The following is a 144,179-nucleotide window of genomic DNA, read 5'->3' as shown; positions in this document are numbered from 1 at the left end:
ACATGATGACTTGCTTAATGACTGCACTGCTTAACAACCAATTTTCCGGTTCCTATTGTGGTTGTTAAGTGAGGACTACCTGTAACTGAGCTGGAGAGCCATGTTTACAAGGAAATGTTCCAAAGATGACTAAAGAGAGACCAAGACCTAAACAATTGAAGATGACACTGGAAGATAAAAGTGGGAGTGCTGACTACACTATGCAGGAGACACGCCTGATTACTCAGCACCTACCACAAGCTATAAGCTAAGTTTTGGAGAAGGGCAGAGCAGATGTATGAACAAACCTGAACTTACGAAGCTGCTTCTGAATCAATCAGATGTTTCATTTTACACTGCTTTGTCTGCACATGCTAACTTTCGAAGCTCTGTATAAATCACAAGTCCTTAGATTCTTTTCAAACTTCCAAAGCATTCTTAATGTGAAAAAAGAGAGAGATAAGTATGAGTTCCATTTTTCAACTATCTCTCTTGCTAGGATCTGCTATAAAGCTCCACTTTTCTGAAAGTGCAAGTTTTATTGCCAAAGATATCTTAGCATCTTGTAGTTTTGTTTGTTTAGAAGAGTAAGTGGTAAATCACACTCCATGACAAAATGTGACAGTGTGAAATGCCTCATTCAATCATTTAACTCCTCCATAACATTTCCTTTCTTTCTTACTCCCATCTAAAGTTATAATGCAGCCCCTCTACAAACACACACACACACACACCAATCAATCATCCCATGGCCACTGAAGATACTCAGTCTTTATCTCCCTAATTATCCTCAGCCTTTTTTTTACAGTTGGCTTGCTGATACCCCTCACCTTTAGAGCTGCTGCTCTTTTGGCTACATAAGCAATGATGTTCTTGCCCATGTGCCATAAACAGAGAGAAACCAAAAACTACTCAAACCCTCAAGTGCCCATTCCTACAACACAGAAAGCCCAGTTCTGATTTACTGATACACGAGCAGCTGTACTAATGGTGGGTAGTTTGCTTAACATGTCTTGCAAATAGGGACAAGCAGCCGAGGGATGAGAGCAGTACCATAGTGCAGTAGTCAGTCAGTAAATCAAAAGTGGTGTTGCTATGCCATATGAAGACTGACTCAGAATCCATCCATATGGAGCTTTTGAAAACGACTGAAAAGGTATTTGATCTCTTTCCAAACCCTGCAGTAAAGGCAGGGGATACAGCTGCTGTTACAGTCCTGTATAAACAACATGAATTACACCATCTTTGCTATTGCTGTGTATCACGAGAGAGAAATTTGCAGGTCATAAAGAAACAGAAAAAGGTGCAGCTGCAGAAGGAAGAATGCCAGGACACACAGAGTAATTTCTATTCCATTTCTGTGAACCTATGTTTCAGCAAAGAAAGGCATGAATTGCTTTCTGCATGCATAACATGTCAAGCCAAGCCCTATTTCAAAGGACTTCCTTCATTGTGCACCATTTCATGGGAACAGTACTTCTCTCAGAGCACAGCTGAACAAATTGCTGAACCCCTGTGTGGAAAATGAAGAATTATCTCTGTATGTGCCTGTTGTGTTGGCTTCCAACTGTTTCACTAATACAGGGCTCTGAGTTAGCTCCTGCCCAGTCTGTCACTGCTATCCTTTAAGGATGCTTAAAAGGAGTCCTTCCCTAAGATGGTGCATCAGCTGCAGAGAGGAGCTTCACAAGCCCTGGAAAAGATGTAGTCATGTTCCTGACAGGTACTATGTGGGTAATTTGAAGACACATTTTGCCCATTGAAGCCAGACTTCTGCACAGCCCTAGTTTTATTTGACATGCATATATGCATACATTTACATTAAAACTTAATCTCTTTTTAATAAAATTTCCCTTTCTATGCAGGTATTAGTGGTGCCACTTTATGGGATTATGGCTTTCTGTTCAGCTCTCAGAAGCAGTTTTCTATACTTTTTATTTAGGATTGGAATGAAAATACAGGGAGTCCTTGACTTACGACCACAATTGGGACTGGAACTCCCATCGCTAAGCAATGTGGTTGTTAAGTGAGTCACACCCAATTTTACGACCTTTTTTTGCCATAGTTGTTAAGTGAATCCCACTTCCCCCATTGACTTTGCTTGTTGGAAGCCCCCTGAGAAGGTTGCAAATGGCGATCACGTGACCCCAGAACGCTACAACTGTCATAAATGCATGCTGGTTTTCAAGCGCCCAAATTCTGATCATGTAGCTGCTGGGATGCTGCAATGCTCATAAGTATGACCAGGCATCACTTTTTTCAGTGCCATCGTAACTTTGAACAGTCGTTAAATGAATGGTCATATATCAAGGACTACCTGTACATAATAAGGCTCCCTCAGTACAATACCATTCCTAATGGTACTCCAAAACCTGGAAGCTAGTTAACTAGCTTTTTTATTTATCAGTTATACATATAATCTACACAATAACAAGGTTCTCGATTACAAAACTGTGAAAAGAATATTATATCTTAAATTAAACTAATCAGCAAGTCCACACCTAGTGTCTGTTTTAATTTGTGATGCCACAATGAGCTGTGTCATGTGAAGGCTGGAATTCCATCTGATTTTTTTTTCTTGGTTCCTGCATTCTCTGTTGGCTTCATTTCCTAACTTCAACTTTCATCAACATTTGCCTATAGAACAGCTGTAGTAGTTACATGAACAATGAGAAGGTACGCATGATCAATATGAGCTTTCTAAAGATATGTGCATAATAAACAAAAGAAGGAAATTAGAGAATTTAAAATCTCCACCTAACACAAGAAAATCCTGCCCATGTAAATAAAAAGATGCAGATGTGTGATGCCTGGTAACCACATCCTACACTTTTTTTGGCAGTGTTATGAAAGTGGTTTGGCCGTGCCTTTTCTTGATTTTTTTTTTTTTTTTTTACTTCATAGACCACTCTACAGCTCTGGAATATTCCCAACTTGTATACCATCTAAATTCCTACCAGGGCTGACCTTGCTTAGCTTCCAAGGTCAGCCAAGATTGGCTACGAACTGCCACTTACAGGGGCACTCCTATAAGTAGAATGGCTCATTTTCACTTCCCAGTAGGACCACTTTCATTTTCATCATGTAAGGAAATGACATTTCAAAGGTGTAACAACACAATCTGATATACTGCTGTTGTACTTGGTTCAATGGAAATTACGTCTTATTAACATTAGGAAATATACCAAAGACAAAAGAATTCAAGGGTGTTTAGCTACATTTGTATGGATGGAGTGCATATCATATTTAAGTTTCTTTTGGACTTGTTCATCAACGCTAGTTCTAATAAAATGCATGCAGCGATTTTTGGGGTCAGAACTGAAGTGCTGAACAGTCCAACGGGGATTAGGGAAGGAATGATGTTCAGCTGTCCTTAGCTTGGTGTCCTTCAAATAAGTTGAATTTCAACTTCTGTGCCCCTAGTGGCCTCATGCTGACTGAGGCAATGATAATTGAAATGTTAAAAATTTCACTAAGTGTGAGAGACCATGTCCAAATCTTAAACTGTGGTTTATGTTAATTGATTTATTAAAATAAGCCAACTTCATAATCCATGTGTATGGCTTGTTTTTCAGTATGGTTCATTATTACCATTGTATCCTAAACTGTGTCTTAGTGTGATATCAGAACTAAGTTAGTTTCGAGTGGAAGAAGGGACTGCATAATGCCAGATGACATGTGCTAAAAGGGTTTAATTTCCTGCAAAATAAGAACTGAGTAATTGAGTAATATTGCTTGCTTTTGTCACATATTCTGTCTTGGACGGGGTCATAATTTGGATAAAAAACCTTCTATAGCAAAGAATAATAAAATGTACACTGTGGTATTATGTGTTGCAGTTGCATGGATCCAGATTGTTTAAAATCCAGGTAAGAGTATTTCACAGCATCTGACAAGGACTGGATGCACAACCCTTAATTAGTATTGAATAGAACTGAAAGGGGCAATTTATATTTCTCCTGTTTCTCCACAAGGTGTAAATTTCCCTTTGCCTTTCATCCTTCAAGAGTTTCAAGAGTCTTTGTTTTAATTTCATTCTAAATGTGGATGTTAAATAGCTCTACCAAGATTAATTTGTTATTATAAACTGCTGTATTATGACAACAACAAATTGCCACAACGTATTATGCGTACATTATCAATCTAAACAGCAGCCCAAAGTCTTAAAGGCAGAATAAGAATGAAAACTTTGTTAATTTGGCATGCTGAATGCAGGGTGAGGGTGGGGGTTAGGATGGTACTCACTGGTCTCACTTACAAGGGTCTGAATGCCCAAGATACAAATCACATATATGCTGTGTTCCTGCTAATATGTGACAATCTGCAGTGTTTTCTCCATTATACTCACTTTCACCTCATATGATCAAGGCGAAGGATTTTCATTGTATGAAAAAGCACAAGTCCTGTGGAGCTAGAGACAGGTCAGATGTTATTTCACGTGAGAATGAGTGATAAATGCTACTTCAGGAGTGTTTCCAAGTAGATGCTACCCATGAAAAAGTCATTCTGCAGCTATTCCATTTTTTTTTTCCTCAAGAGATTTTCAATACTAAGAAAAAAGATGAAAGAATGATAGAAACACAGTAGACTTAGGAATGGAAGATGCTGACATCTAAAAAACATGAACTTCTGTAAATCTCTGTATGTATTTAGCTTATATGCCATTCCAATCATGATAAATTCTGAGTGGCTTAAATAAGGCAGGGTTGTTACAGAATAACAGTTAATCAGGAAGATCCCCCAAATGATACCAGTATAACACATCATTTATGTACTGCCTTTTAGGATTGTAAATATATTTCTGCTTTGGTTAGACTCAAGAGCAAGCATGGAACAAGTCAGTGTCAGCTCAAATAATTTCATCATTTTACTGTTAATTCCATTCACTCCCTTGGAAGCTCTTCATCCACTTTCAAAACATTTTTTCCCATCAAAATTATTCTGCATCTTCTCTTCCTCTTTCCCTCATAAGTAGTTCTTGCTCCGTTTGACTCCATCCTCTAAACTATTTTTTTTTCTCTTGACACATTATGAAATGTCTTTCTCTCATCCTTATTTTTCCCAGCTATCATTCTCTCATTTTGTTCTCCCACACAGCCTCTTTCAATTCATAATTTCACCAAGCATCATTTTTCACAGTTCCTGTTACTGTAACTCCATGCATTTCTGCAGCAAACAGTTTTGTAGCTCTTTGTTGTTATGTTGCTTTTCTGGTAGGGCAATTAGCAACACTTTTTAATATTATTGATCTAGACCAGTGTTTCTCAACCTTGGCACCTTTAAGACGAGTGGACTTCAACTCCCCATGCTGGCTGGGGAATTCTGGGAGTTGAAGTCCACTCGTCTTAAAGGTGCCAAGGTTGAGAAACACTGGTCTAGATTTACTATAGCTTGCCTGCAAATAATAATAATAATAATAATAACAACAACAACAACAACAACAACAACACCCAGAGCAAAAACCCTAGCATCTTGCTCCCATCTAGTGGTCTTCCAAGTTTTGCAGCCCATATTTTGTAGCCTTAACTGATGTAATGAAACTTATCCCTTAATAGTCTGGCATATGCATTAATAAACATAGAAGCAGGATTTGAAACAGGTGCTTATGCTGAAGCCATATACAGTATATGTATTACAGCAAATGGATAGTAAACCAACAGCAAGAATCATTGGAGATTATTGGGTATAATTTTTTCAGAATTCTTCAAAAACTTTTGAGCAAAACTACTTACCGAGCATCGTTACTGTTGCTAAGATGTATCAGTTGTTGTTGTTTTTTTAATCCATTCCATTGTGCCCGATTCTCAGAGACTGCCTGGACAAATCCCTGCAGTTTCTTGGCAAGTTTTTGTCAGAAATGGCTTGCCATTGCCTTCTTCCTAGGGCTGAGAGAGAGTGACTGGCCCAAGGTCACCCAGCTGGCTTTGTGCCTAGGCAGGACTAGAACTCCCGGTCTCCCGGTTTCTAGCCTGGTGTAGCCACTACACCAACCTGGCTCTCATCAGTTGTTTACACTTCTACAAAACAAATTTACAAATGTTGCAATTTATAGAGTATTATTTTAACAGAATATAATAGCATATATGAATTATCCTCAAAGTTAACATTTAATGGCTATCTGAAATATATTTAAAACAAATTCTTTAGTACAGAGAGTTACAACTTATATATAATTTGAATAACTTTTGAAATGACATCAGCTTGAGTTTTTGGCTAGGCTCCTATTGTTATTTTTTAAAGTGTGGCTCCTGCCTCACTGTTGATAGACCAAGATGGCTTTTTGGTCTGTAAAAATTACACAACCCCATTTTAGGGCTTTTTAAAGGGTAGGATTCCTGTTCTATGGAAAGAAAGCTAAAGCATAGTTAGCCTTTGCTTCTATGTTTGTTGGGCTCAGGGCTCTCCTTTATCTCGACAGCCAGGCATAAATCAGAAAATCTACTTACAGATGCATTTGTTTATCAAACCATAAATCAGGCTTCAGCCTGTCATCTGGGTTGCAAGGGCTCAGGCAGTAGTAGGCATGAGACAATACAAGACTTCATACTTGCAAGAAACAATCCAAGTGCCCAAATCCAAGAGGAAGGGAGTCACAGTTGTCAAGTCCAGTCTCATGGGACAGGGGTTGGGTCAGGAAGTCATGCAACTTCAAGGTAAACTGCTACAAAAATTGTTCAGACAATGGCTCTCCTCTCTGAGCAAGAATTAAATAACCAAAGCTACTTTACTACCCACACAGATGAAGCCTAGGTTCAAAGTCTACAAATTTCAATTCCTATCAGGTATCATCCCCTGCAAGCAGTCACTCTTTCTCTTGCTATGCATGGTTATGGTTATGGTTATGAAAATGTAGGTTGTGATTCCAGATTAGAAGTGTAGTAAGCAAGGGAAATCCTGTAACAGTAAGCTCTACTCCCTTTAAGCACTCAGTGAATTCTAAGGGTCAAAAAACACATCCTTGTCCATCAATGGCTGGTAGCAAAAGGAGACTGTCAGGAAGGTTGCACACATGCACTTCATTTCTATAGTTCTCTGAGTTCCTAAGAAACTGTTACAAATATACTTAGCAGTATACTAACCAATATCTTAATTCCCCATACCAACACCGAACTCTGGCTCATCTTGGTTTCAGTGCTATAAAGGAGCATTACATGATAACAGAGAGAGACAAATGGGAACTCTTTTGTTGTAATTGGGGGCTTATCCAGGTTGACCATAATTTTAATTTTTAAAATGGGTCAATTGGTCAACATCATCTCTGGAGAAAAAAAATGGAAAAAATATTTGAAATGGAATGGACCACCAGAGTGTTTTGCATGGTGATTGATGGAGGGCTGGAATTTCAACCAAGAGAACCAGCAATCATGGCCCTTAAAGCATCTGCCTGAACCACAACACAATACAAACCTGTTCCAGATATGTGGTAAGGGGGCACTGTGGAGGTAGCATAATTTAGGGCAGCATGATTTCTTGCCAGCTCTGGAAGAGGAGAGAAGTACAGCATTGTGTGGATTTACCCGCTGGTTCTCCACATCTTGTTGTCAGTATTCCCAAGTACTGAGAGGTCTTGCCTCCAATTCTAGATTAGAATTCTCCGTATCAAGGTCCGAAACAGTAGGGCCTACATTTGCTCTCTCTCCACATGATGTTAACTTCAGAGTCCCTGATCTCCATTGTTATCATCCATAATGTTTAAACCAGGCTTGGACTTGTAGCTGTTCAGAAAATATCTTCAAAAAGAGGAATGTCCTGTGACAGCCTATAAATGGAAGTCTCTCTGTAGATTAAGTAGGACAAGTATTGAGTTATCCACACCATGCAAATGTTTTCAGTAAATTAGATACATTGATAGTTAATGAAGTAGTTTATGTGGGATAAAATGGGTTTAGTGAAAAAAAAAACTTGAAATTTTGAAGTTTTCTCTTTCAATGCCTTATTTATTAAATATTTATTAATATTTATTATTTTGACATATTTAAAGTTACACATCATCTTTAGGCTTTTTTCAGGCAGAAAAGCCAATCATGTACATGAATTTCCAAAGTGAAATTTAATTTAATTTAATTTAATTTAATTTAATTTAGTTTAATTTAATTTAATTTAATTTAATTTAATTTAATTTAATTTAATTTAATTTAATTTGTAAGCATATGCTGAAATCTAGACATTGTGCTGCTCAGAGTAAACTATTGAAATAATAGGACACAAGCTAGTAATAGAAAATCTGGATTTAAATTTAATATTTTTGCACAAGAAAGGCCAGTAATCCTCATAATTATAGCAACACCAATTTTAAGTGATAAGTCATTGCAATACTTGATGGCTTAATAAAATGATAAAAGAAGATATTGGTTGATTTATCAGTTATAAAGAACCAATAAAGCTTTCCATTATCTCCTGAAGAAGTGTCACTCCACAGTAGTTTCTCATTAAATGCATGCAAGATAGTTTGACAATCACAGAAATTATTTTGAATTTTTTAAAAACAGAAATAAATTAAGGAAAGGAAATATGCAGGGGCTTCAGAAATAGGCATTTGGGCCCATTGTCTGTTTTAACTCTATTTTAAAGTTGCCATCAGTTTTAAACAAAGCAATTGAACAGTTTAGTCTTGGTTAATTCAAGAAAATGGGGCATACCATCAATTATCTCATTATTCCAAGGAGATTCTTCTTAATTGTTACCGGCGGGGGGGGGGGGGGGGAGGAATGAAACAAAGTGTTCATTCAGCATTTAATGCTGTTCCATAGGAGAGCAGTCTGCCTTCTATAATGCCTTTTCCTGGGATACCTATATGGTTATTTACACTGAGTCAACTATTGTATACTGCAATAGTTTAAGTCACTTTCTAAGTTGAAGCAGCTGCAATTTAAGGAAGTAAACTATCCTTTCCTACCAACTCACATTTAATAAACAGGTAAAATATGATGACAGGCTCCCTACAACACTAGTAGAGGTGGCCACAGTAACACAGATGAGACAAGTTGCAACTTGAACTGTCTTCCCCAAAGAAATAACCACTAATCTTGGAAAAAAGAAAGGATCCTAGGAAACTGTCATTTTATTATCTAGTTGTCTCAGACTAGTTGTTTAAATTATCCAGGGTTGTCAGTAAGTCTGCAATTTCTCCCTGGATACTCAAAGCACACTCCCAAAATGCCTCCTTTCTGCACTAACACTGGAGTTCCAAGGCTGGAATATCCTGCTTTGCTAGAAGAACCAACACTTGCCGGAGGTACAACTTATGTATTTATTTCACAAAATGTACATGCTGCTCATGTTATAGACTATGAGCAAATAGAAAAAAATAAGGGAAAATGTAAAAACAAAACTTTAGGATCCAAAAAGACAGTTAAGCAATGCACAACAATCTTTGTACTTAGCATGTTGAACTCCCAAATCCTTGCAGAAAGAGGATCATTTCAGCCATATTCCTCTAAGAGCTTTGGGGCAAGCCTTTCCAGATGGGCAAGACAGCTATTGAAAATGTCTGCTTCCAGGCCCCTAATATTCTGGGGGGTAGAAAGCTGCAACCTACATGCCTGATTGGCCCCCACATAACAGGTAAATCCACTCAGGGCCTCATGGATAGCAAGGACCCAAGCCATAAATGCTTGTATACATTACCGCTAGCACTTTGAACTGAACTGGCAACCTTTTGGCAGCCAATGCAGTGCCTGCAACAGAGGTTTCACTCTTCTGAAATGGCTCTAACTCAGGATTTCTCAACCCCAGCAACTTTAAAAATGTGGACTTCAGTTCCCAGGATTCTATATCTTTATAGGCAGCTCAATGCATTCCAATCCTGTTATAAAAAGGTGAGGGCATAAACAATGTCATTGAATTATCCTACTCAAGGAATGACCAGCTCTGACATACCAGCCAAAGCTGGGCAAATCTTAATCATATGATCAAGGATAGTTTGATGGGGGAAATATCCAACTTGAAGCTAACTGAAAAAGTTGTTACTTCAGTAAGTAGTTTCATCTGAGCAGCTTTACAGGCAAGATTTCTGCTCCTTCCTGTCCTTAGTTTCTAATTAAGCTCGTAATCCAGACAATGCATCCTCCTCAGTCACAGAACTCAAGAACAATTTATGTACTGACATATACACAGTGTAACTCTGATGCTAGGTTTATATGCAGGTATGCTGTCATCCTTGTTTTCAAGAGTCTGAAGATTCCCCTCTGTAATGAGGGAAATGGAACAACTCTCAAGCTGATGGTACACGAAGGTCTGGAACTTTTCTGTCATTATGTTCTGAGGTGATCCTACTAGAAAGGCAACAATGCATTACAACAGTGTTTCTCAATTTTGGCAACTTTAAGATGTCTGGATGTCAACTCCCAGAATTCCCCAAGAGCATGCTGGCTGGGGAATTCTAGGAATTGAAGTCCACACATCTTAAAATTGCCAAGGTTGAGAAACCCTGAATTACAACATGGAGATGTGTCATGGAAAAAGCTTTCCAGGTTGAGATGCTTCCTCTAAAAGGGAAACAACAATAACAAAAAGTTGCTGATCCCCTGACATTTCTTCCAAAGGCCCATTGGGTTATGGCAGGAAGCATTTTTAGAGTAAAACAAGCTCCTAGTCCTGCTCCCTGATTAAATAGGGAAGAGACAGGGCAAGTTACTGCCTTGTTATTCTTGCTATTCTTAGCTTCTTTTCCACAGGCCCTTAAAATTGCAGTTCCACTGTCAAACCTCAGCAACCTCCCATAACATAAAATACCAGGAGCTTTGCAGTATGAAGCCTAAAGCAGTATTCTCTTTTATTGCGTTTTAAATTTACTGCCCTTTAACTTAATCAAATGTTCCCATGTCCTTGTGAGGCACAATATGGGACACAGAAGCTTAATAATATTACATCCATTACAATCAGTCCCTTGCCAAGTCACCTTTTTTCCAAAATAAATAATCTATCATTTCTGTAGTTTTTCATTAAATGCTGATCTCATCACACATCTAAATCTTGTACCTTAAAACATGCTCATTCAGCTAATGATAATCAATAAAACTGGCCACAGCACAGACTCTTCTCCACATACACACACATATAGGTGATCAGATTATTAATGTTCTCTCTTTATATGCAAGTTTTTTTTTTAACTTCCTTCACCATTTTAAATTAAAGGTTTATTTATTAAGACACAAAAAGGTTATTTAGATACTTTTTTCAGGCAGGACAGAGTTATCTCCCTGACCTTTCCTTTTAACATAATAAAATAGGTCCAAATATCACTACTGGCACTCTATAACCATAATAGCTACAAATTGCCTAAATTTTTTTTTTTTAAACCTGAGTAGTAACAGGAGTGAATCAAAAATCCGGTTTTGTAATTTATGCAAAGAATAAGTAATGGATACTTTAAGTACACAAGCTATATGAACAATGTTTGCATGAGATTTTTTAAAATCTGATAAGCAAATATTTGGAAACGGTTGATTTGGTTTGTAAACTAATAACACATTTTTTTCACAGAAAATGAAATTATGTGAGAGGATATCTCCTGTTGTGTATAACAACAGTAATGCTGTAAATAAAAAAAAGTATTTGGAGGGGATTTATATGTCTTTCAGAGCACCTGCCAGAAAGAAAACCAAATGGTAAATCGGCATAAAAACAAGGTTTAATGAACATTCTCTTTTCATGCCAAAGTAACATCTCAGAAACTTTCAAGATTAAATTCTGCATAGATGTATTGGACTGAATTCAATTTCAAAGCTAACGCATTTACTGCATAGAGTGACCACACATTCTACTTTAGCTAGAAGATTCCTCCTTCCAAAGAGACCAGTTCTGTATCTGAAAGTGTGGAAAACCTTCTTGTTGCCATTTTTATTTCTAGTCCCCATCCATTTACTGTATAATGGTGATATCATCTCATACCCAACCAGATCTGTTACTAAAGGCAAACAAGCTAATGCAGAGTGGACAATATCTCTTGAATAGGTATCCAAATGAGCTTCATTGCTAAAAATGTTTCATTTTTAATATTATATTTTTTTAAAGAATGTTGCCATGCCTTACAGCAGCTCTGAGAACAGCAATCTAGCCTATAAACAGAAAATGAGATTTTCTCCAAGTCATTCCACTTATTTTTCAGGACATTTACTGGAATGGACTCAACAGGGTTTGTTTATAAACAAAACTACACTATTAATATCTCACTTGTCCCTGTTGCTCCCAACTCCCTTTGACTCTACATATAAGTAAAATTCCATTTATCCCTGGAGATTATTCTTTAGAAAAGATAAAACCATAAAATTAATTCAGTACAGCAAAAGTTCAGTCCAAAAGAATTGGGAGAGCTACAGAGAAGGTTGTACCCCAATTCAAGGCCAAAGCTACTATAAACTAACTTCTTAATTATCTCAGCAAATAGAAGTATGATATACATAGATATCTGTAGAGAAGTACTGAAATGCCCTGCAAGAAGGAATGCAAGAACCATTAAGTAAACATCAACTTAGTCCTGGGAAAGAAGAGAGGATAAAAAAGAGACTCAAGGTAATCCCACCTTAATTCTATTTGATGTATGAGGGAAAAGGGTCTCTCTGTCAGGCTTTCAAGATTCTGTTATTTTACCCTATAACAATAAAATCGAATACCATTAATCCTTGCATTGTCTATTTCTTGGTTTGGCCAGTTCAAAGGGCTGACAATATCTCGGGTAACCTGGACCTATGCCACATAAAGCTTTAAAGATAATGACCGCCCTTTGTATCTCATCCAGAAGCAAATGCCCCAACCTATTCTGCATTTCCTAAGGTAGTAGAGACCTAGATGTTCCCCCAGACACTTGGGCCAGGAGGTTAAACCAGCCCTCTTGGTGGATTGGTTTGTTGGGTCTGCATGGATTAAAACTAGTTGCTTTTAGACCCAGGCATAGATTATATGTTACTGTTATTATTATTTGGGTTCTATCTGGCATATTATGATTTGGTTTTGGTTTTAATCTGTTATGTGCTGCCCAGAGTCATTGCTGTGAGATGGGCAGCTATATAAATTGTCTAAATAAATAAATAGACCAAACCCGAAAAGCAGTTAAGGTGCGCAGGACAGCTGTAGTATGGTCTCTTTGAATTCTTCCAGAAACCTGCCTGATTGCTAAGTTACTAACTGAATATTTGGGAGCAGATACAAAGACTGTAGAGCACATAGCACATTGCAATAGTCAAGCCTAGAAGTCACCAGTGTAAACACCCTAATTTTTCAGTCACTGTCATCCACGAAAGTGTACCATTTAACAGGTTTAACCACAGAGTTCTGTGGAATGGCATATTGCCCGTTCTGGGTATTTGCACTGCATCTTTTGAATTTAAAAAATGGTTTTGGAGGAACAGTCTACCCATTTTGTAAATAGTATGACTCAATGAAGATATTCAACTGCTTCCTACTCTAATGAAAACCCTCAGTGCATGATGGCAGCCTTTTTGATTATCTTATGTTCAAACAGCATCTCTTAATAGAGAATTTTGGTAAAACAAAAAATGGAAATTTCTCCAGTCCTCTTCCTGATTCTCCTGTGCCTCAAAAAAATAATTTAAACTCATCCCTGGAATTTAACTCAAACAGCCACTTTTGAAATGAAATGGCAGATACAATGTCCTTAATTCAATATAGCTCTAATGCATATGGAAGGCTAAGAACAGCAAAGATATTTCCAGAAAACAAGCCACTGTGTTATTTATTTTGGTATAGCACGGTCTATATTTGTTGCTGTGCTTAATAGCATTCAGAAAGCACTCCACTTATATACAGTCTATAAAATGTAATTTTATAGCCCTGTTATAAAACTGTTTGGCTCAGTTAATGATAAATTAATGAGAAGCACACATTTTAGACAAATCCCTAAATGTAGGTTCTACACAATTCCATTAGAAACTTGCAAAGGTTGGATGGTGCTTTGGGGAGCTACTTTGAATAATGAGTTCCTCTTACCCTTAGGGATCAATTTATGAAGATATTTAAACATTGTTATTAATTTATCTTTGCAGAGGAAAGGCTTGCTTCCCATTTGTTTTGGTAACACTAAACACATAGGGTGTCAAATTTAGAAAAGTGAGGTCTGCAGCAATGCTCGTCGCAGTTAGAGAGATGAGTCGGGATTTATATACCAGCATACCCACCCACACATTCATATATGTATGGTTAAGTGAGATTTTTAGCCATTTCGGAAGGTAGGAAAGTCATCTGATTCTGCCATGACCATGAATGCCAATCAATTAAGGCCTCAGCAAAACCCAATACAAGATGGAAAAAGATTACAATGTATGTGTAACAGCCCCTGCAAACACATAAAAGAACCCCTGCTGATGCAGTTATGATGGGAAATTAAAACAGCCAAGCAGAGTCATCAGAATTTATAGCAAACTCCAACTGAGGAAAAAGAAGAAAAAACTGTATGGATTGTAGAAAAAGAATGCTGACTATAGATGCTTGAAATTTTGTCTAGTTTGGAAAGAAATCTCTTCAATACCTAACATTTATTCATTTTTAAATATATTTGAAAACAAACAATATTACAGCACAATTTGGAATATATGCTATATTATTTCCTGTATCTTCTGATAGACTGATTAAATACATTTTAATTCTTCTTTAAACCATAGGATGGCTAAGCATATGATATGGTTCATCACTGAATGCCTTTGACCTAGTACCCAAGGTAGCATTAGAAAAAGCACATAAATATGGGACCTGATATGGTTTTTGGCATGGGTGACCAATAAGCCCTTCAGAACCTTCTGTAACATTGCAGAAGATTCAATGTCATCTTTATTTGACTTGGACCCACTGGCCCAAGTCCTGTGCTACTCCTGCTCTCCTTGAAAACTAATGCTAGCAATTCTCATTTGGTGTTCTCTTTCACAGCAGGATGTTTTGATGCATCTTAGCACACATATGTTTCCAGCTATGGACATTTTCTATTTGCTGTTCTAAAAATAAGATGAAACTTTTTGTACTTACTATAGACATGTATTTCCATAACCTGTGGCATTTCCTCATGCATCATGGCTCACAAATGGAAGCTTCTGTAAAGTCTAGAGTAGCTAGTAGTGTAATTCAAGGTGTGCAACTTCCATCAGGCTTTGAACAACAAGGTGAGGGTCACACTCCAGAAATGGAATGTACTAGAACCCAATTTTAATATATGGAACTTTGAAATTGGCATCTAATCATATTTCATTTTAATAAACTCTGTGTCAAAGCTGTCCAAAATGATGTGTCCCCAGGATCTGTAAATAAGTTTCCCTTCATTGTTGGCTTAAAAAGAGCTCATATTTACAGTAACCATATCTTTCTAATTGGATGGATTGAGCAATTTTATTTGCAAATAACTTTTGGCAAACAAGCAATAAAAAGAGAGATCTAATAATCAGAAGAACAATTTTATACTGCAGCAAAAACTTTTGTAAATGTATTAACATACAAATTAGTTTTCTGAGATCTGTGAGTTTAAGATAGAGAAACAACAAAACATTCAAGAAATAGCTTTTGCTGGGCTAGAAAATAAAGCTATAACTTTGGAGTTATTATTCCATGGGAGGTATATCTTATTTATCTATTCATTGTCATCCATTGAATTGTAAGGTATTCAAACACAATAGTGAACAGGATCCTAGAATCATATAATAAAATCCCTTAGGCCATGGGCCCTGACTTCCTACTCTGAAGGAATCTAAATTAAAGCATCCTGGACTGATGGTTGTCTGTCTTCTGCTTGAACTCCTCTTAGGAAGGGAAGACCTTCATTTCTTTAGATCAACATCAAAGTGCTCTTACATTAAGAAATCCTCACCCCAAACATTCAGTAGTATCTGCCTTGCTGCAACCTAATTTCACTATTTCATGACCTGCACTCTGGAATGAAACAGATCTTGATCTTCTTCTGTATGACATGGTTTCAAGTACCATTTCAAGTATCTATTATATCACTCTTCCGTTTTCTCATGGCTGATCATGCCCAACTCGATAACATTTAATTTCTAGACTCTGATCATCCTCATTGTCCTTACTTGAGTCTGTCCCAGTTTCTCCGAATAAGTCTTAAAGTATAGTGCCCCAAACTAGATATAGCAGTTAACTGAAAGTTAATGGCTGAGTAGAAATTCTAACTCACAGGAGGTACTTTTCTTTTTTTAACTAATATGTAGGAGTTTACCAACCACGGACAAGTTCAAAACCATTGTTAAAAGAGTGAAATTAGATTTGTTGAAGCACAGCTGATATGTATAGCAATCTATCTATTTACCTGAAGTCGTTGTTGTTGTTTAGTCGTTAAGTCGTGTCCAACTCTTCGTGACCCCATGAACCATATTGCGCCAGGCCTTCCTGTCCTTCACTGCCTCCCTGAGTTTGCTCAGTTTCATGCTCATTGCTTCAGTGATGCTATCTAACCATCTCATCCTCTGCCGTCCTCTTCTCCTCTTGCCTTCAATCTTTCCCAGCATCAGGGTCTTCTCCAAAGAGATCTCTCTTCACATTAGGTGACCAAAATATCTGAGCTTGAGCTTCATTATCGATCCTTCCAATGAGCAATCAGGGTTGATTTCCTTTAAGATTGACTGGTTTGACCTCCTAGCAGTCCAAGGGACTCTCAAGAGTCTTCTCCAGCACCACAGTTCAAAGGCATCAATTCTTCGGCGCTCGGCCTTTTTTATGGTCCAGCTCTCACGGCCATACATTACTACTGGAAAAACCATAGCTTTGACTATGCGGATCTTTGTCGGCAAGGTGACGTCTCTGATTTTTAATATGCTATCTAGGCTTGCCATAGCTTTCCTCCCAAGGAGCAAGCGTCTTTTAATTTCATGGCTGCAGTCTCCGTCTGCGGTGATCTTGGAGCCCAAATAAATGAAGTCTGTTACTGCTTCCATTTCTACCCCTTCTATTTGCCAGGAATTGATGGGTCCAGATGCCATGATCTTAGTTTTTTTAATGTTGAGTTTCAAGCCAGCTTTTGCACTCTCCTCTTTCACCCTCATCAAGAGGCTCTTTAGTTCTTCTTCACTTTCTGCCATTAGGGTGGTATCGTCCACATATCTGAGGTTGTTGATGATTCTCCCTGCAATCTTAATTCCGGCTTGTGATTCTTCCAGCCTGGCATTTCTCATGATGTACTCTGCATATAGGTTAAATAAGCAGGGTGACAGTATACAGCCTTGTCGTACACCTTTCCCTATTTTTGTTGTTGTTCCATGACCGGTTCTAACTGTTGCTTCTTGGCCCGCATACAGATTTCTCAGGAGACAGGTAAGGTGGTCTGGTACTCCCATCTCTTTAAGAATTTGCCACAGTTTGTTGTGATCCACACAATCAAAGGCTTTTGCATAGTCAATGAAGCAGAAGTAGATATTTTTCTGGAACTCTCGTGCTTTCTCCATGATCCAGCAAATGTTGGCGATTTGATCTCTAGTTCCTCTGCCTCTTCGAAACCCAGCTTGTACATCTGGTAGTTCTCGGTTCATGTATTGCTGAAGCCTAGCTTGTAGGATTTTGAGCATAACCTTGCTAGCATGTGAAATGAGTGCAATTGTGCAATAGTTTGAGCATTCTTTGGCATTGCCCTTCTTTGGAATTGGAACATAAACTGACCTTTTCTAATCCTGTGGCCACTGTTGCGTTTTCCAAACTTGCTGGCATATTGAGTGCAGCACTTTAACACCATCATCTTTTAGTATTTTCAATAACTCAGCTGGAATACTGTCATCTCCACTAGCTTTGTTGTTAGCAATGCTTCCTAAGGCCCACTTGACTTCACTCTCTAGGATGTCTGGCTCAAGGTCAGTGATCACACCAGCATGGACATCAGGGACATTAAGATCTTTCTTGTATAGTTCTTCTGTGTATTCTTGCCACCTCTTCTTAATCTCTTCTGCTTCTGTTAGGTCCCTGCCTTTTTTGTCCTTTATCATGCCCATCTTTGCACTAAACGTTCCTTTCATATCTCCAGTTTTCTTGTAGAGATCTCTAGTCTTCCCCATTCTATTGTTTTCCTCGATTTCTTTGCATTGTTCATTGAAGAAGGCCTTCTTATCTCTCCTTGCTATTCTCTGGAAATCTGCATTCAGTTGCTTATATCTTTCCCTTTCACCCTTGCTTTTCGCATTCCTTCTTTCCACAGCTATTTGTAAAGCCTCATCAGACAGCCATTTTGCTTTCTTGCATTTCTTTTTCTTTGGGATGGTTTTAGTTGCTGCCTCCTGTACAATGTTACGGACCTCCGTCCATAGTTCTTCAGGCACTCTGTCTACCAAATCTAATCCTCTAAATCTATTTATCACCTTCACTGTGTACTCACAAGGAATATGATCTAAGTCATACCTGAGTGGTCTAGTGGTTTTCCCTATATTCTTCAATTTAAGCCTAAATTTTGCAGTAAGAAGCTCATGATCTGAGCCACAGTCAGCTCCTGGTCTTGTTTTTGCTGTCTGTATAGAGCTTCTCCATCTTTGGCTGCAAAGTATATAATCAATCTGGTTTTGGTATTGACCATCTGGTGATGTCCATGTGTAGAGTTGTCTCTTGTGTTGTTGGAAAAGAGTGTTTGCTATGACTAGCTTGTTCTCTTGACAGAACTCTATTAGCCTTTGCCCTGCTTCATTTTGTACTCCAAGGCCAAACTTGCCTGTTATTCCGATTACTCCTTGACTTCCTACTTTAGCATTCCAATCCCCTATGATGAAAAGGACATCTTTTTTTGGTGCTAGTTCTAGAAGGTGTTGTAGGTCTTCATAGAAGCGGTCAACTTCAGCTTCTTCAGCATCAGTGGTTGGGGCATAGACTTGGATGACTGTGATATTGAATGGTTTGCCTTGGATACGCACTGAGATCATTCTGTCGTTTTTGAGGTTGTACCCCATTACTGCCTTTCCCACTCTCTTATTCACTATGAGTGCAACTCCATTTCTTCTAAGGGTTTCTTACCCACAGTAGTAGATATAATGGTCACCCAAATTAAATTCACCCATTCCCGTCCATTTCAGTTCGCTGATTCCCAAGATGTCGATGTTCAATCTTGTCATCTCATGTTTGACCACATCCAGCTTGCCTTGGTTCATAGATCTTACATTCCAGGTACCTATACAATATTGTTCTTTACAGCATCGGACCTTCTTTTCGCTTCCAGATACATCCACAGCTGAACGTTCTTTCGGCTTTGGCCCAGCCGCTTCACTCTTTCTGGAGGTACTTGGAATTGCCCTCCGCTCTTCCCCAGTAGCATATTGGACACCTTCCGACCTGAGGGGCTTATCTTCCGGCGTCATATCTTTTAGCCTTTTAACATTGTCCATGGGGTTTTCTTGGCAAGGATACTGGAGTGGGTTACCATTTCCTTCTCCAGTGGACCACATTTTGTCAGAACTCTGTCATGACCTGTCCGTCTTGGGTGGCCCTGCACGATATAGCTCATGGCTTCACTGAGTTATGCAAGCCCCTTCGCCACGACAAGGCAGTGATCCATGAAGGGGACCTGAAGTCATGCAACTATTCAAATCAGAATCTAAATATTGATGTGACTGAACTACCAAAGGGCCAATAGATAGCTCCTGAGCCTCCTTAAGAGCCTGTTATGTAGTGTGGAGAGCACTGTGGTGATCTCAAATGTTAAAAGATTAGTTTGAGGAGGAAGTCAAAGACCAGTCATAGGAAATCAACAATAACCACCATTTAAAATAATCAAATAGAACACAACAAATACACAATAATTGAAAGAAAACTTCCTTGTCAATCAATGGGAAAACTAACTAATAGCATTAGAACCTTAGGGGGGAAGAATGTGAAAAACAGTAATAGAAGAGAATGGGGAAGGATGGATGGATGGATGGAAGGAAGGAAGGAAGGAAGGAAGGAAGGAAGGAAGGAAGGAAGAAGGAAGGAAGAAGGAAGGAAGAAGGAAGGAAGGAAGGAAGGAAGGAAGTTCTCAGAACATACAATAAACATCTGAAATCTTGAGTACTATAGAGGGACCAAGCATAACCTATTACAGTACACAGAATAATTACAGAAGAAAGTGATAATAGAAACCAGTGGATTTCCTCCTCAAAACTAAATGAAAAGGAAAAATACATCTGTAATACGCTTAAGGAGTATAAAGCAACAATTAGTGAATGGAGCAATCACAAAAGTAGCACAGAATTTCATATGATTACAGTAGAAAAATCTGGGATTCAAGTCCTTTTTCCAAAACATTTTGTATTCTTTCAAAATGCAAAAAATAATAATTTCCTTTAAAGCTAGCATTTGTAATAAATATGTTTAGGAACTTAAAGAAAAATGCTAAATAGTGGTAGATTATGTCTGTGGTAAATAGTTTTTGCAAATGGAGTACACTTAATTTTGGTCATTGACCAGTCTTATGTAACATAAAATAGAAATAAAATAAAATAGAATAGAATAAAAGATAAATAGAACATAGGTGAAACTTTCTTAGTTCTGGTAAACCACTTCGAACATTGAGATATTAACGCTAAGGCTTCAGTAAAAAGATCATTGTAAATATAGCCAGAAACAGGTAAATGGGAGGGTTAAACAGTTATTGTTATTGCTAAACTTGGAGCAAGTTTAAAAAAATCAAATGATTCCTAGGGAAGTTATTCAGAGTTGTGTTTTAAGATGGGATGTCACACAAATCCCTTTAATAAATAAATAAAGTCCTGTTGAATCTTGTTGGCTATTAAACAAAACGTGGAGACGTTAAAAGAGAATGCATTGCTCTGGTCAGATAAAAGATAATTGCAAGAAAAAGAATCAATGTGGTCTGGATATCGAACTAACAGAGGTGTCACAAATTTGCGCTGCAGATCTCTGTTGGACTGAGAGTAATGAAGCACATGAGTTGTGGTTTCAATGGCTTCTGGCTTACAATGATAAATGTGTTCATTATATGGGATTTCCCAGAATCTCCCTTCCAGGGTTACAGTTTGCAGGGCATTACAGTGTGTGAATATTAGAGCTCTTCAGAATTTTGGGGTGTATTTATTTATTTATTTATATTAAGAATGTTCATATAATAAAGAAGAAAAGAAAGTAAAGAAAGAGAAACCAAAAGGGCAAGGAAAAAAAAGAAAACTAAAGTTAAGAAATATATAAATGACTTTCTAACTTCTTTTAAAGAAATAATTACAGTCTTATTGTCCCTCCTCCCACATAAATATTTTACAAATCTCCTCACCCCTTCATTTAGCCCACATCTTTCTTAACCTTCAAATCCATAAATGATCGATTCATTTTTTTCTTCTTTCAGCAAAAAGTCCATATAAAGTTTCTAGTCTTGGAGAAAAGTTTTTGTTGTTTGTTCTCTGACCAAACAGGTCAGTTTCACTGTTTCTGTAAATTCTGACATTTTCACAATCCATTCCTCCACTGTGGGAATTTCATTATTTTTCTCAGCTCTTCAAAATTTTGTATAGTGATCAGATTAAGATTTCTGGCAAGTTTATGACTAGTAATTTGATTGCCTAACAAGACACCAGTAGGAACTAGGCTATTCTCAATTTGATGCTCTATACAAAATATTCATTATCTGAGATTCTTTTTGGCCAAGTCATATCCTACAACATTAATGGTGCAGCTTTTTCGCCAACCCTTTTTTTCTTCTTCATTTTGAGATAAAGGGGTAAACTAACATATTTGTGGCTAGACCTACGGGCAAAATAACAAACCTTAGTTAAAATTCAAAGATCTAATCCATGTGCTGGCTTCAACTGTAAATAGTCCTGCTTCCATACAACAAACAGCACTAGGCACACACTGAGGCACTTGGAGAATATGTCTAGAAACATGAATTAAGCAGGTTCAATCCTTGAGAACTTGAAAAAAATACCAAGTTGTACTCCATAAACACATGAACCTTTGCTGAAAGGAGTTTTATCACAGCAGGAATGAACTACGCACCCTGAGAATGGTAAAAGACCTGGATAGCTGAGGCAGATTTAAATGCATTTTGTGTCACATACTCTCTATGGACATGCCTTACCCAACATGTGGAAGATTATCCCAAGATATTTAAAGCAGTATACTTGTTGTAACCTGTGCTCACTTAGTGTCCAATTTAGCATCCTTGGCCTTTTAGTGAACATCATTATTTTGCCTTTCTCATAATTAATCTCTAAAGATTGGTTGTCATAGTAGGAAGCTAGAGTTGGTAATGCTGTTCTTAAACCTACTGGGGTTTGAGAGAGAATCATCATGTCATCCATTTCAGGAGTATACCAGGAGGTTTGCTTCCCAGTTTTGGTGCAAGTGGACAATCATACCTAGGCATGTCCATGGTAAAACCCTTTGAAAACTGTTACATATGTATGTAGCAAACAACTATGCAAGGAATATTTTCTGGAGAAATAATATTAATATATATGTATATAATATATATTAACTATTATTTTTAAAGACATACTAGTTGTGGTACAAATGTTTTTTTGGAGAAAATTAAAAAATAATCGAGAGAAAAAATGAGATGTCTTTTTAGTTAGTTTACAAATTAAAACAAATTAAAACTATCTATTTATAAATAAAAACATCCCCAAATGTGCATATTAGTTTTTAGTTTAGTATACTGTAGATAGAACAGGGGAGAACTCATTGGCTTCAATTTATCTATTAGCTGTTAATTTATTTAATTTCTACACTGGTGAATCCATGCCAACTCTCAGCAAATTACAATCAAAGTGTAGGACACAATGCATAATCTGGTCTGGTTTAGTGTGGAATCTACCTTAGCTTGCCATGATTTATGGCTCAAAACTACATATAAACTTAAATATAATGGTTTATCACAAGCTGTGGCTGCTGATTAGACAATTAATTGGTCCTATGAACTGGTAATAGATCAACAACTATGGGTTTCAAAAACTTGGAAAAAGGGCTAGAAATATGTGACATGTAAAATAAATATTGGGTTATATGTACATGTGTGGATATGTGTGTGTGTGTGTGTGTGTGTGTGAGAGAGAGAGAGAGAGAGAGAGAGAGAGAGAGAGAGAGAGAATGAATGAATGAATGAATGAATGAATGAATGAATGATCAGTCCCATTAGGGCAACCAGATCTAGACTGCAACAACTGGAGAGTTCCTAAATGCCAGCAAAGAAATACAGAAAACTCTTGCCTCTTTGCTGCCTTCTTGAGGTTTTCTGGATCTTATAGCCCAACTTGCTGTTTGGGACACCTTCCTGCTTATTCTGCCTGGCCTTCCTGCCTCAAAGCCCTGCTAGTCTCATGACTTTGTTGCTTGAAATCACGGCTAGATCTGATTATGGAAATCTGTTTGACAGATGAGAGATCAACTATTTGATCCTAAAAACAGGTGCATCTTGTCCATTTCCAGGGTTTAAGCAGACTTGCAATGAAGCTGGAAAGGTCATAACTACTGACTACATTCATACTCATAAGAGAGCCAGTTTGATGTAGTAGTTAAGGCACCAGGCTAGAAACTTTGAGACCATGAGTTCTAGTCCTGCCTTAGGCATGAACCTTGAGCCAGTCACTTTCTCTCAGCCCTAGGATGCAGGCAATGGTAAACTACTTCCGAAATCTTGCCAAGAAAACTGCACGGACTTGTCCAGGCAGTCACCAGAAGTCAACACTGACTGAAAGGCAAAATCATCCTCCTCCTCCTCCTCCACCCAGGTACTTGGGAAGGACTTGATAGGTGGATAAAAATGCCAAATCCAGTCTAAACATCTGGCTGACTGTGCAACCAATCATAATAAGAAGCAGTAGCTGCTAAATTGCTCTGGGACTTTAGAATTCAAGCAGACAAGCACCTGCCACATAACATCCCAGATTTAACAATTGTTGATAAAAGAAAAAGTCTAGATAGTGGACAGTGCAATACCTGGAGACAGCAGAATAGAAGGGAAAGAACTGGAGAAAATCACAAAATATTAAGACCTGCAAATAGAAGTAGAACAACTATGTCAAAAGAAAGCAAAGACAGTACCCATAAGTATAGCCACCTTAGGTGCAATCCCAAAACATCAGGAGCACCACTTGAAGACCATTGGCATTGACAAAATCACCATCAGTCAATTGCAGCTTTACTTGAAATAGCTTACATCCTGCGACAACACTTTTAACACCATCAAACAACATCTGCCTATCCCAGGTCCTTGGGAAGGACTCAATAGGTGGATAAAGATGCTAAATCCAATCTAAACATTTGGCTGACTGTGTGACTAACAATAATAATTCGTACTCATGGCTGACCTAGTCTGCCACCACTGCTGAGCAATGTGCACAAAAGGCTGCCCTCATTATCTGGGATCAGCCCTTTCCCAATATCCCAGTCTTCTTGAGAAGGCTGGCAACTGACTCTTTTTTTAAAAAACTGCTTAGAAAAAAGGGAAATAAAACCACAAGTATGAATAAAAAATTGACCCACAGAAATGGCCTAAAGCAGCCTCATTCTACCGAACTGCTCTAGGTTTTTACTGGCCACTGCAGGTAACCTGAAGAGGGAGTTACTCCTACATTAACCAACACCTCTTTTCCATTTTTGTATGGTATGATTGACCAAGAGAAGGCAATTTAATTCTGAATAAACCTAGTCTTATTTGGAATTAAAATGATTTTCTCCTGCCTTGTGGTGTCTGGGTTTATATTCACAATATACTATCTCATTCTTGACTCAGTTAAATATGTTGTGGGAGCACAGCTATCATTAACCAAATAGATGTTGTGAGAATGAATGCAGCAAAAAAGTAGAATGCAAAAAAGCTTTCAGGTAAAATATCCTGTTGGCTTTCTTCCTTTCCCCACTCCATGTCTGTCATCTTCTGTCACATTGGCTTTATCACATAGTTGAGTTGGAGAACCTGTGGCCCCCTGGATATTTATAAATAACAAGCCTCAGCTGCTCACCAGCATGGTCGGTTGTGAGGAAAAGCTGGAAATTAAAGTTCAGCACTATCTACTTTGACACTATGTTATTGTATATATTATGAGGATACTGTGATATGCTAACAGAGTGCCAGCGCTAACATAGCATTGCTTATTGTTCTACAGCACTTGTTGATTTGTTTTCAGGAACAAGGTGCCCTTCTTTTCAACTACCATACAAGCTAAATTCAGGGAATTGAGTTGCATTTGTCCACATACAACCCCTGCTTTCTCTTGTCCTATAATTCTGCATTTTCCCCATCAGCATTTTTGTCCTCCTTTATCTTTGGCCCCCATCTCCCAACCAGTAGCATTAGTGGATATGTCTTTTAACTTAAATTGGTCCTAGCTTGCTGTTCTAGGACAGTCTTGTCTGTTGTGTCAGTGAAGCCTTATTCTGAAGTCAGCAGACTTAAAATGTGAAGATCGCTCTTCTACCTGAAGATCATAGCTTTCTGGAAGGACATTAATATGACATCAAAGGAGGAATTCCACACTCAGATAGATTCTAGTGGTGCATTAAGTGATTTCCCAAAGAACAAAGAATTTGGATTAAATCCCAGAAAGTGCAAAACTTTGGGACTATAAGTAATAACATTAAACTATACACGATTCACAGCTGATCATACACAAATTAATGTTTAATGTTACGGACTTTAAAATGAAGAAAGCAGCAACTTTCTAAGTGATACATAGGACAAAGCCTAGATGTACTCATTTAAACTCATTGCCCAAAGTTATGTATTTAAGTTGGGTGGCTATATAAATTTTCTAGTCTAGGTGGTTTACGATTGTTAGAAACATTTAAAAACAGAAATCAATACCAAAAAAAAAAAAAAAACAGCACAAGACAGAACAACAAAGGCAAAGAAAACAAACCCGGAGGGGAACAGAAAAGAAGAAAGGGGCGTCAGTCATCCTTGCCAAAGGCTTGGGCAAAGAGCCAGATCTTTAAAGCTCTTTGGAATAGCAGTAGGATGGGAGCCACTGGAATTTCAGGGGGAACCTCATTCTAGAGGGTAGATGGTGTTACAAAGAAGGTGCACTTCCAGAGAAGGTGATAGATGGCATTGTTTAATCGATGGAACTTGGCACACACCAACCTTGCTAGATCAAACCGACTGGGAAGATACTATGGGAGACAGGCGGTCCCTCAAGTAACCAGGCCCTGTGCCATGTAGGGCTTTATAGGTGGTGACCTGCACCTTGAATCACACTTGGAAGCAAACTGGCAGCCTGTAATGGTATGTGTGAAAGACCTTGGGAGATGGAGGGGGAGGGAACGGTCAGATAAGAGACAGCATAGCTCGCAGCTGCAAAATGGAAGGGGCAAGAGGCTCAGAAGGGATCCTCCCTATTTTTTCAGGCTGCAAAGGAGACAGCGAGAGAATCATACTTTGAGACTTATAAGATTGATGTCAGCCTTACCAGGTAGACCAGACAGGAAACATGACCAAATAAGCTAATTCTACTTTATCATAAAGCTACATTAACAGAATCTTGCAAGTCTGAAAGTACAGTTGTCTCCTTTAAAGCCCAAAAAGCTAGGGAGGGTCCCTTCTGTGCCTCTTGCCCCTCCCATTTTGCAGCAGCAGGTTATGCTGTCTCTTATCTGATCGTTCCCCAGCCAGCATCTTTTCCCCCCATCTCCCAAAGTCTTTCCCACATACCATTACACAACAAGTGCAGCTCGCAAAGCAGAGATGTTATGTAGGCATACCAAGGCATGCCCATCACTGCCTGCACCACTGCATTCTGGACCAGCTGAAGCTTCCAGGTGGTCTTCAAGGGCAGCCCCATGTAGAGTGCATTGCAGTAGTCAAGCCATGAGGTGACCAGGGCATGAGTGACTATCTGAAGGGCTCTCCAGTCTAAGAAAGGGCACAACTGATATATCAGGTGAAGTTGAGCAAAGGCCTTCCTGGCCACAACTGCCACCTCTTCATTGAGCAGGAGCTCTGGTCCAGAAGGACCCCCAAATTGCACACCAGCCTTGAATGGGGAAGCGCAACCTTCTCCAAGGTCAAAGTTGGAATATTCCGAGATGGTCCAAACACCCACAGCCACTCAGTCTTGGTAGGATTGAGTCAGAGACAGTTCCTCCCCATCCAAACCCACAAAGCCTCCAGGGACGAAACCTTGAGAGCCTCAGTTGGCCAGCCCAGAATTGAAAAATACAATTGAGTATCATCAGCATACTGATGATACTGAACCCCCAAACCAGTGGATGACCTCACCCAGCAGTTTCATGTAGATGTTGAAAAGGAGGGGAGAAAGAGAAGAACCCTGTAGCACCCCACAAATTAGGGGCCTAGGGGATTATCTCCCCCCACCAACCGACACCAACTGGAACCAGCCCCAGAGAAAGGAAGAGAACTACCATAAAATGATGCCCACAATCCTCAACCCACAGAGCTGGCTCAGAAGGATACCATGGTTGACGGTATCAAAAGCTGCCAAGAAATCAAGGAGCACAAGGATGGATGCACCACCGCCATCCCAGCTCCACCACAGGTCATCAACAAGCATGACCAAAGCTGTCTCAGTACTAAATATCAGCTTGAAACCTGACTGAAATGGGTCTACATAATCTGTTTCCTCCAGTGTTCTCATCAGCTGCAGACCAATCACCTTCTCAACAACCTTTCCCAGAAAGGGAAGGTTGGAGACTGGTCAATGGTTATTGAAAACCATTGGGTCCAGGGACGGCCTCTTGAGGAGGGGGCACATCACCACCTCTTTCAAGGCAGTGGGCACCACCCCCTCCATAAAAGAGGCTGACTTTACTGCATGGACCCAACCATGGGCCACCTCCCTGGCCACTTTCGTGACCCAGGAGGGACCCAGATCCAGTAAACAGGTGGCCGAGCTGACAGCACAGAGAGCCTTGTCCACTTCCTCAGGAGTCACCAGCTCAAATTCATCCCAGATCACACCACCAGACTGTACCCAGGCACCTTGGCCTGCCCTGCCCAGTCAGAGTCCAAGGCGGAGCGAATCCAAGCAACTTTATCCACCAGATAGCCTGAATAATCTTCACAACAGTCCAGCAGATGTTTCAGGGGGACACCACAACAGATTCACACAAGACACTAAACCAAAAGCAAGCAAACCATTTTATGGCTTAGTACAATGTGTGAATCTAGCCACTTAGTAGAGCTGGTCCCAATTCTGGGGTTTGGTGGGTAAAACATCTTTGATGGGCCCATTTTCTCTTTGCTATCACTTTCATTAGCTGCTGTTGTTACTCTGCACATTGCAGAATAGACATAGAGGAAACATAGAGGAAATTCATCACGAAACAAGGGGACAAGAGAAGACAATGGCATTTTCATATGTGAATTTACACATCTAGATACAAACTTAGAAATAATCACTGTATTTAAATAGAAATACACCTCCTCACAAAGGAGACCATCCATGTGAGCAAAGACTGTCCAGTCTGCTATCCAGGTGCAGACTGTTGATGAGCATCTTCAGAGCTCCTATTTTCCCTTCTTATGGATGGTTATTTTTAAACCAGATTAGGACTGTGCAGTCCTTTAAACAAAAGTCTGTCCTCTGACTGCCATTCCAAATTCAGAAGGTATTCTGTGTTACAAAGTAGCCAGCCTGGCCACCCTGTTGTTTCTCCTCATCTCTGTTGCTGCTGCTTCTTCAGGGAAAGAGACCAGAAGGGAGCAAGTGAGAAGCGGATGGCATCTCCTTTTGCTTCTCTGCTGTTCATTTGTCTCCTGCAGCTTAAAAAACAGGTCAGGCCAATCTTCAAGATTTGTGCGAAACAGCAACAATAAGATCCTGGTGGTAGAAGGATTGTGAGTCTTGATAAAAGCTCAGCCATGGCAGCCCTTGGTTTCCCCACTAGTATTAGGAAAGCTGTATGAAAGGAAAAAGGTAAAGACTCCCTTTTGTTGTGCTCCACTTCTGGTGACTATAAAGGCATACCCATGTGGGTTTCTTGGCCAATAGTATGGCAGTGATTTCCATCTTCCAGGATTTTTTTTTTAACTTTCCAGTCTTGATGGAAGATAATCTACAACCATAGGATTTCCTGATGATCTCGCATCCAAGTACTAACCAGGTCTATCCCTGTTTAGTTTTTCAGGATCAGCCAAAGTTGGCTAGTTGCTGCCACCTTCTGTGAAGAAAGCTACATACAGCCTTTAAAACCTACATTCTGAAGCTCTTAATAGCTTCAGTAATTTTGGAGTTAGTTGTCCAGGTTCCAACTAATATTGATGATGTGTTATCTAGCACCTTGTTGGCCTCTGGCTTTATAGTATCATGACTTTAAAAAAAAATAGTTGTTCAAGAGAGCACCTGTAGGGTTTGTCAGGTATTTGATTTCATCTTTGAAGTATGTTTTGAGGTCCATATCTTGGATCACTTTCTCCTCAGATTTTCTCAAAAAGTTGACTGGAGGCAAATGAAAACCACCTATTTAATCAAGATTTACTCTAGAGCATATTTTCTTCTGAGGATTATAAACTCAAATCCTCCAAGTGTGTTCTTTGATCTTAGCCATAAATCCTTCTCTTGGCAGTAGGGTGCAGCCTGAATGAAAGCCAGAAGTGCTTATAAATAGAACATTTGCAGGAAAGTCCATGTCATTCATGGCAGTGGAGAACACAATATAAGGTTAATTTCAAAATGAATAAAACTAGATCTTGCCAGTAAATTTCAATAATTTGGTAAGAGGGACAAATAGCTGAATACCTAGCAAAAGAGATTACATTCTGAAGTTAAAATGTAATTTTATCTCATGAGAACCACAAAATAATTTGGACAGGAGCCATATAAACATAAGAATAGAAGCAGTTCCCTGCTGGATTGGAACCCTGCTCCATCCAGTCCAGCAATCTGTTCTCACAGTGGCCAACCAACTGCACAAGGAAGCCCACTAGTCTCCTACCAGTGTCCAACTATTCAACAAAAGGGAAATAATATTAATTGTTGCTCAAATAGATCATATATCTATCTTATCAACCAGAACTTAATGTCTGATATATAAAGAAAAACTCTTACAGAACAAATCCTTTTTTTTTTCCTGGGAATAAGTGTCTATCCACAAATATTAACTATTTAAGATCATTCCAGGGCAATCGAACTGCAAAGAAAAATAGACTAGGGATGGCTATGAAAGAGCATCACCAAGTTCTGTTGACATTGTGTGAAATCTAAGTAAGATGACATAGGCAAACAACATCCTTTCATATCCCCACAGACTCAACACTCTTTACACAAAAAGAACTTACACCTTCCAGTAGAAGAGGATATATGCAGCTGAGGGTTGAACTATGGATTTCTTGGTGCTGTTTGAGCTTTGCTTGCAGATGTTTCATTACCCGACGAGGTAACACTGATGACGGTGTTACCTAGTCAGGTAATGAAACGTCTGCAAGCAAACAACCAAGCTAGACAGCACCAAGGAATCCACAATTTACATCTTGTGTAGATGGTATGCAACTCAGTTGGTGGCAGCACTTGGCCAATATTGTCTTGGCTCACAAGCCAAGCAGGGTCAGACCTGGTTCGTATGCAGGAGACTTCCAGGGAATACCAGGTCTGTAGGCTAAATGCGGGGGGCAGGGGGGTGGGGACAGAAGGCAGCAATGGCAAACCACTTCTGTACTGCTATCAAGAAAATGACATGGGTATGTCAATTTAAGTCATGAGGTGTTGAGTGTTACTTGAAGGAATCAGACACTTGAACTAGAAGGCTTGTATCCAAAGATCAAGGACATCACTGATAAGTAAGTTTTATGGAACATGCTAAGGAATCCATTAATAGCAAAGGAAACCAGTGACTGCAAACTGTAAGTTTCTCACCATATGTATCACAGGCCCAAGGTTCAAATCTCCCGTTTCTTTCTCCCACCTATGCATGTAGTTTCTGTCTCAGATCCTTTGTTTTTGACCTTGCCACTCAAATCAGAAGATCTCCAACATAACTTTTCTAGATAGGGTGTACAGCTGCACACAGTAGCAAATGCGATAAGGTTGCCTTCTTTCTCCTTTTCAGACATTGTATGTTGCCTGCTAATTCCTTAAATTAATATCTGAATAGCACAAGACTATTGCATTACTGGAAGTAAAAGTCTTTGCATTTATACTGAGAAGATGATACAACATGAGTTGTTTTTTAAAAAATAAGCAATCTAATTCTTCTTACTCTGCAATCTTTAGAGTAAAACTCCACCTATTTTAAATGATAAAAAAATTAAAATCATTATAATTCCTCCTACCAATTCACAACAATCTAGATAAATATATGGATTGGGGGTTCAGATTATGCTATGACTTATTTATCTTGGTACAACAATTTCCAGGAACCCTTCTCAACTCCGAAGTTTGAACTTAACCCTTTTTGGTGCAAATAAAAGAAAATCTAGACAGATGATAAAGAATTTTTTAAGTACTTGTGATAAAATAAATTAAACATAATTCAAGGTTGATTTCAATTTTGTAAGATCATCCTATGCTTATTCCATCTCCATCACATTATTTTAAATGAATCTACAGGATATTAAAGGTATTTCTTTGGCAAAGATTTTCTATAAGGTTGTCACCAAATTTACAATTACCTGTGAAGGTGGATTTAACTTTCTACACTTCCAGGTTCAAGCACTGGGAATCTTTTTCTAGCATCAGTTACTGTCTAGAAAGAGGAATTTCCAAATGCACCTCTTCTTGGAGCACAGCTGAGAGTTAGTAACTAAGTACTCTCAAATTCTAGCATGCATTGGGATCCCTGCTGGAAAGGGACCAGTTTTCATAACGCACTTAATGCTGTAAGGCATATGGAAAATACTGGGCATTTCAAATATAACTTTGACCCATTTACTCCTAAGAAGCTTACACTGTGGGATAATTGCAATTTAAAAGTGGTGTCTACATCTGTTTGGGGGATAAACTGGATCTCTCACCACATTATTACTTTATTATACAACACGGGAAGGAGAAATCTATAACTGATTTACAGCAATAGATTGTTGATAAGATGTTGTTTGTCAGCATTTGAAATAATGATGGTGTGTATCTTTTGTTTTGTTAGTTGTTATTGTCTTTGACAAAGAAGCAAAGAAGACGGCTTTCTAGCAAGATGATGAACGTTTCTGGAGTTGTTAATAACATAATTTTCAGTCCCTCCCCCCATTTTTTTCCTTTTTTCTCCCTTTTCTTCTATTCTTTATTGCTATGCTTATCATTTCTAAGATTCTTTCATTCTATTAAATACATTTCTACCTTTCTTTTGTTGATTAGTTTAGCATAACAACCTTTAAAAAAAAAATCCTTCCCCCCTTCCATCTCATCAAACAAAGTTTAACCTTGCCATCAGATGCTCCTGATTTTACAAATGAGAAGTTTACAGTGTGCCCATGGGGGAACAATCTGGAATTTCACTAATCTAGTGGTTTCTTAGGTTAGTTTATAATATGAAAGTGTATGAACTGCAAACTTTTATACTGGTGCAGTACACATTCTATTTACTAAAAAGGCAGTTTGTCAAAAATGTAGATCAATGGGTACTTAATAAATAGCAGAACTTGTTTCTATCTTATTTGTTAATTAATATATTTTTGTGATGGTTTCCTTTAGATCTTTGTCTTTATTTTTGTCAGTTATGTTTTTACTATATTTGGCTGCATCTATTCCTTACCAATCCCAGACAATTTAGCATTTCTACAACTTTGCTCTGAATCTGAAGGAGAAATATGGCTGTGAGTCATCTGGGAATTTGAACCATTTCTCTCCAAATCTCTAAAAGGTCTCACCCCATTACTTCTTATGTCACCTTTTTTAAGGCCAAGGAGCATACTTGGCCTTAGAGCAGCATGCATCATCAACACGCCTCCTGCTACCCTTACACCTTCAGAAATAGGTAACTTTTGCCTTCCCCCAAAAGATTGCCCACCCATATCATTTTCTGAAGCTGAGTTGTGCCAAGTAAAAGCCTTCATACCTCTGTCAGGATGTTGAGCAAGCTGCTAGTGACCTCAAGTGCCTATTTCTAAAATAAATACATCAGTAGGCTGTATCAAGATTTGTTGTGAGAAAGGGTGTGCTAGAAGTGGATTATACTTATTCCAAATTCATGTGTGGTTTTACACGACGGAAGGAAAAACAGAGGAAGGAATGAAAAACAGGTGTCACTAAGTATGTTTCCCTATATAGTTGTTTTTTTCCCCTTTCAAATTATCCAAAGGCAAATTTTTGCATAATCAAAAGTTTCATAATGAGACAATCAAGATTTTCTGGTGTTCCTTTGTGAGCTTCTCTATCCAGCTCACATATATAGTTGGTCTGGTAGGGGATGCGTGGGGAATGTGTGTTGGGTACTAGAGAGTTTGTGTACTGACAGCTTTTGGCAAGGCTGCATTATTTCACAGAAGACCTTCCATCTGTCACTATATTCAGCTACAGAAACTGACCTTAGTGGCACTAAGGAGTCCTGACAGATTAACATTTAATGATGCTTTCAGACTAAGCCCTTATAATTTTTCATTTTCCGGGAAACTGATGCAGCACAAAAGCATATTGCAGCCTGGATTAACCATTAAGGAAAATAAGCATGTGCTTAGGGCACCGAGGAAAGGGGGCACCCACCACAGAGTTCCCCCCCCCAGCTCTTAGGCCCTTAACTCTTTCACTGCCACACCTGACCTTAGTTTTCAATATTTTTTTTGTATTTGTATTTTTTTCCCTTATAACAATTTTATTAAAAAATGCATGGAAACGTGTGGAAAATTTGCATTTTCTCTGTTGCCCTAGTTATAAGTAAATCATTTGCTTATATTGCTTACTGATATTTAGTGTTAAAGAAATTTTAAAAGTTTATATTTAATATAGCTGTGGGGTCCTACCTGGGGGATAGACTGGAGGAAAACTGAATTTTTAATCTCTTATTTTACCTTCAGCACGAGGTGAACAATCTCATCTTAATCTCTTGTCCGTTAAGCAATGGAAGGGCTGAGGGGCACCACTGTTGGTTTATGCTGGCCTTAATCCAGCCCTGGCATATTGTAATAGGACACTAGGAGAAACTTTTGCCATTTCTGCCATAGAATCATGAATCACTGTTGACTAATTTGGTAACCTAAGAAAAATGTTCATATCTATTCTTTAAGAGTGAATTCACACTAAGCAAACAAAGCAAAATAAAACCACACTTCTTTATAGTATGAAGAGTCAGTGATTGCCTCAAAATGGTCTCCCAGGAGGCCAGTGTCTTTCCACACCTATAAAGAGTTCCCTTTCACTGATCTTTTATGATGTTGACAATTTATTTCTTTGTGGAATGATGAACTCTGCCTTTCAACAGTTATTTGCTCTAAGATGACCACTGCATGTTCTAGAATGCAATGGAAATAAACTGCTCACTCATACCTTTCACAGTGACCGCAGCTTCTTATTTCAACTGTGAGTCTTTGTTCATACTGGAACAGGGTATATGTAATAAGTTCAAATTGCTGATTTTACTCCTGAGTAATTTTTTAATAGCTTAAAATCCCCACAAATTCTGGAAGAATACCCAACCAGTTACAGGTCTATTGTAACTCTCACAATGACCTTAACATTTTAAAGCTGGGAGAAAGGAAGCAGTAGGTATGGATTAAATATGATATGAATGCAGAACTCAGAGATACAGATATAAGAAGCCATTCATATATAAAGAGATGGGGCTGCCTAAAGCAGGTGGAGTTCACCCATCATGCTTCATAGTCTTTCCCTTTAAATATGTGATCTTAGCTCTCAGAATTCCCCAGCTAACTTGACCACTGTTGAGAATTCTGGGAGTTGAAGTCCACACCCCTATAGGATGTTCAGGGTGGGGAAAGTCAGAGTTAAACCATGGTGACCTGCCACAAAGCAACTGCTCCTCAACTTTACCAGTTAATATCCGTCAGTTGAGCTACTGGGTTTGCCCATTGCATTAAGTCATAGTTTATTTTAACCCTAATTTGGTGAAAAATCCAAAGTGACCTGATTCTATATAATACCAGCCCTGAACTGATGTTATAATTAGGTTCATGTTTCATGTAAGCCCAAACTAAAACAGTCATACTATGGTTTAAGGCACTGTGGTTTAAAGCAATACACACAGTAACTAGTCAAAACATAGCCTGGTACCAAAGGTTTCTACTCCTCCTCCTCCTCCTCCATTAAACTTGTATGCCGCCCAACTCTCAATGACTCTGGGTGTTACCTAGAATTGCTGAATGATCATACAGTTATATTTTTTGATGGAAACCTCAGTGGGCCATTCTGTTATAGTCTGGGTATAATCTGTGGTCCTTTTTCTAGTAACAGCAGGGAAAAAATGAGTAGAATTAGGTCCCACTACCTTACAACATGTTAATTTTTAGGCTTAAAGGAGGGGTAGATTTGGATCCACTGATAATTTCTGACATCCAATTTTTTAATAATCTATGCCCTAAAAAAAACTTCCAAAAATCATTCAAGTTTCAGCATAAAACTTTTTCTCTTTTACACCAGCCTCTAGATGATTTTAATGTAAAGGAGGGCACAATTACACTTGGTGACAAACAATTTTCTTTAATAGAGTAATTAATTGAGATTTTATTCCAGTTTTTAAAAATTGCCATGGTAATGTCATCTCCCTGCTAGGGAGAGTGCAGCAACTTTAAGATGATCTGGCAGAAACCAAAGAATAAATTAACTTTTATATCCCACTTTTCAGGATAGCAATCCTCCCAAACTGGCTAACCAGCAATTCAACTTGTAATTAACTAAATAATTAATTTCTTTGGCTCCATAAATTAGTGAAGCTGGGTATTTGACCTCCTTTGGAGTTCTAGAAATGGTCAAAGACTTATTGTTCCTCAAAAGGAGAGTGCTTCTGTCCATCATATTAATCCTTTTTCTTTTCAGTAATGACCTAGCCTTTGCATATTGCACAACTCCAGATTTTCTTCTCAAATACTAACATCACTAGGCCAAAAAGACCATTCCTTGAGAACTTCCTAAATGAAATGCTGCATTTAGCCCTAACCAGGAGCATTTAATTCACTGTATTTCAGAATTCACATTACATACAAGGTTAAAACCAAGCAAAACACATCATGGTCTCACATATCATACTAAGCTCCTTTTCAGTTTGGGTTGGGTTGGTTTAGTGGATGTTAGGCAGACTGAAACATTGTGATTTGTAAAACATGGCTTAAAGCTGAGTGTATTGTGAAAACTATTTTAAAAACCATGATTCAACAAACCATGGCTTATTGTACTGTGCAAATTCAGTCCTTTTCTTATAGGATTGTTTAATAAGACAGGTTAAAAAACATACCATAGCCAAAAATCTTGCAGAAACCTCTTTAAACCTCAATGATTAAATTTGTTATAGAGTTTGTTGGTTGACTTATCTCACCCTCAGATCAACTAATGATATCATAACCCACAACTGTGTATTAAAACAGACCAATAGAAAGTAGCATTCTGAATTGGGTAGGTGGGAAGTACAACAGCTCTGTGAACCATTCTTATTAGTAGTACTGAATTTATAGTAATAAAAAAGTAATGTTTTCCCCCAAATAACTGAATTTTAGGGGTCATGTTAGATTTGCAAACAAGCAAATGGGTGGAGGTTCAGTATCTGCAGACATCATTGCTGAAAAGTGTGGATGCCTTTGAGTTAGTCTGAATATTAGCCATGGTTTGGAAGAGGCTACCTGCTTGAGGAATTTCATCCTTTTACCAATAGACAAAAGTTCTCAGTCTTGTAGGAACAACCATCCTCAGACTCTGCAGATTGATAAAGAACAGGGCAGTTTTACTATGCTTTTAAGTATACCATATTTGAGAGATATATAACATAGTGAGATCACAGGGTTCCAAACTGAATTGTCGCAGTGAGTCCCCTAATTACATTACAACCTGTTTGTCCAGTGCTACTGTTCATGCAAAATCAAGCTGGCATTTCTAAATATGAGACAATTGTGAATATGCTTTAATAGTCAGTGGAGAATTCATTCCAGTTTTCAGCAGGGAAATAGAAAGGTACATAGATTGGAGAGGTTCTTCCTCACAAATACATGTCATAGGGTGAAAAATGTTTTGTTACTTGATTAATACAGGTCAGATTTCACCCCTAGAATGATGAACAAAAGTTATGTAAAAGGGCACAACTTTCTATATTGTTTCAAATTCATTCAAGGATTCTCCAGTTGTTTAGGAGATAGTTAAATATGCTGAGATACTATGCAAAGTAAGACAGTTTTTGTCCAATTACTCTGTTCTATAGCACCAGTAAAATAATCAATTGCAGTCCAATCCATCTTGATCAGACATACAGTTGAATTTAATCCAATTGATTCTTACTGCCTAAATCAGCTTATACTAAAGTAGGCTCACATGTTCTGTTTGTTAGTAATCATTTAGTTCTACCAGCACTGGTTACAAAGAGTTCAAACAGAAGAAAATGCTTCAGTTTGATTTGTTTCCATTCATTTCCGGCACAGAGGTATTAACCCAAAATTTAGTGGATACTAAACATTTTATCAAAGGAAAAACGGATGTGAAAATTAAACTCTCAGTACAGGTAGTCCTCATTTAATGACAGCCTCATTTAGTGACTATTCAAGCTACGGCAGTGATAAAAAAAGTAACTTTATGACTCATCCTCGTGTTTACGACCGTCACAGATTAGTAAAGCAAACGAAAGCTGAAGTAAGATCATAAGCAGTCAGTTTCACTTAGCAACTGCTTCACTTAATGACCGAGTTGCCAGTCCCAATTGTGATCACTAAACAAGGACTACCTGTACCAACTGTTTTTCTTTTTCAGAAAAATGCCATCCTTTCAGATACAGTCGTGATAGAAATAGAATAACCATACACACACAATTATATATGCACATAACATAATAAGTAATAATTATGTGTGTGTGTGTTTGTGTGTGTGTATCGCCCAGCATAACAAGGATCTGTTGAACAGATTGCAAATTGCTAATGGAAGAAAACAAAACACAAGACTAAAGCAGAGCCTAATCATCTACATATTCCTATTCTCTTTGAATCTCAATTGCCTTTGGAAATAGGATTTACTGGAATAGCAACACAAAAATGGTATAGACTATTATGCAAGAGAGTAGCCAGAAGAAGCCAAACATCCTGGAATCCCTATATAACCTATGAGAGAGAAATAGCTGGTAAAGCAACATACTCTGCATTTCTGCATGCTGGAAAGTGGTAGACTAGAGTTTCAAAAGATATGACCATTATGGCCAACTGCTTGTGTGACCGCAGCTCATTTATCCCTTAATCTTAATCTTCTCCTTCTAAATGAATATTACCCTAACATTCAGGCAGTATATTCCTTACATTAATTAAGCATCCCTGATAGCAAAAGTTGAACAACAGGACAGTAAATAGCTATTTGCTGTGTTTTTGTAACACATTTCGTAATGTGTTCAATACATTAAACACATATTTAATGCAGCCATTCCATGCTGATTCATGATAGAAACAGGCTTGGTGAACATGAGATGACAGATAACATATCTTTGTTTGATATTTGATATTTTGAAGATTACCTGGTAACTACTCATGAAAAAACAAATTTACAAAACCAGCAATTTGTCAAATCTCACCAGCAGAGGTTGAGAAACAGCTATAAGCGAGGAAGGCCCTCAGTGGGCCACAGGGTTTAAAAGCAGCTCAACACAACTCAGATGTTTATAGTTTGGTCTTGTGGCATTTTACCAGGCAGATTGTGCAAAGCCACGGTTTAACTTCATTGTGGCTTGCTGACTAAAATGAAATTGGTCATAATTAGCTTGATATAATGAGGTTCATACCATACAAGAAGCTAAGCTATAAATTATGATTTACAAACAATGAAGCTGTGTGCCCACGACACATTAATATAATCACAAATCATATTATGGCTTAGTATGTCATATAAACCAAAGTTCTTCCCCCATTTATATCAGTTTCATCTATTCTGACTGTTATGTCTCCAGGGTCACAGGCAAAGAAGGTTCATTCCATCTCCAGCTTGCCAAAGAGCACTTTTTCAGATGAAGATGTGAAGACAGAACATATTGAATGCAATTTGTACATTCTGTTATTTAGTTATAGCCTCTCTCCTAACTGTGATTTGTTTCTTGCTGAGTCTTAGGATTGAAACATAGGTTTTGCTAGTCAGAACAACTAGTGAGACTTTTTCCTCTTTAGAAAATAGATGAAAGCATTTATCAAATCACCTGAGACTCTTGCATCTACAGGGTCCAGACTTTCAGCTTCTTCATCCTAAGTAGAATTGGTCATACATATGTACCATCACAGACTGAATTAAGTTAAACCCTGGCTTTGATATGCTGTTACAATTCATCATAAAATGTTGATCAGCAATAGTATGATTAGCAGAAAGTGGTTTAATTTTGGTCATGACAGATTATGCTCGGCATAGACTGGAACAATTTCAAGTCAACATGTGTTGACTTATTCCTCATGACTATGTAGGCTGAGATGATAACTGTTTAGTTAAAACAAGTATCAACTCTCAGAAAGTGATGTATAAAAATTAAAACCATAAAAGCTGTTCTAAACTTAAAGCCATAAAGATTCAGCACAGAAAACAAAATTACAAGATATATTCAGCAGCAATATATAAGGTCCTATCCCAAGTTAAAAGACAAGATGAATAGGTAAATGTTTAGGATTATTTAAAGCTATGTAATGACAAATGGTTTCAAAATTTGAGTGAGCTCTACTAAAAAGATCGTATTCCTTATGCCCATTCCAATACCCATAAAAATTAGTTTTGCGTACTCACATACCAGAAATACATATCGCTTCCAAAGTTTGAAGCTCCCTAAATTTCCAAAAATATTATATAATCACCTTGTAACATAGCTAAACTGATACTTTTTCTAACTACCTCACCCTAATCCTTTCTGGCCTTCTAGTTTCAAAAAAATTGCCTATTGCCTGCATATTTTTGCTATAAGGGATAGAAACTTGGGCTTAAAAAAATGAATTAAGTGAAAAAATTCCCAAAAAATCCAATTAAATTGTACATGGATGGTATAATTTTAGATTTACAAAAATGCAGTGTATCTTTTTAAAATTTTTCTCAGCTCTGATAATACCTTATAGCATATTATCTATCACAGTAATGAATGAAGGTTATATGTGTTGAATTGCTAGAGAAGAGAGATATAAATATTAGCAGATAAACTTTTACTCCAGCACACTAAGAATGCATAAGGCTATTCAGTTGCCCATGCCTATAACAGTATCTGAAAGACGAGGGCTCACCAAAAGTAGAACTCATCCCATGGAAGCTTGATCTGCCTAGCATGCTACAATGTTCCATTAAATACTCAAGTTTTAAATAGTCTGCTATCTGGTGAAAGCATTTCAAACAGAAAATCCAGATGGATGACAGATCATTTACTTGCCTCAGTTGAGAATGAACAATATTCTCTTCTATTATGCTATGCATGTAAATGATGACTACTGTATTGTCATGACACTGTAACAAGACATAGATTTCATAGATTGATATCCACCACCATATGTAGAGGAAAGTACAGAAAAAATAGTAAAACTCAATTGCTGCTGCTGCTGCTGCTGCTGCTTTTTCAAATGCATGCATTAGAACAGGTGCTATTTAAGGATTGGATCACAAGGCACATCTGCTGATCTGATATGATCAGGTCGACTTCGTGCTTTTTCAAAAAAATTATCCAGTTACACAAGAATAATTATCTTCTGGACCATACTAAAGAGATGTATCTGTTCCTGCATTCTTCTTTCTGCAATAGCTAACCTGCTGTCTCCCAGCAATCCATGAGCAGAGCAAAAAGAAATAACCATTTTCCAGTGGTGCTTTCCAGCAACTGTGACATGGCATTTCCATCTACAGTAACTGTCATGACTAATACTTAATACTGTCCACCACCCAGAGTCATTTGTTGAGATGGGTGGCTATACAAATCGATTAAATAAATAATACTTAAGCATGTTCTTTTCTCCTATGGATTACTCTTTTCTTCTTCTAAAGCCATCTAAGTCATAGCCGCTACCTTTTCTGATGCCTATGTGAATTCCGTATATTTGTGAGTTATTACATAACATACTTCTATTCTGAATCTACTTTCAAATATATTTCTTTGGCTGAACCTAACATTACAATTTATTTCTTTTCAGTGCATGGGAAGCCACCAAACTGAATCATCTCCTTTAGTTCTCCCGTTGTCTTCATATCTTTTCTTCTTGTGGACTCTCTTAAAATTTTTATTCCATTTTAGTAAACCAGTATTTACAATTTGAATCAAAGGAAATTTCTTATTATTATTAGTTGAAATACCAAAAACGTTTTTGAAAAGTTACATTTCCCTCAAATAAAAAAAGTAGTAATGGCGGGGACTGGGAGGCAGGTGATGAAGAATACATTTCTTACCCAAATGCCATAACAGCAATCAAAGCAATTACAGTGAATTGGAAAGTCCTGGGGTTGGACCATGATTGTCTTTTCTTTGGAATACACATCTAAGAAATGGGCTCGCTGCATAAATGCTTAGATGAACTGTGCATCTTGATAAAAAGTACACACAATTTTTAAAGTAAATATACTACCATTTCAATTGTTATTAGCTTGGTTCACATGTAGCACTACATCAAGATTTTTAAAGTTTGTTGAACAAGCTGCAGAGCCCTGCTAAATCATAAAAGGAGGGTCCCCATATCACATTAAGCCAATAATAAGCAAACTATATTATGGCTTAGTGTTATATATGACACTAAGCCTCAGAAAGGCAACACAATGTTTGTTTTTAATTTTATTCACCTTTCTGGGTTTTATGGGAATGATTTTCTTGATGGCAAGCAAGCAGCAGCTTGACTAAATTTCCTAGAATTATATGTCCATTATTAAAATGTGTTACTTTCCTTCTCTGTCATGTGAGTAAATAATGAAACAGGCACTGTTAGAGGAGGAAGATCAACAAAGATGAAGGTTTACAGGAGGTGGATTTTCAGGAAGCAGAAGTCTACTGGTAGTTTCCTGTCAAATGGAGCAATTTAGAATTATGAATCCCATTTTTTCCACAGAAACTGCAGAAGGAAATTGGAACAATTCTGTCTGCTTGAAAATGGTTTGTGACCATAAACAAGCTTGTTTTAATACTGGAATTGTCAGAATTTTTCTAGTGCTGTGATGGGGATACAACTTGCAGTGCTATTATAATAATGTTTTCATCGCCATAATGATGTGCAATTATTTAAGTACAAAGATGTATTTATCATGAACAGAATCTGTTATCCAAATAACATAGTGTAGACTTTTGGGACCATAAAATATCTCCCTAAACTGCTGGATGTATTATTTAAAAAAAAAAAAAAGTTGTATTCCATCTACAGTAAATTGCCAGGGACCACTTGTGCAAATTTAATGCACTACCACACTAAAATACTTGTTTTGAATTAGCGGGATACCTAATCGTTAACTATTTCAGAGCAGACATCTGAGGTTCTTAAATGTTTTCCTCTACAAACTGTCTTCCAAAGATAGATCCAGAATTCCCTATCAGGTTATATGTTCAGGGCATGTCAGATGCTGTTAATAGGCTCAGCTGAACCATTTATCTTGCAGTTCCCACACAATCACCCAAGGGAAAAAAGACAGATGGAAGTCAAGAGTCCCTTGTGCTATTTCTGGAAAGAGACCAAGGACTTATTTATTTATTTGTTTGTTTTTGCTAAGAAGGATAGATAAATAAATGAAAGACTAAAGCAGTCGCTGGTAGTCTTGTAGGATTCCTGTAAGGAGCTAAAGTCACGCTACATTAAATGCATCTTTTGGAAAAACAATGAAGTTATTGTTCGCCTTCTATGAGCTAAGCCAATTCTAACACATCCAAAAAATGATTAAAATGGAGAGTGACTGAAAAAATATATTACAGTGTGAGCTGAATGAACATTATTCAGGTCACTGTATTATGTATTAATATTCAATGAAATGTTATTACATAGAAAAATAGTTATATCAGGGTTAAGCTATGGACCCTTCATCTGTTTTTGGACTACAATTTCCCTGGATTATTGAGAGATGCTCATGAGCATAGTAGTTTAAAAAGGCGAAGGGCATTGGGTTGCCGTCCCCTTGTCTGTATCAAGGCATATTCAGACAAGAGTTTCATAGTGCATAAGGGTGGACTGGGACAGAAAGGCGGAATTAGAGAGGGGTGAACCAGATTTTTTCCCACCCACATCATTTGCATTTCTCATAAGTTGATGCTGACCCTCTCCATACTGATACATAATTTTCAAAGCAGAAAAAGAGATTAAGCAGGCATTTAAATCCACATTTGTATTTTCTCTCAAAATATGCATTTATAACTATATTTTGATGTGACAAAAGTTCAACCAAAAATGTGTGTTGAATTGTTTAGAAAAAGAAAAAGCTGTTGATTTTCCTAACAACATATCAGTCCAGGTTAGCTTATTTCATTTACGACAGAAACAGGTAGACTTTTCATTTTTTTAATAAACCAGATGTACTAACTCTAACAAAGGCTTAGCACACCTACTTCACTTCTTACTGTTTTTAAAAGAAAAACAGAGAGCCAAATTACTGTTATTAGATAAAAAGCGGTCTAATTTTGGGGAGGCGTCTTAATGAACTCCAGGAGTCACCAGTAAGTTGAAAATTGCATTTGGCCCATAAGTTATAGCTTGCCAACCCCTGGAATAGGCATTCGTCAAGACTGCACCCAGAAGTAAAATGGTAAACACATATCCAAGCCCATGTAGGTACTTCTTTACAGATGCTGCTAATGAGGCCACCTTGAAGCAGCTGAACCATGTCATAAAAATGGCATGTGAACTGATCCAAACTCTTGACTGTCTTTATAGGGACTTCACAGACTGTAGGAATGGGATTGTGCTCCTATATGCACAATTAAGTCTTCCTCTTGTCTTCCACTCCTACTCATCATAAAAATTAATGCATTTTCTCTTTTATTCCTCTATGGAGGCATAACTATTCATATGATTTGAGAAAGGTTATGCAAATACTCCCATAACACCATACTAATTATAATGCTCCATTTAATAAAACGCCTTTCCCATGCCAGTGTGTAACACGAAATCTGCCATTTTGATTTTGAATGAAGCAGGAATTATGATGTGCATTTTTAAACTGCTGCAGCATGTTTAAGCCATATAGGAGCACTATTAAAAATGCCACAGAGTTTTTTCATAGTAATAGAAGCAGTATCGTAGTCACATATGCCATGGAATATAAACAAAACCTAAACAGCGTGGCCATCCCACAGAATTAACACATGCAAGACATTCACAATTCATGTATTGACAAATATCTTCAAAACAATTTCTGCTCTTGAAGACCAAGAACTTATGTGGTTCCTTGCCCTCTAATAGTATTATCACGGGAATGAATTCTGATTAGGAAATATGTGGCATCAAATAAATCACAGAAAAGCCCAAAGAGGGTGATTCCTAGACTTCATCTTTAGTAGTAGTTGTAGCATTTTTATTTAGTATGCATGTATATCTAAACACTGTACAAGACCTATTTTTGGATCAACTTTCTTAGTTCAACTGCAAACTACAACTATTCTTTTGTTCTTCAGCACTTATATTCTTTTTCTAATGTATTTACAGTGGGGCAAAAAAGTATTTAGTCAGCCACCAATTGTGCAAGTTCTCCCACTTAAAAAGATGAGAGAGGCCTGTAATTTTCATCATAGGTATACCTCAACTATGAGAGACAAAATGGGGGAAAAAATCCAGAAAATCACATTGTCTGATTTTTAAAGAATTTATTTGCAAATCATGGTGGAAAATAAGTATTTGGTCACCTACAAACAAGCAAGATGTCTGGCTCTCACAGACCTGTAACTACTTCTTTAAGAGGCTCCTCTGTCCTCCACTCGTTACCTGTAGTAATGGCACCTGTTTGACCTTGTTATCAGTATAAAAGACACCTGTCCACAACCTCAAACAGTCACACTCCAAACTCCACTATGGCCAAGACCAAAGAGCTGTTGAAGGACACCAGAAACAAAATTGTAGTAGACCTGCACCAGGCTGGGAAGACTGAATCTGCAATAGGCAAGCAGCTTGGTGTGAAGAAATCAACTGTGGGAGCAATAATTAGAAAATGGAAGACATACAAGACCACTGATAATCTCCCTTGATCTGGGGCTCCACGCAAGATCTCACCCTGTGGGGTCAAAATGATCACAAGAATGGTGAGCAAAAATCCCAGAACCACATGGGGGGACCTAGTGAATGACTGCAGAGAGCTGGGACCAAAGTAACAAAGGCTACCATCAGTAACACACTATGCTGCCAGGGACTCAAATCCTGCAGTGCCAGATGTGTCCCCCTGCTTAAGCCAGTACATGTCCGGGCCCGTCTGAAGTTTGCTAGAGAGCATTTGGATGATCCAGAAGAGGATTGGGAGAAGGTCATATGGTCAGATGAAACCAAAGTAGAATGTTTTGGTCTAATCTAAACTCAACTCCTCGTGTTTGGAGGAGAGAGAATGCTGAGTTGCATCCAAAGAACACCATACCTACTATGAAGCATGGGGGTGGAAACATCATGCTTTGGGGCTGTTTTTCTGCAAAGGGACCAGGACGACTGATCCGTGTAAAGGAAAGAATGAATGGGGCCATATATCGTGAGATTTTGAGTGAACACCTCCTTCCATCAGCAAGGGCATTGAAGATGAAACGTGGCTGGGTCTTTCAGCATGACAATGATCCCAAACACACCGCCCGGGCAACGAAGGAGTGGCTTCGTAAGAAGCATTTCAAGGTCCTGGAGTGGCCTAGCCAGTCTCCAGATCTCAACCCCATGGAAAACCTTTGGAGGGAGTTGAAAGTCCGTGTTGCCCAGCGACAGCCCCAAAACATCACTGCTCTAGAGGAGATCTGCATGGAGGAATGGGCCAAAATACCAGCAACAGTGTGCAAAAACCTTGTGAAGACTTACAGAAAATGTTTGACCTCTGTCATTGCCAACAAAGGATATATAACAAAGTATTGAGATGAACTTTTGATATTGACCAAATACTTATTTTCCACCATGATTTGCAAATAAATTCTTTAAAAATCAGACACTGTGATTTTCTGGATTTTTTTTTCTCATTTTGTCTCTCATAGTTGAGGTATACCTATGATGAAAATTACAGGCCTCTCTCATCTTTTTAAGTGGGAGAACTTGCACAATTGGTGGCTGACTAAATACTCTTTTGCCCCACTGTATCTGTGCCTAATAAAAGCAAATTCATTTTCTGAATGCCAAATCTTTAAGATGGAGATTTGGTATCTTACCTTACCTTACCTTTTTTTTTTTTTGTAAATGCCAGCTTATGGGAGCCCAGTACCTTAGATGAGAGAACAGTTATTTTTTTTAAAAAAATCCTTCTCAGTCATGGCTAAGACTTCACTTTATACATATCCTCCTTTGTAGAGACCACTGTATCTTTCCCCCCAAATCTAGTGATCCTCCAAATGTCATTGAATTATAACAGCCTCATCACTGCCCATTCTAGCTTGGGGTGCGGGAAGTTACAGGTCAATAACTGGAAGGCTTGCCTTTGCACAAATGGCTGCCTTTCTTGACGTGGTCAGTTATCAAATACCTATTTATTAAAAGAAAAATTGAGCAAGTTGCCCCTTCTAGCTTCCTAGGATACTGTCTACCATCCTTTTGCCTTTTTCCTTGGCATTTTTATTTCTAAGAATATCTGGATGCCAATGTGGGGCCCAGATGTATTAGTGTACATAAGATGATGCCAAAACTCACATTTCTTGTACAAATAATTTCTGAACATAATTATACATATTTTAAATAATCTGTCAAATTTATAAACCATATATTCTCCAGGAGTACCAGGTGGCCTATATGGGGATCTCTCTTCAATTTATCCCTGCAATTAACCTGTGAGGTAGATTGGGCTGAAAAAGAATGACTGGCCCAAAGTCAGCCAGTGAGTTGTCCTGGGTTCAAGACCACATTTAGCCTCATCTCCCTCATAGTGTAATCCAACTACAGATATTATACAACTCTGCATCTCCTGTTGCCCCATCTCTCCTTTTTTTGGTGACGCTTTATGTAGCCACTCTAGTGCTGGCCCGGCCATTGTGGGATGCTAGCCCCGGGAAAGTTGCCACACAGTGGTTTTTAACCTTTCCACACTTTAAAAAAAAAAAAAAGATCTTGTTCCATCTTTTATAATGCTTTTATACTCTTGTGGCCATTTGGTTGATTACATTTTGTTTGTATTTACATTTTAATTGTTTCAGCTTCCTAACTGAGTAGCGATTTGAACTGGGGTTTCCCAAAATTAAACCTTCTAGCTAGCACCCCACAAGATCTTGGAAGAAGTCAGACTGAAATAAAAAGAGCAGCTGGCATCTGCAAGCCCACTTTTGCAAATAAAGTAAATACCAGTTGAAGCCAAGCAACAAAGTCCTTTTCTTGCTAGGGGCTCTCAGCTGCAGGAATCTTATTTTCTTTCTCTAAGTGCAACAGAAGGCACAGGTAGCATAGACTGAGTATGATCTGAGCCTAGAATTTTAGATTAGGAAGACATTTAGCTCTAGATTTTTGAGCCTACAGCTAGGGAAGGGAAAGGAAGGAAAGGAAATGGAGGGCAATTTTCACAACAGTACACGGCACAGCTTGACTGCCAGTGACTTTTTGAGCGTGTTTTGCTCTGCGTATTTCTCTTCCCCAATCTTTTTAAATTGTTCTGACCTGGTTAAATAGGTGAGAAGAGGTATTTACAATGAATAGACAAAGCAGATTTGGTCTCAGGCAAAAAAAAAAAAAAAAGCACAATTGAGACACTGGAGAATGCAGTGCAGGAAGCTACCTGTTGGTTAAATCTTAGCTGTTGTTTCAGGACTTGTCTAAGCTCAAATGAGGCTTTAAGAAGCCTGAAGAACTGGGCAATTCCTTAGTTTCACACTCGCTTGCTGCCAATTTCTAGAATTAAAGAGACAGATCCTTTGTGCTTGGCTGAATAACCACATAATCAATAGAAAAGTTTGAATCCAAGCTTTCAGACGATGCATCCTCAGGTAGGAAAGACATAGAAGCGGGGTTTAAGGGTTTCCTCTAAATTAGGGTAACCAGGGATTCTTCAAATTCAGAATCTTGATAAACATTCTGTTGATCTTCTGACCTCAATGCACTGTTGATTTCCAAAGACAGTAATGTTGAGAAATTAAGGCAATGACTGAACTGTTATCAGCCATAGTAATAGTCATGGCAATTGATGGTGCTAGTTCATCATTATGGTAGCTGAAATCCAACACCTCTGCTTTGCAACATGGAGAAAATAAAAGGTGATCCTGTTGATCATCTACTTGCTAATGAGAGGCTGGCATTCATAACCGAGGAAAAAAGAGAGGGGAAAGGAAGGGAGCAAGATATTGTTCCACTCATAAATATTTGTTTCTTTTAGAAGAAGACACACTTTAATGCTAACAGCATTTCTACTACCTTCATCCCCAAGTGGATTTTGATTATCTTTTTTTTTTTTTGGATTCCAATAACTCAAATATGAATAGTGATCTAGAAATTGTTTTTCTTTTGAGGAGGAGGAGGAGGAGGAGGAGGAGGAAGCAGCAGCAGCAGCAGCAGCATTAACTGAAGCAGAAAAAAATACATTCTTTGTAACAATGCCTACAAAAACAGAAACCAAGAAATATGTATGAGTGGAACTTTATTCCAATTTCAAGGCTGCCCAACTTTTCAGTGACTCTAGGTAGCTTACAAATAAAAGAAAAGAATACATATAAAAGAGAACATGGCCAACCAGAAGAACAAAAACGAAGCTAAACTAAAAGGGTCTCCACAACCACCCTATCCCATGGCCTGGGAGAACAACCAGATTGTTAATAATTTCCAGATGTCATAAGCATGGAAACCACACAAACCTCTGGAGGGATATCATACCAGAAGGCAGGCACTGCAGCCAAGAAGGTGCACCTCCTGGTGTCAGCCTTGCGAGGTAGTCCAGCCAAGAAGTATATCCAGATGCACTAATCCTACTTTATTGTAAGTTTACTTACAATAAGTTAACAGAATCTTGCAAGACTAAAGTATTCCTCCCCTTCTCTCTTTTTAGTCTCTGAAAAATAGGGAGGGTCCCTTCTGAAACGCTTCCTATGCCTTTCCCCCACCTATGGACTGAGCTGCCTCTTATCAGACCATTGCCCAGGCTGCGGGTCTTCCTCCTGTCTCCTGGGGTCATTCCTGTTCCCACATACCATTACACCTGGGTCTCATAAGATGACACTGTTTGATAGATGGGACCTGGAGTGCATCCACCCTGCACTCACCCTGCTTAATTTCATGAATGGGCAGAAACAATTGGAGATAAGCAATGCCTCAGATCTAAAAAGTAGCTCAGATTTAGAGTTATTCATACCACACTCACAATATTTTTCCTTTAAAAATATATTCCTAAGAACTGTTAAATAGGTTTTTAACAGAAGATGGGTAAGAAATATCCCTGGCTTTAAATTCATTTCAGACATGCTGGGTCCCATGTTCTCCCTTCAAGAGAGTATTTCCCTTGTTGCTAAGGGGGCTCAATGCAGTTTTAGTAAGTAAATTACCTTTCAGCAAAATCTTCTCTCATATAACGTCAATTTCAAAATAAATGCATTGCTTCATGGTGTATTAATGGTGCTGTTTTTAAGATAACCTTTATGTTTAAAGCCATGACTGAATCAGTTCAATGCTATCTATTTACTATCATCACCACCAGACCTTATATTCATGGAAGAGTTAGGTCTCAAGCAGCTTACAATTTAGATAAAGAAGGAAAAGAGAATCCCATATAAAAGTATGTGCAATTATATAGCATCCACAAAAGCTTATTCATGAAATAAAGTTTAAATATTTATTTAATATTTACCAACAACACTAAAGACAAATATAACAGCTTCATTGACAGTCATTCTATTAATGGCGGTAACAAGATTTAACAGCATCAGGCAAGGAAATCTGTGCTGCTGCAATAAGAAGAAGAAAGCTCAAATACCCAACTGGTACATATTTTCCATTGATATTAAAAATGTTTAGCTTCCTTTGTAAGTCAATTAAACACTGAGACATAGAAGTAGCACAGCTGGATCCTACCCATGGTCCACTCAGTAGGGTGACACACGATCTTCAAGGGACAAGATGGTGGCTACGAGTATGCGATCAGAGGCCCTTTCCTTTTTGATGTGTAACATGTAAACATGGATAGGGTTTCAATCATGGGTGCCCTTGTTGCACTGAACTTTGCGAAAGGCTGGAAGCCTACATTTGCTTTCTCTACAATAGGGAGTTTCAACGACTTAGATCAACTGTTCATATTTTCATTTATTTATTTATTTAGGTAGCTTGGAGTAACTTATGCATCTCAATTTTATTGCAGAGATGGCTCTAGGCATGTTTATTGGACTGACTATTTGGTATTTCTGCCTACAATTCTAAAATACTGGAGGAGAAGAGTGAAGCAAACGAACTATCTATGCATTTTTAAAAAGAAATAAAAATCACACAATAAAAGTAATATACAATGCAATCATGTACATTAAATACACGTGGGACCACAGTTCTTTGAGAAATGCATTCCATACAAATGTGACCCCCTACCCATTTAAAAAGCAATTTGTGGTTTGATGCAAAGATTATTGAAAGGGAAAGCAATCAGCAACTCCTTAAACACATTTCAGGGAGTCTGAAAAGCAGTTTGTGGGGAAGGTCTATAAAAGCAGTTTCTAAAAAAAGTGAGTGTGCTGACTGCAAAGTCCATAGCCTTATATGCTTAACAACCTCATTTAATCCAAATATGAAAAGAATTTGACTGATTTATTTTTTTTCAGGTGAAATTAGCTAATTTCTACCTTTCAAATCAATACATGACCTGAAATCCAGTTATCTATGACACCCACACAAAAATGTATATTAAAAAATACTTTTCATGGTTGAATAAAATATGTAGAAAAATGATATATTACTGAAAATAGCACAAACAACTTGCAAAATATATAAACTGGGCAAAATTTCTCACAGAAATGCATATATTGGGAAGAGGTATAAAATGCACAACACCGCCATTTGTTAGGCGAAATTTAAAACAATTCCCAGATTGATACAGAATTGGATTAAAGAGCTTTTAAGCCTGGAAAAATTGGAAACAGAATTATCTAACCTAATCTGGTGTCTCTATGTTCTGTGTCATTCATTGTTCTATTTTAACCTGGTTTGGACTGAATCAGATGGGTCCAGGACAGTGTTGGGAATTGTACAAATATCAGAGACATCTATCTCTGGGATACCTTTGCCGGTGGCTCACACAGAGTGAAGCTAAATTTTTACATTCTACATCAATATTTTTGGCTTCTTGCAAAGGACCCAGGAAAGTGTGATAATAATTTCTGTTAACAATCCTTTGCTCTCTTTTACAGTTCTGGGGATCCCAGAGAGGGAGACCATTTAATTTTATGGCACCAAGTCTCTTTATTGAAAAAGCCTGTTATACCATCCCCTTGCGTATCATGTTTTATACTATCCAAAGCATCACAATAAAAGATCTAAAGATGCTCAGCACTCACAATTGTTCATAATTATGGTTAAACAGGCTACTTTAAGGAGATATCTGATATGGTTGCCATGTGAGAGACTGACAACATTTTTCAGGAGATGCTCATTTTAATCCATAATCTTCGTAGTCCTTCTAAGCAGATACTAACCAATCACTATTCTCATTCATTCCTGTACCACTGAATGGTTCAATCAGTTTTTCAGTATTCCCTCATCTTGTTTCCACCATCCATTCATGAACAAGTGGGTGGGTGGCAGTATATTCTTCCATTGGAATATCTACTTTAATGGCCTCTTTAGTTCAGAATGTTGTACAATTTTTCCCCAAACTCATTCCTGATTATCACCAATCACTAGAACAATCACTGCTATCAACAATTTATGAATTCCTATTTTCATACATACCCACAACAGCCTAGATAACACTGGTTCATACTTCATGACATACCTTTTAGCCATACCGTTCATAATTAAACCTATACCTTCTATATATTGCATTTATGTTCCATGCAACACCATTCAAAGAGATGAGATCAGCTTCATTCAGTTTTATTAAATCTTTCCACTTTTTCTTATCTTCACCAACACAAAATTTGTTTTTCTCTTTCTCAGGTTAAGCAGAGCACTCACAATCTCCAGCGGTAGGCCTAGCTGCTAACTTCCAAACTCTCACTGCCTACATCCCAACAGCTGCCTTCTGTATAGCTATGGCTTCCATTTCTGGATGCACTGGCTTGGGAACAAGGCTAGGTAAGTACTAGGTAAGATGCAGTGGGCTGGCCAAGCTGGAGGAGAAGGATACATGGTGGGCTGAGATCAGCTGCCTGGAATTTCAGTCAGGAGGCTCAGAGATGAGATGGGAAGGAATGGGATAAGGACTGGGGTGCACAGTCAAAGGAAAGGGAGGAACAAGAAAGAACCAATCTTCAGCTATCAGGGTTTGTTTGACTTACATAGATTTCAGGTTTACATAAATAGAGCACAGTATGGATTCACATGTTCTATGGACTCAACGAAATGTGATTTATTCAGAGTGCCATGATTAAGCATATTGATGTATTACAATTATTAATTACTTTCATATTTCTCATTTTGAAGGGATAACATGATGAATTGTCATCAGAACCTATTGAGGTTTAGTTTAGATAACATCTGCGGGTCCAACCATTGGCATGAACGTGGAGGGACAATCAAACACTATGGTTTGTTGTAATCTGTGAACCTAGCTAGCTCACCTACTTCTAATTTCCTTTCCTTTAATTTACAGCATTATGCTGGGGAGGGGAGGGGACGTAATGGTGATACATATACCACCCTGACCTCTTAGGAGGAAAGGTGAAATATGGATATGTAATACTTACATTACAAAGGAACAGAATGAGGTGACTATAAGATTCCTGAAGGACAACCAAGTATATATTTTGTAGATGATGATGATGATGATGATGATGATGATGATGATACAACTAGGCCAGTAATAATTTCATATGTCATTTAAAAATGCCCATCCCTATCAGTACAAGTGTGTACATCCATGATAAATACAGCTTTTAAGTGTCATTTTAGATTCAAAGAAAATAGATTTTGCTAAAAGATTCCAAGTACAGCATCTGATATTAACTTGGAAAAAAATCTTAAAAAATCATTATAAAAAGGAGTCTCCCCTGTTAAAAATCTGCATCTTTTTCATGAACACATTTTAAATGTTCACAGAATAAGAGTCATTCCATGTGCAAAGAATCACTTTTAATTGCAGCAGGATATAAATGGAAATGAATAAATAAATGGGCAGAATCTGGGATGTGGTCAGAAAGAGAGATGTTTTCACTGGGGTATAACCACATCAGGACTTATTAAAACACAGTAAGGGAGCATTGCCTCTCTAAGTGACAGCCCTGAGGAAAAACAGTGAAAACGGTTGAAAAGACATTGAAAAGACATTGTTCTGATTATGTGGGCCAAAAGCAGGTGCATGTCCCTGAGGCCCCAAGGCTTCTTGTGGCCCTTGGAGCTACTCTGGTGGTAGTTGATATCATTGGTTTCTGCCATTTTGAAAGGAGAATACTCAAAAACTGGAATCCAGCCCACCATTGGCCTAAAGCCACAGATGCACTTTCACTAATCACATCATACAATCACCAGTCCAATGTAAAGATTTGTAAGTTGCCTGTTGGCCAATTTTTCCTATTCTTCCAATAGATGCCTCATTTATGAGTTAGAGAAAAAGATTCCTACAACCCTCTCTTTCTATGAGAAATATTGGAGCTACACAGCAATCACAGGATAACACTTAAAGCTCGAGAGTCTCCATTCCCTCAAGGCATAAAACTCTAATACCGGTCACAGCAATTCATGGTGAGCCCAGCCTGAATATATGGCTTTCAGGAAAGGGGGGCTGAGGGCTGGCTGGTTGCTTACCCCAGCAGATAATAGTACAGTCATTCATGATCAACAAAGCCAAAAGGCTTTTCATGGCCCAAGGGAACCCCACATGATCAACACCCCAACATAGTTGCAGCTCAACTGGTTCACTGCAATAGGCAAATGCAGTAACTACTTCTTACATTTTACACTGCGGTTACTTTTATTACTTTAACATTCACAGATGAATCCACCTCTCCAACAGTGTCCTCTATGTGCGCTAGTTTTATACGAATGTACGATACAGAAATTTCATACGCTATAACTATTATTACACTATACTTATTCTTTGTAATAATGAGGTGGGGAGAGGAGGACAATTGTTTATCTGGGCAGATTACAATATAAAACATTACAATATAAATGTCCATACAATATAACATCCATACAATATAAATGTATATTTCAACAGAAAACATCCAGTTTCTAAAAATTAAAGAGAAAATTGGTAAAAAAAAAAAAGTAGAATGAACAAGTAGCACAGAAAACATAAAATCTAGATTTCCGATGCGGGACAGTCACTTAAAATCAAACTCAGTACAAAACTATGAAAAAGCCTGGGAAAAGAAAAATTAACCTACATTCTGTTGTCTCTAGAAGAGCTGCAAAAATCAATATGATTAATGTTGACATCTACTAATAGTCTGGATTTTTGCAGTAAATATTTGGTAGCCCTTCTGGGTCCAGTACACAGAACAATGCAGCTGTGTGTAATATTTGCCTGATATAGTTCCCAAAAGAAGAGAAAATGCGGAAAAAATAAAAGAAAACATACTTTTTCATCTGCAAAATTATACATACATACATACATACATACATACATACATACATGTTATATATATCCAGCAGTGGCTGGATAGCATAGTGGTTAGAACACCACCTTTGATGCAGGAGACCGGGGTTCAAATCCCGGCTGGTACCTACCTTACCAGTAGGGGTCCTTTCAAATCCCGGCTGGTACCTACCTTACCAGTAGGGGTCCTTGGGCAAAGACCCCCTAATGCTTCACCTGCCTACCTCAAATATGAGAGTGACACGAACTAAGAGAGTCATGCCGACTTGGATGTCGCCCGGATTAACAAGGTCCACGTCAGATGTTGGGGAACCAGGACAATCTGATGTTAAGTGGGCTACTGGAACAAATGATACATGGACAAGAGAACTTGGAATTGGTGGAATGCTACTACAATAGCAGACCTAATGAGAGGGAATATATGAAATGTATGAGGGAACTATAGATAGACAGAAGGCCTGCATCCATACTAACTGAGAAACAACTAGTTACCCAGTGCTTCAACATAGTGAAGAGGAAGCTGCTCTCACAACTTGAGATAGACCAACTCCACATTACAACCCAGACTCAAGCAGACCTGGAAGAACAGCTGGATGTGCAGCCAACACCTGAAGCTGGAATGTCACTGCCACCCCTTCCATTACACAGAGCACAGCAGCTGATATGAAGCATAAGATCATGGATAAATTACCTACAGTCAACCCTCGAGTCTGATTACCAGGGCTCAGTGGAGAAGTACCATCAGATAGTATGCTAGAAGATGCCAACAGAGCCCTCCAGACAATCCCTACTACCACCATAACTGAAACCAATGAATTGGTATATGCTACAGCCGCTGTAATCCTGGAAATGCTTGGCTACACGATCAAGAAGAACAGCAGTACATACCCACCCTGGAAAATGAGATTGGAGGCTAAGATCAAGGCAACTTGGAACTACAGAAGGGTGTGGAGATTAAGGATAAGACTTGGCTGCTGAAAAAATATATGGGCCTGACTACCAGGCTAAGGAGATACACTAGAGAAGCAGAGGCCAAGAAGATAAATGCCCTGTTCTCCAAAGAATCATCCAAAGTGTACTCCCAACTGCAGTGCAACCACACAGTAACAGCTGAGCCACCAGCAGCGGAAACTGAACAGTACTGGAAGAACATATGGGAGAAAGAGAAGACACATAACGCCAGTGCAAAGTGGCTGCAGGACCTGAAAGCAGACCACAGCAATCTCCTAGAACAGGAACAAGTCACCATCACAGTAGCAGACATCCAACAGCCAAGAACATGAAAAGCTGAACAGCACCTGACCCGGACATGATCCACACCTACTGGCTAAAGAAACTAACAGCAGTGCATGAACGCCTACCAGCACAGATGAGCCAACTGCTAGCAGCAGGCTCCCACCCAGGCTGGCTAACACAAGGAAAGACAGTGCTCATGAAAGACCCTCACACGGGAACAGCACCATCCAAATACTGGCCAATAACCTGCCTCCCCACAACATGGAAAGTTCTGTCAGGCATCCTAGCTGCCAAGCTACAAGACTATATGGGCTAGTACATGAGCACAGCTCAGAAAGGCATTGGGACACCACCAGAGGCTCAAAACATCAGTTACTCATAGATAGAGCAGTTGCCCGAGACTCAAGGTCTAGGCAGACCAATCTGAGCACAGCCTGGATTGACTACAGGAAAGCCTATGCCACACACATGGATCTGTGAATGCCTGGCGCTATACAAAGTCAACAGGACACTAAGGACCTTACTCAAGAACTCAATGGGACTGTGGAAGATAGCAACATCCAAGTACCACCAAAGGGATAAGACAGGTCCTGAAGAGCCAGCTCAATGGGAAGAACAAGATCCATGCCATCAATATGTATGCCCTGCCAGTCATCAGATACCCTGCTGGTATAGTGAGCTGGCCAAAGGAAGATCCAGAAGCTCCTCACAATGTACAGAGGTTTCCACCCAAGTCCAACACCCAGAGATTGTACACCAGCCGCAAAGAGGGCGGGCGGTGTCTGATGAGTGTCAAAGCCACTGTCCTGGATGAAACCCGGAGCATCCAGGAGTACATCAGTAAGATGGCACCCAAAGATGAGCTGCTGAGAGAATACCTCAGGCAGCAGCAGACATGGGAGGAAGTTCAAGTGGAGGAAATACCACGGCAAGACAAGCCCCTGCATGGTATGTAGCATCGACAGATAGCTGAGGTGGTTGACATTGGGAAATCCTATCAGTGGCTGGAAAGGGCTAGACTAAAAGACAGCACTGAGGCACTGATCATAGCAGCACAAGAACAGGCACTAAGCACCAGATCCCTAGAAGCAGGGGTCTTCCACACTAGACAGGACCCAAGGTGCAGATTGTGCAAAGAGGCCTCAGAGACAGTCCAACACATAGTGGTGGGGTGTAAGATGCAGGCAGGAACAGCATATTACTGAATGGCACAACCAAGTAGCTGGCACTGTGTACAGGAACATCTGCAGAGTATATGGGCCAGACCCCCCCCCCCAAGTCCAGATGAGAGATTCCACAGAAGGTCATGGAGAATAACAGGGCTAAGATCCTGTGGGACTTCCAGATCCAGACGGAGAGGCAGGTACTGGCCAATCAACCAGACATTGTGGTAGTAGACAAAGACCGGAACACAGCAGTAGTGATAGATGTAGTGACAGCAAAATCAGGAAGAAGGAGCATGAGAAGCTGGAGAAGTAGCAGGGCCTGAAGGAGGAAATAGAGAGGATGTGGAAAGTACAGGCCAAAGTGGTCCCAATGGTAGTAGGAGCACTCGAGGCCATGACTCCTAAGCTGGGAGAGTGGCTCCAACAGATCCCAGGAACAACAACAGAGCTCTCTGTCCAGAAGAGTGCAGTGCTAGGAACAGGTAAGATATCTTCAAACTCCCAAGCCTCTGGTAGAGGACCCGAGATTGAGGAAGATACGTACCACCCATACGAGTGAGAGGGGATTTTTTTTATATATAAAATTACATTCCAGCATAAATAATTACTACAATTGATATACATATATACCAAATTCATTCAAAGTGAAAAATTTGTACCAGGGGTTCTATGTGTCTTCTTAATCTCTAATTTGGAGTTAATTCTTACTGGGTAACTTCAGTTATTGTCTCTTCTTCTGAATTTTACCTAAACAAAAAAGCACTGCCTTAAAGGGCTGTTTTCTGTAAATTAGGGCACCTTGCCTGTTTTCCTAGCCCCAACTTTCCTCTACAGGAGTCAGGAATTTCTGTCCGTGTTCTTCACTGGGGCTGCTGGGAGTTGTAGTTGAGCAACATTTCAGAGTTCCAAGCTCCCCCTTCCTTCAGTAGAGGAAGCAATTTCCAATTGAGAAATAAGGAAGAAGGAATAACCCACATATTCTTTGGTCCCTGGTTTTTCCTACTTGTCACTTGTTAACTCCAGCTGGATTGCAAACCTGAGATTTCCTGATACAGGGAAAAGGTGAGCACATGAGACAATAGGAACTTGTCTTCCCACGAGATGCTACTCTTTTGAAGCAATTTGGTCATGCTTATGTCTTACTGTGGCTGTTATTCTTATTACTATTGATTAAATATTATAATTAGGATTATAATTATCCTAATAATTATTAGGATATTATTGTTGTTTTGTTTTTGTCATTATTACTACTACTATGGAATATAATTAAGAAATAAAACAGCCATAACCTGGGATCCAAAACAAAAACTGTTTCTTAAAAAAAAAGAATGGTTTTGGACCAAAGTTTGATAACTAAGAACAAGCATTTTTAGGAAGGCAACAGTGTTACCCTTTGTTGTAGTGAGTTAGCATTTGATAACTAGCATTTAGTATCCTATTGCAGTCTCTGTAGTTACAACTTTCTTTGAGTCAATAGAATAAAGAAAATGTGCTGTTAACAGTCTGCAGCGAACTACAGCAAACAGCAAAATAATGATGCATGTATGGTGACACTGTCACACAAATGCCACTTTACGTATTTGCATCCCAGTGTCTGATGCATATATTTAAGTTGCAGCGTTGTTTGCCCAATGGATGCCCATGTGTCTATATTAAATGTAACCAAGAAATAAAAAATAGTATATAATATCTCATATATGAAAAGGATTGAAAAGGTCCAATATCTTGCATGTTTGTGTTGGGAATTACTGCTATTAAATGCAAATATATTTACTGCAGAGTAGTCCTACATTTCAATTTAAATGCTGCCATCTTGTGGAGTTATTGATCTTTTACTTTATGTGCATTCATTAACAAAGTATGTCCATAATAATATGAGCAAATACCTAAACTGCACTGAGAATGAAAACTGAGTTGCTTGCAAAGTAATCAGCATGATCTACATCTTCTGCAGTTCATTTCTTCTAACCTCATTGTTTACTATTTTCTCTACTCCTCCAACTAAGGCTGAATTCATGTTCCTATTTCATGCAACTGATGCAGTTGTTTATAGCTGTGGCTGATGTGGATCTTCCGGGCTGTGTGGCCGTGTTCTGGAAGTTTTGGTTCCTAACGTCTCGCCAGGATCTGTGACCGGCATCTTCAGAGGACAGGGGCACAGAGAGAACCGCTCCTGTCCTCTGAAGATGCCGGTCACAGATGCTGGCGAGACGTTAGGAACCAAAACTTCCAGAACACGGCCACACGGCCCGAAAGACCCACATCAGCCATCGTATTCTGGCCGTGAAAGCCCTCGACAATACATTGATTATAACTCACAAAAACTGATGCTATAATGAAATGAAGTGCTTAACATCCTCAGTTGGTTTTGTTGCAGAAAACAAGATACCACCCTGGAAAAACTACTACATTAAGTACTCTTTTTCTCCACCTGAGCGCCTTCCAAACATTTGGTTGTTGATCTATAACAACAAATCTATAACAACTCTCTATTGTCATGTGCTGGAGCTTATGAGAGTATAAAATTTTGTCTTTTTCCTCCAATTTAAATCATGATTTTTCTGTAGTTTATGTTTTTAAACAGTATCAGCTAGAATTTCTTCCTTATAATATAGCAAAATAAATGATAAATTACCTACAGCAGAAAACGCTTTTTTCAATACAGCAATTTAATTCAAGGTCAAGTAACAGTTACTCTGGAGACTGCTCACATTACCTATCATGAGAATACAATCTTGGTGTAAATCACACATTTGTCATTAGCATTTGACTTAGAAGGAATTTCCATAAATTTTTTTTAAAAAAAACCTTTACTGTCATGCCCTAAAGAATTAGAAAGAAGCTGGAAATTATAATTTAGCAAAGCACGTAATACATAATGTGCAGTTGAAATTATTATTATTATGGTTGGCCTCACAGTCAGCCAGATGTTTAGACTGGATTTGGCATTTTTATCCACCTATCGAATCCTTCCCAAGAACCTGGGATAGGCAGATGTTATTTGATTGTGTTAAAGGTATTGTTGCAGGATATAAGCTGTTCTAAGTAAAGCTGCCTTTTGCAATTGACTGATGGTGATTTTGTCTATTATTATTATTATTATTATTATTATATTATTGAAAGAGTAAAGATATAAAGAATAAAATATGGGTATATAACCAACAAATCTAACATATCATAGGACTAATATATTCAAGTACATCATAAAAAGCTTATGATACTATACAACATTTCATATTCATTTTCTAATAAAAGTGTATCTCTATTAAACTTTAAAGGTACTTGATTAACATAACTGAAACCTTTAAAGATACTTGATTAACACAGCTGTAATCATAAAAAAAGAAGAGAAAGAAAAACTGTAGGTGATAAACAATATATTATGACAATACTGTAAATCACATATACATTATATGTCAAGTTAAGATATAAACTCTAAAATCCAAATTTTGTATGTGGCACAATTCCACGTATAAAATTGTAAGCTAAAAATGGTTTCCTAATAGAAATGAATTCCATATCAGATTTCCTTTTTAAATATGAAGTTATTCTAGACATCAAAGCATACTCCCATAATTTAGTTAGCCGGTGTTCCATAAGGGGGAATGAAAGATCTTTTCCACTAAAAAGCATATAAATTCTTGCAGCAACTAACACATACAACGTCAATTCAGCATATTTGAATTACCAATGCCTCTAACACTAATAAAAATAGATGAGAGAAAAACGCCCTTGTCTTACTCCCATCAACATAGTGCATTGCTGCAGTTGAAAAAAGGGAAAATATTGATAGAGTTTTTCATTAATGTATCATTTGCAACCAAAATAATGCTGAGAATGGAGATATGCACGAACATTTAGACTGTAATAGTGAATGTGGCTCCAATTCCTAATCTGCTGGGGAGTTTCATAGCTGGTTCAGCTTGTTAGTTGATTGAGGGAGTAGGGCAAGAATACCCTTTTTCAGCTGCCCAAAATTTAGGTTCTCAAGACATGAAGAAGTGATTTGATAACTCTTTTAGTGTGGTCACAGTTGAATATATTTTTCTTTAAAAATTGATGGTAATATAGCAAGTACTGGGGAGAAATCTTCCAATGTTCAGATATTCAATCAATTTATGAGAAATTAGATTGGTAGATTTGTATTCTTTCCTGGGACTTTTGGTGGCTGTCCTTTTTCATCATGAACTACAGTGGTACCTCGGGATACGAACTTAATCCATTCCGTGACTCTGGTTGCAACTCGAGTTGGTCTCAAGTCGAGGTAAAGTTTCCCATAGGGTTCAATGTAAATCTGGTTAATCCGTTCCGCCCTCCGAATTTGGTCGCAACCCGAGGCGAATTTCCCCATAGGGTTCAATGTAAATCCGGTTAATCCGTTCTGCCCTCCGCCCGAATTTGGTCGCAACCCGAGGCAATTTCCTCTTCAGAGCCTGACTCCCGCCAAGCCTGCTCTGCATTTTCTTTGGAGCCATGCTAACACGCACACCAAAAACCTTCACAAAACACCGCAAAACACACCACGAGCCTCACCGAACATCTCCTTGCTACCGCGACCTCGCCCACAGGAAGCCGTGACTGCGTGACAGCAGGGAAAATGGCTGCGGATCCGGTTCGTAAGTAGAGGCAAGTTCATAACCCGAGGTAAAATTTTCCTGCCGAAGCTGGTCGTAACCTGAAATGTTCGTTAGTAGAGGCGTTTGTATCCCGAGGTACCACTGTATTTGTTGGAGGTATCAAACTGTTACCGCTGTCACCACCAGCACTGGTGTTCAACAGAAGCTAGCGCTGTAATCAACAGAAGCTCCAAATTATTCCTTCTTCATCCCACAAGCACAGCTCTTTGCTTGTCCAGTTTAGCACCTCTTATACCCATGAAGATGTTAGTCTGGAATTTAACTCACTTTAGCAAGTTTTTTAATGAAAAATTCCCATCTTTCTTTCTCCTGCAGCTATCGAACACCATTCCGCAAAACTTTCTAAAGAAGTTTGTCTGTTTTTCTTGGTGGCATTTCTGAGCTTTATATTTGAAGGTGGGGCACAGTACCACTGCTGTTGTTGCTGTTTTCTGTTACGCAACTTCTATCATTTTGAAGCCTCCCAGAAAACCTTAAGGGAGGAATTCCCTCATGATGTCTTTCCTTGAGATTTCACTGAAGCATGGAAAGGCAAGGAGCTGCATCTTGCAGGAGACAAAATGGCACAATGAAAGATACACACTTCTAACTAAACAAGATTAAGATCAGCACATTCCATCCATGAGTATTTTATTGAAATTCTCTTCTCTTTATAGTCTTCTCAGCTTCTCTTTTGATAAGACACTGAAATATACTTTGTGGATTCTTCTAGAAGAATGACTGTGTTTTTTAAATATAAAATTAAATAGCATTCTATGGAGTTTTTTACAAATGCAAATCTTGAATAAGTTAATTGCTTGAAGTTACATCCAAGATTAACTTGCATAGATTAAGGCCTTCTCCCCTCTCCCCCCCCAAGATTCAAGTCCATTTGAAATTTCATGGCTGGCCTTGCATTAGTTTCCCTCAGCTGGACTTACCTGACACTTACAGAATAAATTCCCCAAGAAGTGTTATCATACCTCTAGGTATTTCCTAAGCATGCTTTCACTACTAGTATATTCTAACATCAACAACTTGATCTGAAGATTTTCTGTTGTCTTTCTACTTTGTCTTGTATTTAATTTGTGTGTGTTTGTTTTCGTTTTTTTAATGATGGGTACGCTAACACAAAATCCAATATCGCAAAAGATGATATACCAACTTTTTATCAGTGTCTTGAATTCTTATAGGAAAGACAAGCGATTGAATTTCATAGTAGTATGCAACGCAGAAAAAATTAAACTATTACTTTTGTCAGCTCACCTGCAATCACTGGTTCAATAAGCCATGATCCTAAAGTGTTCAATTTTATCCATCTTTTGATACATAGGAATAAGGGATCACATTAGAAATTAAAGAGTAGCATCTTCAACAGTCCTCCTTTTTTAGGCACTAACATTCAAAGAATTCTTGCAGGACCTCATTTTCACCTACCACATCCAGAAGAGCACAAAAGAAGAGTTTCCATACTCTCAAAAATTAAAAAAAAAAAAAAAAAGCCCTAGTCCAACCAGCCACAAAACGTTAAGTCAAATATGTTAAAAACAAACCGTCCTACTGTCTCTTTCTTGCAGGAAAAGCATACCTGATTACCTCTCAAATAATTCAATATATTGCAAGTGTGCTCTTGGATCAATTTGAGTTTTTGCTCCAAGAGATCCTATCCCAGTTTTAGGAGAAAAGATTTCCTAATTTCCTGTTTACAAGCAGGCAGGCTGTAGCAAGTTATTTCTCTTCTTTTCTCATTTTAAGGACCGTTATCCTCAGATTCACTGTATTTTCCAACTCACGTGCAGTTGAGAATGCAACAAAGGTTACTTATCTTACTAGAGGCCTTCTTCATGTTTACAGTAGATACAGTTCATCAATGTTTCTCAACTGTGGCAACTTTCAAATGGGTGGACTTCAACTCCCAGAATTCCCCAGGACAGCCTCAGAAAAAGTGCTTTATGACCTGTACTTGCACTTATGACTGTTGCAATTCTAGGAGTTGAAGTCCACCCATTTGAAAGCTGCCAACGTTGAGAAACACTGCACTACATACATATATGACAGGATTCAAAACCTTGCAATTTCACATGCTCCCATCAGGTTCTGTTCATGACTCTGATGCAGAGCACAACAGACTTATAAATATATTATTACATTTATTAACTAGCAACCAGGCTCTAAAGGGCCATTTCTGTTCAGAGTTCTGGGGGACAGGTTCTCTTGCAAGTGGAGGTTGTATTTTAAACTTCTGTTTTTTGGAATACTTTCACAGCACAGGTTTTAATGACTTAATACTGAACTGGGTAAGCAGCAAATTACATGTCGTTCTTGTTTGCAGCCTCCTGAACAGTATAGCTGAAACTTGTTAACAACATGCACAGAGAATTGGCTGCAGTTTTCTACTACCATAAAGATGATTTTAATGCTCAAACAAGACTGCCAGGAGCCTAATGACCATGGCCAGGAAATGGTTAAATGTATACAAGTCCCAGTATTTGCCTCAGAGTAGCAAACTGTGTAATCCATACTAAGTGGAAGATAATTGTCAACTAGAAATAGAAAAGGACATGATCATGTTTCAGTGTTGGAAATAGAAGCAATAGTGAAGTTAATAATTTGAAAGTCTCTTAGGCCTAAACATGGTAAAGTAAAAAAAAAAAAAAAGGTGATGGAACAATAAGAATCACAGCGCTTTGGAATCTCATCATTATTGACAGTGCAGTATGTCTGCTCAGTGGCTATTGGTGAGGGAGCTTCAATTTGGTACAAGGGTATATGTCATTCAATTTTTATTCAAGGCCAATGAACCTTTTACATGTTGTTTTCTTCACCAGCAACTTCTTTCTATTCATTAACTGATCACAACTGTCCCATCTTCCTTAGAGACTGGGCTTCTGTTATATTTCTCAACAAAGCAAATAGTGTAGAGGGGAGAGAAAAATACTTCAAATAATCATTGGATTTGCTAAGTAGAATCAGAAGACGAAAGCATTCACAGGCACTCCATACTTCTGAAGGCTAAATCAGCAGTGGTTGATATTTTTTAATTCATCTCCATATTTTATTGCAAACAAGGAAACTCATGCTTCAGTATGAACAGTTGCCCACCCACACTAATTAGTCATCATTTATTTAATTTTCAGTTCTAAAACCATTTCAGACCCTCAGTTCCTGGTTTTCTGTAAGAAAAATCACCTTCTTCCACTCATTTTACAAATGACACTTTTTGTAAAAAATGTTTCAGACACAGGGGATTTCGATATAACCTTTTATTAAGCTGAAATCTTATATTAAAAACTCCCTCTAGAACACACAAAAATGAGCATAAATCTTGAGCAGTGTTTCACTTGAATTTCTCAGTCATAAGTTACAGTCAAAAGTACACCTGCAAATTCTCTTGCCTTGCCAGCTTTAATCTCTTGTGTAAGATTATTCTCTTGAATTACAGGAATATGTAGTGGAAATTGCACATAAGAGACATCTTGGACCCATTTCAAAATAAATAGACATGGATTTAGAACCAGCTTAAAAGTATGTACAGTTATGGAAGTTCATCCAGGCACCAGAAATGTTAGAGTTACAGCTCCTCCCTGTAATAGCCAAGTTTTGCTAGCGACATCTCTTTCCTCAGTTGCATTACTTCCCAAAACATCTGGTCCACTGCACAAAAGAAAAGGAGATGTTGTGGAAAAAATGCTTCCTTAAAAGTTCCAGTGAACAGAGGTATTTAGCAACATTAAACCTGAGTTTTCAGATACTAAAAACATTATTTAAATATAATATAGCTACTAAAAGGTGCTGATTAGCAAAAAAAAGATTAATGTGTTTTACACTGAGAACAGCTTCATGCCTAACCACTTTTGATTACCAGTGCATAGTCCATCATTCAGTTCATCTTTCCAACTAATTCAAAAATTTGGGAGGAATCTAATGACATGTCAAACTTTACCAACTGTACTATGTTAATTATATTATTTTCCCTGCCTTAAAACCATTTAATTACCTTTCAGTTACAAGATCTTGCTCACAAAGTATTTTTTTCTGTTTACATAAAAATATTTCCTTCTTTACTTCATCCTATCTTATCTTACAACTATTTGCAACTATTTAGTTTTTTTTTTTTAAAGATGCACATACAAGGACTCAGATAAGAACATCTAAAATTCAAAATAACATTTTCCACTACTTCATAACAGGTCTTAAAGTTTGGTAAAACATTAACACAAAATTAGAATTAACAACTGTGCATAAAGATGTAAAAGGTTATGACAGATTACTTAACTGATGTTTAATGATTTAAGGCTGAACATACCAAATCTTTTGCAACATTTTTTCATCTAACACGAAATACTGAGATGATGTAAAATAGACTTTAAGTGACAGTACTGTAATGATTCTTACATCTTTAAGCTGCCCAGAATCACCTTCTGGGGGAGATGGGCAGCATATAAATTTAATAATAAATAAAGAATCAATAAATCTTTAAGAATGTTTTATGAGTATAAGATAAAATTAGCTTGCATGCTTGAACCTAATTTTTAAAGAGTTGATGTAGTTTAATCCCCAAGAACAGTGAAAATGCATTCACAAAAAGATATAAAGGACTAGCAGAAAAAAAAAGAAAAGAAAAAATAGTGATGTATGTATTCTCTATATGCCCATTTCAGGGCAATGAAACGCTATTTTGGAATTTTGATACAGACAATCGGTCACAAAAAGCTGTAGATATATTTACATGAACCCCACTGATTGTCTAGAAATTAAAAGCTTAATTACATATTGCCCCTTTGAAATTTGCCCAAATGACTGTCAGCTTAATTATGAAAAATAAATTCTTACTAGCTGTATGCCATGTGGGAATGTGTAAAAGCAGCAAAGTAGGAGATTTGATATGCAGTTCCAGAGGCTGCAGGAGCATTACAACTTCCCCAGGTTCTCAACATATACAGCAAAAATACAGTTCTGGGAGTCATGGCCAAATATGAAAACCCAGAACCTTCTGCAAAAACATACCAGCCCTGCTAAGAAATACAGTACAAAACTTTCTTAGAATAGGCCTCATTCTTAACTTACCATCTTGCTGCTTTACAAGCCCCTGTTGAATATATCGAATGTATGTGAAGAAATTACATACTGATGTGATCTGTACAAAAGAAGGGGAGGGAGATAAAGAATTAGAATTCCACATGCTCAATTACCTGCCTGATCCAAATGCACAAACCATGGTTTAGAGCCCAACACTTACCCTATACCTACAGAAAGGAGAAATGTAATAATAGTTTCCTGAATCCCCCAGCTTGATTCTATGTCTGCAAGGTTTACTTTGTCCACTTAGAGCACATTTCCTGTCAACAGAATGGAAGAGTTTTAAAAGATGGGTTACGATTTAATTTACATGAATACTGAATTATGGTATAGTTGTTTACCAAAGAGCCTGTCATCTGTTTTTACACCATTGCTGACAGAAATCATTGTAAATTATAGTGTCTGTGCTGTTTTGACTTCAGCTTTTTTATTAAGGAAAAAAAAACAAGTTCTTTTAAATTCCTTAAGAGAGAACCTGCCTCCCAGAAATCATATTTCTCCAACACTTAACAAAGCTAAGAATAGCTGGTAGAGCTGTTGACTGTGGAATAGGCTTTCAGTTATAATTCTAAGTCAGGAGCAGCTGGAAGGATTCATGAGATCTGCTTCATAAAAGCAATGTGGTTTTTTCAATATGAACTATACAAAGTTTGTTCAACATTTTGTAAAGCAGTTAAAACCACACAGGTAAAATTTACAACTCCAGACAGAATTGCCCATTTGGGGTTTTGCAGTGCAGCTACCAAGTTCTTTTTAAAAAGTTTTTCTTCTAAGAGGAGCTCAACCATTCATGACTTAGACTCCTCCACATATAACACTTAGTTTGTTCTGGCTTAGCATCTCCTTTGAACCCAACCATGCTGGTTTGCAATGGTTTACAGTATAGTATAATGTATTAACTCAGCCGTAATGCTAGCCATATGTCCGTACAGAGGTAGTTTGATGCTCATCTCTAGTTACCTAGTGATAAGAAGTGCCACTTGAAACACTATTTGAAGCAAGCTTCTGATGCAATGGGAGGGCCATGTGGGAAATCAGAAAATGAGATGAGTGGAACTCCTGATCCTGGGGAAAAAGGAGGCTTCATTATGCCATAAAAAACGAAGGGGATGCAGCCAAGGTGGTGTGTAATTGGGAGGGGGAGGGAATAAAAGAGTGAAAACGTAGAAAGCACAGGAAAATATGGAGACAGGAAGAGGGGTCTTGAGCCTATTAACTGTCAGGGCCCTCTACAACAGGTCTGCAGGGCCTGGGATCCACAAAGATCTGTAGCTTCCCTTCCAAGTACTGGAGCATATCAGATGCCTGGCAGTAGTCCCAGGCAAGGACAAAATTAAGAAGATCATCAGTGCAAATAAATGTGCTTTATAACACATTTATGCAAGCCACTGCCATTATTTAAGGCAGGTGATAACAAAGTATTATTTCTTGGAGATAAAGATTTCAAATAAAAAGAAAGCTGCCATGCAAATATTAGAATATATGCCAGTATCTTCATCTATTTATTCTTGTTATAGTTATTTGCCTTACACGTAGAAGAACATGGATGCCACATAAAATATTGGAAAGATGCCAAAATTAAATTCATGGAAAGACATTCTTCCTTTTCACTACATAATTATTCTTAACCATACAGAATATTTAACCATAACCTCTAATTTAGCCTCAGAATCACCACAGTAAATGTTACTACAGCTCCCAGTTTTATTAAAAAAAGACACTAGACTGGCTATTAATCTAAACCCCATAAGCTAAGTTAGGACTCTTTAAGTAAGTCTGAGGATCACTGTCATCCAATCTCAATCTCTCGGATGGCACATCAGCTGCCATTGGCCTGGCAATACCTGTAGGGGCAATGACTTTCCCTCTATGTATAGAAGAAAATGGGGCTACATGGCTTTGTTGGGAAAGAAACAGGGTATCCTGTGGCTTTCCATGCAGCACTTGTGGGGTTTCTGATCTGTGGTAAACCTATGTTAGGGGGACGCGGTGGCACAGCAGCTTAATGACGCTGAAAGTTGCCGGCCAGAAATGGTCGACACTTCAGCGGTTCGAGTCCAGCCTTCGCGTTAGCAGGGTGAGCTCCTGTTTCCTCCCCAGTTCCTGTAAACCCAACAGTTCGAAAACTCACGTGAGTAGATAAATGGGTACTCTCACTCCGGTGGGAGGAAAAGTGCTGGCGGCACCTTGCAAAAAGGAGTCGGAAGCAGTTGCCGGTAAGCGCAAAAAACCGCGTGTGCCCGAAAAGGGCGTGAAGCAACGGAAGCCCCGCCTCCTGCGCTCGCCAGCTGGGCTCTGCTCTAGGAAGGAGGCTCTGGCAAACCACTTCCGAAAACAATTGCCTTGAAAACTGCAAGGACTCGTCCAAGCAGTCACTGCAGACTTGGTAACGACTGAGCGCAGATAAAACAAAAAACAAAAAACCTATGTTAGTAATTTCTTATTGGCTGCCAGAAGCTAGGCCAGTATGTTGAAACACAGCAATATATCCCTGGCACAACAGGATCCTTTCCATTGCAACATACTTGGGTCCTCCACATTCAACTGCAGAAGCTTTTACAAATCGAACAGGCTGCAGACCAACAGGCTCGATACTTAATGTATTGTTTTCTACAGCTTCCAGGACAGCAGATGCCAGCTGAAAATAGACCACAAAGAGGTAAGTAGTAGTTTTCACCATACTTGATGTTTCCCAAGTCTTGACAAAGTATACTATGAGCTCTATCTGGAGATACACCCTTTCTCACAGACAAATTAATAGTATCTTCAATCCTTTAGAAGCACAGGAATGAAAACATAAAAGGATATATCCATGCCCCCAAAAAAGCTATACTGGTAGCAAAAATTGCATGAAAGGTAGATACTATCATGGTTCTTCTCATACAAACCAGAACAGCACAGGATGTAGCATGAAGAAGCAAAACCATACAAATCCTTAAAATAAGAACGAGCCCTAGGTTTGAACTGCAAGGGCAGACAACATTTTGGTAGCCACACTCATTGGGAAATAGTGTACAGGACAATTTCACATTTTTTCTTTCACATTTTTAGAGGCAGGGAAGAGGATAAAAACAAAGCCCATTTTAAAGTTTATTTGCAATTCTCATTTCTTTCTGGCTTTTAAATGGTGGGAAAATAGTACTGAATTGTATTAGAGTAGTCCATGCCCACCCCACAAAAAAAGCTCAGATGTCTCAGGTTGCCCATTTCTGGATTACGATTAAGAATAAAGAAGTGTATAACTACTTTCACAGTGTATAATATTCTGTATTTCAGGATAAGTGATTTTCAATTTGAGAAACTAATGAACACATCAGCTTTTAAATCTAATGGAAAGAAGAATGGCAGTGTAGAAGAAGAACTGCCCAGAGGTTCTTGGTTTGGTATAAAGTGATTTCTGGGTTCAGAAGATTAGGATCCAGTGCAACATCTGTATTCACTGGAATAAGCTATTAAGGAGCAGTACGTTCTATAGTAAGTTGTAGTACGATATCAGAAACAAAGGGGAAGAAGCGTATTATGATCTGGGATAACTAACTGCAATAGTTTCCATTAAAATAGTTTGCCTATCATTTTCACACAATTTAGTCACACACAAACTCAGACTAGATCCCAAGGGAGTACACATGAGACTTCCAAACACATTTGACAGTATTTCTAGCCCATCTGTTCCCAGCCACAGCCCCTTTTCAGTCAGAAGCACTGGTTCTGAAGTGTGGGAATAAATCATTGAATGCACCTCATGAGTTAAATAACCCTATACAGGTAGTCCTTGTTTAGCAACCACAATTGGGACTGGCAATTCAATCATTAAGCAGAGCAATCATAAAGTGAAACTGCAACTGTGCTTATGATCTTATTTCAGCTCTCCTTTGATTTACAGACCTGTGAAGGTCATAAATGCAAGAACTGGTTGTAAAGTTACTTTACAGTCGCTAAATGAGGCAGTCACTAAATGAAGACTGCCTGTTGACTGAAACTGCTCAAAGGTTCAACGTGGCTGCTTTGAAACTCTCAAGAATGGATCCAGAGGGAAGCTTTGCTCATCAAATAATATGCATGGGCTTAACTGTGAGATGGTCCAGAGCTATGTGCAGTACAAACAAAATCAATCCTACCTATAATTCAATGGAAATGCTTCCTAGGTGAAAGAGGGAATTTAGGACCTGACTGAAGATATCAAAGTACTTGGTGGTGGTGGTTTCAAAGGCCTTCTTCCATATTATAAATCTAAATATCAGTATATGGTTTCAAAGCATTACCTCACTTTTTGAGAAGGTTAAACATGGAAAGATATCTTCCTGATAGATTTTATTGAGAAAAGGGCATGTTCTGTCCATGGTAGGATCATCCTTCCAGGATCTGAATTCATTGTATAGAGATACATCAGCCTAACATTGAAATAAAATAGGCAAAATGAGAGCCCAAGTCTTCATTCAAGAATCATACTATATATACCATATACCATACTGTACCAGACCATAATCAGCAAATGATAGACATTACAATACCCTGGTACACAGCACCTCCATTTCAGTGATAACATTCAGTAGACAGCAGACCTTTGTTAAGAACTCTAAATCTCCATTAATTTCCATGCGCTTAATTCTTCCATTTAAATCAAGGTAATTTAACTCTATCGTACCATATGCATAACAGCTTCAAGGCACCAAATTGTAGAACTAGACAAGCTAAGGCAACCTTCCCCAAACTGGGTGTCCTGCAGATGTGCACGTTTAAACTCCCAGACTGTTCAGCAATAGCTATGCTGGCTGGGGAATTCGGAGAGTTGAACTCACATATCTGAAGTGTATCTGGAACAGAGAAAGCTGAACTAAAGTTATTTATTTGCCAACTTCTACCTTTGATTTCTTAATATCCACATACATGTATATATATCATTGTTCATATTTCAATCATCAGTTCTTCTATTTATGATTTAAGAGATGTGCGCTAGTGTAAACCAAAGTAGCACCATACAAAGGAAGTATTAACAGTCTCTGATGGCACTAATATTTATTTATGGATACATAGCAAATGTATAGGAAGTTTTCCTATATGAGAAAAGTGCACTGAGCATGCTCAGTAGCCATAAATTTCTAACTAGCTGTTGGAGAAAAGGAATATAAAGGAAACTGGATGATTGAAAGGAACGAAATAGTGACTAGCTAAGCTGGCTGGCTGATGCATCGAATGGGAGATCTCCCCAACGCAGCACACTGTTGAGACTCCTCTAGTTGCCATTAATTTAGGACTTTAATGCTACAACTTTTTAAAAAGAAATTCTATTTTCTTTCTCTACTTTTTTTCACCAGGCGTTTACTCTCATCCCCACCCCACAAAAACCTGACAACAGCTAACTTGTTTAATATAAGAAGCCTTGTTAAGATAATGAAACTAAAGGCTAACACTAAATTAAATCAATGTATAGCTGCAACTGTATCATTCAAACCACAGAGTCAGGCTTCAGACTGTGGGAGATAAGGGGAATGTTAGATTTTCTCCTCAATATAGCATTTCCTTGTATGTGGCTGAAACTGAAAACAGAGAAAATCAGTTCCTGTCAAAAATATACTTCATTCAAAGTTCATTCACATGAGCACAGACACAGCCCTAACAAGCTGTTATTTCAGTTACACTTTTCTTTAAAACAAGACTTGCTTCCCACTTGTCCCAAGTTGCAAATATCACTACTGAAGAGCTTTAGTTGCATGTGGAAGGGGAAGAGGGCTCAAATCGTAAGCAAGTAAGTTTCTATAAGAGCATGCAGTAATCTTTGCACGCCCTGATCCCTGTATTTCACTAAACCTTTTTGGCCATTCTTGCTGATGACGTCAAAATAAAAAGCTATTTGAAAATTCAGACAAGATCTTTTGCACTCTAATTTTTGTCTTTCAAGAAAATTTACAGACCTTAGGCTTGGGATGATATGTGAATCCAGCCATACAGTTAAAATATGGGCAGATATTTAAGGGAAAAACATACATACACTATTTTCTGATGACAACACCAAAGCATAGAATAGTCCACTGTCTTTATAATATATATTATAATCCAATTCTTAAAATACCTCTTTGCAGTCCTTTGCAATTGGCTGCATCATGGTGAGTTCCTGGTTATTGACACCCATTGCGCTACTTGTACTCTTGTTCCTTGCGTGGCCTTTTTTGAAGGCCGTTTTTCCACTAGACTGAAGTTCCTTTGTTGGTGAGGTTGGAGAAGTAGATAGCACTAACGCTTTCAGAGCTGCTACTTCAGCCTGAAGTACGTCAATCTAAGAATTTATCAACAGAAAAAAGTGTTAGAAACGTGCCATGCTGCATCCTGTGCAGAATTTGCAAGATGAGATACTGCTGTTTTTGCTGATTTATGACAAGAGAAGACATGGCATGCTGCCCTTGGAGTTATAAAAGAATGGATGTAGGGTACAAGCTTCACAATTCATAGCCAATATGATTGAAATAAAAAGAATATGCAACCCCAGAAAATCAGGATTTCAATGCATAGGAAACAAACTAGAGACAAGATTATTGATTTAGAAGAGCAACTAAATCTGTTATCTTTTGAACATTTATGTACTACTATGTATACGTGTTATATTTATGTATAACATAGTAATAGAAATATGGAAATTTCTTTCGGTAGGAATATATATATTTAACACAAATTTATATTTTGCATAACATGGGGAATACAAAATCTCTAGCTAAAGGTAGAAAGAAAGGGGAACCATGAAGGGGACACAGTTAAGGGCTATGATGGTGATTTTCTTGCCAAAAGTGCAGGAAAAATTTGTTGAATCCATGCCCTGTTAATTGCACCCTACCAATTTTTATCTGCTGCTTCATTGATTTAAGATTGCTCCATATAATTTGGAGAAGTACTAACTAATATTGCATTAAAAAAGCCAAGCCTTCATTCTTAGAGTTTATAGTAAATTCCAAAGTGAATTTTCAGGGGAAGGAGAGCCAAGCTCTTCACAATTCTGAAGACAACCAACTGGCTCACTGCTGAGAAGACCCAAATTATGGATGCTCACTGCAATGCCATTTAAACCAAATGGTCAGTGTGATATAAACAAAATCACATCAACAAGAACTGATAATTAGAGGATGGACAAATATCTGCAATGCTGCCAAGAGAGGAAGCTTTATTTTACAAAATATTCTTGACAGAAATGGAGAACCACTGATCTTTCAGAAGTTGCAGAATTACAGCTTCCAGAATCTCTTGCTGACCAGAAGTTACAATGTTCTGTTATGCTAGTCTATGACCATAATAAAGATTTGATTTGACAATGTTCTCTGGACATTAAGGACTGTGGGAAAAGGTCTTCTGAAGTTGCCCCTGCTTTCAGGGGCTGGGCCTTCTCCTGCATCACTTCCAAATATAAGGAATGCACTCCTCTGAAATTTTGTTTTCCTCTGCTTTTAGAAAATATATACAGATACAGCAATTTAGCCAGACATTATTTTATTAGTTGTGTTTTAATTTCCTTATTTTTATCTTCTGCATTTTTATGTTAATTAAAACTGCAAACCACTTACAGTGTTCCATTTGAATCAAAAAAGCAGCATATAAATTGAGCAAATAAATAAATAGATTAGTTCAGCTGGGAGTTGAATCTGAAAAGGCTCACTACCTTTCAATAATATTGATTTAGCTCTTTATGCAAAATAATAATCCAAAAAAATAATAAGAACTGTATTCCCAAATGGTGATGGTTTTTCTTTAGATTGTTTTGACATCTAATCTCCCCACTTAGCCCAACTGATTCTTGAACTCTAAGTCTGAAGAGCAGTTGGGAAATCACAAAAAAAAGAAGCAAGCATAGAGAAAGAGAGAGAGAGAAATTGGCCATGCTGGCCATAATAGCAATAATTAGAACTCACTTTTCCTTGTGCTTCTTTCAACTGTTTTTCTGCTGTGGCCTGTTTTATATTAGCTTCTCTCACCATTTTATGAGCTTCCTATTGAAAACAAGGTTTATATGGTATAAATACTTCACACAGAAATCAAAGGCTTCATGAAATTAGCCACATCATTCCTAGAGTATATTATAGCAAAGTCTTCAAACAAACCTCAAACAGGCTAGCAGTGAGTTCTTCCAGTTCCTGGCCAAGTTGATCACGTACTTTGGAAAGCCTCTCACATTCTTCATCTTTTAGTTTCAGTTCCTATGAAAAAAAAATGTTAATTTTGACAGCCATAACTGACAGCCTTAACTTGCAAACTCAACAGAATATGGAAGTTAGGTTCAAATTACATGCAACTTGGCAGCCATGTGCATTTCATTCAGGGGCCTGGCTTTCTTTTTATAACTAATCAAGAAGTGTAGAATCAATTTTTAATATGAAATAGAACAAAGAAAACAGGAGATGAAGGATCTCCTATCCTCTTTACTCCATTTCCTGCACTACTTCTCTTGGACTGATATTACAAGTGGGAGAGGTTTAAGAAGCAAGCTTCAGACCAAAAGATTTGATGCTTAATGTATTTTTGGTCCATCTAGCTCAGTACCTTTTTATTTTTTATTTGTACTGTTAAAATACTGAAATACAAAAGGAAAAAGCTCACACTGAATAGTGATAATAAAGTGAAGGTAAAAATATAGTTAAGTGAACTAAACAAAAATTTCACAAAAAGAGGTTATATGGTAAGTATAAATGTCTATTTGGAATTAACAACTGTGAGTTTATCATTAAGTCACAATGTGACATCTCCTTTTAGACCACAAAGAGTTTTGGTTGGTCACAAACTCTCATCCTGCATCTATTCGTTAAAATCAGGAGAATGACTTTCTTTCCAGTTTTATAAGGTTATCCTCTTTGTTTTACCCCAAGCCTGATAAAGCCAACGTTCTTCATTAGATGACAAATTCCATATTTTAGGAACATAATTCAACATCATATTGAGATCCTTAAATATAATCCCTGCCACCTTTAAAGAGGCGCTAGTGCATTCCCTCCTCAAGAAACCATCACTGGATCCCACCATATTGGACAATTTTCATCCAGTCTCCCACCTCCCCTTTTTAGGGAAGGTGGTTAAGAAGGTGGTGGCACTGGAGCTCCAGAGGATCCTGGAGGAAATGGCTTATCTGGACCCTTTTCAGTCAGGTTTCAGGCCTGGATTTGGGATGGAAATGGCATTGGTCATACTCATGGATGATCTCTGGCAGGAGCGGGATGTGGTAGTGCACCCATCTTTGTTCTTCTTGATTTCCCAGTGGCTTTCGATACCATTGACCATGGTATTCTTTTGGGTCAACTTGGAGAGTTGGGAGTGGGTGGCATAGTTTTGTGCTGGTTCTCTTCCTTCCTCCAAGGTTGATCCCCATCAGTATTGATTGGGAGCAAGAGGTCCAGCCTGCAGCCCCTCCACTGTGGGGTGCCGCAGGGTTTTGTACTCTCCCCACTCCTTTTTAATATCTATATGAAACCATTGGGTGAGATCATCCATCACCACGGGATGAGGTATCATCAATATCCAGATGATACCCAGTTATACAGTACATCTCCATCCCGAGTGACCTGAATGATGACGTGACCACCCTTTCACAGTGCCTGGAGGCTATGGAGGTTTGGATGGGGTGCAACAGGCTTCAGCTGAACCCTAGTAAGATGGAGTGGCTGTGGATTGGAGGCCCCTCTGTATCCAGGAATTTACCATCTTTGGTTCTGGATGGGGTTGCACTGCCCCAGACAGACCTGGTGCATAATCTGGGGGTCCTCCTGGACTCACGACTCCTGCTCGAGCAGGTGGCAGTTGTGGCCAGGAGGGCCTTTGCCCACCTTCGTATGTTGCACCAGTTATGGCCCTTCCTGGATCAGGAAGCTCTCTGGTCAGTTACTTACACCCTAGTCTTCTCTTGGTTACACTTCTGCAATGCACTCTACATGGGGCTACCCTTGAACAGTATCCAGAAGCTACAGCTGGTTCAAAATGCAGCTGCGCAATCTTGGGTGCCCCAAGGATGGCACATATAACAACTTTGCTGAGGGAGCTGCATTGGGTGCCAGGTTGCTTCTGGGTCCAATTCAAGGTGTTGGTTATCACCTTTAAAGCCCTACATGGCATGGGTCCAGGTTACCTGAGGGATTGTCTCACCCCCATTACATCAACCTGTCCCACCCAGACAGAGAGGGCATGTTACAAACCTCATCAGCGAGAGAATGTCGGCTGGCAGGGCCCAGGAGGAGAGCCTTCTCTGCCACTGCCTCTGCCCTTTGGAACATTCTCCCCCAGAAGTGCGGCAGGCCCCTACCCTCCTGGCCTTCTGGAAAGGACTTAAGACCTGGCTCTGTCAGCTTGCATAGGGCAACAAGAGTTGTAACTGATCCTGGGGTGGCTGGCGCCCTGACGACACTCCTTGAGCTGTTAGCCAATTTTATTGTCTCTTGGAATCTATTTATTAATTATTTAAGATTATTTTATATTGTATTTTAATGGATTTTATTTCCTCCGTAACCCGCCCAGTGTTGCTTTTTAACGAGACGGGTGGTGACAAATTTGATATATAAATAAATAAAATATAAATAAAATAATAATATTTCTTCCCAAAGTTATATTAACATATATGTTAGAATTTGAAACCAAAACAAAGCTATAGCAGAACAATACCAAATCATGTAAGTTAAATTGCTTATTTCATCAAAATAAGAAATCTAATTTCCCTCACTTTTAAAATATTCACTGACGGGTCAAATAAACCTGAAATAATATTTTATGATGAATTTGTTTCATTTTTAAATCATAAGCAGCATATTTCACATTTTTTAACACCTGGACCCATTTATTTTCCAAAATTGGATATTCCAATTCTTCCTTCCACAGATCAATGTATAGCTAATTCTTTCAATTCACTTTTTAATACCTTGTAAAATTAAATGGTAGGTTTTCGCTCAAGTGAAGCGTTTCTTAAAGAAGTCAAAATTGCAGGTACTCAGAGGCTACTAAACCATCTACTATTCAGTTAGGACATGTTTCAGTTATATATATTGTCAAGCATATATTGAAGGCAACTAAACCTCAAAAGGCAATCTCTCAAAATTGTTAAAACAACCATTAAAAAATCAACTAAAGTATTAATCACTTGTTTAGCCCAAGCATTCCAATAAAACATTTTCCTGCTATTTTCAGATTTCAGTTATACTATGTCAAGTTCTCTTGTGATTCATCTTGCTCCTAACCACAGGAGCAAGTTCCAGAAATTTAGAGAGGGATCTTTTCCCACATTATATTGAGATTCTAAAGACTGATCCCAGACATCCTGCTTACAAAAGGTCTGCTGAATACCTGAGTAACAGCCAGAAAACTCAAGGAATAATAAAAACTGTGATAAATAGCTAGAATAATTGAACAAAAAAGGAAGGATAAAAGGATAAAGGACATAACAACATAACATGATCTCTGAAAGATCACTGGTCCATGTTATGTGGCAGCTAACAAAGAGTCCACAAGTTTAAGTTTAAAATAAGCACATTCCTTATTTTTTTTGCCTGTAAACATTTGTCTGAACTGATAGGAACAACTAAGTCTGTGGCACTTGCATGTATGTACACATTAGCCACATCTCATAGAAACCATAAATTTGTCATATTTGTAGCCCAAACTGAATACAAAAACTGGCTGACTAAAAAATAAAGTAAAAAAGTAAAAAAAAAAAATTCTATTTAAGCACTGACTAAAGTGTTACTCTTTCACACTTTAACAGCATATGTGTTAAAGATAACATACAGCACTAGGGGGCACTAAATATTAAGAAACATAAAACAAGGCAATGGCGGCAAGATCCCAGACCAGAAAGGATCTCTCAGTGAAGGTGAACATCATGCTTCTGGAATCAGTACTGCAGCACACAACACTGCTAAGCGTTTCTTATCAACCGCCAAAATGCTATAAAAATATTACAGTTCAGCAGAACTGCCAAGTAGCAATCATTCTGAAGGCAAATAAAACTGAAAAGGGAAGGCAAGACCATTTTCTGGGGAAAAAACCCAAGCTACTCTGGATTAAATTGCTTCAAGCTAATTCTGATAATAATAATGAAGCTCTGACCAAAAAAGGAGAAAGAAAAAATAAGAGGGCTATTTCTTCTTCTTCACATGTATTTATAGGCTACCCAACCCTCATCATGTATGATTTAAGAAAGAATAGGCCAAGTGATGCTATATAAGAGAAGTACCCATTAGACACTTTGTCAAATTCAAATCAATTAAACAGAGTGCGTGATGTAGACCTCAGACTGCAGCACAGGAACAAACAGCATCAAGATCATAAATCTAAAATAATATTCTAGAAAAAGGCAGAATATATAGCTTTGGGCTGAATAAGTAATTATAATCTAGATACCTTGGAGAGAATATATAACACACTTTCTTAGAAGTCTTATGCAAAAATAAATTCAAATTTTACAAAATGCCTCCTAGTTATTCTACAGCTAAAGTATCACCTTTATCAGGCTGTGGATATTCCATTCTAAAGATAGGAGCACAGCTAAAAAAAAAAACAAATTTTTCACTGTCTTTCAGATGTATTCTATTACACCAACATTTTAAGATGTGCATGAGACCCTGCTCAGCTGCACATTAGATAGCAAGTTTATATAATGACCCCATGTTGTGAATTTTCATGAAATGTCACTTGCCTCCCTTTGTTTTGTGTGTTGTATGGAATTCTACAAATGTAACAAACCTTGACTTTACATTTGACAGACTATCCCATGACATATTAATTAGCAAGCTAGTTAAATATAAGATGGGTGGCAAGGCAATTAAGTGGAAACAGAGTTAGCTCAAAAATTGTTTTCAAAGAAGCTCATCAATGATTCTTCATCAAATAGCACAAAGGTACTGAGTAGGTGGCCACAAGGATCAATCCTTGGGCCCCAACCTTTCAACATTTGTATTAATTGTTTGGACGATAAGCAGAGAGAAAGCTTGTCAGATTTGTAAATACATATTGAGTGGGATAACTAATGCAGTAGAAGACAGAAAGATTCAAAACAATCTTGATAAGTTAAATGAAGTAATCAGAGAAGTGCAAAGTTTTGCACTTGGGAAACAGAAATCAAATGTACAAATATAAGAAGAGAGGGAGAATACCTGGCTTGGTAATTGTACCTGCAAAAAAAAAAAAAGATTGAATATGAGCCAGCAATGCGATGTGGCTGTTAAGAAGGCAAATGCAATTTTAGGCTGCATCAACACAAGTTTAATTTTAAAGGACAGGGAGTAGTCATTCCACTCCATTCTGCTTTGGTCAGAGCCCATTTCTGGGCACTGCACTTTAAGAAGACAAGAGCAGCAAAGATGATCAGGGACTACAAACTGAGCTTCTGAAGAGACAGAAGGAGCTGGGTATTTTACCTTTGAGAAAAGACAAGTGAGGTGGGATACAACAGTGCTCTCAAAAAACATGAAAAGTTTTAATACAGAAGACAGTCAGGACCTCTTCTATTTCATTCCACAGTGCACAACACAGAATAATGGATTTGAGTTACAGGAAGACAGATTCCAACTGAATGCTAAAAAAACCGCTTCCTATCAGTAAGAACAGTTTGAGAGTGAAATCAAATACTCAGACAGGCAGAAGGTTCCCCTCACTGTCTATATTCAAGTGGAGGCAAGACAGCCATCAGGATTCCAACATTGGAGGTTGGAGTCAGTGACCTAAATGTCCCTCCCAATTCTCTAATTCTACTTGGCATTTGAGAGTAACACCTCCAAGCCTGGGAACTAAAGATCTGTTTACTGCTATTTTTTTAATCTCTTATGATTTGTTTGTGGCCATATGTTTCTGACCTCTGTGAACACTCTACCAACTGAGAATCATCTGTGTACTTTCCAACTGTCTGAAGATTATTTTAATATTTTTATCCCTTTTCTAAGGCTTAGGTCAGAGCTTCTGACACTGCAATACTACAACCCCTAAAATGATACATAGATTTGTGCTAATATTACAAGAATAAACAATTGTTCTCATTGGAAATATGGGTAGGCAGGAAATAAAAATGCCACCTACCTTTTAATAAATTAAAATCACTCATTATCCTCCCCCCTCCCAATCATGTCCCAATCTGAGAACATCTGGCTTAGTATTAAATAACATTTAATACTCCCAAAAGGGAGTGGGGGTAAGGGAGAGAGAGAATGGGAAAAAATGAAGAAATGCTTACACAATACAGTCCTGAAATAAGGCAAGAGAAAAGTGCAATGCTCACAGCTGTTTTATCGTTAATTGACCAATTTTGCTAATTTTATTATTTTATTGGTGTGTTATGAAAAATTGTTTTAATAGCAATATAACATTGTTTTTCAATAAATAGTAAAATGGCTCAGAAGCTGTCTAAAGGGCAGTGTAATATTTTGTTGGTTTATAATGAAAGGTATATTTAGGGGAAAGGAGGCAGACTAGACAGAAAATAGGATTACCCTTAAATATTATGTTTCATTCCACATTTACATGGAAATAATTGTAATCTATTTATCTATATATTGTTCTTACCCTTTGAGCTTTAGCAAGTTCCTCTTTCAGTCTCTCGTACCCTTTCTCTCTCACTTCCAATACTGATGGACTTCGCAGCCGAGAGAGACTATCTGTGCTGAGCCCAAAAATGTCATCTCTTCCTTCAGAAAAATCTGTTACTGTTGCGCCCTGCAAAAATTCTCTCTCTGCACTACAGTTGTCCTTCCTGGAATTATCATGTTTGGATAACCCACCATATGTTCCTGAGGTAGAACAGGGTACAGTTTCCGTAACATTGATACTGTAAGAAAAGGATGTATTTTTAAAAAGTAATATAATATAAAAAGTAATTACAAACCCTGTTTCATCATCAATAGAAGTTTCTCACAACCAACCTGATACCTGGTGTTTCTGCACAATTTAGGTGCCTAGCAGATGAGTAGACAGGTTGTGTAGGAAGATCAGTCACATTCAGGGTGCTTGGCTGAATAGGTAGGGAGGACACTGCTGAGGGATGAAGCCGGTAAATAATGGTGGGTGAGGTAGGTTCTTCAGAAGTTTTAGATTCATGCACTCCTAAAAGATCTGGAGTAGTGGGGGAAGCTAGATTCACTTCATGAAAACCTTCCAAAGTGTCATTTGCCATGATAAAAAAATCATCATATGAAGATCTAAAAAAACAAAACGAAAATCCAAAACCCTGAATTATTGGACTGCCATCCATCTTGGAATTACATACAAATAGATGGTGAACTAATTTGGTTGGATATTCAGAAATACATATCAAACACTTTTTTTATGCTGGCAACTTTAAGACAGCATTATGCCTGTATACACACATACATACTTGGATCCTAAGATTATTTCTCCATGTACAGAATAAAGGAGGTCATTTCTGACATTTTTCCTTCTATTTGCCAAGTCACATTCTAAATCATTTCCAAAAATCCCAATATTTCGGAGAGGGAGCGCAGTAAAAAAAAGAGGGACATGGGGACGTATTTGCTCATAGAAAGAAATCTGAATTCAAACCACATATACTTTGTCCTAGATTAAGGTTGGGAGCAAAATCCCTTCTTTCTCTAAATAAGATCAATAACACAGTTATCCTTTATTTTACATACTTCCCCGAATTCCGCAGTGCTATTTTCATATTGGCATTTCAATATATTCGTACAGGTATCAAAAAGTTCAGATCAGTTCACCAATAAGTGAGACACAAATAATTTTTACATAAAATCTATGAAAAGTTAGATACAGATTCACCCAATCTATCAGTTCTCAATTTGACCACTTCTATCAAGTGAAACTCAGTTCACATTTATTTTGAAATAAAAGGTGGAATAAACATCTTAAGAAGAAAAAGCAAGCATTACTTGCTTACTGATTTCTGTGGGAGGATGCAAAGGAGTATATTCATCTTTAGAGATTTCAGTTATCTGTTTTACATATGTATGAAACAGAGGTGATTTATGTTACTGTTAGTAATTTAAGATTAATGAAAGATGACTTTAAATCATGTTTTTAAGTGTTTGTTTCTAGGCACTGATGTATCATAATTAGCTAAATCACAAGCCCCCAACTTTTAAGGATACATTTAGAATTTTGAGAGTGTGTCATGAGGATGGTTGCAAAATGCTGCCATGGGAGCTGCCCAATACCAAAGTAGCAGCCGTTAGGGACCTAATAAGTCTCAAAGCACTAATTTATCAGAACACAGCCTTCCAAACCTACAGGACATTCTCCATCATCCCAGCTTGTTTTGAGTTTTCCTGAGCAAGTTGGTATACTTCTAAGCACAATACCGGGCTCAAACCATCCTCCATTTTTATTTTCTAAGGCACTGGGGCCCATAGACATGTTTGGAAATAAAAATGACGCTGGCCCTCGGAATTATACTTTTTAGATGTCTTTCTTTAGAGGGTAGGGTAGGGTAAAAAGAGATTGCCAAGGAAGGTACTTGTGAGCACAGTGGTAACACACTTGGAACTCCATGACTCAATGTACAGTATGTCAGCTGTGGAACAGAAATAAGTATAGGGACAGCCTGATCCTCACTTCTTCCTAAACCTGATGCTCTCAATTTCACCTTTTTCTCCAGTCCCATTCAGAAATACTAAATAATTACAATCCTTCTAGTAGCAGGAGCAAGTGACTGGACAGTTTAATTTATTTTAATAAACTTATTGTAAAAGAGTAAAGATTTATAACAGGATTAGGGAACACAGTGCTTATAGACATCTCCCTTGACACCCATCAGATTTCCTGCCCCACCTGGATTTTTGCTTTTTCACAGACTTCTTTAATGAAAAAGGGAAGCTGGCATTATCTTTATTTACAAGAATGCCTTTGGGCCGTAAACAGGTCCAATAGGCAAAATATTATTGAAGGTGATGCAAAGCCATCTCACCCAGTGCCTTTGGGTAAAAAGATGTTTTCTGAGTTATCACATAAAACATGACAGTCCTTTTGTAACAAGAAACCCCAAACATGGCATTTAGTGAGTGTGCCCATGACATGTTTCCAAAATTTCAAACATGCTCTCATTCCAAAACATTTCTCAACTCTAATTTGAAAACTACACAAACTGCATCCAGATAAAAAGTAGAAAATGGGACCATACAACCACCATCACTATATAGGATGATAATTCCAGGAGCCAGTTGTTAAATTCCAGGATCTGTGAAGAATCACCAATCCCCTTCCTTGTTAAGGTAAGTCCTTGGAAATATAAGAAGATTCTGACATGGGCCTGCTCTCAAGCAAACAATTATCCACAAGCATCAAGATGAACAAATCTGCAAAAAGACAGAATTAGACAGAATTAAGATACTTTTAAATCAAGCCCAAGATGACCAAGTGGGGAGAAGCATGGCTGTAACAGACACAGAATAAAATTTTTCTATACATGGAGAAGTCTCAAAATTTTTGTTTCACACATATCCCTGACTCCTGTAGAGAATTTAAGGGAGACAATGTGGTTTAAGTGATCTGGATCAAGTAAAAGGTGATATTTTCTTGACTTATAAAAATCTCAACAATAGTCAATATTTACTTCTACACTTAACATTGCATAAACATCAGCAGTGGGAAAGACATACCCTGTAGTTAAATAGAAGAAATGGATCCATTTTCAAACAACGTATTCTCTCAAAATATTTGCAACACAATGTGATGTGGGTAATAGTGCAGAACAAGGGCTGGAGCACTGGGAAACACAGTTCCCAGATCCCCAAAGATTCCCCTCTGCCTTGAGGCAACTGTTCTATATAGAGGTGCTCCAAAATCCTTAAAGGAAGGGCAGAACACCAATATTAACAATACTCATAATTTCACAGAAAGGCCTCGAACTCTAAGAACAGGGGAAACACTGAAATGACAGTTCAGATATTTCAATGAACACAAATTGTATACAACTGTGATAGAGATATTTTCAAATATGATTTCAAAAACCCAACTGAAGGGTAGAGGTTTTTTTTTTCTTTAGAAAAAAAAAATATTGCAGGACTAATTCTTTTTAAAATATGACTCATTGTGCATACAGCACTTCAATAATCTTTTTAAATTACTAGCCTAGCAACCATACTCAAAGCTTAACTGTCAAAGGTGTCAGAGAATTTATTTATTAGATATTATAGCTTGTAATGCCAAAACTCCTCCCTATTCCTTCACCTTTAAAATACAATAAGCAGGCTGTACCCCCCCCCCCACTGTTTGGAAATATATCCATATACTTCCTTCATTTTTATATAATAAGAAAGAAGACAATCTAAATTTACAGTTAGCACAGATTGACACATCACTTTTAAATCCAACTTCTCTAGTTATTTCTAATGGAAAATATTCAATTTTAGAATTCAGCAATTTTTTATAAAGGAATGTGGAGAAAGGACATAGGATAAGACTCACAAAATAATTTATATTGTTTCAAGTTGGAACAATATAAGTTGTAGCAATACCTCTAGCACATTAATAGCAAAACAAAATTGAACTGCATTTTATGAACTCAAGATATAGGCTCTCAATTTTTCTCAGCATCTATACAGTCGTTAAAAAGTTTATTACAACTTTTAAAGTTTATTACAACTCATGCCTACACATGAATTTCAGGATAACTCTTTTCAGGAAGAATGTACAGTTTCCCTACGCCTTAAGTTTCTATTATAGAAACTACTATTATAGTAGTTTCTAAAGTGTGGTGTGTGTGTGTGTGTGTGTGTGTGTGTGTATACTACTATATACTACTGTACAGTTTCCATGGTAGAAATTAACTGGCAAAATACAACAGTCTACACCCAGTAGCTGAGAGACTGTTGTACAAGCATCAGGTAAGTGATGCCCAGACAAATATTCAAAGTAGCTCCCCCTTGGTTCTCTGAGGACAAAAAGAGTTTCCGTTCACCACTCTGCAATGAAAAGTGCACATTTCTTACAAAGCAACAGACAAAACCTAATTTAAACACAAATACTCCTCCCAATCAAGAGTTGTTTTTCTTGGAAGATTTTACTCAGCAGAGATCTGTCAGAAGATAGGGCTTTCAATAAGGTTTGCTCTGCAATAGTGTTTAAAGCAGCAGCCTTAATCCCTTCCACCCTTTCCTTAGCAGTGTCTTGATATCCTTCCTCCTTTCCTCTCACTGTAATCGCCTTTGCTATAAAAATGTAGATTGCAACTCTCTTTATTGCACTTATTCTGTTATATATCATGTGCACAAATGATACTGTGGTATTATGATACAGGCCTACAAATTTTAGTTTCTTGTTTTTATACAGAACATCAAATCTTGAAAGCAAACAAACAAACAAAAACAAAAGCCAGTTAGCTGCAAAATCTTTAAAATCTGCATAATTTCTTCCAACCGAAATCACATGAAGAATGTGGCAAGCCTGCACTATGGGATAATCCTAGCATTTTGAATGTGGTATATTCAATACTCTTTCCATCTGATCTTGCTCTCAGAAGTCAAGGTGATCTTACATTCCTCAGAGAGAAGAATGCCACCCTTTTCAGCTGTGATTTTTAATGCAGAAAGGAAACTTGAAAGTCTTGCCATTTTCCTGAAAATCTTGATGCGGCCTCAATAACAGAGCCAGAAGGTTGGTACTGTACTTTTGAGCCTTTGTTTTATATAGTGTAATCCAAACCCTTCCAGCATTCAGGCCCAAGAGATTTAGCTGCGACCTGACACAGGTCACCCTTCCCAGCAACCTGCAATACCACACCATCACCAGGCTGTAGGCGTTTTCAGCCATGGAAGTGCAGTCGATGCTGAAGAGGATATAAACAGATTACAGTACTGTAAAGATTTCATGTTTATAGAGACAGTTGGGAAGTCAACATTAATGCATATTTTATGGCTATGGGTTTTCTTAGAAATCAACTGACAGAGAAAATAAAACATGAAGCTGGAAGGAAGAACAATCTGGAATGATTAAAAGAGGATGACGTAAAAAGGGTGGGAACGATTCCATTCTAGCAAAGGCATCTTAATTAAGATGCTTACTTTATCTCTAAATTTAGTGTTTGGATGCAGTGTTAACACTGAGTTAATTAGAAATAGAAGTAAAGTATTAGATCTCCTCCCAGGTACATACAAAATAGTCCATTTAAAGGCAGTTCAATCAATCCCAATTTTAATATCTGGGCCTGCCACAGCATTCATTCTCTGAAGACTAACATAGCCTTTTTCTCACTAGCTCTGTTATGGCTAAAATCCTACCAGCATTCAAGTTCACTATTAGAGTAAATTATATGTTTAAATGCCATGAGTATAAAGAACCAATTTTGTACTTGCTCTGCTGATTTGGTTCATTTATCTTTGCTCTCCAATCAGTCCCCTAAAAAAAGCTATGAATGCAAAGAGCTTTGGGTTAATCTCTTATAATCTCCAGTTACGAGACATTAAAAAGATACTATGGATATTACCTTACTAAGCACTATAGTTCAGTAACAAGTGACCTAAGGACAATAATGCAGAATTCAAGGAAGGACTCAAACTATATTTTCAGAAAACAGTCAGTTTGACCCTTTTTAAGAATATGACAGCAGGAAATGGAGAGATATACAGTACATGCTTGAATATTTCCCCACACAAGGAATTTTGAAGTAATTTCATTGCACAGCTGGAAGACCAGGACAGAATTCATACAGATATTTATGAGTAAAACTTTTTTGTAATGAAGGAGCAGACAAATGCATATCCTCAACTTTAAATTAAGAAACTAAGAAAGATTATTTTATAAAATACAACTTAAAAAGCATGTCAATAGAAGAATCCACAATCACAATTTCTTTCCCTACTTAATGCATACATTTCAGCATTCATATCTCGATAAAGAAATCACATATGACTTTTTCTTCATTTCCTATCAACTCTTCCGCCTGAATGTTTTTTCTCCAGAAATGTTTTTAAAAAGCACAGCCTAGTATAAGATGCATTTAATTAAACTTGTTATTCTTTATATCTAGTAATACTTCTGTTTTCAGACTTGGCATCAGCAAATACCTTTGGGAATCAACAGGATTTACCATTAACTCCTGTCTTCCAGAAAGAAAAAAGAAAAATCCCTAAAAATTAAATTAGTGTTCTGATCAACTGAGTTTATTTAACTGCCCTTCTTCCCATAATGTTATTCTGGAATTTACTTATTGACAATACACAGCCACCAAGAGTTGCTTGGAATAGTTAGTGACTGTCACTATAGGTATTCACAGAATCTAATAATTTCAGCAGAAAAGGTTAGTATGCCAATCTCATGATGTAACCACCACCCATCACATACCTGTGATGTCACAACACATGTACAACAGTGGCAGAGCTTGCATGGTGATAGTGTGATACTCATTTTGTCCTTTGCTCTCCCTTCCCCCACTTCTGCAGATGCATCTGCCGATCACTGCACTGCATTTTTTCCCAAATACATCAGATACATTATCTAGGGATTCCAGCTCATGTTTACTTTGGGGTAGATTAAAAAGTAAAGTTTCCCTCAAATGAAGGTTAACTCCTGGTGATTACATAGGCAGATGCATGTTGTTTTCTTGGCAACAGTATGGAAATGGTATGTCACTGCCTTCTTCTGAAATATGCAAGACAAAAGTGTTAACATATGAACAATTAATTTCAAGCATACTCTACAGAAGGTAAACACATAAGTGTCTCCAAAGATCTATTTGATTTAAGACTATTTACATAATTCAAAATTAAGGTATCTTGAAAAACTATACTATACAACCATCCATATGTATGGATATGAGAGTATTTATTTTATTTGTAAGATAAACACTTAATTTTTTATAGAAAAGATGAGTCTTTTCTATAAATAATAACATTTATCAAGCTCTTAGACCAGAATGCAATCAGCTACAGCAATAAAAAATGTATAAAAACAGCCTGAATGAAACTTAAGCCCCACTTATTCATCTCAGTCATAACAAAGATATAGTATTCCAACAGGATCTCAGGCTGACTAGCAGAATTTTGCAATATTATATGTCACTTTGGAAACTCTTGTCCACCACTAAATATATACAATTCATTAGGGTGACCTGGTTACTTTTTTTTTTTTTTTTTTTACGTAAAGACTCAATTAACCTTGCCTGAACACCAGAACAAAACTTATACCATAAGAGAGTATGTCCAATATGTCAGCCTCCTCTGCTTCACATTGGCTTAACCTTTGGGAGCTAGAGAGCTATTATATCTGTTCTCTAAATTGCTGAGAGGAAGGCACTGAAACAGACTCTGGTGAATGCCCAGTGATATTTAGAATAAATAAATGTGCAGAGATAGTCTGCAAGGGAGAGTCTGAAGAAATCTTAAGGACCAATAAATGCTTGTAGTTTGACAGAGGTCATTTCAAACATTTACATCCTCAGTTCACTGCTTCATAACCTCCTTAATTTTTTAAAGACCAGAAAGTAACAAAAGTTCAGGGGAAAGGCCATAGGACAGCTATTTTCTTATGATGTTTTTCCAACAAGTAGATCTATCCCTATTAGATATCATTAATGGAAGCAACCCAGTTGGAATCTGGTTAAACTTCAGCAAAGCAAACAGAATTACAGTACTCGCCAGATTTTAGCTTCTGTTGTTAAAAGACCAGCATCTAGTTTCAGAGCCACATTCCTGACACATCTAGGTATCAAGGGAAAAAAATATTTAAAATCCTGACTGCACTTTTTTACAAGGGCCAAAGGCATGAAAAGGGTGCAATGCCTCCCCCTTCCCCACAGAAATTTGTAACTTTTTGTGGCAGATACCAGTGGTGGGAATTTTAAATTTAAAATCTTAAAATCACTGCTGCACTCTTGGACTATGACAAAGGCACAGTAGTTAACTTGAGCTATTTTCTTTCTATAGGATTGGAAAACCACTCCTAGATTTAAGGCATTTCGCTTGTTCTATGGCCTGATTATTTTAACACCCCCTGTGAAATTTGACTGGCTGTTGGAGAAGACCATCCCTTTTGTTTTTTGATGATTTATTACCAGCTACTTTTCCTTGTAGTGTTGGGTAAGGGAAATCTTTTGCAATAATCACAAGCAAAGAGCCCGAAAGACAACCTTTCCAGAAGCTTTTAAAACCATTAATACAAAAAGAATGATTACCTTAAAAAGATTAAACATTACATTTGAACATTTAAAAATTAAATTTCTCCTGGGGATGATTTCTGGCAGAAAGACAGAATATAAATCCAATAAATAAGAAAAAGAAAAATGTTACATTGTAGAACCAGCACAGGAGTATCTTTGAAAACTGTAACATTCAACTGATAAGAAAAGACAAATTCAAGTTAAGTCTAAGTATTTCTCAAATGTATGTATTTCAAAGTATTGACTATCATTTTAAAGAGGGGAATGATATGAGCTGTAGCCACCACCACTGGGAGAATTCCAAGTCAGGTTCTTCTAAAGCCAAATTTCCTCGTAAAAAGTCAATGTAATAGCATTACTAATTTTGAAGGGTACAGTTTATTTATTTATTTGCAATTTTAATAATATTTAAAGGATATTGCCAACCATTAGAAAATAAATATTATTTGCTAAAAACTAAGGGGTTTTTTTCTTTGAATAAATTATTTTCCCTTCAGTTATTTTGTATTTGTTAACAAATATCCCTGTATTTTTTTCCTGCCCCAAGAAAGCCCTACATTTTCGAACAGACACCAAACTTAGACTAAGTCCAAGCTAAGAAAAAAGAGTAAAGATTACATATAGATTTGAATGTGCATCAAGAAAACAAAAAAAAACATAGTTACTTACACAGTGTTACCAACAAAAGTTGTCCTTCAGGGACTAAAGCTGGAGATAATGTTGACTCTACTTAGTGAGTTTAACATCTACTACCTCTTTTAATAAAGATTAATTTCAGACTAAAAATAGTAAATATTTGTCATATACAGCAATGATTAAACTACCAATCTCCTAATCATCAGCTGAGTACAAAGTACAAAGGACAACCAAAAAAAATTCTATTACCTCTAAATGTCTTACCTTTCTTAACACATAGTAATTCTTCAACTTCATTAACAAAACAATTCCTTAGTTCATCAGTACATCTGTTAAGAATAGCTCCTGCAACCAAACAGGAGCCTATGTAATCAAAAGAACACAACAATGACGAATGAAGGCCAATGAAATGTAACAGCTGATCATAAATATTTAATATACCAGGGCTAAGGATTATCTTCTTTTAAAAGCTGAGAATAATTTGAGCAAAATAAATGACCATATATGTGTCCAAGAGAGCCAGTTTGGTGTAGTGGTTAAGGCACAAGGCTAGGAACTGCGAGTCAGTATGTTCTAGGTCTGCCTTAGGCATGAAACCAGCTGGGTGACCTTGGCCAGTCACTCTCTCTTAGTCCCAAGGAGAAGGCATGAGTAAACCACTTCTGAAAATATTGCTAAAAAAACTTCAGGGACTAGCCCTGGCAGTCACCAGGAGTCAAGACTGATTTGAAGGCACAAAAAAGTGCCCATAAAAATTATGCAATCAGCAATCATTACATAGAATAGAATCTAAGGAAAGGAGGAACACAGGCAAAGATAACATCGGAGTCTACTCCAGCTGAACTTCTTCCACCATTACCAGCTTATCAGGTCATCTGCAACTAGTTGCCTGATTGGTTTTATTACAGCCACAGACCAAGATACAAGACAGCAATACTGAACAGCACCAATGATTTATAATAAAATGTATAATAAAAGATACTATGAGTAGGAAACGTTAACATTAGCACAACCATATTCTCCTCTGACAAGGGTAGTCTGAGAAAGCAGGAAAATGCAATAACCTGAAATAAGGTGTTGGTCATCCCAAAGATAATATAAAATTCTTCAAGTTGTCCAGAAATATTCCTAATCAAAGGCAATACTTTGTTACACCTGTATAAGAATAAAGTACAGTAAAGGGGGGCATGGAGCAACATTTCAATGACCACTGAAACACAAGTGTAAGTTCTAGCACTGTGGAGGATATTCCTGAACCTGCCTTCCAATACCACTGAAAGAATATTAAACTGAGTAATAACACTTTGCAATATGGGGGAAGACTGAATAGCCAAAGTACTTTTAGATTTGGAAGCACTGTTGCCTAATACTATACTTACAAAATATCCAATAATTTGCAGGGCAGATTCCAAGATCTGTCTGGTTATTAACCACACCAGAGACTAGTGCAATCTTTGCTTGACTTTAGTTCAATTCATTTCATAATAGGAGGGAAGACCTCACTGAAGCATTTTCTCTTCAATTTCACCCTTGCATCTGGATGTCAAATTAGTAGGAAATATTAAGGGACTTGGGCCCTGAGGAAAGGAGGTCGTATTCAGCCATAAATTGTAGATATTAATTCATGTTCTGGTTTCTAAACTCATTATTTTATGAAGAGCCAGACTGGGGACTCAGAGGGTCATCTGAAACAATTACCTCAAAAATATTCACTGGATTGTGAAGATTTTATGTATGTCTATAACTGTGATTTCATGAATGTATTTTAATATTAATTACAAACTGTCCTGAAGGGATAATATTCTTAAAAACTGAAATATTAACTGTAGGAAATAAATACACAATATTTCATAGCAGAGGCTTGCACCACTTGTGGGGGGGGGGAGCAAAGTCCCGAACTGGACTTTAAGTAACATGTCAGGGGCTACATTCATAAAAATAATAGATGGTTAGGATAAAAGCTGCCTTTGATTTACATTTAAATTAAAGTCAAATAATATGAATACTTTTCAGTAATGCACCAAATAACATCTCCCATCTGCCATTTTACAATTTGCATTTGGCAATACTTTTGGAAGCCACTGGGATACATAGGAAACACTTTCTGGAAACACTTGCAGTCTGGTTGCTCAGCTTTGCTAAACAGTGTACATCACTGTGATATTCACTGAAACATTTCAGAATAACCTCAAAAACAATTAAAAGTAATCCAATTTATATATTGCCAAGAACCTTTTTCTTGTACCTAGTCAAAATAGTTTCTATTGAAAAGAAAAATCTAGTTCCACCAGAATTCTCCTGCACAACTATTCTCCCCTTAAACAGAGCTAGGCATCAACTGCAAATTACACACACAGACTAATTATTTATTAAAAACATAATGAGTAGGATGAATTATTTATCCCACTTTATTCTCAAGGTAATGTTAACCTAAGCGTATAAGAATTCTGCAACTCTAGAAAAACAGACTAAAAATAATGGTTCATGGACACATACAATGTACATGAAACATCAAGTGAAAGATGTAAAAGGACATATGATTTTATTTAACTTTTGTCTACCAATCCCTTTTATATATAATACATTAAGCTCAGGTAGTAATACATTATTAATTTTTCCATTATTTATCAGATGTAATTTTTCAAGACTATGCACAACTTCAAACATTTTTTAAAATAATCCAAAATCTATTAATTTCAACAAAGAAATAAACACTATTTTTAAAAATAAATCCTGCTTGATATACAAAATTTGTATCAAACAACACTTCATTCAGGACTTTCAATGTGACTCTTGGAAGAACATGTACTCTGGTATTCCCTCAACCAATTTAACCTCAGTGGTATAATGCTATTATTACTTTAAATCTGCAGTATTTACAGTACTGGTAATCACCAGTTAAAAAATATTAACCTATTATCAGAAATCGATCAAATCCAGACAAATTATTCTGGCCACTACAACGAACACTCTGTCTTTCATACATAATAAAAGTTATGTAGGAAAGATAGCATTATATTAGTTTGCAGATTCAGGGAGGCAAAGAACACAAGTTACAGATATTGGGGAAAGATGAGTGATTCTGCAAGGCTAGACAAAATTGTTGTTGCTATAGAGCACAAGGTATTACTCTGCACATTTTCAGGCATCAAGGTTATCCCAGTGCTCACTTTCTGACAAACAAAATAAAGATTTCCAGAATGGCTGTCTTAGCCTCTCGGGGGAAAAACAAGAGCGCTGCAGCATCATGGAAAACAATCAGTTTTATCAGCATCCACTTCACATGAATGATGAAAACTATCAGTTCAAACGTGCAGCTTCTGGGCCTGAGATGGTTAACTGTGAATATAGGGAACCTGAGAAGTAGCCTGGACTGGTGAGTGCAAAGCAGCAGATTGCTGATGACTTTGAAAATAAGAAAGCGCAATGGATGCTGGACGCTCAGGCCCCAACAGGAGATTCTGAATGCTGATTGCACGGTGAGATACTGGGGTATCTTCCAAGCCAGAAATACCAATATACATATATCCGTGTGTTTATATCCTATGTTTATCACACTGTTCCCTTCTCCCATACGAATTAAAAGCACCATGTGGCTGTTGAAGACACTTCATAATGATCTCTGGTGTTAGTCCACCTACAAAACTGGACATAATTTGAAGTGTGTGCGTGTATTTGTGCAAGGAATCATTCCCGGCCGCAGGTGAGCAAAGGGACTCAAACCTAGGCGTTCAAGTGACCTTGCACACGCGCTCGCCCAGAACGGCGTCTGAAACACCTGAGTAAGGAGAAATAAAAACTGTGATTGCTGAGAGAATGGGAAAAGAAACGCGGTCCTATTAAGCACAGGCGATGACGGCACAGGAGCGACGCAAAAGGCGTAAGTCCATCTTTCTGCAACCTGGTGCCCTCCAATTTGTCGGACTACAACTCCCAGAATCCCCAGCCACGCTAACCAGAGGTAATGGGAGTTGCAATCCAATGCCTCTGGACCGCACGACTTCTCCGGCGCTGCAGCTTTCGAGTGGCTCCAAAAGGAAGAGGAGGAGGAGAAAGAAGCTAGCAGCAAGACTTACCTGGCGGGGGCAGCGAGACCGCTCTTCCCAACCGCAGACGACGAGCCAACCACGGCTCCCACTTCTTTCCTCGCTCCGGCTGCGAGTTCCCGAACCTTAACACCAGCGGCGGAGGCACAACGGGGCGCGGCTGCGCATGCGTTTAAAAGCACAACAACCTCGATCAGGGCGGAACCAGAGTCCGCCTATGTCAGGTAGGACTTCGGGGGCGGGGCGGAGAGCTACGCGGCTCCCCCTAGAGGATGCGTCTCGCGACCTCACGCTCGGCCGCTGGAGTGGAAGTGGAAGTCGGCCGATTGCTTCGTCAAAGCCGCTGTTTCGCGGGGAAGCGAGGGCGGGCGAGGGCGGGCGTTAGAGGCTGATCCCTCTGGGGCCAAGAATATACTGCTGGCCAGCTGTAAATTGGCCCTCGCTTGGACTCATCCTGTGCAGCGTTTTCTATGAGAGAGAGAAGCGAAATGAGGACATCTACAAACTGTATTCTCATCATTTTAGCCACATGACCTGCTTCCATGGTAGCTGTTTAAAGCAGCTGAAGTGGCCCGTGCGAGGCTTCCTCCTACCCCCGAAAAAATGCTCTGTAGTCCGGTTTCTGATTCAGGAGGACAGAAATCGCCTGAGGCTGAGCAGGATTTCTTTCCCGGAAAAGTGTAGCTTGACTTAACACTCTCAAGACCATTTCCACTTATAAAGCTTTTCTCATGGCTGAGTAAATGATGGACAATCTCCTGGCCTTTGCCAGAAAAGTACATTTGTATAAGCTGTGACCTAGGGTATCCACTGGGTAGTGTGGTAAAAATCCTCAAAATGGCAGCCACAATGGTGCAATCAAAGCTCCACCTGTGTTTTATGCATGACATGCATAAAAAAATAGACCTGGCTGCCATCTTTATTCTTTTGACCACACCCTGTGGACACCCCTAAGTGAAGTCCTATGATGCCTCGGACGTGGCAAGGCCAGTGAATGGGGCGGTCCCTACAGTTTTAATGGGGGCCAAGTTAGTGAAAATGATTAGTGGGTCCTTTGGCTTCCTTTCCCTTCCCAGCAAGCATCACCTGCTGGCTGGAAGAACAATCACCAAACATTCTCCATAAAGTGTGGTGGGGCAAGGTTGGCCCTGACACCCAGTTGGGCTTGTGCTGCAGGGAAAACTGGACACCTGGTTTCCACAGAGGCATCTGCTCACCAAATGCCAGACTGGCCTTTTGGATACATACTGCTTCTACTTCTACATACTGCTGACCCTGAAATCAGAATTGAACTCCTTGGCTCATTGCAAGGACTGCCACTAACTTTCAGGAAGCCACAGGCTAACTAGAGATGTTCCATTACAAGTTCACACCCCATCAGTGCAAATAACTACTGAATTCCATTGGTATATGTCTGTGCTCCAGCTCAACTAAAAGGAGAGGCATGCTGGGAGAAGCAGGAGGGAGCCTGCTTCTTTGGAAACCCTCCTCCATGCCTATGACCTGTCAGCTGGGTTATTTTAGGGCATGGGTCTAGCACACTTTCAAAGAAGCACTAAACCAATGTATATGAGGGGCCTGTTGGAGGTCTGACCAGCACTTTCCAGTCAAGCATTATGTGAACAGGTGCTTCTGCAGAAACCAGGTGTCTGGTCGCTCCTATAGCTCAAGCTGAAATGGCCATGGAGGGCAGTTCTCAGTGACTGGAAGGGAGGGGTCATGCCCAAAGGATCCTGAAAATAGCCAATAGGAGCTGGGCAGATCCCAGTCTCTGACTGGGTCATCAACCACATCATTGAGAAATTATTCTGATTGTGGCCAGGTCCAGAATTGGGTCAGGAGAATATGGAAAATTATTTTTAAACTGAAACAGCTAAAAATAACTCTAAGCTGCCTCTGCAACAGAAAGGCAACCTCTTGAGGACATGTCATTTAAAAACTGTTCACAGAGCAACTTCATGCCATAGTTAAAGGGATATGAGCCCATTATGTCATACAACCATTGAAGTACTAGTATATCAGTGAAGACAGGCTTTCCTTTGTCACAACAATAGATGAGTGTGATGAGCATAATACATAATAAATCACTAGGGAGAAAATGGCCTCCCCAAGTGCCATATTTCAAGCCCCTGTTTTCCACATTGGTTGTGCTGACTGGGAATTCTGGGAGTTGTGGGCTAACAGTTCCATTATCACTTGTAGCACCCTAATCCTTGAAGAAGGCTTTTACTCCTGCCATTAATTTCCAGGCTATTTTTCCCTCCAGTGAGAGATGCCTAAAGTAATTACACATGCAAGCATTCCACAGGAGAGCTATAGATTCCCCTTCTCTGAGATAAAAGAGGAACAAATCAAGTAAAAATCCTTATTTCTTCAGAAACAGTTCTATTAAATGTAGTAGTACTTTCTCTCCTGGCAAGTGGGCTTTAAAATTGACATCAAATGTCTGAAGGATATTTCATGTAATGCACTGTACAGATTATTTCAGTTGCACCATTTTGAAATATGGTTCATCAGGTTCTCTAATATAGCAAGCAGCAGAACACATCCTTTGCATGTAAAAAACCTCAGCTTCAACATCTTCACATAAGTTTGGAAACTTGTCTGAAATCCTGAGAATTATGGCCAATCAGGATCAACAATACTGCATTAGACAACTCAGTTATCTCGCTCAAGAAATACTGTACAGCTTCCTGGATGAGTTCACATCATGTATTCAATCCTAAACCTGGATTACCGGAACACAACAGCTGTGTTCACATAAGATCCTAATCAAATAAGTCTTTTAATGGCTTAAATTGGTGATTTAATTCACTTAGAATGCTAGGACAATGACTTGGTTTCCCACAACATACTGAACTACTGAGCCCATTTTAGCCTATTTTAGCAAATTGTGTGAACCTAGTCACTATGTTTCTATCCTATACACACACATTTGTGAGTAAATCCCACAAATTGTCACATTATTATTTTACATAGATACCTGCCATGATTGGGCTCTAATAGAATTTGCAGCATCTTGATTAGATAGCAGAGGTTATGCTTGCATAACAAGTTTATTCTTTAACAACATAACAAGTAAATTCTGTTGAAGAAATGGCTTCTTCAACAGAATTTACTAGGTTTGCACCACACAGTGGATCATCAAGTAACAAAACAGTCTTCTTTCCCACAACACACTAGGATAAAATATGGCTAATTTATGGTCCTTTCCTAATGCCTGGAGGCTGTGGGGGATTGAATGGAAAACAGGTTTTGGCTCAACCCTGGTAAGACTAAGTGGCTATGGGTTTTAAGACACTCCAGTTCTGAAGATTTTCCATCTTTAACTCTGCCTAAGGGTTTTCTGTGCTAATACTGCTGGTTGCCAACCAGCAAGATAGTAAGCTGGATGCTTGCCACAGCCCAGAGATGGGTAAACTCATCAGAAGATGAATCCAGCAGAGCCGTAACAGAGGGTGCATTCCCCCAATCAGAGGTGGTAAACAATTGGGGGGTCTATCTGGATTGATGGCCCCTGCTCAAACAGCAAGTGGCAGCTGTAGCTAGAGTGACCTTTCCATGGATTTGTCTTATGCCCCAGCTACACCCTTTCTTGGACCAGGATGCCATGCTTACAGTGACTCATGCCTTAGTCATCTCCTGTTTGGATTACTGTAATCCACTCTACATGGGGCTGCCTTTGAAGAGCATTCAGAAGCTGCAGCTGGTCCAGAATGCAGTGATGCGGGCAGTTTTTTGCATTTCTCACTTCACTCATATAACATCACTGCTCCACAAACTGAAAGGAATGACTTCCAGTAGGCTTCCAGGTGCAATTCAAGCTGCTAGTTATTACCTATAAAGCCCTACATGGCAAAGGGCCAGACTATTTGTAGGATTGCTTGTCTCCCATTGTTTCTGCTCAGCCCACCAGATCTAGAAGGGAAGGAAAGTTCCAGGTCTCTTTCATCAAACAGCATCATCTGGTTGAATCCAGGAGTTGTGCCTTCTCTGTGGCAATGCCTGCCCTGTGGAACAGCATCCTTCTGGAAATCTGAATAATCCCAACCCTGTTAGCATTTTGTAAGGCAATGAAGACATAGCTGTTCCCCAGCTTTTGGGCCAGGAGGTTAAGTGAACTCTGCTGGTTAATGCTGTTTTTATACATTGGGATTTCTGTTTGGCCTTGGACGTTGTGATTTAGATGGTTAAGTGTTATTTTAAACTTGTACTCCAGGGTCACTGCTGTGAGATGGGCGGCCATATAAATAAGATAAATCAATAAACAATTCTGATAGATTCTATCAATTCCTGTAGCATTCTGACTTGGTAATGACCAGAGTTCTGATCTAGCTGATCAAGTATTATCTTTTAATACTAGAAGGTCTTGTAAATAGGAAATATCTTCTAAGGCAGTGGTTCTTAAACTAGGGTAATTACCCCCAAGCAATCTGGGGTAACGGAGCAATTTGTAATTCCTTGCTTGTGAGTCAAGGATTAGGTTTGGGAGTGCTGCTGCCAAAATGCTTGGTGAAAGAACAGAATCTGGTTTTTTGTAGGGGTAATGACATTATTTGAGACCAGGAAAAGAGGTAACTGGTTTAACAGTTTAAAACAGGTAATTGGTTTAACAACCACTGTTCTAAGGTATCTTGGATGTTGATATTTCCACTGTACAGAATTTCATTATCCTTTACTCCTTTATCTTTGTTTGTTGTTCTTTGAACAAGTTACTATCTGTTCATTGGTATCCTTTAGTATACCAATTTGAGGTTGGAATCTCCTTCTGAGTTCAGGGATCTTTAGGGAAATTTTCATTCTTTTTTCATGGCTTTTCTATCTTTGATATCTTTACAAATGTCATTGTAATACTGCTTCTTGTTTTTTCTAATAGCTTTCTGAATTTTTTAAGTTTGTTCCTGAGATATTTGTCTTTCCTGGCTTTGGCTTCTCTTTTCTTCATGGCAATTTCCACTGTTTGTTCTAACATTCAGTTTGTTTTATTCTGTTCCTTGGTCCTTGGTAGTCTCTTTTCATATTTGGCCTTGACAACTTGTTTGATTTTATTCCATAGTCCTCTGGTTCCATATCAATGAAGTTCAGGACTTCAAAGCAGTTCCTGGCATTCTTCTTGCAAAACGGTGGGAATGTGCTTAGGATCATATTGTAGAAACTGATTGGCTTTGTTCTTCTGCTTTAGCAGAACTTGCACATGAGCATTTTGTGATCTGTTCCACAGTCAGCCCTGTGCTGTTATAACTGAGCTCTTCCACCTCTTTGTACCAATAACATAGTCAATTTGATTTCTGTGTATTCTATCTGGCAATGTCCATGCATATTGGTGCCGTTTGGTTGTTTGAAAAACGTGTTGACAATGAAGAAATCATTAAGTTAGTAGAAATGGGTAAATTACTTTCCTGTTTTATTTCTGTTTCCTAGCCCATACAGTCCAACTCCATTTTCCTCAGCTGTTTACTATTTCCAACTTTGCCAACTTTCCAAATGGCAAATCTGAATGATCTGCTAGATTAATAGATGGTGTTGACTGATCTATTGACCAATATTAGAAAATTTGTCCTCTCCCCTAGATAAAATATATGTCGTCCTGCCTCTCCATCCATTGCCTTAGTAACACTAATAAAACTTGGTTGAATTTACAGCCACTTTTATCATTTGTTACCCAAATGATATTTGTTCTACAGTAACTTCTCATCATAAATTATTCTACATTAGAAGTTCTAAGCTATGTCTTTTTGCCAGTTATCCCATTGCCAGATCCTCCACAGAGCTCCATCTTTGCTATCCTGTAAGGTATGAGAAAATGAATAACACAGTTTCTAACTTTCCACTTAACAGCTCCTTATCAGTTGTGGCACTCAAATAGCATCTATTCACAGAGGTACTGCAGATAAAAGTACAGAAATATGTAAACTTTCAAAGCAATCTTATGCATATTTATGTGTCAATAAACCACTGCGGTCACTGGGACATACTGCGAGATAAATTTCTTTGGAATTGCATTTTGAATCATCTAATTCTTAATCACTGTGTACATTTCGTCTGTTGTGATTAGAGTTTGGGACTTTTTAAAGCATAGGTTCCATAGCACCTGCATGCTGTATCATGTCCATCCTGTGGAAACTATATTCAGGAGGAAGAACATCAGGAAGGTAATATCCTTTTATTGGTCCTGTCCCCTTTGACTAGTTAGCACAAATTTATAAACTTCACATTGTTCTTAGGCCACAACTCCAAAAGCCCTGCCCCCTTTTTCCTTTCTGACTCTTATGTTTTAATAGCAACAAAATAAGACTGTAACGACATTTTTCTTTTACCTTCTTTCTTACTTTTCCATTTCTTTTCTTTCTTCTTTGAATAGTTGATCTTTTTTATTATTATTATTATGTCGCTGAGAGATGGCAGAAGGAATGCATCCAGACTGGAAAAGGTTGATGCAAATTATTTCCATGATTCTGAGTTTGCACCAAAGGGGTCCTCCTGTGAAGAACAAGTGGAGTGATAATTATAGATTAGAGAAGAGCCAGATCAGCAGCTGTTGCTTGTGTTTGTTCTCAGTTGTAAGTGACAGCAGAGGAAAACTTGGCAAAAACACACTTCCCGAAGTGGAAAGATGCGTTCACCCCTGTGCTTGTCAGTCCAGTCCTGTGAGAGCTCCAGGGAGAAATTGGAGCCCCTGATAGGCTGCGTGCCGAAAGCAAAGAGAGGAACAAAGTAACCTGAATGTTTTTATTTGGGGAACACAACAGCCCCACATCATCACCTCTGTATTTGAGTGGCCTAGCCAGAATAAACGGTGAGTGTTTCCAGAATCTTATTGTGTTTCTTCTTGTTTTGGCATCTCTCCGAGTGCTTGAGTTCATCTGCATCTGTTTTCTTAACAGGACCTTTCTAGCGTGGACAATCAATTTAACATTTAATCAATATCTAGACTGTTTCCCACCTCAAAAGGTACATAGCAAAGCTTTGTGAAGGTGTATCACTCATAAGCCTCCCTTTGCTTAAATATAACTGAGGCCCTTCCATGGTCCCTTCATTGCTTATAAATTAGATTTGCTCTACATGCTTACAGCAATATGGGATTAACTTGCCCCAAAATGTTTGCATTAAAAAAAAATGGAAAGGGATATGGTGGAAAATTTCCTACCATACATGACTCTCAAATTTCTTCCAACTCCTCCTTGTTTTTTGGTAACCAGGCCTTAAGGAAAAATAATACCTCTAATTATTACTTTTAATATAGGCTACTGAGACATGTTTAAACGTACTTTACTAAACTCTTGCGATATTTGAGTTAGAACTAGAATCACTAAATAGCTCAACGCTAATGTTTTTATCATCTTTTAATTTTTTTTTTTTTTTAACACTGACTGGGTCCCAAAGTATCGTCAAAGGATCATGCCTTCCAGAAACTATGAGTAAAATTGCATCTAACATTTTTATTAGATAGTTTCTTGTTGCTGGTCAATGTACACCATCAATAAAGACAAATACATTGGATTTTAATTAGCTTAATCAATGAAAATATTTCAGATCAGGGACCTACTAATGGAACATTTGACTTCATTTGGGTATATGAATTTACTCTGCAGATTTTACCCAGTAAATGAAAAGTTGATTTATGTACAATTGAAATCTAATTAGTTTTATTTGATTGTATGCATGCATGTATGTTTTTAAAGGACTTATATAGCTGCCCATATTATGTACCACAACCCCGGGTAGTTTACAAAACATAAAAATGGGGGGGGGGAGTTCTGGTTCAGCAGTTCTACCTTGAGGCTTTATTGTTAATACCCTTTTGCAGTGCCACGATTAGTAGTTGAGTAAGGCAGTACATTTCCTGTCTGTCAGCAGGATTGCCACACAGTTGCAGGATCTGGTATCTCTTATGGAATTCACCACCTACATCGGCCTTCTTCAACATAGTGACCTCCAGGTGTATTTGACTTCTGCTTCCTTGGAGTTACTCCAATGTATCTAAAGGCCAACAGGTTGGAGAATTAACTACATTACTGTAATTCTAAAAGAGCTACTTGGAAAACTGTAGTTTGTGACTGATTAAATTATACATATATCCAGTTCACGAAGACTCTGATGATGCCTTTCATTGCGAAAGCCATGATGGCTTATGTTTAAATCAGTATTCTCCATAAAGTCCATCGGTTTCACGTTGTGCTTTTGTCTTCTATTTTTTCAAAAGCATTTTGGAGACATGACCGTCACATATTCCAGTAAAGTTGCAAATGCTACCTTCTTTGGGTTCCACAGGCTACTTCTCAAATGGAAAGGAAGCATCTACAAACTGCTTTACCGAGAATTTATTCTCTTTGCCTGTCTTTACACAGCGATAAGTATATTGTATAGGTACAACTTTTTTCACATTATACAATGCTCTGTCTCCCTGATGCTTGTAGGAGAGTGTTTGATATTGTACTAAACAAGTGGGACCTGAAGTGTTGCAGTGTGGAGTGGTTCTTTTGGGGATTCTAGACAGCCACACTCCTTTTCCATCTCTTTTCCCCAATTTTCTGTATCTCTTCACCATCCAGCTAAATACTCAGCATTTTATGGTATGCTTAGTCCTAATAGAAATATCTTACTGACTCCTCCTTTAGAAGTTTTCCCTATCTTTTTTTTTTCTTTTGTACTTCTGCAAGTCTTGATGTTCTCCCATATCTGCTGATGTTTCTCTCTTGTACATCTAGGGTACCATTTTGACTACATAAACACTGGGACTTGGAAAATGAAATTGTTATTGGTATATATGATTATATAGATCATAACTATTCAAGAAAGTTTTATAAAAAAAAGCTGTGTTGAAACTTACACAAGCTGGGCAAAAGCACTGTTTCTCAAGCTTGCTTTTTTGCAGCTTTCAAGCATTTTGTTTAAATCTGATTATTTTGCAGTTAAAGCAAAGATTTTAGTCAATTCACTAAAAATGAATGAATGGAATTTTTGGTTATATGTAGAATCAAATGTATTATAAACATCATTACATTTATTAAAATGATATGTTTTAGTATTTTATAATGTTTTTATAAAACATGTTTATGTTTTATAATGGTACTTTGACAAAGAGGGCATGTGCTAAACAAAATTAGTGTCTTTACCATTGAGGGAAAAAATCAAGAAATGGTGAGTCAGTTGTCTCTGAAGGACACTATGTGGCAATTGTCATTTCATGGAGATGTAAATTCACAATCAACATCTCCAGTGACTGTGATGTGAGAAAATTCAGCTCAGCTTCAAATTCTAACTGAATTTCATCTCCCTGCGGAAGTACAATTTGAAGCAGAACTAAATTCGGAAGTGTTTATTTTGCAATCATTTAAAGATTTCCTTCTGCTACAATTACTAATATAATCCATCACAAACCTAGTTCTAAGTCTGATGTAGCTTTGCAATTTACAGCTATTACAGTCTCCAATTGAACCTCTGGTAAAATCTCTCATTGCAGAATCTATCACTTCCTTCTGCTATGATCAAATGTGCAATTTAATGCTGAGTGTCCTGGGATACTTATCTTTGTTCTTTATTTGTATTTATTTAGTCTTTATATCAAAAGTCCCTGTCTTTCTTTGTCACAGATGTTTCCTTTCGGTAAGCCAGAAACGGTACTTTGAGAAATTGTCCATTTACTGTGACAAATATGCAGAACAAATCCCAGTCACTTTTGTTCTGGGTAAGCTTATACTCCATTTCATGTAGAACAGGGGTGGAAAATCTGCATTTGCAAGGCTACATAACTGAAGTGTAAAATCTAAAATCTACTTTACAATTGTTACAACATGTCCCAATCCCTAAGGACTCTGGGTGGTATATAAATATACAACTATATTACAAAATTAAATAACATTCCAAATGAATTCCTCTAATTGGTGCCACCACACAATCATTTACTGGCTTAATGTGGCTTTAAAAACAAAGAAAACTCTGAAGCATCTATAAAATTCCAAACTCCCACCTATATGTGGCAAATGGCCCAGTCTTATTCTGTGAGTGATTAACCCATCCACTGTAGCTTCCCTCAAATCTTAAAAGTGACTCACACCTGATTTAGGACACCCTTCCCTACTCTACGGCTCTCCAGATATATTGGAGCTGTAATTCCTTGTGTGGCCACAGTTGGAGAGAGCCAGATAGGCAAAGGATGGCTTAAAATGTCATCAGTGTATTTGGAGCAGGGATGGGAGGAAAATAGTCTACTAATAGATGTCAAGGGAGTTACTAGAAGGGTGTATGTAGAGTTTACCTGTACATATTATTAGAAGTTCTTCTGTGGGGTGTATAACAAGAAATGTGAATCAGGATTTTTGGACTCTCCAGGGTTCTATGTTACTTTGGTGGTGAACCGTTGGTGGAACCAATTTGTAAATCTGCCATGGCCAGACAGAATTATGTTCTTGATCTCCAGCACTGTTCAGGGAAGAGATGAGTATGGTCGTTTACTCAGGAGAACTCTAATGCGTTATGTGAATTTAACATCTCTCCTCATCTTTCGATCAGTGAGCACAGCCGTCTACAAAAGATTTCCAACCATAGAACATGTGGTAGAAGGAGGTACTGTTCACTTATTTTCATTCCTGTCTTTGACCTAACATTTCCCAGTGTATGCGATATTTGGGATGGTGCTGCTCATCGACTGTAGAGCCACTGCAATCACACTTAATAGACTATTACTGCATTGCAAGAAACAAGTAGTTATGAAGCTATTGTTATAATTTTATATGACCTCATGCCTTACTCCCGGTTTCCCAACCTGGTATCCTCTAGAATGTTTTGATTGCAACTTCCATCATCTTCAGCCATTGTACCCAATGGAAGGATAGAAGGAATAGGGCACCATATTGGGGAAGCCTGCCTTATTCTGTAAAATGTCTCACGTGACCAACCTCAGGACAAGGCTCAGCACTTTGTGTAACTCTCACCATATCATAGCACTGTCTGTCAGTGGGGGAGAGGATAGGAGTTTGAAGTTGCAATGCATGTATCTTTTTTTCTGCCAACAGGAAAGATGCTGGGTGGGCACTACTGATTTAAACAATAAAAAAAACTTCCCTTTGCTGGGATCAAATTCACAGTCTACCAGCACTTCAATTTTCTTGTTTTTTGTTTTATTCTGCTTTTTAACGGAACACTGCTATATATCTCCTGCACAATGTCTAACTTGTCCAGTGATTTCAGCTAACATAGATGTATTTATGAGTTCTGTAGGAGTTAGTCCCAAGTTAATGTGTGTATAATTGTAGCCTCTAGATGCTACCAACTCTTTTCTGGCATTTGGCTTCATTATTTAGGAATAATCCATTTCAGTATACTTAGATCACAGTGTTCTTCAGACATCGTTCTGATATCTGAAACAATTTGAATCCTTCCTGTCTGCCCAAACTCTTTGAATCCTGCCTCACCATCTTTTATGAAATTGTTTTAGAGGAGTCAGATGGCAGAAACTTCCCTTGTCAACATTGTATACTTGGATTTTTAAAAAGCTTTTGACAAAGTTTCTGATGAAAGGAGCAGAAAAAACAGAAACCAAAGAATAGGAATAAATGGGCAATTTTCTCAGTGAAGGGAAGTAACAAGTGGAGCCCTTCAAAGATCTACGTTGGGGCTGATGCTTTTTAATTTGTTCATAAATTACCTTGATCTAGGAGTAAACAGTGAGCTGGCCAAATCTGCAGGTGATTTCAATCTTTTATTCAATAATAAAAACCAAACATGATTATGAAAATTACCAGAAAGAGCTATAATCTTTAATCCAGGTATACGGTCAACCATTTTTTATTCAATATATCAAAACTCTGAAAAAGACAAATTCCATGCTAGGGATCAATGTGGAAACAGACTGAAAATAAAACTACCAATGCTGTAATGCCCTAATACAAATCTTTACTATATCTCCATCTGGAATATTGTGTGCAATTCAGTCACCACAATTTTTTAAAAGATAAAATAGAGCTGGGAAAAATGTGGAATGGGCAGCAGACAAATTCCATGTGTGAAAATGCTAGTTCTTTGGAATTCTTTAGCATGGAAAGAAGGTAATTTAAGGGGGACAAGATCAAAATACCTAAATCCTGCTTGTCAAGGAGGAAGTGGACAGGAAAAGGTTTTTCCCCTTCTCTCAAAATACTGGGACCAGGTTCATCCAATGAATCTGATTGGAAGGAGCTTCTGAACAGATGAAAGAAAGCAATTCTTCATATAGGGGATAATTAACCTGTGAGATTTGGTATCACAAGATGTGATGAAGGTGACTGACTTGGGTGGCTTTCAAACAGAATTTGGGTAACTTCATGGAAAAGAGATCTATTAAGCACTATTAGTATAGGATATATAGTGTTATTTCTACTGGGGACAATATACTGAGGACAGTTGCAGAGGAACTGCATAGGTGATAGGTAAATTTTAGTCTCCTGATGGAACACCCAGATGCATCTTGTTGGTCACTGTGAAAAATGAAATGCTGGACTAAGTTAGGCCTTGCTCTGATCAGCAGGGCTGTTCTTATATTCTTTAGTAAAGGTTTGCATCATCTAACAGTAAGAGCTTCAGTTCACATACCAGAGACTAACTGCTCTGGAGGTGATGTGGGTGGGATGAGAAATGAATGTGATCTTCAGGATAGTTGCCTTTGCCAAATTCAGCTAAGGTAGTAATGCTGTAAAATATATATGTAATAGTAATGTTGCAGTGGAAAGAATTGAACCAATGCACGTAGGGCAAACACAACTAACTTTGTATGAATCAAAACTCTTTCAAACTGCATGAGCTATAATGAGCCAAAAAGATATTACTAATATACAGCATCCCCTACATGTATAACAGATATATAGATGATAAAATATTGTTACTTTTCTTTATAAATAAAATAGCATGTGGGTGGGTTGCAAAATTAATATTTGTTGGGTTCATCACACGACAGATAAAATAGCTTGAAAGTAATTTCTTGTTGGCCACTAATAGTCATCCTTGATTTTAGCATCGTGTTAAAAATCAGTTCTTTGAAGAAGTGAACAATATATTTTAATACATAAACATGCATACAATTACATGAGAAGTTTAGGATCATTCATTCTTACCAACTGAAACTTTACCTGCTTTGGAGCTTCTGTTCTAAGGAAACAAAAAAACAGGTGATCAAAATCCAGCTGCATTTCTTTATACGCAGGTTTTATGACAGCAGAGGAAAGGAAAATATTTGATGATCTTAAATCACCCCATCTTAAATACTGGATCCCTTTTGTTTGGTTTGGAAATTTGGCAGCCAAAGCAAGACAAGATGGAAGGATCAGAGATAGTGTGGACTTGCAGACACTGATGAATGTAAGTAAGCAAATGCAGTGAACAGTTATGAAAAATATTTGAAAGCCAAGAATGGAATGCCTTCTTTTTAAAATTCATCTACTCCATATAAATTATGTTTCCAATTTCCTTATCTCCCTTTTTTCACATTTTGAGAATTTCATTCTCAGTTCTTGTACTCCAGTGCAAAGCTGCTCCTAGGTGAAAATGGCATTCAAGGCAAGGAGAATCTTCCGTAACTATCCACCTCCCCACCCTAAATGTTTTCACGGTACTGTATCTGAAGGCCAGCTCCAGGCTTCAGGAAACACTAGGTAAAATGGCTGCTGTTGGGCTCTTCTTACTTCAGATGCGTTATCTGTGGCTTATCTTTTGGCAGCTCTTTCTGAAAGCTATCATTTTAATGTCCCCTATAATGGTGCCTTTGTATGCACATTTATATTTGAGTAAAAAGCCCTGCTAAATTCAGAGGGAGGCACCTCTGAGTAGTTTTATGCAGGTTTGTGCTGTTTATTTCGTAACATATTGTCTTTGGCCTAAAAATCCTACCTAAAGATTTTCACCATTCCCCTCATATAGAACTGCCCAGTCTTTTGCATGTAATTACATATCAGCTAAACCAATTGCAGATAGTGTGTTCACATGACATCCTTAACCACAAACTACAACCACTTTTAAGCTTAACCTTGTGGTTTGGAATGTTGGAATTTTGAAGTACATACTAGCAACCTCATATGATTAGCTTTTGGTTCAATGTGTCAGGCAATAGCAGAAAATTAGGTAATTAAATAAATCAGGGTTAAGTTAGCAATGGGTAAAAGTTTAGTGTAGTGGTGAAAGCACCAGGCTAGAAATCAGAAGACTGTAAGTTCTAATCCAAATTTAGGCACAAAGCCAGCTGGGTGACTTTGGGCCAGTGACTCTCAGCCTCAGGGAGGAGGCAATGGCAAACTACTTCCAAAAAAATTGCCAGGAAAACTGCAGGGGCTACTCTAGGCAGTCACCAGGAGTCAACACTGACTGGAAGGCACCAAAAAAAAAGTGTCATCAGAACGTAGCCTCAGAATTCATTATATCATTACCTGCCAGACACCACCATATCAGTTAATACACTGAGATAATTCAGTGTATTAATTCAGTCGCTCTATTTGTTTTTATTTTCCGTTTAGGAGATGAATCGGTATCGATCATGGTGTAGCCTGCTATTTGGTTATGACTGGGTTGGAATTCCTCTCGTGTACACACAGGTATAGATGTGAAGATTTACATATTATTAAATATATCTGAGATGCATCTGGGGTAGGATGGAATCCTAAGTGTGGAAAACTTTAAATTCAAATATCAATACTTTTATATGCAAACCTTGAAAACATTTCTGTACCTTTCACTGCTCTGATTTGGCTTTCCCTAGTTTGGGGCTATTCAAATCTGTAGGTACCTCAATTCCATCATCTCCACATACAGTCTTACTGGCATGCATGAATAGCAACGGTGGCTGATCTTAATGAGGTTCATACTCACAACAGATCTGAAGAACCATAGATTGAGAAGCTTTGTTTATTCACTGCCAAGTACTGGGGAATGAAGGAATAAAATCAAAGACATCTCTCTTACACAATAGAAACATTTTGCATTGAATAAGCCATCAAGGTTTGTAATTCACATTTTAAGAAAATAGAGTCTTTTGCATTCTTCCCCAACTTAGTTTTCCTCAGATATTTCTTGTTGCCCATGTTGACTGGGAATTCTGGAAATTTTAGTCCAATACCACAGAAGTGCATTAGGTCAGGGAAGGCAAGTCTTTGGAAATATACCAAAAATTCTGCATTCATTATTATATTCATAACTATGTCTCTGTCTGAACTTTAACTCTTCTAGGTTGTCACTCTCGCTGTTTATACTTTCTTCTTCACATGCCTAATAGGACGTCAGTTTTTGGATCCTGATCAAAGCATCCCAGGTCACGATTTAGATCTTTACATTCCTATCTTCACATTGTTACAGTTTTTCTTCTATGCAGGATGGCTTAAGGTAAACAATAATAATTTTAAGAAGGTTTGGAATTTTCTGATAGTTTTCTTCAAAATCAGAGACTCATGTGAATGAAAGTTTTCCTTTGTTAACATTTTAATGTTTTCTGTGGAACTGAGCTAACAATTTACTTAGCACCAGTTCTCATGGGACAAGAAATATTTCACAGTTGTACAGTAGTGCTATAACATCATGTATGCAGATTGTTTTAGGAGCTAGCAAAGCTGTCTGGATGTTTGTCTGCATAGAAGACCTTGAGCACCTCTGCACTGAACATCTCTCTTACACATTAACACTAATGATAAGACACACCAAAGTATTTAGCATTTGTAACTACAGTGTCAGAAGTACTTCTAAATCAAACCTTACATGCACATTTATAGTACCCTGGTATACTATCTGTCTATTATCAGGGGTGTAGATGTATTTAGCCACTTATTCCTATGCCCATTGTCAGCCATACAATTTCCCAGGTTTATATATAGCCTACTATCATAACTACAAAAAACATTCTGACATCTAACTGCGTGATGTGTGTCTGTGACTGAACTGAGGAAACTTCAAGTTTCAAATTTCATAGACCACTTCATCAGGCAAAATGGAAGATTTGTAACATTCCACAGGAGATCACCAAAACATGGATGATAGTGATCAGATCTTTATCACCAAACTACAAACAGAAACTATTTATCAGCAAAGCTGATTAAAGGAACCACTCAGTTCACTATTATCAATTTTAGCCTAAGCTTGTTCAAAGATCAGATTGCCTGAGTTTGGCTTGATTATATTGTTAAACAGAGCTGGATGTCACCAACATACTGAACACCATGCCCTTACAGTAATACAAACTCCAGACGTCTTGCATGAAGAGTTTCAAAATTAGAGGCCACAAGGAGCATGTAGCATTGAGCCTATCCTTTTTTTTACTAAGTTTATATCTCTTAAGAAAAGGATTCAAATGAATAATCAACTGTCATAACCAATCATTTTTGTTGACTCTCAAAGACAGCCATACAGATTCTATATCTAGTAAAATAAAAAGAAATTTCAAGTGCTATAAACTACTAAACAATCAGAGTTAATGACAATTGCCTTCTGCTGTCACATAAAGCAATTAGCTGCAAGTAATAAATGTAGAATTCCTTGAACGTTTTCTAATTGATAGTTATTTCAGTTCTTTGTCAAGTTTATAATCTGTACATTCATAGATCCTTGCTGTATTTTTAATTAACTCTTTAGCCCACTATAAATACTACTTCTTTTTATTTTCCAGTGCAGTTGGTCTTGATTAAAATAGAAAATAACTTAAATGAATAATATTTAAGGCAACTATATCTAGAAAATATATTGATTCCATTAAAAACATTTCTATTAATTATTATGAAAAATTCTGAAGATCCTAAAGCTAATGATATTTTGGGTGTTTATTTGCTTGTTTTTAATGCTAACATGATCGTTTTATCATGTCTTGGTAGCATAATTGGATTAACCACATTGCTATGTTACTATAATGTACTGTTGCAATGAAATTATATCAGAGATAGTGCTAAAATACGTCCATTAGATGGAGATGGACTTAACTTGGATAGAAGTACTTTGAATAACTCATAAGTTGGCTGGGAAAATTGGGTGTGTGTGATTGTGTAACATAAAAGTAGGGAACTGGGATGCATTCAAAGAGATGCATAAATGACCAATCACTATTTGCTGTTTCTACTACAGTTACAGTCATTGTCACTGGAGAAGAGACAAGTTGTTGCCCCAAAATGTCACACCAGATAATTTGCATTTCCCCACTCCTATGAGAACATGAGCTGTAATTTGTGTTTCTTAAAGATACACTGATACAAAGCGCACTGTAATTGTGAATCCTCAAACTTAAAAACTCTAAATAGTGGTAGCAAGATTTCCTGTCTTCAGGAAAGAGTACAGCCGATTTGTCATAGCAATCAACCTATGACCCCAGGAGCAATACTCAAGAAACAGAGACCCAAAGCCACAGAAGCTGGAACATAAACAGATGCTCTTCTCTGCAAGAGCTCCAGCATTCCTATGGCAGAATGCTAAAGGAATGGTAGTGTAAAGGTAAAAGGATAAAATCTCGTTTGACTCTAGATCAATACCTGGTGCTACATGGACATGTCCACGTGTCTTCCAGGCAACAATATGGAAGTGGTTTACCATTGCCTTCTTTGTAGCTAGTGTAAACAAGTCACCAAAGGTATAAGAGAGTTCTGGGTGTGAGTGTTATGTGCCATTTTCCTCCCTTTACTGCCTCTAGTAATGCCTGTTTAGCTACAGAAGAATAGTAAGTCCTCTATATTCTTTCTTGTAAAGGAACTTTATCTTCTACTGATGCCTATTCAGGAAAGGGGGAATATCAGAATATATCCATTTCAATCTGATTTTGTCATAGAAGTGTTAGTTTGTTGATAGCTTTATATTGTGGAAAGAAGGGATGGAGAGAGAAACATTAAGGTCGGGCAAATAACTTTTATAAGAATGTGTTCCTGAGGCTGGTGCTTGTGTGAAAGAAAAATGAAGATAAGTCTGACTTAGGAAAGTAGCATGGTGACAAAAAACCCTGAGTTCCTTAAGTCTATCTACAGCTGAAAGCCTGTAGCCTGCTTCCCTCTATTGTGGAGAGAGAGCAAATCAAGTAGGGGCCTAAACCAACTGGTCAGAGTCAGAAGATAAAAGAATAACTGAACCGAGAGAGAGAGGAAGGGATGAAAGCCCTGAGAATATCAGTCTCACTAACAGGAGGCACAGAGACATGCTAAGTATGTCTCTGAGACAAGGAAAGAAGATAGTCCCTCTGCTAACTATCTATACCTCTTTTGCACCCAATAGTTAATAGGTTGACAGGGGCAACAAACCGATGCATGCACGGTTGAATTCCAACAACTGATTTAACTAAAATTCATGAGCTATATTGCAAACTTATTGTGGCAGGCTATACATTTGAAACATCGTAAAGACTTGTCTCAAGAATATTTAGTGTATTAATAGCGACATACAGTAAATAAGGGTTGGTTATTGAGGGTCATTCTGCTGGCAGATAGCATCCACCAGCGGAACAGATCGTTCTGCTCCTCCACTGCTCCAGATCAGCTTCAAAGGACTGAAGGGCTTTCCAGAGCAGATTTAGAGCATGCGCAGGCAAGAGGACAAAACAAAACAAAACAAGCAAATCCCCTTTACTTGAGAGACGTTTGCTTGCATAATGTTTTGTGCTGATCTAAAGATGGTTCACTTTTGAAGAATAATCCATCCAGAGTGTTATTCTGATTTCTAGCATCCTAACGTCTGGTTCAACAATGCTGTGGTTGTAATGCATTATTGTTATTTATTGCTATGGTTTATTATTAGTAAGAACAATAAAATAATAAAATCATCATCCATATTAGTATTTTTCCAAAACACTGTTAAAATCAAACACATACAACAGCATTTTAAAAAACAATAAGCTGATAAACCATTCTAAAACCATAATCAAGCAAAAAAGCAGCAGATTTTCAGTTCTGTTAATGTCTGATAACGCACATCTCTGCAATACATATAACTGGTTCTTTGCCTTAGTACTTACTGGATAAAAATTGCTCCTCCCTTTGATAATGTCCACAAAGCAAGTTTCCTCATAGCAAAGTCAATATGTAAAGACATCCTAAATTGAATTTGTCTCTCCAAACGGATATGCTGAATTAATTATTTTAATATAATCAGTGCAAAAATTTCTGCCTGCTTCATCAGCATGAAGGATACAGAAATGTATTTTCCTCTGAATATGTTTTCATCTACATCTCTGGTTCATAAAGGAGCTTTAATCATAAGAATATGTGTATTCTTTTGTAAGCAAGACAGCTTTAAAAACAGATGATTTTAAATCATTGCTTGCCTGCCAACCACATTATATATAGGACAGTGATTTTCTCACATGAAATCCTTTTAATCCTAGCTCTTGTTGTCCAGGATTAGTCTGTAATCCTTTTCGTTGTGGTAGCCAAGTATCTAAAATAACGTGTAATTGTCTTGCATTGCATTCCATTCCATCCTGTGAGATTATGTGCTACATACCAATGGCAGATGAGCCATGCAGCCAAGCAGTGCAAAGTTTCTTGCTGTAGTCACACTTGTATATATCTTTCACATTCATTTAAGGGTGTCCTGTTGTATGTTTGCCAATGCACAAATATCTACCTTGTTCAGAGGAGGAGGAAAGTTGGTGTCCTCCACATTATAGCTCCAACAATCCCTTGCCATGATACTTTTTTTGGGCTAGCTGGAGCTAATGGAATTGAAGTACAAAGTATTTTGAGAGTGCTAGATTGTGTACTGGTCTAGCTGCTTGATACAATTAACTGAGCACTCTATTTATTTACTTAGTTATTATCACATTATTAGTTTATTTGTTTAATAGTGAAATAAACATACACATAAAAAGAAAAATGCAAGTTGGCATTGCAGTCTCATTTCAAGATGTAAGGATTAGATGCCCATTTAGAAGAAAAAGCTATGGAACAGCCAGGAAAAATATAAGTAAATAAACGTCTATTTTTATAGACGTTTAAAAAATCTCAGAAGTAATAAACAGAGTACTCTGAAATTCATGGTAATATACAAAGTATATCAATTGATTGATTATTGTATGTGCCATCAAGTTGGTATTGACTCTTAACGAACACACAGATTTTCTCCATGACGATCTGTCCCTAACTAGGACCATCAGATCTTTCAGTGGTTCACCTATTGCCACTGTAACCAAGTCCATCCACCTTCCTGCTGTCTTCCTCTTCTTCTCTCTCCTTCCACCTTTACCAGCTTCAGAGCCTTCTCCAGAGAGCTCTAATTTTAGTCCCTTTTTTTTCACTGTGCTGCTTGATTTTTATTGCTACAGCTTGCAAATCCTTTGCATTTGCAGTTGTGTCATCAGCATAGTGCAGATTATTGATGTTTCTTCTTCCAGTGTTAAAACCACACTCATCTTCTTCCAATCCAGTTTCCCTTACTATTTATTCAGCATGTAAATTGAATAAATAAGAGCGAAATATACAGCCTTGTCTCACTCCTTTGCCAATCTGGACCCAGTCCATAACCACATCTGTCTGTACTGTAGCTTCATTACCTGTACAAAGGTTTTGCATGAGGTCAATGATATTTTCTGGGAAAGTATATCAAACAGTGCCAATAATAAACATGAATGCAGCAAAGCAATTAACAAACCTAGTATCATTTATCTAGATGTAACATATTTTACCATCGAGGAAGAATATTCAGAAGAATCCCACCTCCCAGCCACCTTTTGCACCTCATGCTTCTACTATCTCATTCTAGTCCACCACTTCCCAACTGTCTGGGATTGGGTAGCACCAGACTGAGACAGGCTGTTTCACTCATGAAAAGTCAACATCCCACATCCTTTGATTGCTTATAACTCATTCCATCAACTGTTCTGTGGGAAGGAGAGAGTGGAAAGGCAGGGTAAGACCATCCCCATAGCCTGCTCTGGTTGCCATCCATTACCAACAAGTGTCTTGTGGAAAGGTTCCTCAAATTTTGTTTTTAAATAATATGTATTGTTTGGGTGAAATTGTTTGAAAGATAATTTGGGAGGATTGTGATCCTGAACAACAGGAAATAAATACCTGCAATAAATAAATATGCAAATATTTAGGGTTTCATCTTTCTGTTTTTAATGTTTTGCTCTGTTCATTTTTGTTACATCTGTATGTACAGTTTAAACTGTAGGATGCCCTGAGTGCTCTATCTGGACAGGAATGCAACATATCCATCTAATAAATAAAGCAATAGATTCCTGAAAAACCAACAATTAACTCTGTAAATATGGTGTGTCTATAAATACCACACCATACAGTGTACTGTATCTATTCTATGTAGATTTCTCCTTGATATTGCCGAATAATTATTCATATCAGCAGTGGTTACATGTGTTTATAAATCAGCTTGGGATAATATGTAACTCTGGGCTCAAAATAACCAATTCTAATTACAGGTTGCTGAGCAGCTTATCAACCCATTTGGTGAAGATGATGATGATTTTGAAACCAATTGGTGCATTGATAGGAATCTCCAGGTGACACCCTTTTGCTTCAGCTGATGACTATTTTTTGCTGCCTTGCAACATCATAAGCTTACTTTTCTGCAATTTTTAACAAGGAGTAGCACAAGGTGTTGCATCCTGCTCCCACCTTTACAAATATTCTCCAGATCAAAGTAAAAACATCTACAGTTTTCAAATAGTTTCAAAACTATTTTATAGTTTCACTGTGCAAGCTCTCCTTCTATTCACTGCTGAGGGTTCCTCATTGCCAGTTCTGTCCTTTTTTTATCTTTATTTATATTTCAATTCCTGCTTAGACTTTTGTCTTAAGTTACTGTCAAGGGGTCTACAAAGGCCGCCTTCTTGTGTGCAACTGCAATTAATGCTACAATATGGAGCATTCAGAATATACTGTTGGTTGTTGTCCAGTAGAGTAAGATGCAGTTCCATGGCAAGGTTGCTGAAGCAATATTGGAGCTGTCCAGCAAGAAGTGTGAGCACAAATCTAGAGAGTGAGAAAGAAATGTTGTTCCAGCAATGTTCAGGTAGTAATATTAGAAAGCAATATATTTTAGAGCATAATTAAAGAACCATTCCAAACTATACTTAGGGTTTTTTCCCCTGTCTTGAGCACAGTCATTTCTGTTCCTGGGATTTTTAAATTATGCTGGTGGGAGTAGCCAGAGTGCATTAGATTTGGTGACCCTGTAGACTTCTCAGGTAGAATGTCTTCTATCGGGGTGACATGACATAAGCTGACTCTTTAATATGCATTGAGGTCCTGCAGCAGGATCTTCCCCTTCTGAGGCTGTCTAATTCTTATTCTAACTTGATTCATTCTGATTGGAACCTAAGGCTACAGCAAGGCTAGCTACTATATATCCAAGATCTAAAATACATCCACTAAGGATTCACTTCCTCTTAAATAGTAACCACATTTCAAACCTTTGGTCCAAAGAGGTACAGTTTGTTGCTGCTTTAAATAAAAATGATATGTTCATGTTGGGTATGCTAAGCTAATTGTGCAGTTCTCTGGATTGTGGCTTATATTTGAGATCTTTTAAATTGTGTGGCAGGTATTCTAATTCTTAATCATTTTTATAGGTTTCACTGTTGGCTGTTGATGAAATGCATATGAATCTACCAAGAATGAAAAAAGATATTTACTGGAATGATTCCTCAGCTCGTCCACCATATACATTAGCAGCTGCAGATTCCTGCATTCCATCTTTCCTTGGATCAACTATTGAAATGGGGTATGCAAATCTTCAATGACTTATCCTGCTTTTTCACATCCAAATGTGTTATATCATTAACAGTCTCTTCTTGTAAGTTTTTTAAAATAAACAAATAAAGCCAGATAGACAAGAGCCTGCCTTTCCCCTCATGTTCTTCCTCTAAAATCTTGTTTCCCCTAACACATTACCATTGGAAGTCTGTTAACAAGGAACATTTTTCAGTCACAATAACAAGGCTATGGAATTCCCTTTGATTACTTTTGGGCATTCTGATAAAAAAATGTCCTTTTTTTCCACTAGCAAATAAATGTTTTCTTTGCCTTGATCCTAGCTTTTAGTTACATTTTTAATGTAATTTAACTATGTGATATGAACTCAGGTAGGAATGAAAGATATGCCTGCTTCAGAGGACTCTTGTGGGGATAAAATGGATGGACCTACCATTCACTCAGCAGGAGGAAGAGTGGACAGATCAGACAAGTTCAAACATTTCTTTTTGGCTTACCAGAATTCACTGACTAAAACCATGAACAGCATTTAAGCAGATCATTTAAAATCAAAGGAACACTTCAGTGCTATATGAAATTCTTAGGTCAAATCCAACAGGTTCTCTTGAACATTTTAGAAAGATATAGTAAGAGGATTTGGGATCTGAATTTAATTAATCAACTTGGAAATGTATGTCATAAAATCCCCTTTAAATCTACTTTCAGTCATCAAGAATTGACTATAAAATTATTCATATATTCATATAATCTGGAATTCATCTAGAATTCCCCAGCATGCACAGTTATTATTAAGAATGTCAGGAACTGAAGTTTACATGGCTGGAAGAGATACAGTTGGGAGAAGCTGTACAGGTTTCTTTTTGGGAAGAGATACTGAATATGAATGGGATTTTTTTCTCCTTAAGAAAAAAATATACTCCCACGTTTTGATTTTGAGGGCAGGTTTATGTTGGTTTGCTTTTTTGCTTTGTATTTTTTTATTCTGATGTTTCATTTTGTTCAATAAAAAGTAATAAAAACTTTTTCAGACAAAGAAAAATGAGATATGTATAATATATAATAAAATAATGGCATAGATATTGCTCTATGAGAGCCAGTTTGGTGTAATAACTAAGGTGCTGGCCTAGAAACCAGGAGACTTTGGGACTTCTAGGCCTTCCTAGGGCACGGAAACCAGCTGGGTGACTTTGGGCCACTCACTGTCTCTCAGTCCAACCCACCTCACAGGGTGGTGTTGTGGGGAAAATAGGAGACAAGGATATTAAGTATATTTGCTGCCTTGAGTTATATATAAACAGGAGAGAATTATTATTATTATTATTATTATTATTATTATTATTATTATTTATTTAAAAAATAACTGGTTGACTGCAGATCTAATAATATGACTGTAACAGCATTTGAACTATTTTTGCATTTAAATCATTTCTTAAGCAATTGTTTCCAATGACAAAGTTCAAATAGGATCTGCAAAATGTTGCAAGAGGAAGTGCTTGTGTTCTGTCTGGTAGCCAGCCAGCCATGCCTCTTCAAAGAAAATCCACTGCATTACCCCTTCCTTTCTCATTCTCCCTACTCAGGAATGATCATTCGGCCTATTCAGGTTTTACTGTGGTTGTTTGAGGATTGACAGTTCCATTTCTCCTTACAGAGTTTTTTCCTTTGTCTGTGGTAAAGTTCAAAGTTCTCCCAAGGCTCTGGATGTAGTTTCCATTTTATGGATGAGGTTGGGCTGCCTAGGCATGCACACTCAGAGACCTCAGTTTGCTCTTATGTACGTAATAAACATACATGAAATGAATGTTGCATGTTTTTTCTTGCAGCCTGGCAGACAGCCAGTTCTCCCATGCAGAAAACTGGCTCTGGGATGATGATAAACCCAGAAGGCAGCGTTCGGTGCTGCGAAAAGTGAAGCGCTTTCTGAGTGTCCGAGAAGTCTCTCCTTCCCCCAGCAGGAGGACCTACCAACGACAGTCAAGTGAAAGCTCAATTTTTTTCCCCTCACATGAAATGCATCATATCGATACTTTGCTGGAAATGCACTCTAGAGGGAGACACTTCCCCTTAAATGCCAGGAAAATTCATGACTGGCCTGATAAGAATGGAAAAATGCATGGAAGTATAGATCTTAAAGTTATTCGAGAAACCAGCAAGAATGATGCTCCAGAGACCTCCTACCAATCCAGAATGGATAAGAGAATTACCAAAGCAAGCTCACCAGTGGTTGAAAAGGCTCTTGTCAAAACTGAGAACAAAGAAACCAGAGTGGATTCACAGATGCACAACGTCTCCCATGTCATGACAGGAAGAGATTTTGGCAGCCAAAGTGAGTCAGAGACAGACTCTGAAGGACTTGTGCTGACCCACTGTGGATCACCCAATAGTAATGCAGATTTGTTGGTAACGCCTTCAGAAACAAAACCTCTTCATATGGAATCCAAGCAGCAGGATTCATCCTTGGGCATGCCGAAAGGAGATAAATCACCCTCATCTCAAAAGTCATCTGTCAATACAGCAGATAATCAAAGATGGAGATTCCCAGATGTTCTTGCCCAACATGAGGTGCTCAGTACCAAAGAACTGGCAACTTCCTCTGAAAAAAGCAACTTAAGCACAGAAAGCACACCGGCTTCTAGTCCTACTTCTCCAAATACACTTGACATACGCTACTTACTAGAGCAAGCAGATATTAAAGAAACCGATATTCTTCACATAGCTGAGTTTAACAATGATCTCCACTCTACTAAAGATCACCTCTGACAAATAGAAAGCTATGGACTCATGGTTTTGTTATGAACTCCTGGAATGCAGAATGTTAATTTCCCTTGGAGAAACAAAGCTTTGCAGCCTGCACAACGTCTAACCTACTATGTTTTTTCAATGCTTTTATTTTGATAAAATCAATTTAAAAATGTTTGAACCTACTTTTATTTTAGATAGATGTAAATGCAAATCAAACAGGATTAAGATATAGTGGAGTATATGTCAGAAGGAGTGAGAGAGAGGGAAGGATAACTAAAGTTCAAGAAACTGGCATTCTGTCTCTTTATAAGTAGCCTCATTCATTTGTTAGTAAACTATGAGTATTTAACAGTGAACACTCCCTCTAAAACCCATCCCTAGCTGACATTGCTTAAATAAAGGAAAACTTTTGCAGGTATGACAACTTGCATTTTGACTTCCATGTAAGCAAAGACCCTCAGAACAGGGTGCTTGAACTGCTCTGAACAGCAGAAACAAATAATGATAATAAAAAATTATGAGGTTCCCCCAAGGCAAGTATGAACTAGACAGTAGTTTCCACGGACTTAAACAAATGTGACTAAGAACTAGACTCTTTGTAATTAAAGAATAAAAGAAATTACAACCAATGAGAATCTTTAAACAGGTGGGAGAGGTAGTACAGAAATCATACCCACTCTTGCTTCAAATCCTTCTTCCCCCTATATAAAGATACTTTTGGCCTTCCTTTTCTTACACTCCCTCTTAACAGTTCATTGGAGGCAGTTGCTTGTTTGCATTCTCTGCACTGCTGCTCTGAGAAACTCCCGGAGAATAACCTGTCTCTAACAAATTCTTGCATTCCTGTGTCCTTAAGATCCATTTCTATTGTGAAAAGACTGAAAAGTGGTCAGGGTAGCACTGATTTTTTTAAAGTCTTGGCCTACTGCCAAAATATCAATGAAATTGTTGTTTGTGGGAAAATATTCCATGGTTGGGATGACATCTCAAAGAAATGCATGTCATCATTTCATGTATTTTTTGGTATGGGGGGGAAATGGGCATTTAATGAGAGAAAAGCATAAAGGAGAGTTCTCTACCACCTTCAGGCCACCATCAGACACTCTGAGTGTCAAGCACAGAGGGAAAGCCAAAAAGTGACTGGTTTCATGCTGCTGCCTGAGAAACTATTGAAATTCAGGTGCCTCCATTGGAACAGAATCCATGATTTAGTGCTCAGTAGGATCTTAATTTTCAGGCAGGTGAAAACGAAGTGGTCAAATGAACTTAAAACAGAAAGACTCAGAAGATTGTTTTCTTGATCAACTTTATTTTATTTGTACATCTGAAACTCCAAACAGATTGAACAAAAGGAGGATTAAGGAGAAATGATAGCTCTGAACATATTTGGCCTATGAAAAATAATGTTGGTGAGAAGTGCAGTATTCGTATGGAGAGATGGTATTTGAAAGTGGCTGATTTGGGGTCTTAGTAGCGTTATGAGGAGTAAATCTTATATAGGTTTTGGCAATTCTACATTTGCAATTCTACTTTTAAGCCGCCTTAACTAGCATAGTCTTTTAATTTTACCAAGAACAAGTCTCTCTGATTTTAATGAAACAAACTCACATGTAAGTATGCATTGGATAGTAGTCTTAAATATCCTGCCTATCTTCATGGCAGGGGAAGGGAATCTTATCCAGCCGCACATCCAGCTAATTACAGTGTACCAATGCCTGAGTCTACATTGAAGAAAAGGCCCTTCCCTCTGCTGAAGAGCTGCCCTCTGTCAGCAATGAGCTGGGAAATGGAAAAGAATCTAGCAAAACAGGTCAGGAAATGCCATTGGCCAGATCAAGCCTGCCAGACAATTGTCCTTTCTGCCAACTGTAATACAAGAAACATAGTTATTCCAGACAAATAACTTTTCACTTACCAGTTTGGTAGTAATAATCTAGTCAACAGAATTACATGTCACCTCAGAACAAAAGAAGTTTAGTTTACTTCAGTGATGTCTATTCCCAGCTAAGTATATATAGGACTGGCTACTGTCCTTTGCACACAAAAATGGACATACATTGTGATCCAAGTAAATGTAAATTAGCTAAGCTAATTAAAACTTTCTTCAGCTATTTCTGGCATGGCTCCTTAACAGGTTTTGAGGTTTCAATCATAAATAGATCTCCAGTCAGGTATCCTGTTAGCCCTGACACATCTGACAGTCAGCAGATTGGAAAAAACCACTATACCTCTAGCATAAATACATCAAGATCAGAGTCCACCTGTGAAAGTTGTCTCCAGATAGTTAAATCTTCTTACACTTTCTGCTCCCCATTCTCTCTGCACGCATCAGAAGCAATTCTTGTTCATTGTGTGAAAGATAAAATGATCAATATTAACTCTGCCAGTGCTGCTTTACTATTGCTGTTGATTTATTTTCTTTCCTTTAGGAGCTGACTTTGCAAAGCCAACTCTATCATTCCCACGATCAAAAACACAGTAAAAAGCTGACATAAATATATCTCCTAGAATCCACATTGGTGCTTCATTAGACATGAGATCCAACGGTTGGAAACCACTGAGACACAAGGCCTCTTCTCTGCTTTTTTCCTGCCAAAGAGAAACAAAGAACTGCCATTGGGTAACATGTGCTGGACCTGAAACGGGGCTGTGGCCATGAGAAAGTTGGCTCGTCCCTTTAACTAAAGGGTGTGAAATTGTTTTTGAACTAATACATGTAGTAAAACTTATTTAATATTCAAAATTCACCCTTGTCCAATTTTAAAATATAGCTCATCAACAATTTTGAAAACTTTTTCATGTTAATTCAACATTTCTCTCTCTCTCTCTCTCTCTCTCTCTCTCTTCCTTCCTTCCTTCCTTCCTTCCTTCCTTCCTTCCTTCCTTTTGCCTTCAAGTCAGTGTTGACTCCTAGCAACTGCCTGGACTAGTCCCTATAGTTTTCTTGACAAGGTTTTCAGAAATGGTTTGCAATTGCCTCCTTCCTAGGGCTGAGAGAGAGTAACTGGCCCAAGGTCACCTAGCTGGCTCTGGGCCTAAGATGGGACTAGAACTCATAGTCTCCTGGTTTCTAGCCTGATGGCTCCCTCTGACCACAGCTGCCAAACTTAGTAGTCTGATTTCCCCCATTAGCCTTAGCAAGTTAATAAGTCCTGTAATATACTTGAGTTTTAAAATAATAGTAACAAATGCCCCACACCCAGGAAAAGCAGAAAATCCTGGTACTACCCACATTGGAAGCAAGGCTCCAACCACTGTGGTCTTCACTTCCAAAAAAATGTAGGTGTAATCATGAGTTGCCAAGACATAGTCTACCTTATGAACAAAGGATGCCATTCAGGCAACTTCAGAAAGTCAGCTGACACTATGCATGAGGTTGGTCAACATGTGATTCTCCAGATGTTTCTCAATTACAGCTTCCAGAATCATTCCCTAATAGCCATGTTCACTTGAACTGCTTGGAAGAAGGGTCACCATTTGCTCTTTTCTCTCTCCTGGGAGCCAACTAGGGTACAGCAGGCCCATTACATTTCTTGCAGCCAAATCAACTGCTCACTCTGGATACTTGCTCTTGGACTAAAGTTTGGAAACATACCTTAATTATATATTGCTGTGCTGTTAATCTGAATTCTTTCTGCCCAATGGTAAAGCTTATTGAGGGCAGACTGGAAAGTCTTCTGCAGTCCACAAGAAACTGTAACATAAATCAAAGCATTCCTTTAAAGTTTTGATCGCCATTTACACTAACTTGTAAAGTGGCATATAGGTGTCGTACATCTGAGAAACCAACAAAAAGACATCTTCTTGTTCCTGATAATTCCTGACATCTGATCATCCATTGCATCTGAATATGGAAGCTTCATTTTTAGCAATTAAGTATAACGGTAAATGCTAGATTTATCTAGATCTATTTTCCACAGTATAAGCCAAAGAACTGATACAGTGACTTACTGAAAGCAGTGTAAGGAGATATTGTAACTAGTAAAGAGGCAATATTTTGTCATAAGAATGCAGTCTCCACAAATTGCTCTTCCCCTGAGTACAGCTGGGTGTGCAACGTCCAATCTGATGAGCACAAGGAAGTGACAGGGCTGGATAGAGCCACCCTATGTTCTTTGACAAAGAGCTACAGATGCTGCTGGCATAAAGTTAAACTGACCATAAGTAACAGAGAGTTGGCCAACAAAGCAATACAGCCATACAAATCTTTGAAAGAATGGCTAAAGAACCAAGGGGAACTTCTTGAATCATTAAAACAGCTATGTTCTTTGCAAGGCTCATACCCTAGTAAAACCATCCAAAGAGATAGTTTGCAGTGTGTGGGCCTGTGTACTGAACATTTCTTTAAAACTGTTAAAACAATCGTGTGAGCCTTACAAAGGATGTAATTGCTTTAATGGTTCAAAACAAGGTCCTACATGCATGTCATACATGTGAAACACCATTTTCAGAGGTGTGCACAGCTGCTCACTAGCCACATGCTGCATATCAAGGGCAGCAGTGACAGAAACAAGCTTTATTATCAAGCTAGTCAAAGGGGCCAATCAATATAGGTGATGATGTGCAGTCATCTGTCAGTTATGATTTAAGTGGAATAATCTTAAGAGGGAAGTACAGTTCTGGGGCTACACAGTGGAGTTCCTAACTTTAGCAATTCTTTTCCTCCTATAAAGATGGTGAATGTGTGAAAGATATTAAAAATTTCTGCCATGAAACTTACTCAAATGCACTACATTAGATTGGACTGTTATCCCAGTCTTAAAAAGAATTCACAGCCACAGCTAAATACAGTAACAACCTTAAACTATACCAGTATCGCAGAACTCATAATCATGTAAACACAACAGATGGGAGCAAAAGGTCATCAAAACTTTTCAAAGGAGATCTGCATGAATTAGAACAACTTAAATAGGAACAATATTAAATAATTGATTATGGCTTTCAGTCCAGAAAGGCACTGAGTGCTTTCAAACGATGGTGGCTTTCAGAACCAGCAGTTGTTGCACTGTCACTTGTTATGAATATCAGAGGTTTTTCCCATGACTTGCATAAAGTCTGTCTACTAGTTCGTCAGCCAGCATAAAACTATACTAGTATAAAATTTCTTCTGTAACAATTCCTATCCTGCTACAGGACAAATGCCTCCAAATGATTGTGCCCATATTTACCATGAGCAGGGGAAGTTAAGGAAGAGGAGTGGTGGATTGTCTCCCACCCCTCTCTACCAAATGTCACCAGCCAGTGGGAAAATATCCATTAATCTCTTTTCACAACAGGAACATGGAAAAGGCTGGAGGGCAAGTGAGCATCTGTCAAAAGTAGTTCCAGGCTTTCCACAAACTCTAGTGGGAGCTAATTCTTTACCTTTCCGCACCTATCAGCAGGTCTGAAAAACAGGGTTGAACAGTAAAGAGGAAAAGATCCTGCTTCACTACATGTGCTCCCCAGCTCCTTTCAGCTGGTTTTTACATTCCTCCTGAGGACAGATTTACCACTATTTAGAAGAACATGAACCTGCATTCAAAAGTAGACAAACTAACAGCTGACCAATGGGGAGAGATTGCTCAAAATTCACTCCCACTTTGCTTGCAACTTCCCCCTTCGCATTTCTCAATTGTTAAGTCAAGCAACTTTTTACATGGGTTTAGCATTCTTCTGAAAAAGTGATTAAAGCCATGTTCAAAAGCAGCCAGAACAACAATGCAGGCCCATAGGAAAGACTGTGCCATGAAGCAGCAGAGGAAGAACTAGCATTTCCTCATTATCCCTCTTAACCCCACAAGCTTATCCCTCACTTCCACCGCTGGTCTGCTGCTATTTGAGCTGATCCAGGTCCCCAAGCTGGGGAATTGGATCAGAGATCTGATGGATAAAAGGGAGAGGCTGATTTTAAAGTTATGGGTTGCCTTGCTGCCCTGTGAAGAATGACCTGGAGGAGAGCAAAATCCAGATGAGAGTAAAGATACAGCAAGCCCTCTTTAAGTGGTCATCCAAATGTTTGCAGCTCAAACCTGATAGCCCTAGGCTGGCCAGTTCATCTAACCATCTTCCATTTAGTACCTTCCCCTATATGCTGGAACAACTTGTTCCAAGTCAGCATGGCCAGAATTATTGGAGATTATGAATTTGGCAATGCTGGCTTAGTATTATGACCTCAGTAGTCCAACATTCTTGGAGAGCACCGAGTTGGCCAAGACTTGTAACACTGTATTAATTCATAGCCAGAATAATCAAGAATAATCAAGATACTGTAGGTGGTCAAACAAAACTAGAATCTTGTGGCTTGATAAATATTTTTAAGCATGCAAATGCATTTAACATAATAAACAAAAACTTCATTTTTTATTTTACATTTCAGCAAAACAAATCTTTGTGTTTTAGTATGTATCTTATTTTGAAAGTTCTTTTTCTCTTTTAATATGATTGTGTCACCATCATATCAACAGTTTTTATCCTGTCCAGCCCAGCATTTTATTTACCTCTCCAGGAGAATTGGGGACAGCTCCAATTTTTGCTTGTAGTTTTTTTATATCATGGAATGGACCAGTAATAAGAGAGGTTCCTGAATCTACGATAGCTTCACAGCCATTTTTACAAGCTGTGATCTGTCCCTGGATTTTCACACTGCATTATTGGATGTGGGAAGGATGAAAGGGATGGGGGGGAGGGAAAAGTGCAAACATTCATAGTCTTGAAACAGACTGCAAGTAGTTGGAATAGATGAATACAAAAACAAAATTAAATAGCTAAAGAAACAGCCAACCTCAGATCTTTCTTCCTCTCTCTGTATTACACACCCACACACTCACACACACACATTCATAAACGTTACGTCTGTATTCTACATTAATGTCATTTGTATTTTTGCATATTGTATAGAAAAAATAATACTTCAATCTCACATGTACCTGTTGCAAAATTCTGTAATAGAATGTATGCTTTGGCAAATATATACTGTATTATCATCTAACCCATGCAAGTATGCAATTTATTTTATTTATAATGGGAACAGAAGAAAACCATGCTTCTGGTTTTCTTGAATAAACAAAAATATCCAGTGATATTCAAAGGAAACACCTTGGGATTGCTTTCTCTGTGAACTGTCTCTTCTGGAAAAGTTTTTATAAGTGAAAATATTAAAAGAAAATTAAATCATATAGTTAAACTAAGTCTGCTCTGCAATAAAATTATAGTTATATAAAAATTTACCCACACAAAAAATTATGAACGCCTATGTAAAATGCCCAACCTATAATTGTTTTTCCTTTGGAGGTGGGAGGTGAGCAATGTTTAAAAAATCATGAAAGAACAAATTGCACAATAAATGCCCCAGCTAGCTTGGTTGTCATGGCCCTGCTAGACATGCCCTCTGATGAGCAGGATGGTGAGAAAGTGGCATCCGGGGCATCAGGATCGTCTTGGCATGGGCGGTTCCAGTAACGATGGCGTAACAGCAGAACCAACAACTCCACTCTCACTGATGCAGTTCCAGGCAGCCCCAGGACTCCTTGCCAGCACCCGCAGCCCCTCAGACTCTGAAGTCCAGCCACCAGTCCAAACCAGAGGCGGATGATAAAGATTCAGCCACAGAGAGAACTACTCCGTAGTTTGGAAAGACTTGCCAGGAAACAAGACAACAGAAGAGCCAACTGCTGCAGCTGTGTATTAGATGGAGGCTCAGCAGGACTGGTGTACTGGCCTCCCTTCCTGGGAGAAGATGCTGAGAACAACTGTTCAAGCCTCAGCTCTGTCACATTTACTGGCTGTGCCTTGGATTCCCCCTCACTGTGGCTCTTGTCTTGTCACTCATTTATTGGATTCCTGGTCTCTGTCTATGCTAAGCCTGTGACTATGTTTACAGTTGCCGTCATAACATATTGCTAAAAAGGACTCTTTTCTTTTAAAAATTCTTCCTGAGCTCAGAGATCACTGGACTGTGGCAGGCATCCAGCTTGCTCTCTTGTTGGCTGGCAGCCAGCAGTGCAGGCACAGAAACTTGGTTCTCATACTCAAGCATGGGCATAATATTTGTAGATAGGTTATGTTTGGTCTGCTTCATCAGGGGTCAGAAGTTGTTTCTATTACACCTACCTCAAGATTTCTGTTTTAGCAAACTTACTTGTCAATATGAATTTGCCAGTACATTTTCTGAGTGACAGGAACCCAGTGAATGGGTCCATTGTAGAGAGAATGGTCTACACCTCCAAATATCAGTTCACCCCCATCCTCAATGCCATCTCTAAAACAATGAAAAGCAAATGCTGATGAGTACAAAATGCAGTTGTTAAACTGAATAAGAGGAAAATATCTGAAATAAAATTAGGGATGGTAAAGAAACCTGTTATGGATTTATTTTCAAGAAAAACGGTGTAACCTGCCAAAATGGAAGTGGTTGTAGCATGAATCAGCAAATTATTAGCATCTATCTCAAAATATTTCTCAGCTCAAAATTGTATACAAATGGTGCATATTCGGGGAAGTTTCATGCAATGAATATATATTTGGGAAAGTTGTGTATAATATATACAACTGGAAATGCTGTATACAGATACAAATAAATTAGGGAATATGCTTGTAGGACATGTAATAATCTATACTTAGAAAAAGTTGCTCATAGAAACATAGATTTTCTTATTTTAAAAAAAAAACATGCAGGGTAATGCAGAGCTTTGATCAAACAGGCTGGCTGAAATTAACAGGTAATCGTGTTGTTGTGATTTGGTGGCTTATTTTCAGAGAAGGAAACCCCAGTGGCTGCCAAGCAAGAGTTTTCCAACTGTATTTATCTAAGAGCTGTGAGTAATGTATCCCAGAATATATAATACAGAGTTAGATGAACCAATAATCTGGTATATGTATCATTTTTTGAGGAGAGCTGGACCATTCCCCCAAAGAGGCAATACTATGTGGATTAAGTAATTCTTGAGTAGATGTTGATCAACTGGTGCATCTGTTTCTCCTCCATTCATATATATTAATGTTCTCCCTTCTTTTCACGTCAAAATACTGACCTGTTCAGAAAGAAGGAAAACACAGGTTCTTCAACCAAATGCTGCTTCATTATATTGTCAAAGACTGGAAGAGCCTCCACCACTGACAAATTAGGATAGGCCAAGCCCAACACCCCATCGAAACTTGCGGAGATAAAAGTGGCGCCCGGCTCATAGACAGATTCACCAAAGTCTTGGGCCTCAATGGAAATGTTGCTAATCTGTTCATTGATTGTAAAAGAAAAACAATATGAAAAAGATACTGTAACTGCATAGCAAGTGAACCATTTCAAGGGAATTCCTCAGCTCTCATTGTTTTTAAAGAGGTAATGATAAAATCACCATCAGATCAAGCTTTACTCTTAATGACTTCATGAATGTGTCTATGTGGTTTTCTCGGCAACAGTACAGATGTAGTTTGGTATTGCCTTCTTCTGGAATGTTTTTTCAACTTCTGAAGGTATCCTACTACCCTCATCCAAGTATTAACCATTTCTAACACTGCTTAACTTTTTGAGATGAGCCTGTTATTAAATTGTATTCCTCTTAAAGACACAAGAAATAATGATGGTATTATTGCTATATCATCAACACGCACTTTTATTCATAAAGATCTCCTTTTCTAAGCAAGATATGGGAAGATATAATATTCGTTTGGGTCTCAGAAGGACAATATAAAAAGAAATGGTGGTTCAGGGTGATTCAGTACTATTCACAAATTCAGTATTGCTTTACCGTGGTTGTTTGAACATTCTTTGCATCCTGGCCTTTGCATTTCCAAAATTGCTAATAAATGGGTTCCAGTTGTAAGAAATTAAAATACATTGTTTTACTATCTAGGAATAAAATTAACTCATAATAAAATCATATTATATGCTTATTGGACTTCTCAAATAATGTTCAAAAAAGGTGGAAATCAGGTTTGTTATGTTGGTGTGGCTGTTGGACATATATGATTTGGTCTTTTCTGTCCATTTTCTTTTCTTTTGTTTTTTGGCTTCAAGTTCTTACATAGGTTAACATAACTTTGGGGGGAAATATAGTAATCAAAAATGTAAATGTGGTGTTGACTTATACTCCCAAATTATGGAATTGATATTTTATGAAAATTCTGGCTTTTGCAAGCTTGGGACTCAGCAATATTTATTTATTTGTTTGTTTAATTTGATGGCACCTGACTTCAAACAACTCTGGACAGCTCACAATATACCAAAAAATATAAAAGCAATATATAAAAACAGACAACAAAACAAGACTCAGACAAATAAAAAGAAATAAAAGCAAGATGGTGAATCTAGCAAACCCCAAAACACCCCACCAACAATTAACATCCAGTGAAGGGGGCACCAACCACTGTAGTCCAAGGCCTGGGAGAACAGCCAGGTCTTTATGGCACTTTGGAATGTCAACAGGGTGGGAGCCATCTGGATCTCTGGAGGAACGTCATTTTAAAGGGCAGACATTGATTCCTGGGTCCTGATAGATGACACTGTTTAATCAAACAAAGTGGGAGTGTGTGCCAACTCTGTCAGCTCAAATTCACTGGGCAGACACCATAGGAAATAGGTAGTTCCTCAGACAAAGAGGACTATCCCAAGTAGGGCCTTATAGGTCATAACCAAGACCTTGAATCTCACCCACAAGCAAATTGGCAACCAGTGCAGTTCAGAGGGCAGAGATATCACATAGCATACCAGGGCATGCCCATAACTACCACATTCTGGACCAGTTGATGCTTCTGAGTGGTCTTCAAAAGCAACCCCATGTGGAGTAAATTGCAATGGTCAGGTTGTGAAGTGACTAGGGTATGAGTGACTGACTGAAAGATCTCCCAGTCCAGGAAAGGGTGCAACTGGCACACCAGATGAAGCTGTGTAAAAACCTTCCTGGTTATTGCTGCCACCTGCTCATCAAGCAGGAAGTGTGAGTCCATGAAAACCTCCTTGAATGGGGAAGTGCTACCCTATCCAAGGTCAAAGATGGAATATCCCCAGAACCAGGTGGCTTCAAAACCCACAGTCAGTCAGTCTTGGTAGGACTGAGATGGATACTCCTACATAAATGGAAAGAAATTAAAACCTCTGATGTTAAAAAATGGATTCAAGACATGTGTTCCCTATCAATTTTTGAAGTGTCTTTATATTGTTAAATGATGAGATGGAGCAATATGTTTTTATGTGGTCTAGATTTAATAATATGTTAAAGGGCTTAGCTAGTTATGTATGAATATTATATGAATCCCTTTTTTCCTCTCAGTTTTAATTCACTTTAATCACTATTATTGATGCATTTAATCACTATTATGTATTAATTTCTTTTTTGGCTGTATAGTCACTGTAGTATCATTTTTTCCTATTTATTATATTTTGGTTGATATATTTCACCAGAGACCAAGAGAAAGAGAGAGCAGTAGCAATATTTGGCATCAAATGAGAGGGGACTCAAGGAACCACACCATGACTCCAAAGGTGACACAGCAGTGCTATCTGTTTCTATTAGAACATAATTCCATCCATCTTTTCTTCTGTCTTCCCCCACCTTTCTCTTTCTAGCTTTATACATTCTAACTCCAGAAAAGCAGTATTCATTTCCCATGCAAGCCTTATTTCCTCGGGATATTATTATTCCTGGCTCCTTTGCTCCCCTAACAAGAAGGTTTCTAATTTCAGTAGTACCCAGTGGTGCCAGAGCTAAGATGCTCTGAATATGTTCAAGCTAAATCTCACCAGGGAGTTAGCAACATATATTGCAATCTTTCCAAGCCTTCCTTCAAAACTTTAGTTGAATTCTTTTTAGAAGAGAATTGGCCATATTTATCTCCAGCAATTTATTTCTTAATTCTAGTAGATACACATTCTCAGAAAACATAAAACCTTTGAAGATAACAGCAGTTCTCTCACCTGGACTATGTCTTTGGAAGAAATGCCCATGAGATGCCCAGTGCCATATCGCAGAGAAAAGTGCCGCCCTCCATGTTTATAGGAATGTGACAAAAATGATTTGAATTTTTGATGTATTCCTGTAAAAATAAAGTGTGCTCTTAACCCATTACTTCTTCCTGAAAGTAGAATTAACTTTTTAAAATATTCCTCATCAAAAAGGGTTCCATGTCCATGAGAGATCATTGCATTGGGGCAAGTCATGCACAAAATTTAGCAATTCTTTCCCCTTGTTTCCTATATAATGGCAGAATTATCTAGTGCATAATTTGGACTTTTCATTGTTGACTTTATTTAAATACTTGAACGATATAAATATTTATTACCACAAGCATCACTGATGCAATACGCTGATGGTACCCAAAAATCAGCAGATCCAGTGTCAAATATCACAGTGAATTTCTGAGGAGTGGTGCCAATGCTCACTTCTCCATAGTATTGGGCCTAGGGGGGAAAAGGCATCAGTTCAGTAGTCAGTCATCTACTAACTCACAACTTGCTCTAAACCCCTTTCAATCCTAAGCTCTCAGCCCAGGCACTTTGTAAGAAAGGACAGTATGCTGGCTGGGGAATTCTGGGAGCTAAAGTCCACATATCTTCAAGCTGCCAAGGTTGAGAAAAACTGATATGGAGGGTTTCTCTCATAGCTAGCCTTCCCAACTGTAAAATATTAGAATGAATTGTTTTTGACCAAAGTCTTATGCAGAACCTATTAATCATCTGGAGAATTTTTTAGTTTGAAACGCTGATACCTAAAATTTCAACTTCAGCTTCAGAATTATTATTTTGTAAATACAGAAGATCAGTTATGGGTTTAGAAAGGGCATTGGCTCCACTGTGCCCTCTGCTCTCTAACGGGCATCTAGCTCTGATTAGTAGACTCTGTGATTGTGATAAAAACACTTAATGGAACCCATGAGCCTAAAGTCTAGCATACTATTAGCACAGACAATGTTATAATAGCTCAGATAAAGGGAGTTGATTTTTGCTAGTTCTTTCAGCTCCACATGCCACCTTTAACACTATTTGGGTTGCTTCCCAGCCCTTAACAAAAAACATTCAGGGAGCATAGGAGGAACTGACAGAAACCCTTCCATTAATAGAAGTTCCTTCTACATCAAAGATCTTTTCAGGAAATCAGTGCACAACTGGATTCGACTTACTATGTTTTTATTACCTATTTCTTTACCTGCTTTTAATTTGCATTATAAATGTAAACCATAAAATAGTCTGAATCCAAAGTCTGTGTTCGTGAAATGGGATTTCCCCATTTGTTCCCCCATAGCTTATTTTGGTTTCCAAAAGCTTTTCCTGTAGGTCTGAGAAGGTTGCTTGGGAAAACCCCAAAAAGTTGCATGGGAAGCAGGGTACAGCAGAAAGGAGAAATAAGGAAAAAAGGTCAGTGCATGGCAACTCACAGAAGGCATTTTGAGCAGTACAGAAGTACGTTGTGGGTGGAGGGGACAATATTGTGTGGAGTGCTGAACCCTAATCAGTAAAATAAACTCTACTATTGGTTGTGGTTATTGTTGTTGTTTTGGGGTTTGGTTTGTTGTTGTTTGCATACTCAAATTAATTCTGTATAATAGAACTTGGTCATGCATTTTGTGAGGTGCATATGTGTTTCTATACAAATATTTGTATTAGGGTTTTTTTTTTAAATTTCCATTTATATTCTGCCATTATACCTATATGGCACTCAACTATAGTCAAGCATAAATACTTAAGATGTTGAAAGTATCACTGTAAACTAATTCAGATTGAACAGGGCTGGCTAATAGGAAGGTCTTAACTCCTATTCCAGAACTGGAAAAAGTGGAGACTGAGTTCAGTTCCTGGATGCAGCACAGAGGCAGTGTAGGGAAAGGTCTCTCCCATATATATGCCTGGCAAGAAGACCTCAGAGAGTGAGGGCATCTGAAGAGAACCTCTCTTCCTGATCTTGGTGTTTATTACAGGTCAGGTGGTGCCACAGGTAATCAGGGTTTTTTGTCTAGGGCTTTAAATGTTAAAAACAATGCTTTAAATGGTAGCCAGAAAGCAACTGCCAACCACTGTGGACCTTTAATGTGGATTCAATTTACTCTCAGTACTGTGCACCAGTTAGCTGCCTGGCTGCTAGATTTTACACCAAGGGCAGCATTGGATACCTCAAGGATTGCCCAATACGAAATACATTATAGTAGTAAGTGAGCCCTGGGAACTTTGGCCACGTCAAGCAGCTCAGGACTGGTTACGTAAGGCACCGTGCAAATATACTCCTTGCGGTCCTTGTCACGTGGGAATCCAAAGCTATCTGTGGGGTCAAGGGGCAAACTGTGGAATTGCTTTTTTCAGGGGGAGCACAACTCCATTCAAAACCACTAAAGCACCACTCAACAAAGGATGGTTTTCTGTTCACCAGTAGTTTTCCCATCCTATCTGGATTGAGTTTTAATTCACTTGGTCTCATCCAGCCCATTATCAAACTTAGGCAACTGTCAAGGAGGTCAGAGCATCCTGTGCAGATAGCTCCAGAGATGGGTGTCATCAGCATACCGGTGACATCTCACTCCACATGAACTCTGCAGCAATTACATGTATTGTGAAGCTTGAAAAAATCCTGAGGTTGATAAAAAAAAAGTGAGCCATTGAATCTGAGATGTCAAGAGAGAATCAGTCACTGTTGCCTTCAGAGGTTTATCAGGATTCCTCTCCATACCAACCCAGAGACCATCATAATCACAGCTCACAATCTATTTTTAGGAATTAACCATCATTGGCATCTGCCAGATTATGACATGATTGTGTGTGCCAAGAATATTATCAGTGAGTTTAACTGTGAGTATCTGATTGGTATTTTCATTGCTTTGATTGGTAATTCTTACAAAAAAATTGACTAAAGTTGAGTGCAGGGCATGATAGCTAGGGGAAAAAACTCTGTAGTGTCCCCCTTCTTTTGGTGCACTAAGTCCATGTTTATTTTGCTGAATGGTTGACCCAGGGCTGTCCCAGCCTATTCTTTTCATTCCGCTGTCTAGGAATATACTCACATTCATGTAATCATGAAGCTTTTCCTTTGCAGTTCCCATGGACAAAAGAATCTCAGATGGAAAGCAACGATGGTACTTCTGAGCAAAACGTTCAGGCAAATTATCCCTCCAAAACTGCCCCAGTTCTCCTCTTTTTCGAAGTACATGTCGGATAGAATTGAACTGGACTACTGGAACCCTGATTGAATAATATAAACACAGATTTGAATGTTGGCACTGCCACTTACCAAATGTCAGGATTTGCATTGTCTCCCTGCTTTGTGGATTGGTGAACTCATTGGTACTATTATCAAAGTACATTGTGCATGGGCTTTATCTCATATAATCCTTAGTTTAATTGGACATATTCACTGGAAGTGAACCATTTAGAGATTGTCCATGAGAAAAAGTGGCCACTGACAATTAAAAAGTAAGCTACCTGTTATATGCAATCCATCTAGTGAGATGCTGGTCTTGGATGCAGTATGGGGCACTCTGTGCCAGTTCAGCCTGGAAGATCTCAGGCCTCAGAAGTGTGTCTTAGTCTTAGTCGGTAGCAATCACTGTCTGGAGCTGAGGGAGACTCACTGTTGGACTTGCCAAATGGACCCTCTTTCAACCCAAAATATTAGCTAAAAAAATTAAACATAACAGGGTAGCTTATGGAAGAAGGAAATTATGATGTAACCCTAAAGAAAGACGGTAAAATACAAATGCATTTGTAACTGCTGTCAAAAAGTTCAGAAGCTGCTTCTTTATAATCTTTTTTTCTTTTTCTTTTTCTTTTTCTCTTTTCTTTTTATTTCTTTTTATTTTATCTTTTTCTATTTTACTTATTCACTATTCTTTTTTATTTTATTTGTTTCTTTCTTAATATTTGTATTGCTTTTATTATGTTAAAAATTATATTATATATACACACACATACATACATATATATATATGAACCATAACAATTGAGAGGCTCAGTAGGACTTGTCTACATGTACCATGTCACCTAGTTTCATAGTAGATAAATTAGGTTTAGTGATTAAATAATCTGGCCTGGTAAAAGCGAGTATCTTAGGAACTGAATTCATGTGATTGTAAACTTTTATGCATGCACATGAGAAAGAACATTCTTGGTATTGCCAGAAATGAAAACTAGTGTCATTTTCTAATAAATACCTTCCTATATTATTTAAACATCATAAGCTTTTCTAAAGAAGCCTTTGAAGTAAACTGATACATTTCTTTATAAGATAATAATGCTCTGAAATTCTTCCTTACCTTATTAGAGCAGTGATGAATGGAGTATAAACCAGAGTTACTAAGAGAACCTTCATGCCTTCACTGTATTGAAAATGAAAATGCAGCTGATTTCTTTGAGCAATTGCTCTTTTATGTGTTACTGTGGTTCATTGGACGACAATCAGCTGTTGGTGAGTCAGTCAGTAGGTGAGGGTCAGGAGCTGCTTGGCAGTGCATCTGCAATGTGCTAGAGAAGTGTGGTTGTTTTGTGTAAATATTGTAACCTGTTGGGGGTGGGCAGACCCTACATTGGGATCTACCGGTAAATCATTGAACTATTTTAGTAGATGAACACATTTTCTGACACAAATTATTTTAATAGTTACTACCTAATTGCACACCGGTCCTTGAAAGCCTTATCTCCAAGTAAGTGAGCATGGATCACTTGTGACCAAATGTCTGAAGGAACACTTGTTTCTGGAGCATCCTGCCTGTTCACTGAGTTCTTTAAGAGGGTGGGCATCTCTGCAAGTTGTTATCTGAGAAATATACTGCTTTTATGGATTATGATGGATTTGAAATGTATATGGTGGTCTATGACTGTAAAGAAGTCTTCTTATTATCATAAATTTACAGAGTTTGGCATGAGATTAAAATACTTCGGTTTGCCCACAATTTTTTTTAAACATGTAATTATCTTTATGGAATGTCTATTCAGTTTTAATTGAGATTAATTTTAGATAGATGTTGGTTGGTTGCTGGTTATGGCTTTTAAACTACTTTGTTTGTACTGGATTATATTGTAATATTGTAATCATATTTTGTTTTCAGAATTCAATGTATGTTGCTTGAGCATCCTTGTGATGAAGGTGTAGTAGGAAAACAGTAAATAAATAATAAACTCAGAGCCCTGTAAAAATATGAATGTCACACAGCTAAATGACTCAATAGAGGAAACTAATTTGACCTTGTCTTACTTCAGAACCAGTGCAATCTTGTGGTAAGAATGAACTAAAATTGAGGAAAACAGGGTTCAAACCATGTCCAGCCATTAACATTAATCTAGTAATCATTCTCAGCCTTACAAGTTTATTGTTGAATAAAATATTGGCAAAGGGAAAAACTGCATATTGTGCCCTAAATAACCTAGAAGAAAGGTGGGATATGAATAAAACGAATTAGCTTCTCACCAGGTGTTAAACAATGCCTTTAATTTTCCTTACAGTCCAAGAAGCAGGTTAAACACTTGCCCTCTCATTCATCAATGCAAATTATTCCAGCAAAATATAGCCACCTCTGGTGGGATGAGAAATCATTCTGCAATTTAAATGATCCTATACCAAAAAATAATAACTCAAAAGTCTGGTCCTCATTCAGCTCTACCCCTAAGCAGATTTGCATATTTCTCAGCTGCAGGAAAAAAAAAGTTCTTTCACATGACACTATTAGAGGCCACAAAGCCTATGGTTTAATCAGTTCATCTTTGACACCCAAAGCAACGTTGTGAAGTGGCTCTCATTCTTTGCAGACAAAGAGGCAAAGACTGTTTTTCTGAAAGCTTCCATCTTTCAGAGGTAGAACAAATGTATTAATCAGTTTCCACCCCCACCCCCCACATACACACACCAAAGTCTTTCCAAAACTCATTCTCTGCAATACTTTGTTTAATGCCCTGATTTCCCTGCTGAGACTTTGGCTTTGTCAATGGTCACAAGCTGCAATCACCTAAGGTCATAGTGATCTATGTTGATAAACCAGGTTAATGGTTAAATGATAAGACAGAGCTTCCCACCTAAATTTATATTGAACATATACTGAACACTAAAGAAATGTAACAAAGCACAAATAGTTGGCTGGTGTGGGTCTTTCGGGCTGTGTGGCTGTGTTCTGGAAGTTTTGTTTCCTAACGTTTCGCCAGCACCTGTGACCGGCATCTTCAGAGTGCAGGAGCACAGACAGGAGCAGTTCTCTCTGTGCCCAGAACTGCACCTGTCTGCGCTCCTGCACTCTGAAGATGCCGGTCACAGATGCTGGCACGTTAGGAAACAAAACTTCAAGAACACGGCCACACAGCCTGGAAGACCCACACCAGCCATCATATGCCGGCCGTGAAAGCCTTCGACAATACAAAGCACAAATAAGTTGTCATATTAAATAATTAATATTTCAGATAATGAAAAGCCACATTCTGACAGGAGAATGTGACTAACTGTGCCATGCAAACTGCATTAATCCATTCCACTTCTGATCAGATGATGATTTAAAACATTTCTCCTTCCATGCTTACTACTTTTTAAATAAAATCCTACCAATGGGGACCCAGATCTGAATTAGGATCATTGTGAAATGGAGGGGAAATTAACTCCATCCCCTCGCCTAATTTTTTAACTAGCAAAGCTGATATTTAATACCTGGAAGAGACCACTTTCAGCAGGAAAATGTCACAGGGATAAAGGTTGTGTGGTCTCTGCTTTCCCACTGTGCGTTATAATCGCAAGCTTTGTTAGAGCTCCCATGCTGAATTGTGGTCATTCGAAGGCTGGGTTGGACTATAGGTTGGGGGAAGTTTGTTGTAAGTTCATCTCCCTATGACCTTCTTCCTGCTCTGTACCTTCCTCTAAGCTGCTGTTCTCTTAATCTTTCTGGCAGAGGACCATGTCAGTACTCTGTGTGACATAAAACTGAATGTGCTGCTTGCCATAAATACTTTCAACAAGCTGAGCACAGTCAACCCTGAGTATCCTGAGCTGAAGGCTAAGATGGATTGTTTACCTTTTTTACACTTACCATGCTGAATTTTTTTCTTAAATATCCCCTTCCCCCAAAAAATGTGTCCAATATTTTGTCCCTATCTTTATTAGTGATGTCACTTCATCTGTGTCATGCCACTGTGGCCTTCATATTCCTAATTAAAAAAAAAAACAGCCACACCAAAAAAAATGTTGCTCACCCCACCATAAGCATGGATTCATACCATGTGCTAAACCAAAATCAAGGAGCCATATCATAACTTAACACAATGTCTGAACCCAGCCAGACAAATGACTGGATAAACTGCTGAGATTATTGTTGACGACATTAGTGGTCATTAAGGCACGGAACACAAACCTCAAAAATGAAATTTCCTAAAGAGGAGATTCAGAAGCATTCCAAAAAACATTTGAGTTCAACTAGAACTTCACTGTGATAGTTTTACTGCCCTTTTCTATGAGAGCTGCTCCACAGGAATGTCTGTAGTTCTCATCAGCAGACACTCATTCACTTATCAGAAATATTTCAGGGCTCTTGAAAATCATGATTGTTGCTATGTAGACCATGCCTATATTTCACTGGGAAGAGGAAATGCCAGAACAGCAGAGTAAAACCCAGACAGCTTCTACATCCACAAGGTTTATTCATTGGACTCCAAAAGCCATTGCAGCTTTTAAGAATGGGCAACACTTTAAGAGCAATTATAGCCTTTCTCCCATCTGATGAGTGCCAGAAATACATCCTGGGGGACCTTGAAGAGATGCCAATTGATAAAATGTTGGATCTGAGTGGCAGGCAAGTGAGACGGTTTCCTTTGTGTGTTTGCTCTTTCAGGGAGCTGGTCAAGCTGTACCTGAGCAACAACAAGCTGAATCATCTGCCCCCTGAGCTAGAACAGTTACAGAACCTTCAGATCTTGGCACTGGATTTCAACAACTTTCACACACTACCCCGAGTGGTGTGCACCTTGAAACAGCTGTGTATCCTGTATCTGGGCAATAACAAGCTGGGAGACCTGCCCGCAGAGATGCATCAGCTCCAAAACCTCAAGACGTTATGGATCGAATCCAACTGCCTGTATCACCTGCCCAATGTGGTGTGTGAGCTGAAGCACCTGAAGACACTGCATGCTGGATCCAATGCACTGCGCTCTCTGCCCGGACAGCTACAGTATCTGAAGGAACTGCGTACTATCTGGCTCTCCAGCAACTGGCTGACCGATTTCCCACCAGTGCTTCTGCACATGCCCTTCTTGGAAGTGATTGATGTGGACTGCAACGCCATTCATGATTTCCCCAGTCTCATCCACCTGAGTGGTTTGAAATTGGTGATCTATGACCACAACCCCTGTAGAAATGCACCCAAGGTGGCGAAGGGCGTGCACAGGGTTGGGAGATGGTCAGAGGAAAGCCCTGAGCCTAGGAAGCGATCTGGAATGGACAAGGACAAAGGAATCGAAGACATCAACTCCCTTCTGCCTCCCCCTCCCCCTCTCTCCTGCAAACAGTCCAATTAAGGAGCAAGACCACATTCCTCAGCCTCCAGAGACCAGAGAATTGTTGGTGCCTACAGCCACCTCTCAGAAATGTAGAATAGGATGCTTGAGCTGGCTTTTGTTCTTGCAGGCTTGCATGAAGGTGGCATTGGCAGAATATCACTTGTTCCAGTGGTATGTATGTGTCTGTCTGCCTGCACATGCAGAGTAGCTGTGTGAACACTTGTAGCAAATGTGTAGTTGAAAATATAGTTCAGAACAGAGGCAGCAATAATGCAGCTGTAATGTTATATAACTGCTTCTTTTCCCAAGAATCCAAATGGAAGGCTAAAGCAATGCACAGATGAATCAGATGTCGGGACAGACATTTTTTATTTAACAGAATGTGGATGAATTTACTGCCTGTTTTTTTCCCCCTGTTAAATAAAATACAGCGCTAGACTCAGCATTACAGGCATTGTCTAGAAGCATTCTGAAAACATTTTGAAGCCTTTCATCCTGTTTGTAATTATTAATTAATACAAGTAAGCAACGTCTCAAACTATTTGCTATGTAAATAAGGCCTTTGGGTTGGGATTAACTGAACTCAGTCAGATCCTAAAAATGTTCTTAAGAAGAGTTATTAAAGTCTGTTTGGAAAAAGAACGGTTCAGCATTTTTCTCTCTCTCACTTTATTTAGGGTTTACCATGCTTCCATTTAATGTATTTATACCCATCACGCGTTAATTACAGTTCAGCTGAGAAATATTTAAACTTTTAAAAAAAAATGCTGTTTATGGAAAGTAAATCTCAGAAAGTAAACCTACTCTAACTCACTGCTTGACTTTCTTGTCATAGCTCTCTGTATCTAAAGCATCCAGGTCAGATGTGAATCTCATTTTTTCAGACTAGGGCAGCATTTTAACCTACCTAGGTGTGCGTATGATCTCTTGAGGATTGCAGAAAAGGGAGATAGCGAGTGACACAGTGACTTATTGGATAGGCAGAGCCAATGTTTTTCAGCAGGGGTGGGGAGGGAATGAAGGATGGTGACTTATTTTTCTTTGCAGACATGTTCACTTTTAAATGGAAACATTTTGCTACTGTAATTTGGTGGCAGGAGCTTGGCATATTTTTGAGGCTGAAAATTGAGGCCCGAGAGGCTGCAGATGGCCATGAAATGCTCATCTATTGCTGGTTTCTCTGTAGCGATTGCGTTTCCATAATTTTATGCAGCAATATTGATACACTGTGGGTATTCCAGAACCCAGCACTGTTCCTTCATAAATTAGATCATCAGTGTTAATAAATAACATGCTTTTCATCTAGGTAGGGATGGGCAACTTCAGGTATCAAGAGTAGCAACATCACAGAATAATGTGTAAGTTCACTGGAAGACCTGTTTTTTTCCAGGCTTTTTTGCGTGGCTGTTAATGGTGGGAATGGGAGGCCCCTGAGTGGCTCATGACTAATATTCCTCTCCTTAAGCCTCCAACTTAAAGAAAATGCCTGAAACCATGCCATCAAAATTGAGGAATGTGATAATCAACTTGCCCAGGGATACATGTCCACATTGCATCCATCCTTGAGGGTATAACTTCACTTCTTAGACAAGACAACTACATTAATCCATGCCTCTGTAACTTCCAGGACTGAATTGCTGCAATGTCCTCTACCTAGAAGTTTCAACTGACACAAAATGCTACTTCGTTTCTGAAAATCTACTGGGAGACATTTGTATATTTAATGTATTAGTTATTATTTATTCCTAACTCCTTTCACTCACTTTTATTTTAAAAAACCTTGCACCAGATGGGACATGCCTTGCTTGGGGACCTAGCTCTCACCTACTATTAGGTATTTTGTAAGTCTACCAAACAATTAAAAGTTACTCACTTTAAGTCAGGGTTCTAGAATTAAGGAGCTTCCTTCCCAAGAAGGGTTCGAAGCTATATATAGCAGGATGCAAAGTATGTCCAACCAGGTACTCCTCTGTGGCCATCAGTGGGTGGGGCCCAACATGGGTTCCTTGCAAATACTTAGGGCTCCCATTTCAGAATGGAGTCCTTCCAATGCGACACAAAGCCCGATGTAGCCATCATGTTGTCAGTTACATATGACACAGAAAGCTGCAGTACACCAGGACAGAACACTGACATATCAAGTTTCACAATAATTTTATGCTGATGAGCTTTTCTAGAGTGATACAAGCAAGACTCTTTCCTAGCCATGAGAGATGTCAAGAGCTGCACCTGAAATCTTATTTGCTCTGAGTTTTCATATAGCCTGCAAGAATATTTTTTCTACTTATGAAATAAATGTATTGTTCTCAGCCTTTGAAGCAGTGTCAAATATGTAATTTGTGTATTTTCTCCACCCTAAGTGCTATTCTGTTTACAAATACATTCTTAAGGTGAAAGACATCTCATTTATTTTATTCAGAAATATACTTCTGCCTGCCTGAGGATAAAAATAGCATTTTTTTCTCTTTTCTTTCAACCTCTTGCAAATCTTTCTCCAGGCTTCTAGGCTGCTTCATGTATCTTCAAATGTTGGCTAAACCTTCAAACTTCTATGCCAAATGCATCTGTTCTGACTGACACTACTATGAAACTATCATTCTGAGGGTTAAAGTTCACTCTCAATTATACATTGAAAGAAAATTTCTATAAAATGGTGTACCATTGGTATTTGACATCAGATAAATTGTCAGAGATGTATAAAGGAACCTCAAATGTTGGAAATATAATCAATGTGAAGGTATATTCTATCACTTATGGTGGACTTGTGAAAAGGCTAAGAAATACTGGAATATATGTATTTTGATTCAAAAGATTTTAAAAATAGACTTGCAATTGAAACCAGAGACTTTTCTTTTAAGTATGATGGATAAACAAATAGAAAGACAACACAGACATTTATTTCTTTATATGATAACTGTGGTGAGACTCCTATATGTGCAAAAATGGAAGGATTTACAAATACCTACTGCTGAAGAATGGATATTGAAATTAATGGAATTGGCAGAGATGGCAAAACTCACTGCTCTCCTCAAAAGACAGGGCACTGTCTCACTTTGTCTCCAATTGGAAACCACTCTTGGACTTTTTGCTTGATACTCAAAAAAATCCAACTTTGATTTTGGGATTTGCTGGTTGATGTTATACTTATAGAAGTATCTTGTACTAATTATATGTATTATCCAAACACATTGATTTTAGGAATCTTTTTTAATATTAAAAACTATTTTTTACTATGTAAACTTTTAGATATTAGAGAAAGTGATGAATATATTCTGTACCTATACCTGTACCAAGGAAAGTTGGAAGCTACTCCTTCTTTCTTCTGCCCCCTTCCCCCCTTTTTTCCCCTTCCTTTTTCTTGATTTTTCTGTATTTTAACTTTTTTTGAAAACATAATAAAAATTTATATATAAAAAAAGAAACTATCATTTGCTCCAACGAACAAATCTACCTCCAGAATTCTAAAGAAAGTGTATCAATAAAGTGAATTTGAAAGCCAAGCCCTCAAAATTTTCATGTTTTGAAAGTTGGCTTATCCGCGGATGGCACATTTTTCATGGTATTTTGGTTAAAAATTCAAGAGTCTGTGGATGGGCTTACACACAAGTATATACGGGATATACGGGTACTTTAAAAAAAGTATTACCATATATACTTGCAAATAAGCCCATCCATGGGTAAGCCGAACCCAATTTTTTGGGTGTATTTGGCAACTAAAATTCTTGGCTTATCTGTGAGTGCACATGCTAATTAGGGTCCAAATTACTTTGCACTTGCTAGTACATAAAGTAAATCTACTGCAATAGCTTGTCTTTATTAATGTAAGGACA

At 38.1% G+C, this 144,179-nt stretch overlaps 4 protein-coding genes across 15 annotated transcripts; 2 read left to right on the top strand and 2 right to left on the bottom strand.

Annotated features, from left to right (window-relative positions):
• Positions 1-64,961: 64,961 nt before the first annotated feature.
• Positions 64,962-94,810, bottom strand: RAB3IP (RAB3A interacting protein). 10 transcript variants are annotated; one of them, XM_007423387.3, is made up of 13 exons: positions 94,570-94,786; positions 83,891-84,059; positions 81,657-81,932; positions 81,301-81,562; positions 79,899-79,916; positions 74,874-74,969; positions 74,685-74,762; positions 72,863-73,066; positions 71,055-71,183; positions 69,318-69,430; positions 66,953-67,052; positions 66,781-66,850; positions 64,962-65,367 (listed from the first exon to the last, which is right to left on the bottom strand). In XM_007423387.3, the coding sequence occupies exons 3-13, from the start codon at positions 81,905-81,907 to the stop codon at positions 65,285-65,287; spliced, it is 1,404 nt and encodes a 467-aa protein (XP_007423449.1). In that variant the 5' UTR covers positions 81,908-81,932; positions 83,891-84,059; positions 94,570-94,786; the 3' UTR covers positions 64,962-65,284. The 10 variants fall into 10 exon arrangements, 7 of the variants coding, with proteins under 7 accessions (XP_007423449.1, XP_007423448.1, XP_025019284.1 ...); XM_007423386.3 differs by having other exon boundaries at positions 83,885-84,059; positions 94,570-94,785; XM_025163516.2 differs by having other exon boundaries at positions 81,657-84,059.
• A 6,257-nt stretch (positions 94,811-101,067) lies between these two features.
• BEST3 (bestrophin 3) lies at positions 101,068-120,783 on the top strand. Its single transcript, XM_025163532.2, has 11 exons — positions 101,068-101,335; positions 102,397-102,533; positions 102,743-102,906; positions 104,133-104,227; positions 104,872-105,105; positions 107,717-107,871; positions 109,020-109,097; positions 109,729-109,881; positions 115,895-115,975; positions 117,047-117,198; positions 119,012-120,783. Exons 3-11 carry the CDS (start codon positions 102,755-102,757, stop codon positions 119,946-119,948), a joined length of 2,037 nt encoding a protein of 678 aa, XP_025019300.1. The 5' UTR covers positions 101,068-101,335; positions 102,397-102,533; positions 102,743-102,754; the 3' UTR covers positions 119,949-120,783.
• Positions 120,784-121,227: 444 nt separating this feature from the next.
• On the bottom strand, positions 121,228-138,638 carry LOC103065297 (cathepsin D-like). Of its 3 annotated transcripts, none has more exons than XM_007423408.3 (9): positions 136,140-136,207; positions 134,892-135,069; positions 132,186-132,303; positions 131,821-131,939; positions 128,942-129,141; positions 128,050-128,169; positions 126,410-126,554; positions 123,526-123,624; positions 121,228-122,519 (listed from the first exon to the last, which is right to left on the bottom strand). In XM_007423408.3, exons 1-9 carry the CDS (start codon positions 136,193-136,195, stop codon positions 122,328-122,330), a joined length of 1,227 nt encoding a protein of 408 aa, XP_007423470.2. In that variant the 5' UTR covers positions 136,196-136,207; the 3' UTR covers positions 121,228-122,327. The 3 variants fall into 3 exon arrangements, with proteins under 3 accessions (XP_007423470.2, XP_087997939.1, XP_087997940.1); XM_088141813.1 differs by lacking the exon at positions 136,140-136,207 and adding an exon at positions 138,512-138,638 and having other exon boundaries at positions 121,230-122,519; XM_088141814.1 differs by lacking the exon at positions 136,140-136,207 and adding an exon at positions 135,310-135,468 and having other exon boundaries at positions 121,230-122,519.
• Positions 138,639-139,449: 811 nt separating this feature from the next.
• LRRC10 (leucine rich repeat containing 10) lies at positions 139,450-140,991 on the top strand. The gene has a single exon (XM_007423390.3). The coding sequence runs from the start codon at positions 139,531-139,533 to the stop codon at positions 140,365-140,367; it is 837 nt and encodes a 278-aa protein (XP_007423452.1). The 5' UTR covers positions 139,450-139,530; the 3' UTR covers positions 140,368-140,991.
• The last annotated feature ends 3,188 nt before the right edge of the window (positions 140,992-144,179 follow it).

The sequence above is a fragment of the Python bivittatus genome, unplaced genomic scaffold, assembly GCF_059951505.1.
Source record: "Python bivittatus isolate LINGU-HERP-01145 unplaced genomic scaffold, Pbiv_v1 ctg000330_np1212, whole genome shotgun sequence".
NCBI classification, from domain to species: domain Eukaryota; kingdom Metazoa; phylum Chordata; class Lepidosauria; order Squamata; family Pythonidae; genus Python; species Python bivittatus.
Note: the sequence above shows the minus strand (reverse complement) of the source record. Positions and strands in the feature narration are given on the sequence as shown.

Excerpts from the sequence above, each read along its gene's own strand:
- RAB3IP (XM_025163516.2), bottom strand. The coding sequence starts at position 81,985 with ATGGATGGCAGTCCAATAATTCAGGGTTTTGGATTTTCGTTTTGTTTT. Across the intron at positions 74,763-74,873 it reads TCACTGCTAGCCTGTTTGAG|GAAGCTCATAAAATGGTGAG; the intron begins GTTTGTTTGAAG and ends TGTTTTCAATAG. Across the intron at positions 73,067-74,684 it reads TGAAAGAAGCACAAGGAAAA|ATTGACGTACTTCAGGCTGA; the intron begins GTGAGTTCTAAT and ends ATAAATTCTTAG.
- BEST3 (XM_025163532.2), top strand. The coding sequence starts at position 102,755 with ATGACCGTCACATATTCCAGTAAAGTTGCAAATGCTACCTTCTTTGGG. Across the intron at positions 107,872-109,019 it reads ACTTGCAGACACTGATGAAT|GAGATGAATCGGTATCGATC; the intron begins GTAAGTAAGCAA and ends TTTTCCGTTTAG. Across the intron at positions 117,199-119,011 it reads GGATCAACTATTGAAATGGG|CCTGGCAGACAGCCAGTTCT; the intron begins GTATGCAAATCT and ends TTTTTCTTGCAG.
- LOC103065297 (XM_007423408.3), bottom strand. The coding sequence starts at position 136,195 with ATGAAGGTTCTCTTAGTAACTCTGGTTTATACTCCATTCATCACTGCT. Across the intron at positions 131,940-132,185 it reads TTGCATCAGTGATGCTTGTG|GAATACATCAAAAATTCAAA; the intron begins GTAATAAATATT and ends TTATTTTTACAG. Across the intron at positions 122,520-123,525 it reads CACAGCAATATATAATTAAG|GAAAAAAGCAGAGAAGAGGC; the intron begins GTATGTTTCCAA and ends TCTCTTTGGCAG.
- LRRC10 (XM_007423390.3), top strand. The coding sequence starts at position 139,531 with ATGGGCAACACTTTAAGAGCAATTATAGCCTTTCTCCCATCTGATGAG.